Source organism: Alligator mississippiensis, chromosome 10 (assembly GCF_030867095.1).
Source record: "Alligator mississippiensis isolate rAllMis1 chromosome 10, rAllMis1, whole genome shotgun sequence".
Classification (NCBI taxonomy): domain Eukaryota; kingdom Metazoa; phylum Chordata; order Crocodylia; family Alligatoridae; genus Alligator; species Alligator mississippiensis.
The window spans coordinates 46,158,209-46,302,387 of NC_081833.1; the positions used below are offsets into that span (position 1 = coordinate 46,158,209).

At 42.5% G+C, this 144,179-nt stretch overlaps 2 long non-coding RNA genes across 6 annotated transcripts; both read left to right on the forward strand.

Moving 5' to 3' along the window:
* The first annotated feature begins 6,749 nt into the window (after nucleotides 1-6,749).
* Nucleotides 6,750-87,462, forward strand: LOC109285705 (uncharacterized). 4 transcript variants are annotated; one of them, XR_009455249.1, is made up of 8 exons: nucleotides 6,750-6,844; nucleotides 8,085-8,170; nucleotides 31,216-31,324; nucleotides 31,994-32,099; nucleotides 37,827-37,925; nucleotides 45,903-45,984; nucleotides 48,696-49,274; nucleotides 87,388-87,462. It is a non-coding gene; the product is annotated as an uncharacterized LOC109285705 (long non-coding RNA). The 4 variants fall into 4 exon arrangements; XR_002093543.2 differs by lacking the exon at nucleotides 87,388-87,462 and having other exon boundaries at nucleotides 48,696-50,557; XR_002093544.2 differs by lacking the exons at nucleotides 31,216-31,324; nucleotides 87,388-87,462 and having other exon boundaries at nucleotides 48,696-50,557.
* A 2,389-nt stretch (nucleotides 87,463-89,851) lies between these two features.
* LOC132243591 (uncharacterized) lies at nucleotides 89,852-97,520 on the forward strand. 2 transcript variants are annotated; one of them, XR_009455251.1, is made up of 5 exons: nucleotides 89,852-90,024; nucleotides 90,116-90,229; nucleotides 90,444-90,602; nucleotides 90,729-90,798; nucleotides 95,028-97,520. It is a non-coding gene; the product is annotated as an uncharacterized LOC132243591 (long non-coding RNA). The 2 variants fall into 2 exon arrangements; XR_009455250.1 differs by lacking the exon at nucleotides 95,028-97,520 and having other exon boundaries at nucleotides 90,729-91,466.
* Nucleotides 97,521-144,179: the final 46,659 nt, after the last annotated feature.

The window sequence follows — 144,179 nt, forward strand, 5'->3', positions numbered from 1 at the left end:
GGGGCTACACTCCATGGGGGCTGGTGGAGCCAACTGAAGTGCAGCGCTGGCTCTGCCTGTCTCCTGCCACTGTGCTGCGCTCTGTGGGGCTGGCAGAGCTGATTGGAGCACAGTCTGGTGGCAGGAGGTGGGCAGAGCTGGTGCTGCCCTCCGATCAGCTCTGCCAGCACCACAGAGCACAGCTCAGTGGTAGGAGTTGGGGAGAGCCAGGGCTGCACTCCTTGCTGGGCTGAGCTACATGGGGCTGTGGACCTGCTCAGAGCACAGCCCTCACTCTCCCCTGCCTCTCACCACTGGGGTGCTTTGAAACTCGAAATGTTTCAAAACTTTTGAAATGTTTTGAGTGCCCTCATTTCATTTTGAAGCTGTTTTGATGCTTTTTGTTTCATTTCAATTTCACTGTTTCGAGCTCAAAATGCGTCAAAACAGCTTTGAAATGAAACACTTAGTGAAATTTTGCACAGCCCTAATAACCTCCCCCCATTCTATATCTACCAGTCCTAGGGTTCATAGAAAAAAGGTATGTCTGGTCAGTACATGAGTTTCATCCTGTGGTTCTTGCTTGAATATCAGATGTCAGAAGTCTTGGAGGTCGAGGGCCGAAGCCCACCCCGCCCCACAGTGGGGTGGGTGAGATGGAAAGGTGATGTGCCATCTGTCCATGGTGGCCTCAGGATTCCTCCTCAGGGACCTTTTGCTGCTCTTAAATCTCTCTGTTAGTATTCTTTCTCCTCTCATTCCTCTTCATTTCCAGGTACTATTGATTGGCTTCCCTGTGGTCACCACACTGTCCATGTTCTGTTTTCTCAGCATATTCCTTTGTTTCCACAAACCCTTCACATGCACACATCTTAATTTGGTCATACACTCGCATCTAAATTTGAGCATGCCTGGCTTAATTTGGTCTGTCCACCAAAACTGGAAATCCTAGGAGCTCTGCAGCTGGTCACTGTGACATAGCCAATGCTGCAGAGTCCTTTATTTCTCTTATGGGTTTTCAGGAACCAGTGTAGTATGTGTTTTAAATTTCCCCAGCCTGTTTGTCTGCAGACTCCAGACACAGTGGACCTTGAAGGCTGAGACCATGAAACTTTGTCACAACAGGTTTTCAAAAACCAATTAACCCTTGCCATTACCCTGGACCATTGTTCTAATGTTCTCTTCTACCTACAAGCAAACTCTTAAAAGCAAATCTCTAAATATCACTTTCTAGCCATTACAACCCAACAGTTTAACTAACAATAAGCTAATGCAAATATTTCATACAGTTGTTGCAAGGCAGGGACAGTTCTATACATGCATTTGCAACTATATTTACTTAAATGATGTTACAGATGTCACCAGCATGACAGAAAAGCAAGGTATACTGAACCCCCCCCTCTGTGCTGATGCAAGATTAAAGATGGACATTTAAAAAAAATAAATCAGGAAATACAGAAGTCATGGCTCTTCTAGGAGTGTAAAACTGCATCATATGCTTAATATGGAAAATGAAATATTTATTGATTATTAAAAAGATCATGGGAAGAGGAAGTCAGTATTACCAGGTAATGTGTCTGCTGAACTGATAAATTTAAAATACAGTATTTACTCAAATGCAAGCTGAGGTTCCCCCCCGCCCCCCCCAGTCCCATACAATTTAAACATGTAAATGAAAAAGAATGAAGCCTTGATTATCTCAAAGGAAGAATCTATTGGTAATTCTCCTTTGAGTGATTCTTACTTTATTTTTCACTTTTGAGCACAGGGCATATATAGTGCTATGCACTTTGTTAGAAGTATAAGGCTACCTTGTAGATCATTTAGTCTATGCCACTCTTAAGCAGGATACTTCCTTGAAATATTCCCCAGTGCTTTGGGCAGTCTTGATAAATGATTCATGCGATGGAGCTTCCACTGCTTCCCTTGGAAGGCTATTCTGTAACCTAATAGACCTCAGTTAAGGTATTCTTCCTGGTATCTGTTCATTTAAAGGGGAAGTGAAAATTATCATGATCCCAGCTGTGAATGAACAAAATTATATAGTAGTCAAAATGGAATGATGTGAAGATTGGAGGCAAAGGGAAAAAAATCTAGAGTAGATAAATAAATAACAGACATAAGAAGATTTGATATTGTTCTACTGGGAATTCCTAAAATTAAACCAGAAACTAACAAACTGTAAGTGAAATGTCTTTGTTCTAATAGACCCAGCTGTAGCATAGAAGACAGATGGTAATTATAGGGTTGTGATATCTTCATTGACCCACCAATCACAATATTTTTGGTTTTTAGACAGAATACTGGCAGCACTATGTAACTAGACACTAAGCTGTCATTGCATTTAAACAAATTACTTTTTAACTATGTCCAGCTTAAAGCCTTTTCTACCATATCTTTCACAGCCCAGCTCCAATATTTGTCTAGATAATGGAATACCAATGATCTGTCCCTGCTGATAGCATTTTAAAGGATATAATTGTGTATATTTTCATTATGTGGCTCGTGGTGGTTTGGGTTTCTATTAAGTGTACAGAATCATACTAGAAAATTTACTAATTGTGATGCTTTTTGGAGGCATTCTCTTTAATTCATGCTATGTATAAATATTTATAAGAATATGGAGCCCAAATTATTTTGCAATGATGTTTTAAATCAGCTAGCAAATGAGAAGGATAAATCAAATCTGGAGTCTGACAAAAGAAAATTAGTACATGTTTTTTAAGCTACTTTATTACTATAAGGTAACTTGTTCTAACTGCAAAAATTAATAGGAACTGAAAAAAATAGTATTAAAGGTCAGCATATATCTTCTTTCCTTGATTTCTAATTTTTGTATTGTAATTTTGTTTCCTCGATTTCAATATAATGCCAAATCCAAAAGACTTTGAAATCACTTCATGCAGCAAGTAGTAATATCAGGATCTTAGACGTCTTGGATATGATATCAAGAGATCTATACATTTCAGTTACAGCAGATCCTGTGTTAAGCCTCCAAAATTTTGAGTTTTGTTCTGTTAGCACTTATGTGGTACTAAGGCATATGTATAGCAGGAAGTGTTAATGCAGGTAGTGTTAACCTTTTGGAAGTATGTGAGCTAGAGGTTCCCAAGAATGGATTCCATGGTCCAAAGTCAAGAGAATTACATACCTAGTGAACTTGGTCTGTGTTTGTGGAAAAAGTCTTATTGGCAGTTTAAGCGGGAGGGAGTGCTAAAGAAGTAAAAATGACACAAACAGGGGATTGCAACTTATGCTTCTCTTTCAAAAATTAAACACACCAAAAATAGATATGGCAATTCTAGTTCAAGCATTCTATTTCCACTGGCAGTATGAATTCTATTGGGAGTCTCACATGTATTACACAACATGTAATGAAGAGAAGAAATGTGGTGAACAGCCTCTGAAATCCAGTAATCATCATTCCTTTTGCAAACTCTCTTGTGATCAAAATGCCAAGTTGGTATCCCCTGCTTTCTTTGAGACTCTACATGCACATGCTATGGAAGCATCACTGAACCAGTGGTGGACAGAGAGACACAAGAATGATGAGTGCTGGAAACTGCAAAGCAAGCTGTGTTTTTTCAGGTGCCTGAGAAGCTCATTAAGAGCACATATGGTGATGGAAACTCAAATTCTATAGGTTCGCAGGCTCTTCATGAGGATGGCAAACTATGAACAAGCTCAAGAAGAATGGTGTCAAGGTTAGCCAGCCAAATATATATAATGCATTTGCTCCAAGTCATGAAATATAGCTGCCAGATTTGGTGTTCATGGCTCATATATGTACTCTGCAGTTCACTGAACTACTCACAGCCCTAGCTCTGCCTATCTCCTGCCACCAAGTTGAGCTCCATGGGGCTGCAGAGCTGATTGGAGCTCAGCCCAGTGGTTGGAGGTTGGCAGAGCCAGGCAGAGCTGGCACTGTGCTCTGCCTCCTGTCACCAGGCTGAACTCCATGGGGCTGTGGAGCCACTTGGAGCTCAGCCCAGTGGCAGGAGGTGGAGCACTGTCCCAGCTCTGCCCATCTCCTACCACAGGGATGAGCTCCATGGGGCTGGTGGAGCTGATTGCAGCACAGCCTGGCAGCAGGAGATGAGCAGAACTGGGGCTGCGCTCCACTTCCTGCTGCCAGGCTGAATTCCATGGAGCCCGGCGCTGGGCACAACCCGCACCCAGCACCACTCCCAGGTGGCAGTGGCAGCCTCCTGCCATCTGACACAAATCCAGGTCCTGCACCCCCCGGGAAGAGTCTGGCACAACCCTGCAGCCCTCCTGGGGGTGTGGCCCGCCGGACCTGCGCCTGGATGACAGGAGACTGCCACTGCTGCATGGGGCCAATGGCAGCATCTGTCTTCCCTGGTGCTGGTTGTGGGCTGTGCCCAGTGGTGGTCCCTGGCAGCAGTGGCAGCTTCCTGTCATCTGGCACAGATCCAAGGGCCCACGCACAGTCTGGCACAGCTCCGCAGCCCTCCTAGGGGTGCAAGCCCCCAATCTGCGTGCCGGAGGACAGAAGCCTGATGCTGCTGGCAAATTTGCTTTCAAGAATTTGAGGTGCAGTTTCTGAGAAACCTCTGTACCTATCTCCTTGAAACTTGGCAGGCTTCATGCCCTCAGGAGGGGCTACCATTCCTGCCATTTGCATCTGAATCAGGCAAGAAATGACAATGTTTTAGGCATTTTCATGATTCTCCATTATAGCCTATGGGTGAAATGTCTAAGTGAGTCGAAACAGCCAAACAGTTTCAACTAAACGAAATAGGACAATGCTTCAAAATGAAATGAAATGAAACACTGTCCCTTCAAAATGGTGGAATGGATGTCAAAACAAAACGGTGTTTTGCACAGCCCTATTAATCATAATTTAAAAAACATGCTCTTTAGTTAATGCACATTAAGACAAGTTAATGAACATTTGCCTAGTACCTCACAATGGATGTACTAGATTTAATGTACATTAACTAAGGTACATTAATAATGCACATGTAGACGTGCCCACAGAGGATGTTAATGTTAAGGGTAAAGGACTAAGAATGCCCCCTCTCCTGCTCCCAGATGACCAAATTTAAGGAGTATTAGTTCACGTGCCCAAACTAACCTTAATCATGGAGAAGTTTTGGAGAAAGCCAGTTTCTTTGTTTTTTTTGGCCTTTATATATCACTGAGATCAAAACTGTAAACAGATACAAACTTCAGAGATTAGTTGTCTATGTCACTAGCTGTATTTAGTAGTTGAGCAGCAATATCCTGCACTAATTTTCACTTTCAAGACAACTTGCAAAGATGCTTGTGCTTGAAGTGGCCCTATGAAAAAAGGAAAACTGAGTACAAATACTCTAGTTATATAATGTAGTGATAGTTAGCTGGATGTGTCATTGCAGGGTTTTATCTAGGATGTAACCTCAAACAAGAAAACTAGTAGTCACCACAAACAGTTGATCAAAAAAGTATTTTATAACTGTCTATCCTATCTTTGAGTAAATCAGTGGGACACCTTTTCCTTTAATACTTTGACACACAACCAAAAAAAAAAATTCTGATATTTTATGCAAATGACTGCATGTATTTCTCTATTATCCAGAACATAAATAAATATTAAAATGCCTCTTTATCTGGTACTGATTATGGCCTCTGTTCTGAGCAATGCAGAAGAGATTAAAGCCCCATATTTTGTGTACAGCCTGAGGCACTCTCACAGTAGGAGGATAGCTCTACCCTTGTTCCATGTTCCAAATTCCATCAACGTCTCTTTTCTGCAGTCACTTACCACCATGTAAAAACCATTCCAGTTCTCTGCATCAACTTTGTTAAATGCTTGTCCTTATTAATCTGTGCACTAGAAATTTGTTATTGTGTACTGCCCTGGGACATTCCCTTCTCCAACAGTACATTGTTTGCCAATCTACACGCTATTGCAGTTGTCTGTGCAGCACATGCTGCTTGAGAAAATTAGATTGAATTTTCTAAATCCACACCCTTCTTCTCTTTCGATCAAAGTCTGCTCTCAGTTACATCACTGGCATCCTGTTACTATAGGCCTGTTGACTTCTTCAGTTTAAAAGTGCAGGATAAGAGGCAAAACAAACTATTGATCTTCAAGAAAACCAGAAATTCTCAAAACAAACAAGTTCATGAATCAAAGTGCTATACATTTGGTATACTGCAACTTACTGTAACTGTCTCACCTCTATCCAGTTTTTTCAGACAAGAATGACATTTTTTGAATGGTTTGATGTATTAGGTCTCATTGACCAAATACATCTATGGGGTCATGTCCTCAGCCAGGGTAACTCAAAATAACTTAATTAGAGTCAAAGGGAATTCTAGTTAGTGGAACTACACTGATTTACCTAGTTGAGAATCTGACTGAGAATCTACATTCAAAATCTGTGAAGTTGAGTTTTCCTCTCCTTTAAGTCGATATACTGGCATGCACTTTATTAAAGTTGCTCTTCAAGGAAACAATTGTACACGAGAAAATCAAATCTGAAGTATAAGTCATTACATTGGAAATCTAGAACTTGTCATAATCTTTGCTGAAAATATTTGAAGCAAAGTTAAAGGACTGCCCCCCTTCCCCCCAGGCAAACCCCAGCTGGGGGCTGGGGCCAGGAAGAGGGATTAAATACCCCTTCTCCTACTCAAACTTACTGCTGGCTACAACTGTGGACTACAAATCCAAGAGTAATTGATGATCAACCCTGAACAGTCCTGCTGCTGTAATTCTGGACTACAAATCCCAGAGATCTTAGGGGTAGCAGGACGAGGAAGTGAACACACAGTCAGAGAGCAGTGCTCTGGCGCCCCCCCACAAGGTTCTAGCCTGAGCCACTGTAGGCATGTGGCTGCATTTCCCAAAACAAAGGTAAGTGTCTTCACTTTCGTTTCAATTTAGCCTATGCATTTTACAATTAACCTGCAAAGACTGAATTGGTTCAGCCTTGGGCTTTTTGACTGTCTGTACCTAGCCATAAAGATGAGATAATAATTTGTATTTGCTATCAAAACAGTTTCTGGAAAAATCTTGCGATTTCTCTCATAGATTAAGTTAAGCATATACCATAATGGGGCTGAACCCCAGTTGCTGTAAATCAGTTTGGTTCCTCTGAAGTCAGTAAAAATTGGATTGGTTAATACCAGCCTCAAATGCATGAAACAAATAATGAAATGAAATAAACAGACAAGTTTCTTTAAACCTGAGAAACTAAGGCTTGTGTATCATTGTAAAACAAAGTAGGCAGCTTGTTGTTCATTTCATGCTACTGAGTAATAAAACATGTTTTGAACTGTGTTTTAGTAACCAAACTCAGAGAAATGCAGGTATAATTATATTCATCACTCAACAAGAGTTATATTTATCAGATCTGGTTTAAAGACATTTTGCTTTATTCTTTTACAATAGGCAGGCACTTATTGAGACAAATCTTGTAATATGAGACAATAGCCAAGTAATTGCATATTGCAAGGCATGCTGGAGTCTTGTGATATCTCTTCAATAAACTGCATTGACCAGTTGGCAAAGTTAAACAAACCACAGAAAGTGAAGAAACAGCCTTGGCATGGCAACTTGACATTCTGCAGCTTTTGTCATTAGTCTAACTTAATATTTTGAACTGTGCAAGACTCACTACAGGCTAAATCATAAATGTGTTTTTTTTCAAATGCATTCACTATTTTTTCCTGGGATGGTGATTATATATTGTAACACTGCCAGGAGACCTTGGAAGTACTGCAGGCTGTAAAATACTATATCTGGATTTCTCAGCATATGAAAGTGGAGGCAGGGGTGGGGAGGGAAGAAAACAAATATATGGAATGGAATTTTTCCTCTGAAATACAGTGTCTCAAGTATTTGTTCTTTTTAAAAAAATTACATTTTATAAAATGGTACATTCTTAACGCAAGAGTTCAGATTCTGGTCAAACTGCTGGATTCTGAAACCATATGTTGTGATGAGCTATTATGCCTCATTTCCTCTTTGCAGTTTGGGTTACTTCTAATTACTGACAGTATTGACACTATGTTGTTTATATGGGCAGTCGTATAAATGTTATAAAGGACTTTTAAATTGCCTGAAGCATTTACTGAGATCATTCTGTCTCCAGCTTATTGAGCCGGTGGGAGCCAACTTCACCTTCCAGACTTAAGTCTCTCTGACAGAGCTTTGTTATAACAGAGAAGGATTTTTGAGGTATCATTTTAACATGCATTTCTTAAGGGCTCTAAGGAACTAGTTTTCAGAAATAGGATGGGGTCATTCCAGTGAGCAAGACTATGGGTAAGACCCTTGAAATCAGTGGGAGTTTTTCCACTCATTTCAAGCAGATCAGGATTTCACCCAGCACAAGCACATATCTTATTTGTGCTTTTTTGGAACTCTGTTACTATATATTGTAAATCTTTGGTATAAATCCAAAAAAAAAAAAAAAAAGAGGAGCTTTTAATAATCACTAAATATTTACCTTTTCTTGATGCTTCAGGGCTCCACCATTTGCTGTGCTTCACAAACTTACTGAGCAATGTTCCTTGTTCCAGAGAAAACTCAAGGTTAATTCAGCAGCTTCAACTCAACTAACTTCTTATTGTTACCCAGAGGTAGTTTTGCCCAAAAGAGTTAGCTCAGAGTTCTCTTTCATAGAGAAATTAACCTTTTTTCATGTGGTTAAACTGGTTTGAAAATCAAATGTCAAGCACTCCCCTGAAAGGCAAAAATAATGTTCACTCATCATTTGAAAGAACACTGAAATCATTCAGAGAGGAATGCTGCTAATTTTCAGGTTTACGGCCATCACAGCTAACATATGACCTTGCACCTCAACAGCTTTTAAATATTAAATCAGAAGAGTTCTATTTTTGATTTATGAATAATTGTGTGAAGCTGTTTCACTTAAATGTAAATAATTATCCCATAATGGAGAAATTACTGTAATGTAAAATATTGTAATTGCGCTTTCCCACTAAACTGTCATAGTAGGGGAACTATTGTATGTACAACACTTCTACAAAATTCATGTAACTATATAGAAATAGAAAGAGACTGTTTAAAAAAAAAAAAAAAGTGACTACTGCAATTAAAAGATTGATTCGTCCAGTAGTAGCAGTTTGAGTCATGAAGTACAGGTAAATCTGGATTTTTCATTCTGAGCATAACACTAGGTTATGACTGTTCATGAACATAATCAAGTATAGGGGAGGGAATAAATTAATTTGACCCAAATAATTTATTTCTAGTTTAAACACCACTGAATTTAGAGCATTTAGGTGTTCTCCAATCTCTATTTAATTATCATGGAAGCATAGTCTCTGAGAACATGCTCCTGACCTCATGCCAGCTGCAAAAGCTTCTATATGAGATGATAGCATTGCCTCCTGCCCCACCCCTCTTCCCCCTTCCTGCTGGAGTACTCTACTTTCTGGGGTAGAAAACCCAAGATCATATTTCATTAGGAAGGAGTGTCTTGTAATGAAGCTCCTTATGCAATTTTTAACAAATATTTTCTGATTGCAAGGCACCAGCCAAAATGCAAACACATATTAACAAAGAAAAAAGCTGGAAGGTAAATTAACTGATACTTTCTCATGACTGTTCATACACTGCAAGTGAAGAGGAATGATTGCCTATTTCTGAAAAGACATTTAAGTGCTCTTCCTATACCTAAGTGTGAACCTGTTCTACTCTGCTTGAGTCCTAAAAAACAATTATTGCAAATGGGGGATGGGTGCTGTCCTTGCTCATTGCCTTAGATTCAAGTGTAAGATGATGGTGTGAGCCAAAAAAGTTAACATATTTATGGGGATTTGAGCAGAGTAGAATATGAATCACACTTAGGAGTATAAGCCCATTTACACACCTAACAGGTGGAATAGAATCTGTCCATTAGTTTGTCAACAATAAATTAATCCCAAATACCTGCTCACTGAAATTGAGCTCCGTATGTCATATTTCAGACCTGACTCTTTTCTGTGGGAGGAATTTTGGAATGGTGGTTAGGAGCTAAGACGAGAAAACAGGATTACTTGGGTTCTGCATGTGAACAGATTCTTGCTACACATAGCAGATCAGTTTCGCCTTTGTTCCACCACTTCCCTATGTAATATTGATATACCAAAGTGTTTTTAGGCTTAGGATTTGGTTCCTTTACTCAACCTGATTTGTAATTTACTCTTCAAATTACCCCACTGAATTCAGTAGGACTCCTCACAGAGTAATACAACTCAACATACATTAAGATGGCAGAATCTGGCATTATATCAATATTTGGGCAGTGCTTTGAGAAGCCTGGATGAAATATACTATGTATGCATAAAATATTTGTGTGCTATTAGACGGTGTTACCTTTTGGAATATTTTCCTGTGCTGGTCTTCCTAGAGTATTTTTTTGTATTTACGCTTTAAAAAAATGGAATCCAAAGTAAAATGTCCGCCTTTGATTGTTCCAACTATCTTTCCTTTCTCTTGTCTTTGAAAGCTAATTACTATGATATAACATCTTGATAATGAACACAATAGGATTAGGTAACTGCATAATTGGAGAGGGAAAATGATTTGAACATTCAGCTCCTGGTATTCCCTACTAAGGTCATATGATTCAGTGAAACTGAGTCTTGGCAGGTCTGTACTCTGTTATATAACACATCATAAATGCTCTAAAGTGTACTTTCTGAGGTCAGGTATCTGCAAGCAATTACAAAGTGGTGTTCCACAAACGCTCTGAAACAAAAGTGTTACAGAAAGCTATTTTTGAGATTGCTTAAGGGTCTCAATTTGTTATAGTTCTTAAAAAATATGGAGCATTGTGGTACTGTCATAGGACAATATTAACATGTCATGTGAACAAATTAAAGTGCAGTCAGCTTGCCAAGTGATATTTTTAACCAGAAAAAGTCTTCATGATTCTTGTATTCACAGTATTTTGGAAGTTGTATTTTAAACAGTGTTTAATTGTTTTTTCAATTAACACCTTGCTTTAAAATTTGAGCTCCCTTGAACTTGTGGCTTTTTGTCTGCCTATATTAATAAGGCCTTGATTTTTGACATGTACTAGCATATACATTTTGTGTATAATTAGCGCAAGTAGCCATCAATATGCATATTTTACCTACATGGATGATCATTTTGGATGTCATGTCCAAGAATGTTTGAGAGAAATTCACAAGAGCATCATAACTTCCCCAGAGATTTTTGTGCTCCATCTTTGGTAGTATGGATGACAATGATATGACTGGTTCATTAAGAAGGAAAACCACCACAGCTTTAAGATCTGTCCTGAAGAATCATCAGTTTCTTGCAAACTCTGGCATGGGATGGATTAGTTACTGGGGTCCTGATGCAGGAAAGTGCTTGGATATATCTTAACTTTAAGATTGGTTTAAAGCCCAGTGACATAGATGAGATTTAAGCAAATACTTAAAGTCTTTCACAGATTAGGATTCAGAGCCCAAACTGCACATTTTGTAAACTGACATCAAAAAGTGACCTTTCATGTGAAAATCTCTGCTGTTCACAGGTAATAATTATTTTTTTCCCACCATATATAACTTTTTAAAGGTTTGATGCACTCTTTCTTCTAGGAATGGGAAGAGGGAGATCAATAACTAAAGGAACGGTGACTACAAAGTGGAGAGTCAGGCTCAGGACAGGTGTCACAATAAATATTCTTATGTGTCAGGACAGGTGTCACAATAAATATTCTTGTGTGTTTAATATGCATAGTATTAGTCTGTACTTACTTGACTCCACACAGGACTGGCGTAACTGTGTATTGATATTAAGAATAAATGCAATGGATAACCATTGATAAGTCTTTCCAATACTTAAGGCTGCAATCACATTATGGCTGCTTTTTCCATAACTGACCTGGCATGGGAAAAGTGTCTGTCCTGCCTTGTGTGCATATATCTAGGTGAATAATTGATTGTATTAATGCTGTTCAACAAAACTACACTAAGGCAAAATATCATCATAATTTGGAGAAAACTCCTTTATATTGCATGATGGTAGAGGAAGGAGATCTTTATACCTGGGGAGGGTTTCCTACAGAAATAATTCTGGGTCTAGAAGGGAAATGAAAATGACAAAAACATCTCTTCCAAAGATTTCCTGAGCTGGTCTTCCTCCAGTATGCTGTTTAATAAAATCTTACTGTTGAGGAACAGAAGTAGAAAAGGCTAGTCTTAAGGCAGAAAAATCGTCAACTACCCTAAAATATCCCTGGTTTTCTATGAATTCTCAGCTGAAAAGTATCATGCAAAACTGAGATTTTCCACATGTAAAAGGAAAAAAATATATAGCTCTGCCCTCTTTACAGATTAAAGAAATCAAGGTCACCTAAATGAATTCAGGGAATTTATTATAACAAAGAAATACATCAAAGCATGACACAGCTTTGTCTCCACAACATTTGTAAAATTCAGCATTAAAGTCATTCAACTTAAGGAATAAAATTGTATGTGTGCACATGTCAAGTACTGTAATTCCTCAGAAAGCATCATGAAACTGAGCTTTCACAGTCTTTGATCAAAGGTTAACTATACATATTTCATTGTCTTTTTAAACATTTTTCACACCCTCTTCCCCCTGCCCCCACTGCGTTCACATGGGTCTCCTCTAAGATTTGTTTTTTTTTAATTTAAATCCCAAAATAAAATATAGCATCTCAAACTGATTTTATTATTTTGAATTTTTCTCTAGAAAGTCCCTACCATCCCCAGGTTTATATATAACCTGCAGAAAGGTCCAAAATATTTGGAGTACTTCCAAATGTGTATTTCTGAGTTATTTATGTTGCTTCTATCAATTAAATTTCCTGCTTACTTGAGATAAATTAATATAAAGCCAAATTCACTTCCATTGTAAATGTTTACTATGTTACCTTCTTCTGTTCCCATTCCTATTGAAGTCAGTTGAAATTTAACTATTGAATTCAGTTGGAGAAGAAAGAAGGAAGCCATATTTAGTTAGGCCTTACTGCTGCTTTCATAGACGAGCAAGGAATTCATTTCAGCAGGACTGTTTCACACAAAACTGTGTGGCATGCCTGTCTGTCCCTAAGCAGTATTGTGAAGGGGCTTGGTTACACAAATACATATGGCTGGGTCTAACCTGTCTCAGAATTTACTAAGATCCATGACAATTGCAGGTATTAAACAGGATTTTATTCTCAGATTATTCTCTGTCAGAGGTATTAACTCCCATATGATCCTGGGTCTCCAAGAAACACCAGCATTCCTTGACTTCTGGGAGAACACATTTGAGTAAGGTTACTATACATCTGGGTTTTCCCAGACATGTCCTATTTTTAGATCCTCCAATCTTGGTCCAGGTGTTTTGTAAAAATACAATAAAATGTCCAGGATTTTGTTCTACTCCTAGCTTGCCCAAGCAAGGAGCTGCTTGGGGCTGGGGGCAGGGTGCTCAGAGGGCACACACACATGTGGTCAGCATGTAGCCAGGCAGGGGGTGGGAGCAGCCTAGCAGCTGGATGCAGATACACACAACCCCCACCCCCCACAAATGTATCTGTGTGTGTGTGTGTGTGTGTGGTGGGGAGGCAGGTCTGGGGCTGCAACAGGGTGGGGGAGGCACATGCCCAGATGCACGCCCCTTCAGCAGCGGAAGGTAGAGGGGTGGGGAGGAAGCAGCAGGGAGCTGTGTGGCTTGCCCAAGAGCACTGGGGCTGGTGCTTGTGCTTGCAGGGTCAGGGCTAGGGGGTGCAGAGGCCTGTGGGCTGGGAGCAGAGCTCGGGGACTGTAGCTTCTGAGTGAGGGGCATGGGTGGAGGGGGGCTATGGCTTGGGAGTCATGGGCAACAGAATGGGCTCAGGCAGGGCACTGCCATATCACTGTCTCTTTCCCCCCCCCCCCCCTTCCACCCCAATCATCTATCCTCCCCCCACGTGGCAGGTTTCCTCCTTTTTGGAACTGGAAAGATGGTAACCCTACATTTGAGAGTCTTCCTCTGCCTCTAAGTCCTGTTGACCAGGATGTTTTGAAGGCAGAGTATGCTTTTCCCTGGAAGCCAATTCTTCCCTGTAGCTCTCGGATTCCTCTCTAAATAGCTACTTCCCTAATGTTGGCCCTTAATTCCCAGACCAAAAGCCACAGAAACCCCTTTTAGGGGATGATGCAATTTTTCTGTGCTACAAGGAAGCTGTATCCTGTTCTCTCCCAGGATGCCTAAACAAACCAGGCTGACCCCTTTAAGGACAGGGAATTGGCTTGCAGTGGTACTCAGCACCAAGTTGTTATATATCAGCAAGGCATGGGTCAGTGTGAGCTGGCCAGAGATGTTATTGTGTCATGCTTTCAAAGTGTTCATGCTCTCATGTAGAAGGTTTCAGTAGCATCTTTTGGGTTTTTGGGGAGGTTCCCACAAATCTAACTTAAGATTCATGTAAAGAGGGAAGGGATTCCTCCTTAGGGCACATCCAGATGAACACAGCTGTCCGGTATGTGGCACCACAAACACGTCTGCCACTCCACATACTGCACAGTCAGGTGTTCTCCAGACTGGAAGGGCACTCTGCCCATGCGTGTGCTGCTCTGGATATCCGGATCTCCGGGGGTAAAAAAAAACCTATGGGAAAAAAAGGTGGAGCAGCACATGTATGGGCAGCATGAGCTGCTGTAAAGTGGAGCCAGGCCACCCAGAGCCACACAGCAGGAACCAGCTAGGCTCTGCTTGAAAGGATCACCACTGCTGCAGCCCCCAGAGGTTCCCAGGACCCCAGGTAAGGCTGCTGGGGCCAGCCACAGTGCTGGCCCCAGCCTCCCCTACCACCTTCAGGGTAACTTGCCATGTGCCAAAGCACGCATGGCACAGATGTTCCCCAGGGAAAGTAACTGCCGCTCAAGGTGCACCACTGCTGTTTGTCCTCAGGGAATCAAACTTCCATGCTCATCTGGCCCCGGCCTTAGAGGGCAAGCAAAAACAATCTATTAGCTATCAGAATAGTGCCATCAGTTGTTAAAATATACAATATTGAAACTGGGTAATGGTGAAGCAGTACCATTCGTTAGTTATGCCAGACTTCAATCGAAATCTTTATTACTTTCAGTACTTATATCATTAAAGCAATTTTAGTTTTGCTTTCATTTCCTTCCAAATGTTGAAGAATTAGTAAATAACATGTTCAGCTTAAAAAACAATAATAGGGAGATGGTAAAAGATCCTAGAAGGCCAGCTGTCTTTTTCCAATTAAAAGAGAACAGTTAGATGCTCACTTTTTAGCTAGTGTTTATTCAATGAAGCTAGTGTTTATCCAATGGATGAAACTGAAAACTCAGAGGCCTGATACGAAACACCTGAACATTTTGGATGCTGCTTTCAAATATTTTAACATCTGGTGGGACTGCCAAGTTGAACTGGGAAACTTCTGAAAACAGACCTTTGTGGTACCCTGGTATTTTCTCTTTCAGAGGCAGCCACAAACAGAATAAGAAATTAGAGAGAGAAAAGTTGGCTGAACATTCTTGAACTTCCAGTAAGAGGTCTGGTTTAGTTTGGGTTGAAAGCAGGGACTGTCGATCTCTGCTTTTCTTCTAAAAATTACAGAATTTTTCAAAATGAAATCTTAATATGAAGTGGTTGAAGTAAAAAAAAACCAACACCCCCAACCCAAAAAACACCCCCAAAAAAGCAAAATCCCAGTCTTTTTGCTCAATTCTTAGCTTGGAAAGAATTTCCTTTGATATTGATACATTCAAATGAGGACTGGATTTGGCCAAAGTTTTCAAGGGCAGACCATGGTTGTCACAACATTCAGGGAAAATTGAAACATTCTTGGACCAGATGCTCAGACCCAGTACATCTGCTCTGTGCTGCTTAAGCAGCATAAAATGGCTAAAAACTAACTTAACTTGTTACTGCAAGATACCCACAGTCTAAAGCACTTATATGAATTCTGTAACTATACCTTAAGTTACTCACGCATTATATGGCTTTCTAAGGACTGCACCATTCTGGCAGTCATTTGGCGTATTCCTCTATGATCCTGTACATAAAGCCTCAAGGTGAGCTATGTTGTAGTCATAAATAGATATAAATTTCCAAACACTAGTTCAGCTCGCCTTTATCAAGATAACACCTGATATTTCCAGATGTCCTTTTCATTTCTCCTCCCTTCCCTTTCTCTTGGCCTCATCCCTAACCCCCCAAAATCAGATATATACTAAAGCTATGTAGCTATGAATAGCACACGCACCCATATTTAAGAAGGGGGAAAAGTTATCTAGGCAATTCAGGCCTGTTGTGTTGGCTAAAAGAGTCTTATCTTCAAGGATTAATCTTGGAACTGATTTCTGTCTCGGCCGGGCTGAGCCGACTCGAGGTGATTCAGAAATTACTCGTTCGTCAGGGCGGGCTGGTGAATGGAGAGGCAGACGAGGTTTAATGGTTGTAAAAAACTTTACTTGCGTCGCGGGTGGCTGCGACGGAAACGGTTCGGTCGTCTGGACAACAATGTGAGTTGCTCCAGCTGGCGAGGCCAATGCCAGTAAATCTGTCCGTAACTCAAGCCGGCAGGAAAAGGGTACGTCTGGGACTGCGTTCGGCGACGGGAAGAGGGATCGATAGGTGATCAGTCTATCGACCAGCCAGCTGCAAGTCAGATCTCTAAGAGGCACTCTGCAGTGTGCTCAAAGCTCTTCGACTTGGGCAGAAGTCGCGCTAGTTTTTGAACGGGCAGCAAGCCAATTACCGGCCACCACATGTGAATAATTTAGCACTAGCCAGTTGTGGGACACGAATTTGCATCTGAATGGCGGGAACTCTTTGCACCGTGCATTTCTGTGCTGCAAAGAGAAAATGCATCCTGCAAAGACAGCTGCAAAGTGGCGGGAACTCTCTCCTGCATGCGGGTTCTTTATGCAGCAAAAACCCTCGCTGTGCAAGAGGCTCTCAGGTGACAAGAAAATTCCATAGTGCCGAGGCACCAAACTTACTGGGTCATGACATGCCCCCTTGCCGACGGCACAACTGGAACTTTCAACACATGAGCACATCATACGGCATCTTTGTTAGAGGATTCACTGACTTGGCAAAGCCTTCACAACCAATATATATATATATATATATATATATATATATATATATATATATAAATACATAAGCAAATAACTTTGAACACATAACAACAACGGTTGATCATCGTCTGATTGGAGAACAGCCGCTTCAGTCCATCTTCTCCTATAACAGACAATGTCAGTAAACACCCAACAAATGAAAATAGTGCCATAACAAGTCCTGAGCAGATGGGTTCTTTGCTGTCTCAGTGCCTCCCTCGCAACTATCACTTTCTGGCTTCGAATGGACTGCAGTCTGGTCTCATAATCAGGTGGTTGTGGATTACCGCTTTTGCTGGGGTCAAACCTGTGAAGAAAACAGAATAACAAGACAAAACCCAATGAGAAAGAATCATAACTGGCTTCACTGTAAGGATACTGGGTGAACATCGGAACAGCGAGTCATCCAGTTGTGATGAGCAATAATAGGAGGACAATCAGGCTTTTCTTCCAGTTGGACAGAATAGGTCCATTGGGATATTGTCCCGGCCGTTGTACTGTCCCTTTGTGAACTTGTGGATGAGACTGATGAGGGTGAGGTATTGAAATCCATGCTAACTCGTCAGGTTGAAACTTGGGCTCCCAAGGTGGGGGTTTTTGGACATTAGCTTCGTCCCATAACGGCTTAGCAGTGTTTAGTGAAATAAGGACGTCGTGATTAAATTTAGTCCAATTTTTAAACGTTCCTCCTCCTCTAAGGTGAAGCTGCTCCTTGTATAGACCTATGTGTCTCTCCACAACGCCGTTGGACTGCGGGTGGTATGGCAGATGAAGATGCCATGCCACATTGTGAAGATGAGCAAATTTATCCAGAGCATTAGAGTTAAACGGAGGTCCTCCATCAGACTGAATTTCATGAGGGGGTTGCCAGGCGGCAAACACAGCAGTTAAGGCAGCAATAACGGCAGTGGCATTGCTTTTTCATAAGGGAATAACCTGTAACTGTCTGATCCCCAAATCAACCACAACTAGTCCTTTATTTGGCGGTTTAGACCCTGGGAGGGGTCCCAGTAAATCTACCTGCCAAACTTTTCCTGCCTGAAACTGAGAAGGATCGAAAGCTCTGATCTGATGCTTGGTTTTATGACATTTCTCTTTAGCACACGTTTCACAGGCCTGAGCTACCTTTTCCCAATCCCGCCGAGCTCCATATGAGGCCGGCTCTGTAATGGTTCGGCACCAACGTTGATGACAAGCCCGTGGTCCTGGGTGACCCCAAGTTTCGTGAAGCCACGCGAGAAATGGATTTGCTTCAGGATCAGTGGTAGATGTGACAGGCAAAGCTATGTCGGTCCGGAATGGATCCTCCAAGAGCTTATCAATTACCTCATGCACTGAATCAGTATCTGGACGATGGGACTTAGTGTGCCTAATCAACAGAAGGCGTACAAATCTAGTTAACGTCCTCCAGATGTCTCGCCAATCATTCAAATTTTTGGAGGGAAAAGCTGTGCCCGTAAGAATTTCATAGATATACTGCGAATCAATTGCGATGATCGGAACTGGGAGTGTATCGTTATGATACATCAAACAATGTTCTAGTACCTTCAGGAATCCTAATAATTCACATTTTTGGGACGAATTATCATCTGGGTCGGCTTGGAAAATTTCCTTATCATGACAAGCTTTACAGTAGTATCCATAGCCTCCGCCATGTCGGGAGGTTCCATCTGAGGCCATCCACGCTGGGGCTGAAGTTCCATACAGCGTAGGAACCTTTTCCTCATCTTCTGGGCTTGGATCAGGTACCGTGTCTTCCAACCTCCAACAATGCCAATTATAATGGTGGGTAAGTACTAGCGTATTCCAGGTCTTAGACTCCCCTTGAAAATGCGGGTCGATTCTTCCCGCGTCTAGCAAGGGTAACAATGTGGCACCAGGAGCGCGTAACGTCCCATGCCCCCTTGCTAACGGCTCCACCAGTTGTTCGGCTAGGAGAATCTTTCCTATAGCTCCATATCGATGTTGTGCCGCTTGAAGCGTCTTATGGGCCATGTATACTACTAGCTCATCGTGGGGGTTGTGCACGACAGCCCACACGTGGTTGGTGGTAAATCCAAGGGTTACAGTTAGTGACTCACCCAGATCGATGGCATGGAGTTGTGTACCTTTAACCGTGGTTAGCAGGCGAAGCAGATTTTGCTGATCCTTTTCCGTCCAAGGCGTGGACTTTCGGGATTTGTCGCGAATCTGTCGCTGTAATTTAGTGAGGAGTGCCAAATCACTGGGTTCAACATAATGTCGATACCAATTTAAATGATCCAAAAGCTGTTGAAAATGCCTCTTAGTGACAGGGTGGAATGTTTTTAGCGGATCGATGTTAGGACCCTCATGCGAGACTCCGTGGCGGATGGAACCGGTGTATCAAGTGCCAAGGAACGTAGTGTCGTCTGCAGGATGTAGGCTTGACTTTTCCTCGTTGATTGTCCATCCCTCACTTTGAAGGTGAGCAACTAGTTGGTTTACTACACTGGCAACTACAGAGCTATCGCGACCCATGATGGCAATATCATCCACATAACTCCAAATTTTTAATTCTTTTTCTGGGGGAAGAGAGTGCAAGGCTCGAAAATTCTTCAGGGTGTTATTCATGGCACCAGTGGCTAATGATGGAGCGTTGCAATATCCTTGCGGACAAACTGTCCACCTGTACATGATGCCATCAATACACATATTCAGTATTCCTTCCGGGTCAGTTATTGGGATAGAAAAGAACATATTTTTTAGATCTAATGTAACTCCGACCCACGGACTTTGCTGGAACTGTGCCATTTCAAACATACACTGTGGCAGAGTAGACGGATTAGGTTGTTGAAGTACTTGGCATCTTTTATTGACTTCTCGATAGTCCACGACCAACCGGGCTTCATTAGGCTTCCCAGGTTTCGCAACTCCCCATCCTGATGATAGGTAGGTTGTTGGCTGTTACAGTCTTAATACAGCCTCATCGCTCGAGTCGCTGCAGAAGGTCAGTAAGGGACTGTTTTAGAGAATCCTTAGTTGGGATTGGCCAATATCGCCAGGTGGAATTGTCATGAAGCGTTGGTCGATGCCAGTCCTGCTCTGGGATAATTACGGGTAATACCTGTAGCACTTGTTCCTTAAGGTCAAGCGCTTTTATCCCTGGGATTCCTAAAATGTTGATGCCCCCTAGAATGGCCTCTAGGGGATATCGGTGGTCCTGAACCCAAAACTTGACCTTCGTTGTGACGGCAATAGCGTTAAGCCCTTGTACCTTGATCGTCTTGGTGGTCTTTTGATGAGGTATCATTGAGGTAATCACATTGGTCTGAGCTCCAGTATCAAGAAGAAAGAATACCTGTTGTTGGTCATCCGGATTGGTAGGGTTGTAAACAGTGAGTTCAGCGTATGGTCGAGAATCAGTAGGATCAGGTCTGAGTTGGGGAAGGCCGCCGGCAGAGCCGACAGCCATTACTCGTTTTTTGACGGATCTTCAAAATTAAATCCCAATGCTTCAGCCATATTGGCCTGGGCCTTGTCTCCCAAAAGTCTCAATTGAGCCTTTGTTAGTCCGGAGTGAGCGAGAAGAAATCCGAACATAGTTCTTTCCTTCAGAGTTCTTTCCTTTGAGGTTCTTTCTTTTGGGGTCCTTGGAGGTGACCCCCATGGCTCTCGCCGAGGGGTATACCCTTGACGCCTAGGCCTCAATGTTGCAGCCAGGTACGCTGAAGGTCGATCCCTTGTGTCAGTAGAAGCTTCCTCACCTTGCTTCATAAGTGCCTGCAATCGTGGGAGATGGCCTAAAAGATTTCCCACTGGTTGACCTGTCATCGGGTTCAAGAAGAGTCGGAGTGTAACAGCATTCGCTCCTCCGTACACCTCCACGCAGGCATCTATGGCTTCCAAGGGCGTTGGAATTGCCCCGGGGTCCGATAGGTGACGATGAGCCCATCTCTCTTTACGCTGGACTGCTGTTAGTCCCATTGGATTTGTTCTTGGGCTCCATGAGAGATACGACAGTCCAACTATAGCCAGGAGAAGTTGTTCTGCTGTAGCCTTCTTCGGGCAACCCTCATGCCAGGTGTGAAATTTGTGGGTTACCTGTCCTACCACAAGCGCTGGGAGCGGGATGGGCCAGTGGGCACTGTCCGTGACCACATTCAAATCAGTAGCGTGCCCTCCGCTCCACGCTGCTTGTCGTGTCAGGGCACTCGCTTCTTCTTTATCCAGAGTGTCGGATCCAAATTCCACTATCAGTCTTCCTAACCACATGGCCAAGGTTTCTTCTGGCCTTATTTTAGATTCTTTGCAAAGCTCCTGTATCTCTGGTCTGGTGCGTGTGCGAGAGATAACAGTGGTACGCGTGGTACCTTCTTCATCCTCAACATGCTTTGTCACAGCTATCGGGTAAGCTGCGGCAGAGAGAGGGTTAAATTCTGTATCTGGGAGCGTTGGGTATATCCCTCCTCCCATTGCCCCCTCCCCGTGGTATAGAGGCGTGATTGCAGGGAATGACGTCACCTCAGGAGGTGGAGTCACCAGGGGAATCCCCGCCGGGTCTTCCAAAACTCCGCCTCTCCTTTCCGGGTTCCCCGGGTAGCTCGCGCTTCTTTCGGCGCCATTTTCTGCTAACAGCATCATGCGGCTGGCACTGTTAACAAATGCTGCTCCGGAGCTCTTTGCTGTCCGCTCCAGCGACTCTTTACCCACAGTATGCATCTGAGCCTCCAGATTCGCGTATTCCCTTAATAGGCCCGTTACTGCACGGAACAGCACATTTATCATCTTTCCCTTTTTCCATTTAATTAGACCCCACTTCGGTTTGTGACGGCCCTTAGTTTCCAAATCCTCCTGTAGCCGAACGAGGAGCTCATGGCCCCGTGACTCAGGCACCAAATCTGGACAGTTGAACCAGTCCGCGGGGGTGGGTTCCCCCCCCTCCTTCAAGCATCGGGTGCATTGGGCGAACTCCTGAGCGAGGGTCAGCTTTTCTGCCTTCCACGCTTTCACCCCGGCTAGGGATATTGTTGATGTTTCCTCCGGGGGCTGATAGTAAACCCGGTCACTCCCCATTATGCATCTGAACTCCCCTAGGGATAGCTTTGTTCTCCATTCTTTCACCATGGCTTCTTCTCTTTTTACGGAGAAGTAACCATCAATACTTCTTTCCTCCCCTTCTACTGCCTGGCGGTAAGCGATATGCGCCCATAGATCATTAGCGTTCTCTACGTGGCGGTTCCCGGTGTGCCAGGGGCAGCACCCAATTAAGTTCTTCTCCATCACCGTGCCCTTTAATCCCATCCTCGTTGCCATGTCTCGGCCGGGCTGAGCCAACTTGAGGTGATTCAGAAATTACTCGTTCGTCAGGGCGGGCTGGTGAATGGAGAGGCAGACGAGGTTTAATGATTGTAAAAAACTTTACTTACATCGCGGGTGACTGCGACGGAAACGGTTCGGTCATCTGGACAACAACGTGAGTTGCTCCAGCTGGCGAGGCCAATGCCAGTAAATCCGTCCGTAACTCAAGCCGGCGGGAAAAGGGTACGTCTGGGACTGTGTTCGGCGACGGGAAGAGGGATCGATAGGTGATCAATCTATCGACCAGCTAGCCACAAGTCAGATCTCTAAGAGGCACTCTGCAGCGTGCTCAAAGCCTCTTCGACTTGGGCGGAAGTTGCGCTAGTTTTTAAACGGCCAGCAAGCCAATTACCGGCCGCCACGTGTGAATAATTTAGTACTAGCCAATTGCGGGGCACGAATTTGCATCCGAATGGCGGGAACTCTTTGCACCGTGCATTTCCGTGCTGCAAAGAGAAAATGCATCCTGCAAAGACAGCTGCAAAGTGGCGGGAACTCTCTCCTGCACACGGGTTCTTTATGCAGCAAAAACCCTCGCTGTGCAAGAGGCTCTCAGGTGACAAGAAAATTCCATAGTGCCGAGGCACCAAACTCACTGGGTCGTGACAATTTCATTTAATATTTTTATTAATAACCTCAACAAAAATGTTAGGAGTGTGCTAACAACGTTTACTGATAAACACAGAGTTGTGAGGCATCAATAATACAGAGGATTGGAGCATTGTATGGAAAGAACTGGATGACCTTGAGGACGAAAGTAATAGAAATGGGATGAAATTTAAAAATATCAAATATGAGTTCATACACTTAAGGACTAATAACAAGAATTTCTTGCCAAGCTGTGGCTCCACAATTGCAAGGGATGGAGGAAGAAAAAGCTGGGGGGAAGGAGGAGGTGTGCTAGTCAAGGATGAGATGACTATATGATTCTAGGATCTATTGGCTAAAATGTTTTTTGTGGAGAAATAGAAGTATTAGTGTAATTTCAGGTGACATGAATGATACCTCATGTGGAATATTGTGAACAAGTCTGATCTTCTGTGTGGAATTAGCTGAAGAAAAAGGCTACTGGGAATCATTAGAGGAAACTGAAAAAGATTGATTTGTTTAACTTACCAAAGCAAATGCTATGAGGGGATATGACTGCTGCCTATCAATACATCGTGGCATATACACTAGGGACAGAGAATAGCTGTTTAAGCTAAAAGACAATGCTGGCACACAAAAAAATGGATGCAACTGGCTGGCTATAAAATTTAGGCTAGAAACTGGAAAAAGATTTTTCTTCAGAGGAATGAAGCTCTGGGGCAGCCTTTGAAATAGGGATGATGAGACCAAGAAATCTAACTGGCTCCAAGAAAGATCTTGAATGTGAAAATCCTAAAATAAAACATTTTGCTTCTTTAGGCCATTTGTTTGGTTTTACAAAAATAATTGATATTTTAGCTTTTCATCCTGCTTCAAGATAAAACAAATATTGAATTATCAGAGCTTGCTGGGGGCTAAAAATTCCAGTTCTCACTCAGTGCTACTTTAGATATGTTTCACATGTATTTAAAAATAGCGTTTGTCAGTTCAACGTATGTTAGTTTAATAGTCAGACTAACAGAACAAGCAGAGTCTGGAAGATATTTAGATTAATGGTTAGGGTGTTATACAGAGACTTCAGATTTGAGTTTTGCTCTTAACTCTTCCACATAGAATGCAGCTATGGTCTAGTCTAAATTTCTGTGTCTCTGATTTCTATCCTATCTCCCACCTTTTTTCCTGTGCTACCTATGCCAATTCTAAGCTTTTTGGGGAAGGGGCAGTCTGAAACAATTGCTTCACACAGTGCAATAGGCTGTGAACTCCATTGTGGCCTTTGAATACTGCAAGAGTCCAAATAAATAATAGGGCTGGGCAAAGCTTCAGGTATTGATTCGATTTGGAGGAGATTCGGCTCAGTTCGGTGGCCGAATCTCCGAATCCAAATTGAATCAGGAGACCAATAAAAAGATCCTAATCAATTCAGAGCTCTCTGAATCAATTCAGAAAAGATTCGGAGAGCTTTGGAAATTCAGGCAGTCCCACTTGCCACCGCAGGGAGCTGGACCCATGGACCCAGACTTTGTGCCAGTAAAGTAGGTGACAGGGTAGGGGGCTGAAAGAGAAGGAAGGGGACCAGGGGGGATACCCAGCAGGCCCCATTCCCTGCCTGCTCCCCCAGCCCCCTTGAGTGCCCCCTGGCCCCCGCCCACTTTCCCAGCCACTTCAATGGGTGCCTTGCCCAGTCCCAGCTCCCATTCTTTAAAAAAAAAAAAAGAAAGAGGCCCCGCACTCACCGGCTGCTGCAGTAGCCAGTGGGGCCTCTGGGGGCTCATGGCAGAGCGCCCCACAAAGCATGAGCAGTGGGGGGCAGTGAAGATTGCCCTCCCACCTGGCAGGATCCAGTGAGTGGGGGCTTTTTTTTTTTTAAAGAGCCGGGACGCTGGGGCTGGACAGGGTAGCCATTGATGGGGCTGGGAGAACAATCTCTGTTTGATTCAGAGATTTGGCTGCCAGATTTGGCCAAATCAATTTGGGACAGTGATTTGAATCACTGAATTGAATCACTGTCCCCTGAATCAGCCAAACCTGAAGTGAATATTAGCTGCTTCACACAGACCTAATAGATAATACAGTGAGAGCATGACAAACAATAAAAAAAAATTAAGTACAGAGCAACAGGCCCTTTAGAGAAATCATATATAGTGGTTTTAAAAACCTCAGCGTTTTACTCAAGTTGTATGCATTTATAGTTTTACTTGATGTATTTACTACACCGTAGAAAAGTAACCACAGCATTGTTGACATTCAAGAAATGGTGTACGCTTTGTGCTTGCTTAGACCAAATTGTGCCTCTGTTATCACCTGTAGCAAAAGCTGACCCATTAGCAAGTTCCATTAGACCACCAAATACATAGCTTTCTTCTTGCTCCTATTCTTGCAACTAGAAGGTTGAGTGATTGAACTGCAAAGAAACATAATTTTCCTGCATACTATAAAAGCATATGAAAATGAACAGCACTTTGCAGTTACTGTATCTAGGATTAAAAATAAATCTGGGAGGTCAACACAGGCAAAATAAGATGGAAACAGGAAATATCTCCTGATTGCGCAATTAGTCCAGACAGTTATGGGTGGGAGTTGTTAGTCCCACCTGTGCAACCTCCTTGACTTTAGCAGCATTGAATTGATATAACTGAGCAGAACTTGGCTTACAGTTTGTTTCAGAATTCAGTTTCCTATGTGGATAACAATTGGCTTGTGGGTTTGGGCCAAGAAACCTCATGTTATGAGGTCTTAAATATGTGCAATTATGTTTTTGTTAGGCCTAAGCACCTCTTATTCACATAAAGATACTGTTAGGCTAGTCCAGTCTCTGAAGGTTACTTGCACACATTTTTGTTATTTTAGTATCTTTGGTAAAGATTGCAAGCGATGAAGTTGGAGCAACACCCTTCATGTACATATTAGTATTGGCATGTTTCCACCTCAGCTTTTCTTAGCACAATTCCAATCCTTAAATTCACCACTCACTGGCATGAAAGAACTCAGATCATCTTACAACCTCAGCATTCAGATTAGAAATATAAAACCTGCAGTGTGGTGGGTTACATTATTGTGACCCTGCTAATGAGCAGCCTTCTCAATCTTGGTATCACATCCTTAACACAAAGAAATAAGAATCTCTTTACCGTCCATGTGAAACGCACCTCTTTACCCACAAATAATGTCCCCACGCTGCTTTTTGGAGGAACTAATCACAAATATGAAAAGATCATTTTATGCAAAGTTATGAGATTTGTAAGTTATTTTTATTTTGCAAGGTTTGTAATAGAACAGTCTTTCCAGGAAATATTTTTAACAGCATCTTTTTACAAATTGTTTCCATTTTTACCTCCTTGCAAAAGGGTATTTCACTGTCCTGTGAACTCCTCATAATGCTAGTCCTTAGCTATCCAGGCTAAGTATAGATGATCAAAAAGCTGGGGGCTGAATCAATTCAATCTTTGCAGGTTTGCACCTCTCCAGCAAATGCTCCCCCCCTCACAGGGTGGGTGGGCTAGCCTTGGCCCAAGCTGTTTGCTTCACCAGAGTAGGGAGGCATGCTCTAGCACCCCAGGTTTCTGGCCTGGCCCACTGCAGGCATGTGGCTACATTTCCAGTATCCAAAGTGAATGTCCATTCACTTATTGGTTCAATCTGCACAGCTTAAACTAACCTGCAAAGATTGAATTTTATTTATATATATATATATACACACACACACACACACACACTCGCCAGTTCACACACATACAACCCACCTAAACATACACAAAGGTAAGTTCTTAACTTGGACAGTACAGTGTGTAGGTGTGTACTTGGGGTACCTGGGATAGTTGGGGGAAGGTTCAGGTGAGAGTTAAAGTGTAGGGAGTGAAAGTTGCCAGAACCAGGATTAGAATTGGTAGACTACAGAGAAGCTGGCTGAGGAACTGAGACTTGAGTTTACTTAAGGTAGACTAGGGCTGGAAACTGAGGCAGACAGCTGAGATATTGGGCGGGGGCGGTAAGTGGTGGCAAGGAGGAGACAGCCAAGAAAGAAACTGAGGCAGAAACCTGGTTGCTCAGGGGAAAAGTAAAAGACAGTGGGGCTAAGACAGTGGCAAAGAAACAGGGGGTTTGGAGGTAGAGAGGAGCTTAGGACAGGTGTTGGAGGTGGTGGTGAGCCGGAAACAGGAGAGGGAGAAATGAGACAGAAGTTAGAGGGGCGAGGAGCAGAGATTGGAGCAGGGCCAAACCATAGTAAAGCAAAACCCAACTTAGGGGTCCAAATAACAGTTTTATTAAATAGACAACACACTACACAGCCCCATGAAGTTATTGGTTCACACACACACACACACACACACACACACACACACACACACACACACACACACACACACGTATGCACACAAGCACTCACAATGGTAGCAGGAGAAAGAGACTCAGTGGAAGGGCTGGAGTCAAGGTAGGGAAGAGAAGCAGAGTCCAAGTCCTTGGTTGAAGAGAGGGTGGGGGTGATAGCTACCTATTCTGGCTGGCAGTAGGTGTTGTCCAGAGGGAGTTGCCAGCAGGGCCTCTGGGTGGATAGGTGGTGTGGCACGGTGCTGGTCCAGATGGAGGGGGCGTCCGATGGAGTCAGTCTTCACTACCACTTTTATGGGGCAGACTACCTCTGATCTCCTATGGGGAGGGCCTGTCCCAGAGGGCTCCAGGTGTTCTTACTGAGCATGTGCAGCTTGGCACAATGGTGGGTTGCCTCATCTTTTGTTTCTTGAATGCTGAGGGTGGTTCCAAAGGCTGGGACGTTGGTTCAGGTATTGTTGTTAATGGTTTGGTCATTGAGAGGGAGCTATTTGTAGACATACTGCCATTCTCTCAAGCACCCTCATTCATCCCCGTTCATTCAGGAACCAAGTTACATAGGAGGGGTAGGTATGAGTCATGGGTTAGACAACTGGACCTGGAGACAGGGTGAAGATTTGACAAACAAAATGGAAACTTAACATGACTTATGCTAACTTATATATATATAGGCCTAAAACAGTAATCACACACTACAAAGAAGTAAAAAAAAAAAATCAATACAAAACATAATAATTATCACTTATAAAACAGTGGATATCTATATCAAAATAGCAGGGCACTTATTTGCAAGGAGGGGAGAGAAAAATAAAACTTGCTACCTAAAATAAAATGTTAAAGCTTATCCTACATCTTAGCTTACTTATACTTATCTAGGGAATAGAGAGGGAGAGAAAAAGCCAGAAATGGTTAGGGAAGGGGAGGGAATGCATTCTAAAATAAATAAAAAAAGAAAAACTGGGGGTTTTGCTACATGTTCAGGGTGAGGCAAAGAGCCTGGACCTGGTTGATGGCTATACTTCCCCTCACCCTGATTAGTCCTCTTGCAATCCGGGGCCAGAGCCTCCAAAGGGTATAAAAGAACAGCATGCTGGCGCACAGATGCTGCATCAAGGGATGAAGAAGAGATTGGGACTAAGAGGAGCTGGGGAGAGCTGCCCAGCAGAGCGTAGCAGTAGACCTGAAGAGCCCGAAGACCTCCTTGCTGGTTGGGAGCGGTGAGTAGTGCAGCCCAGAGCTGTGCCTCTGAGAAGCGCAACAGCGGTGCACAGTTCAGTGCATGAAGTCAGACCCTGGGAGCTGTATGAGGCAGCTCGGTGCAGGTGGCATTGCATGGTGGGTCCAAGAGGGACCAGGACCCTGGGAACTACATGAAGCAGCTCGTGTCCCCAACCCATGGTAAGCAGCCAGGATCTCGGTGTATGGATGGTGCACAGTGCAGTCCAAGTGGGTCCGAGGCCCTGGAGCCATATGAGGCGGCTTGGGTCCCCAACCCCTGGCACTAGGCCAGGAAGACTCAGTGCAGGTAGGACTGCATGGAGGGTCTGGTAGCAGAGCCAGGCCCTGGGCGCCACATGGAGAGGCTGGGATCTACAACCCCCCCTCTGTCAGGAGGCCAGGCCTTTAAAGCTGAAGCCTTGCATGGAGGGTCCTGGTTGAAACCAAGACCCTGGAACCCTGCAAGGTGGCTCAGGGCCCCAACACCCAGCAGAAGAGTAAAGCCCTCGGTGCACACCTTGGTGCACAGAGTCACTGGCAGCTGGCGGGCCCAGAGGGAGCCAGAGACAGCTGGAGCCTCAGCAGGAAAGGTGGCAACTGACCAGGAGAGAGACGGAATTGTGAGTTCCCGGGGAAGGAGATTCCCACAGGTTGGGGAAACCCAGAAGAACAGGGCTCCCCAAGTTTGAAGTTTTATTTTGGGTTACAGGATATTTTGGCTAGGCTGGGGAAAGCCTGAAGAGCACCAGGGGAGTTTCTCCCCCACCCCACCACCATGGCCACAGGAAACTAGCCAAGGCTCCAGAATAGCTTGGGCCTTGGGGTTCCTAGAAGAGTTACTTATATTCAAGGGTGTTCCGCCTTATATTTTGTGAGTAGGCACTAGGTATTATTTGGTTTATATTTTATGCATTATAAGTGTAAGTTGATAAAGTCTAAAATTAATGAGTTATATTGAGATCTTTAATCTGATATTATGAGGCTAAGTATTTGATAGAGTATTATACAGTTGTAGATTTATATTTAATAACTAAATAGATTTAAATTTTGATCGAATTTAAGGTTATAAAACACTTGTTGAAACTTAGGTTAGAATATATTCTTATATTATAAAAGCCAAAGTCTGTCTGTCTATAACGCTTTATTCACACTTTGCTTGATTGACAGCCAATCAGAGTGCAAACAAGTGTTCAAACAGGAGCTGGCAGCATGGTGGAATGCTGCCATGATGGTGGGGACACAGAGGATGGAGACTCCCTTGAGGTGGGGGCAATGGAGTGGATGGAACAGTGGGGCGAGGCCAGCAGTGCTGGCTTTGCCCCCCCTGCCCTGCTCCCTGCAGGTAGCAATGATGGAGTGGGGGCTGGCAGGCCACCCAAGCTGGTGTTGCACCTCCTACCTTACTCCTTGCAGGTGATGGCAGCAGTGGCGTGGAAGGGAGCAGGGTCGGGATGCCATGGTTCTGGCCTTGGCCCACCCTTCTTCCCTTTCATCGTCCCTGCCTGCAGGGCCCCATGCGGAATGATGTGGCAGCGACGGTGGCAGGAGCCGGCTTGAGATGGGTTGGGGGAATAGCGGGTGCGCCATGGCAGTGGCAGGGGGAGGGGAGAAGTGAGCCTGGGCCCGACATGGTGGGGTGGGAGGAGGACCAAGCATGAGCTGGGGGACAAGCTGGCTCACTGTGGTGGGGGGAGCAGCGGGCCCGGGCCAACCCGGCAGGGGTGGGTGAATGGAAGGAGCAGGCCTGGAGTTGACAGGGGGAAGGAGGGGGTGGGGGATGAGTGGGCCTAGGCCCAAGAAGGGAGGAGGCTCACTCTTCCCCTCCCCCAGCCACTGCCACGTTGGGCTGGGCCCACTGCTCCTCCCCACTGGTGCAGCAGGCTGGTTTGTCCCTCGGCTCAGGCTCAGGCCTCCTCCCCACCTTGGGCCCGGGCCCACTCCTCCCCCACCCTCTTTTTCTCCCCCCCCCCATCAGCTCCAAGCCCACTCCTCCCATTCCCTCGCTGCCGCTGGGTTGACCTGGGCCTGTTACTCCCCCTACCATGGTGGGCTATCTTCTCCCCACCCTCAGGCCCAGTCCTCCCTCCCCCCGTCCTGTCAGCTCTGAGCCTACTCCTCCCATTCCCCCACTGCCACTGGGTTGACCTGGGCCTGCTGCTCCCCCCACTGTGATGGGCTGGCTTCTCCCCACCCTCAGGCCCAGTCCTTCCCCACATCGGGCCCGGGTCCACTCCTCCCCTCCCCCCACTGCTGTGGCAGGGAGGTGGGGAGTGGGTCCGGATGGTGGGGGGGCATGGTCCCACCCCCCCCCAGTCGTTCCAGGTGGGCAATTGGCTAGTTTTATTATGATAGTTAACTGTATCCTGATATAGGTATAGAACCATGTAAATATTGCCAATAATCCTTGTTGTTGTGCATATGTCTGGTATATTTTATAATTGTAAATTTTTAATTAATAGAGTTTATAATATATGATTTTCATTGAGGCCCTGCTGGGACCCTCCTCTATTATTTATCTAGTATTTAGCAGTAACATATTTGTATCTTTAGGGGTGGTAAACAAATATCTATCCATCTCCATCTCTATATAGATAGAATAAAGTTGAAAGTTTAATAGTATATGTAAATATATGTATTTGTGTTTATGTTAATATTTATCTTTTAATGTAAATAAATATGTACTTGGTTAAGTTCATAGTGTCCTGGCTTGGCTTTCTGTAGGGAAAGGAGTGAAAGTGCAGGTAGCCAGCAGTTGTCTCCCCACAGCGCACCTACCCTGCTGACATTTCTCTTCAACTGGAAAAGGGAGTACATACCTGAGTACATCCAGGTTAGAAGTCTAATACCACATCCATGCAGGTTTATCTTAAACCATTTTTAGTCATTTTGAAAGCAGTTTATGTGCACTGAACTTCTGTTGTTTTACAGGCTTGAACTGGTTTCTGATCACTTATATGGGTTTTGTGTAACTTGTCCCTAGCCTCAAAGACCAATAAATCAACACAAATATTTTCAGTTCCAGCATCCAATTTTGTCACTACTAAAACTGAAGCCCTTTTCCCTAACAGCCACCCTACATCATAGATACTGGTATGGTTCTTTGTCTGGGAGTAATCTCTTTTCTGGCCTCTGCTGGTCAGCAGACAACCCCAACTGTGGCTCATCAAAATGTTCTGAGGAGTTAGTCTCTACTGATCTCTTGACCCACATCTTAGACCAGTGTTTCCCAATCTTTTCCAGCCCAATTCACATTTACATTAATAAAAATGTTCTGCCACACACCTGTTAAGGCATTCCCCATCCTCATACCTTTTGTAGCTCAATGCCATGGCAAAATTCTGTAGCACACCTGTTCATTTCTGAACACACTTTTGTGCTGTGGCACACTGGCTGGGAAACACTGGCTTAAACCTCCAACTCCCAGCACTATAAAGTTCCAGTAAGCAAACTACTCTGCTGCTCTCCTGCTGCTAAAGCTGTTCTAGCTTTCCTCCTACAGTGTGTCCCCTGGGAGAACTGCAGGAACTTTCCAGCAGAACTGCCTATGTACTTTTCTGAACTGGAAAGCCAAGGCTGAAGAAGGCTGAAGCTAAAGAGAACAGAAGGTGACCTGGATTTCTGACTTCCTCAGTAAATGTGTTTCCATTTTTTGAATCAGTTCTAATTTTGCTTTTGCTTTTCAGCTCAAATGACTTCATTTAGAACAATTAGGTGTTTCTGCTCAAAATACAATTAGCAATTACAAGGAACCCTATAAAAGTAAGAACATTATCAGCTCATTGCCTAACTGCTCACTGCTTCCCATTTTTGGTTATGAGATGTTCCTTAAGGGAACAGCAGATAGAACAGGAGCAAAACAACATAGGCTTTGATAAAAAAAAAAAACATTGGCGGGGGGAATAGAATGTTTTATAATATCTAATATGAGCGTAAATATTTTCATGAACACACACACACGTCAAGCAGGACATTGCAATGATAGCACTGAACATTCACTTAGATTTTTTTAGGGAACTTTATTCTATTACCAAGTTTGCTCAGGTCTCACATAACTGCTCTGTGGTTACAAAATTATGTGATGAGCTCAATCTTGCCAACCCCATGAATTCAGCTGTTCATGAGTCAGCACTCAAGCAATCATGAGATTCAAAAAGTAAAAAAAAGTTAGGCTTTTTTATTTGCCTTCTAGTTTTCAAGCTTTTATGGCTCATATTTTCAGGCTCTTCTCTATAACCACAAGTACTAGGAAAGCAGTAGTCACAAGCTTCCAGGAGCCAACACTTTCAGGAAAACAGATACTGTGAGATTTTATCATCAATCATAATAGTTCCCAAACCTGTTAACTGATTTCCTTTATGTGCAAAGCCAGAAAAAACAACTATTTAAAGTTTGCATTTACTTCCAGTTTCAGTTAAACCTTCTTCTGCCATGTTGACTATCCATTTATTCACCACAGTTAACATTTGAAGACCAGTAATTTGAACTTGAACACTACAACTCTACAACATATGGCAAAAATGTATTTTGGAAGGTACATAAATCTTCATGTATCTGAGCTGAAACTAAACTCTAGGTATTGAGAATTAGGAAGCAATGTTCCTCATGAGTAGGTTATTCTAGAATAATAGAAAACGTAGGGCTAAAAGGGACATCTGGAAGTCATCTAGTCCAACCTGCTGGCTAAAAAGAAGGATTGCCTTCATCCAAGCCATCCCATTCCTGTTAACCTATTATTAAAACTTCACAGTCAACCTGTCACAACCACATGGACCACAGTCACCCTAACCTAACACAGATAAAGCAGAAGGAAACAGTAGCCAGTGTCATGCTGTTGTAAGGGTTGTGAAGATGTGCTTGGGAAACCCAAGGAAGAGGGCCATACCCCACCCAGCTACAGAGGAAGGCAAAATATCCTATAATCTGTACTAATCTGACCATGGGGTAAAAGAAGTACCTGCTGTAATGTTTCTTGAACTTTCCTGTGCAGCTTCTAATACTGACCACTGTTAAGAGGAAAGCAAGCTAAATGAACTGTTAGACTGGCCCAGTATTGAAATTCCTCAATGCAGTCCTTGTTTTTGCAGGTCCATACCCAGATTTGAGCACTTAAAATTTTTTTTTCCAGGTTTTGGAATCTTTGTTTTACTCCTGAAAGCCAGCACCTTGCACAATGTTAACACATTGGGCACATCTACACATTTTTAATGTGCCCTTGTTACTGCACTTTAAGTTTAGTACTTGGTTAACCAAGTACCAATTCAAGGCACAGTAACTTGCGCTACTGCACAGTAGTGCCAGCTCATGATTTAAAAAAAATATTTACTGTGCCTAATAACACTGAGCAGTAGTGTATTAGCACGGTTTTTGACCAGTGTGCTACTGTGCAATGTTATTAGGCTACTGCATAGTAAGCATCTCATGTAGATGCTGCCACTCTGTACTTACTAACTACCTTTTACTGGGTTTGTATTCCTAGTAAAGATATATTTTAAAAAAGCATCAATACTAAGGGACAGGTATCTAAAAATTAATTATGGGCTCTTATGGGGGGCGGGGGCAGAAGAGGGAAGAGAAGAAAACCACCAACAATAACAATAACAACAGCAACATGTTCAAGCCCTGCGGCAATTCCACTTGACATCAACATTTTGATCAGCACAAGAACTAGTAAAGTGTCAACTAACAAAACTTTGAGCATATAAAAAAGGGTAACAGTAAAACAGGAGTATTGTTCATCCAATAGAGGGATAGAAACCCCTATGATTTGTATATCAAGAGTAATTACCACATCAGATATTAACATGAACCAATTAAATTCTGTATATGGTCTAAAATTACTGAAGCATTTATTTTCTCCCTTCTCTCTTGCAACCTTTAAGCTGTATATTCTACAACCAATCCTTCCCCTTTTAGTCCCAATACAACTCAGAAGTTTTCCATGAACCTTGCACTTTAAAGCCATATAAAGAGACCTCCTCAAGGGTGGTAGTTCTTAAGAAGGTAACATGAAATTCAATTCCTATTCTGATTTATGAAGTACAAAGTAATTTATTTAGTACTCAGTTAAAAATTCAAAAGAAAAACTTGCGAAATAACTAAATACTCTCTAGCCTAATAAATGACCTAAAGAATAAGAATAACATTCCCCCAACCCTTACTCTGAAATCTATTGAAAGCATTTCCACAATGCTTATACCACATAACTTTATCTGAATGTACCCCGTAGGCTCCCATGATGGCTTTTATAATCTCTTTTCCACCAAAATTGATATGGGAGGCTGTTTATGTGCATCCCATGAAAGAGGCAGGAGGAAGTTATTTTCCCTTCTAGAGAATCAATCCTGATTCTGCTGAAGAAAAGCCACCCTTTAGGGAGAGCTTCTTTAAAGATAAGACTAGATGCACTCAGTTAAACTATTTCATATGTTGCTGAGCCGTAATGGGTCAGTCACTTTACTGTTCTGTGGCAACTACAAAAAAATTAGTTGAGTAACATATTTTCCTCATTACCCAGCTACTAAACTGCTCCTTTATGCAGCTACAAAAGGTCAAATGCCAATTAATCTTTAAAATGGGAGCAAATCATCACTTGTTTTCTTCACCAATTTTTTTATCATAAGCATTTCAAAAGTAATGACAAAGTCTTTCTCTGGATTGGAAAAAGACCTCTTTCATTTATATAACAACATCAACTACATTGGATGCAACTGGCTTGCATACAATTCACAAGAAGTAAGATATAATTTACAACAAACTACCCATTCTGATCCACTTGCTAAACTCAAATTCTATGCAGATGCAATTCCAACAGCTGCAAAGGCTGTGCCTAAAAAGTTTGTGAAGGGTGCAATAGCTTTTCCAAACAGAGGGTATACTGTGCACAATGCATCTTTCTACTAGAGGATTTGAACTATAACCAGAGCCCCCATTGCAAACCCCAAGCTCTGATTGGTTATGTTGCCCTGTGGGGTCAGGGCAACTCTCAGGATCTCAATATTACATTGTTAGACATGAGAGTGTGACACAATTACACATATAAAAACACACAAATCAATTAGGTGCGCGCGCGCGCACACACACACACACACACACACAACCAACTTAGGCACATACACATCCAAACCAGCCTAGGCACATGCATACTTATCACCAATTCAAGCACATACACACCAAAAATTAGACAACAATCAGTTGTCAATACCTATACACTCTGTACACATACACAGATCACCAATTCATATATTACACGCTTGATGACATATATGTATATTCACCAATTCACACACATATCACCCACCTACACATATACACAGGTGAGTTCCTAACTTAGATGGTACAGTGTGTATGTGTGTGCTTGGGGTACCTGGGATACTTGGAGGAAGGTTAAGGAGAGAGAGAGAGAGAGAGAGAGAGTCAAAGTGCAGGGAGTGAAAGTTGCCAGAACCAGGATTAGAGAGAAGCTGGCTGAGGAACTGAGGCTTGGGGTTCCTTAAGGTCAAGTGGCCCCAGAGTTACTTGAGGTCACTGGTGCAAGGGAAAAAGCCTGGTGGCAAGGAGGAGACAGCTAGGAAAGAAACTGAGGCAGAAACCTGGGAGCTCAGGGGAAAAGGCAGTGGGGACAAGACAGTGGCAAAGAAACAGGGGGTTTGGAGGCAGAGAGGAGCTCAGGACAGGTGTTGGAGGTGGTGGTGAGCCAGAAACACGAGAGGGAGAAATGAGACAGAAGTTAGAGGGGAGAGGAGCAGAGATTGGAGCAGGGACGGAACTGTAGTAAAGCAAAACCCAACTCAGGGGTCCAAATAACAGTTTTATTAAACAGACAACACACTACACAGCCCCATGAAGTTATTGGTACATACACACACACACAAGCACTCACAATGGCAGCAGGAGAAAGAGACTCAGTGGAAGGGCTGCAGTCAAGGTAGGGAAGAGAAGCAGAGTCCAAGTCCTTGGTTGAAGAGGGGGTGGGGGTGATAGCTACCTATTCTGGCTGGAAAGGGGTCCTTGTCCAGTAGGTGTTGTCCAGAGGGGGTTGCCAGCAGGGCCTCTGGGTGGATAGGTGGTGTGGCATGGTGCTGGTCCAGATGGAGAGGGCATCCCAAGGAATCAGTCTTCACTACTACTTTTATGGGGCAGACTACTTCTGATCTCCTATGGGAGGGCCTGTCCAGGCAAGGTCAGTCCTGTTCCAGAGGGCACAGGTGTTCTTACTGAGCATGTGCAGCTTGGCACAATGGTGGGTTGCCTCATCTTTTGTTTCTTGAATGCTGAGGGTGGTTCCAAGGGCTGGGTCGTTGGGTTTTGGTGGTTCAGTCATTCAGAGGGAGCTATTTGTAGACCTACTGCCATTGTCTCTCAAACACCCTAATTCATCCCCATTCATCCAGGAACCAATTTGCATAGGAGGGGTAGGTATGAGTCATAGATTACAACATCAGCGGACACAAGATGGAGGTTTGACATAACAAGATGGAAACTTGACATGACTTATGCTAACTTACATATGTAGGCCAAAATCATGTCATATCAGCAAAACAGTAATATAGAAGAGTAAAAATAAATATAAACATAATAATTATACAATATAAAGAAGGAGAAAAAACAAAACAAATACAACTTGCTACCAAAATAAAATACTGAAGCTTATCCTATGTCCTAGCTCACTTCTACTTATCTATAGGGAATGGAGAGGGAGAGAAAAAGTCAGAAATGGTTAGGGAAGGGGAGGGAATGCATTTTAAAAGAAAAAAAAAAGAAAAACTGGGAGTTTTGCTACAGTTATTAAGGAGTCATAAAAGCAGAGGGAGGGAAAAGCAGCTGGAGAGCTACACTGAAATGGAGCTGAGGCTTGCTAGGAAGCAGACTTCAGGACAGAGGGGAGCCTGAGTTATCCTAGGAGAATCTGATTCCATACCCAGGGTTGGAGCTGTGCAATCAGGGACACAAGTACCTAGGGAAAGAGTGGGCAGGGGTTGGTAAGCTAGCTGGGAGAAGCTGCCTGGTCAGGGGCCTACAGAAGGAAGTCCTCTGGGCTTGAAAGGCTTGGACTGCAGGGACAGAGGCCTGCAGAGGGAATCCCCTGTCTGCATGTGGAGGTGCTGGGGGAGTGAGACTCAGAGAGGAAGCAGGCTGTAAGAATCCCAAATCTGTAAGGGTGCGTGAGGGGACACTAAACCCCTAGTGTTTGCAGGAGGTGTATTTTTTAAAAGGAAACTAAGGAAAAGAAGCCTATTACCTATAGTATACCTTTCCAAATGTGGAATACATACATTTAGTAAAAGATGAAAGAACTTTTTCCAGGCCTAACACAAGTTTCCGTATTTATTCAGGTTGTATCTGCTGCAGTAATTTGAAGTGACAGCTTGGCTTGAAGCACCCTCTAGTGGCGTGAGGATTTCAGGTCTGAAATCTGAATATCAGATGGAAAGGTAAGCAGGCTTCAAAGGGAGGTCACCCTTTGAAAATGAGTAAAAAAGTTGCTGGTATTGTAATTATTTTGCCAGCAATGCTGTTAGATAGAATGAGGACTCTGAATCAGCTCTGTTGCTCTAGTGCATGGATGCTTTTCTGGCGGAGTCCTGTGCAGCACTGTGGTAAAAAATAATAAAACAAAGTGTGTCTGGAGGCAATCAGGAGCTAAACTGTTGGGACCTAACTAGGAGGTGCCAAGCTTCCTGATGCCTCAGTTAGTCCGAATGCTCCACATGAGGAAGAAAGACAGTAACATATGTAGCTGCCATGACTTTGACTCGTTTAAGATAGTTTTAAAGGTATTGCTTTAGATTCATAAAGTGAAACCCTTCCCATGGGACTGGGTGGGGAATGAAAAGACTCTAGCATGGTATTATACATATGTGGGAAAATGGTGTCAGAATTCCTGAGTGCTGCTGCTGGAAGCCTGGCTGCTAATAGAAGCAAGCTGAGCGCATGTTCCTTCATATACACCAGTACAACTCCAGCCATCAGTATAACAGAGGTGAGATCCGTCTCTGCATGCATTTGTACAGGGAGATTCTGCACTTCAGAACACCACAGCAAACCTTACTGAAGAAGCAGCAACCGGGTTTCAGTTGGCTATTCATGTGGTCATGTGTTACTTATCAACAACAATGGAAGTAGAATTGTACCCAGTTTAGTTATTTTATAGATTTCTTATTCTAAATACATTTTTCTACATGACACATCTTAATTAAATGTGTCATTACACAGCCTGACTCTTGTTCTGCTTATTGAAATGGGAAGAGAAGACTAAAGCTGATTTAAACACCAGAGTACAGTGGAACAACTTGGATATGATTATTTATTTTGAATACCAGTGGAAATAAATCCGTACTTTACATTATATCTGAAGTGCTCCTAAAGGGACTTTTCCCTGACTGTTTTAAAAGTTATCTTCACTAAGTTAGTACAATTAACAGAAGATAAATGGCAGTGACTGAATTGACATCACAGGTTTGCATATCTGTGTACACACACACACATACATACACACAAACACAATTCTTTGAAGCTGACAAAAATTTAGACTGCTCATCTGTGTATCAAGATGATGCCTAAAGCTTGGGCAAGGAATTCATTTATATGTAACAAAGAAAACATAGAAACAGATACTAAGCAATATAAATATCATGAGTTCTCTATAGTAGTTTCTGGGTGTGTTTTGTTTGTGGTTACTTGTATATACATTGGTAGTGCAGTAGATTTCATTTCAAGCCAGGTAGAAAACTGTAGGAACTGCTTCTTAAAAGACTGCTAGAACACCACTGCTGTAGTGATTATCTCCTCAACTCCATTGTTTTTTGGGGTTTTTTTTCATTTATAGAGGGCTACCTCATTAATACCAAATGCTTCTATCTAAAATTTCTAATAGGTGAGGTAATCAAAATGAGGAAAAAACACAAGGAGCCTTTGCAGCTTGCAAGTTACTAAATTTTCATCCCTTTAAGACTTTCAAAATAAGCACACATTTACAAGAAGAAATAATGATACAAAGTTTGTGATGCTTATCTGCTAAAATGAACAAGCATGGCTAGAAGGCTCTTCACTGAATTAGATGCAGAGCAGTGGAGTCAAACCCTGTATTTTTATTTCATTGCACCATCTAGTGGACAAATATGTTAAAATACCTGTACTGACTAATAGAGCTAGGTTTGCATCAAGCCATCTTATTCACTACAGTGTATACACTCTGCATAGCAAAAATTTATGCCCTATGCCTGAGAAAAGCTAATGCTGGAAAAGCTGAAGGATTTTACAGGGTGTTATTTCCTGCTCTTTTTAAAGCACTTGGAGAAATTCAACTGAACAAGGGTCTGCATTTTCAAAAAGAATTCATGATTTCAGGTATCTCCTTTTTTAAAGACTAGGCTAAGACTAAGTTAAGGATATTAAGTATATTCCCCCTTTGAAAATTAGGATCCTTTAAAGCTGGGGTCTTCAAACTTTTTAAACAAATGTACCCCTTCTGCCACAAAGTTTCAGCTCATGTACATCTTTATATTTTTTTCTTGGTTTTAAGGGGCGAGGGGCAGATTGAGGCCCCCGTGGTGAAGGAGGGAGTGAGGTTGGGGCAGGAGCAGGGACAAGCACTGCACAGCCAGGACAGAGTGATGAATGGAGTCACAAGAGCAGTTGATCTGGGAGGCGCAGGGAGAGGGGCAGTTCCTGCTGCTGTGCGCACCCTGGTGGAGGTTCAGTGGGCACATGCCCCCCAGATCTGTGTGCAGGGTGGAGGCAGCTGCTGGTGCAGGCTGGACTCTGCACCCTGCTGCCCCAAGAGCTGGGCAACGCTATGTGCCTGCTGTGGCCGGGTGGGCAGGGGACAGACACACACATGCAGACACAGGCACAGGCACAGACATGCAGATGCAGACACAGATGCGTACATACACATGCAGACAGACACACAGAGATGCAAACACACAAACGCAGCAAGTAAGTGTGTGTGAGGGGAAGGGGTGGGGCAAGAGAGAGGGAAAGGCCTGGGCAGGGCCAGATGGAGAATGGCGTGGGGAGTGAGTCTCTGCCCACTCCCAGGAGCAGGGCCAGGGGTGTGAGGGCTGCGGTGCCCCTCTGTGGGCTGCACATGTGCTACCCGGCCAGCTGGACTGGGGGCAGGGCTCGCATGCAGCAGCTGTCACCGGCCTTCCCTGCCACTGCTGTGCTCTGCACTGCTTTCCTGCAGCTGGTTGCATGTGCGGCTCTGTGGGCTGGTGATGGGCAACGTGTGAGGTGTGTCATTAGTTGCTTTTGCACATATAATTTGAAGAATTAGCCTGTATGTGCGACACAGTAGTCACAAATGTTTGTTAACAGAATTTTTATCAAAAAAGCAAATGAGAGCTCGGTTAGCATAATGGTAGGTGTGCCTACTGTATGAAAAGGGGTGTTTACTTGTGTGGATAGCACACCAAAACTAATAAATTGTAAAAATCTAGGGGAAGATAAGGTGATTTGAAGTATTAATACAAATTAGCAAATAAACAAGCCGCTACTGTATGGAGTAAGGGAGCTTGGCTCATTGCTGCAATGGGGGATTGTTCCCATTTGTTCCCTACTTTATATCTCCAAACAGTATTTTGGGATAGCTTTTAGGAAGTTAGTCCTTCAATATTGCTTTATATTATTAATATGCTGTTGAACTGCTGTGAGAAAATTTTCCTAAAACACATGTTAAGTTGAGCTGGTTGGGAATGTTGACTTTTTTTTTTAATGAGAAAATGCTGATCATTAAAGAAGAAACTCTCTGGGGGCAAATAAACTTTCTAATTTAAATATAAAATAGGGAAAAGTTAAACTATTAAACTTTATTTCAACTTTTTTTTGGAAATAGTCCAGTTCTGTAGAATGACTTATAAAGTTAAATGAATGTTACCACTTTGCTCAACACTGTACAACGAGTAAAAACATACATATCTGTTCTAAGAGTTTGTTTTCTAAAAGAAAACCTTGCATTTTGTATCAAAAAGCCATGTGACACTCAGCATTGGATGGCTGTGGTATTAATCTCTTTGTCAGAATCCTACTTTGAACTTTTAGATTTGTTTGAACTCCAAACTTGCTAATATCAAACCCACACATGGAAATTGAAGAAAATATATACATAAATCCCTGTGAAACAGAAATGCTGAGTTCTGTTCTTGAGTTCAGCATGGGGTAACTTGCAAACAAATGCTAACATATTATGGATCAAGAGTCTCTAACCTCCACATTGCAAATGAAATAGATGCAAAACAGACAGCTGTATTATGCACTATGGGGTCTATAGTGTTTGTATCATTACTTGTAGCCTGATTTTGATCAGTTGATTTAATGTTTCAATCTGTGGGCTGAGGGGAAAAATAATTTTAATACTTCAGTCAGTACTATGTAATCTACAGTGTAGAAACTCAGTTGTTCCAATGTGTAGCAGTGTGCATTGCTCACAAATCCTACATAGACACAGTTGAAACTGCAGTAATATTAGAATGCAACAGCAGTAAGATTTGCAGAAGCCAGCTGATATCATTTTGGTCAAGTAAAGCTTTAAAGAAGACAAAAGTTTTAATTTATTCAAATATTTTGAAGTTCAGGAATGATTTAGCAGCTATTCCTCATCTCTTTGTGCTTAGTTTGGCCCCAATTCTTGAAACTGCTTTTTTGGTGAATTTTACAACAGATCCTCCCCAAGGCTTTACTCTCTTGGCACTACTGATTTAATCATGCTTTTGCTATGAAATGTTGCCTAATACTACCCTGTAGAGTTCCAGCTTAGGGTTTTGTCCGCTCTACTATGAGAAATATGGAGCCTCAAGTCTTGCCTTTGCCCAGGCACATGTATGGCAAGCAGCCCACCTGGAGGACATGAAATGGGATTTGTGCTTTGCAGCTGGGTTTTGCTTAGAAGAAGGGCCCCTAAGTTAGGCTGAAGAGGGGGAGCCAGATGTGTGATGCCTCAGGAAGGGGTTGGCTGGCACTTTGGCTTGAGTCCATTCTAATATGGAAATGTTCAAGCAGCTTTGGCACAGTAGCAGCCAAGGCAGCCAGTCCATTGAAAGTAAGATGCAAAGGCAAGTAGCTCCAAGGAGGGAAAGGGGGGGAGGGGGAGGGGGGACGACAGATGACTGAGGGGGATAAGTAGTGGCTAAAGAAGGCTGATAGAAGAGCCCCATGAGAAAAAGCAGCCAAACACCCACAGGGACATGAGAGGTCTGCTCCATCAATTGAACTAACCAAACAAAATGTTCGGTGGAGCCAGCACTGGGTTTGGCTAGGCATCTCAGCTTCCTCTTTGGCTGTGTATTGTATAGAAATGTGATGGCTTTGCATACTGCAATCTGAGTGAAACAATTCACACAGAGAATAAAAAAAGGCCGAATTAAAAAAGAGCAGCTCATCCATATAAAGACCCTAAGGCCAAGTCTGTAGTAAATCTGCATAGCCCCATATGCTGACTGATACCAACTGAGGATCTGGCTTGCTGAGTCTTATAAGAAAAATAAAACAGGAAAGTTTTAATCGTTTAAGTGGTCAAGTAATACAGAACACAAGTAGGAATGATGTGATTGACACTTACTCCCATGAGTTGGCCAGGATAACTGTGGTTGTATCCAAATGTGAACAGTTTTAATTCCATCTAGTAGTGCATTTATGTTCATATACACAGCGGGTACATCTACAGGGTCATTAATGCATCCTAGTTACTGTGCATTTAGTTTAGTACTTCCTTAATGAAGTACTAACTGAATGCTCAGTAACTAGAATTACTGCGCATTAGTGCCAGTGCACGGTTATTTTGTGTCACTTACTGAACATTAGCTTAATAACACTGTGCAGTAGGCTACTGGCAGAGTTTTTAACTGCCACGCTACTGCACATTGTTATTAGGCTAATGTGCAGTAATCTTCTCATGTAGATACTCCGAGTAACAGGGAGAGTCATACTATTCAGACTGTTGATCAAATTCAGGAGTACAAATGTGTTGGAAATACCTGGACACTGAACAAGATGATCCTTAATAAAGTAAAGCCTCTAGGTTACTTGAAAGTTTCCATTTTAGCCATCCAATTTATCCCACAAAGGTTCTGTTGCACAGCACATCCGATAAGAGTAGTTATCACTATTACTGTATTGTGTTTTGCATTCCAGGATGTCATTGATATTAGTAACTGAGGCCTTGCAAAATATTCATTTGCAAAGTCATTAGTAAATCTGATCTTTCTGGGCCTTATATCACAACTAGATAAAAATGAACTAAACAATCAGTTAACAACCTGTAATGGAAATCATCCTTCAAAGCTTGGCATGAATGCCTTTGAATTCTCAGGAAGTTAGTGTAAGTGTTGCATGTTCAAGACGTACATGACTGAGACCATAGAGCTGACCCTAGCCCTGGGTAATGTGAGTTCCCAGAGGGTCCATAAAATGCAGAGTAGTCCTGATAGTCACAGCTGCATTGTCACTTCTCCCAAAGTTAGCATGGCTATCCTGATAGTAAGGAGTTTACTCTGCATCCTGCAAGCCAGATTCATAGGGTAAGTTATGAATGAATGTTTCTTGATAGGTCCAGAATTATAAGGTGATTCAGTATTGTGATACAAAGAGTCTTACATCATACATAGCAATTATTTTTGTAAACTAATCTTGCTCTAAAGAGACTGCTCTAAAAGCTGAATGCAAGGTTGATGACTTTAGTAACAATCCAGTGTAAATTTAATCACAGAGCACAGCAATTTTCAAAATGACTCTACTATAGTAACACTTGCAAATTGGACCTTGGTATTTGGTTCAGGTTTGCCTACTATGGATAAAGAATGGAATAAAATAGGTGGACTTTGGAGATATTAGGGAAAGGGAGGTATGTGAAGTAGCCACTGGAATCTTTTATTTTTTGAAAAAACTCAAAAAGACTGGCTGGTATGTCTGGTAGCTTTTACATTAGAAGTAAAATCAAGACTGGAGAGTAGAATCACTCTCCTATTTGGAAACTTGGGGTGTTTATAGACGTGCTTTGGGAGGTGGGGGAAGAAAAGGGGATGCTTTAATTAGCACAGCTCTGAGACCTGTGCTAATTAAAAGCTTCTGGAGCATCACATGTATCAGCGTCCCTCCACTAAAAAATGGCAGTGGGGCGACTTGAACTAAAGCACATTAAATGAGCTTTAGTTTCAAGTGCCCCACCACGATTTTTCAGCACAAAGACACAGATACATGTGACACTGGAGTCTGCAGGAGTGTGGTAATTGCTAAGCTGCAGCAGACTCTATTAACTGAGTCCGCTCCAACTTGCTGTAATTACAGCACATCAGAGCAGCCTTCCTGAACATGTATTGGAGCTCTTGCATGGGAGAGGGCCTTCACCTCATGTGAGAGGTATCTTCCTCTAGAATAAAACTGTCAGTCAGTATGTGGAACTTAAGGAATTTCCAGGGACCTAAACCTGAACAGGCAATTCCTTTAAAAAAAAATATCCCTCTTGTGTTTAATGGCACAGGGAAACTTATTCCTTTGCCTACACTTCGTCTCAACAGTGTTCTTCACATACCCATATCCAAGTAGTTGCTTAGTTTATTATATATGCTTTTCCCTATAGTCTAGAAAGACTTAAATGTGGCCAGTATTTCTAGGAGAGTGCTAAGTTATCACAGTCAGAAAGCAAAATAAAATACAGTTGTCATAATTTAAATGTCTAAGGTCCAGACCTTAGGTAGGCTTAGTGTACATTCTAATTCTGTGCCAGTGCCTGTCTATACCATGTTTTGTTCTATTGCTATTAAGGTGGCATTCTGATATTGGAAATAGTATATAGAATAAATATTTATCAGAAGGAAAAGAAATTGCAAAAGGTACAGTCTGGAGAAAATGGGTAACTCTGGGCTGACATAGTGGACTCTGAAAAGTTTTAGGTGAGTGGTTACTTACAAAGGACCCCACATTAAACCCAGCATTGGTTCCTACAGTAGACACTTAGCTAAAGAGTTTTTTGGGGTTTTCCCCCATTTTTAGAGATTATTGGCACTTTCAGTTTAAACAGGAAAATACATTTTAAATTTGTGAATCTTTCAGCGTGGAAGAGACCCTAAGTGAGACTGGAGAGGGTGGTTAGGTAGCATTTCTTATTGTTTTCCTTATTTAGGAACAGAGTATAATAGTTCCTCCTTCTTTATTCCTTTAGGCTGATTTAGACAATGGTATTAAAGGCAGTGATATTAGTCATCTACCATTTTCCAATACATCAAATCCAAGTGAATATTCAGAGTGAACTACTGTAAACTGGTAGGACGTCACCTCTTTCCAGTGCTCTCCATCAGTTTGGACTATCGACTAATTTAAAGTTAATTTGTGTTAGGCTCACTTGGCTATAAGCTAGCCATTTTAGTGTGTAGCTTATACCCCTGCTTAACACAGTTTAAATTTTTTTTTTCTAGCTGAATCTAATGAGTCTCAACTATCTCACAAGTCAAGGGACAGAAAAAGGAAATGTGTAGCAAGAAGAGCAACTAAACAGAGGTAATGAATCCTTACTTGGACTTACTTCTGTTTAAATAATCTTCCAGTTGTTTGACATCTAAGCTGAATCAATTTAAACTCCTTTATGGTAAGTGTGTATAAAAGACTGGGGAGGTATACTGAAAAGAAGAGAAAACAGTTTACAATTCATTAAAGTGCACGTTTGAGTTTGGCCCACCATACCTCATTGCCATTGAAAAATTCCATTGATTTAATAAATAGGAAACAGTGCATTATCACAGGAGTTTTTATATGTTGCTGAACCACAATTGGAAGCCAAAAATTGCTGCCTTGCCTCTAGTGGGGTTTATTGCCTAAGTCACAAGAAACATGAAAAACCCCAACCTCAAGAAAAGGTGGTGGCAAAATTCCAATAGAGAAAACCCAAGTAACTTTTGTAAATCAAAGTCCACCTCCATTTCCTGTATATCGTTATCTATTACCATCATATTTTAATATAATCTACCACCACAGAATTATACACCTGAATTTAAATCTGCACTGGTACAAATACCAATTCCTTTTATAGTTTTGGCTGGCAGGCCTTGTTGGAACAATCCCATCAAAATTCTTCCCAAGAGACTTGATGCGCTATCAATATAACAAACCCAAATTTGCTTCATTAAAACTATTTTTTGAGAAAATAAAATGGTTCTAATAGATGGTGAGTTTCCTTTTTTATTCCTACTGTCACTGCACCTTTTTAAATGTAAAATGTGACTTTGCTGTAGAAACCCATTAAAGAGAGATAATATTTCATTCAGGTAAGTATTGCCTTTCCGCTTAAAGGGAAAACACCATTGTGAGCTTAGTAAAGAATTTAATTTGATGTATATCTGCAGGAAGTAAGCCTTACATCAAAAAGTAAGTACCAGCAGCTGGGTTCAATATGGGATTTGACACTGTTTTCTATAAGCTCTTTACCAAATGTGTGCAGTTTTTGAAATAACCACATGCCCACCTTATTATGATCCTTTCCTGGAAAGAGAAATACCTTTAATCTTAAATATGACATTCACATGCTTATTTTTTAAAGAATTGATTTAATATGAAGGATTTTATTTCCTGTTTTTTATTAAGATCCAGGTTCCTTGTCAAAGTACTGCCGTAAGTAACAAGCTATAGCACATCCTGTTCTTCATTAGAACAGGCAGGATATCAAAGTAAAATACATAAGAAACATAAATGTAAAGGAATTTTAGGATTGAACTGTAATCTATACCATGCAAGTGACTTAATAAGGATCTCAAATGATAAAGGAATTCAAGTCTGGGCAGCATAACTAGAACTGGAGCAAGCACATTTTTTTTGCAACTTCTGATCTCAACTATTTTATTTTATTAAAAACAGCATTTTCTTCAATTAGTATTCAAATTAATTTTTAAAAGGTGCTTGGACTAATTAAATAGAAGGTATAACACCATTAAGTACAATTGTCACATTATTAGCAAATATTCTTATTCAAATGAAGTTTTTTAAAAACAGAAGCTGTCTCTTGTTTTTCAGTAATTTGTTGTTTGCCAGAATCAAGTCACATCTATTTCTGCTGCAGATGGATGAATTTAAACCATGCTAGGAATATTGATTAATAAGCAATTTATTTTGGTTTTGTTACTATCCTGCACGTTCACTTTTTTGGAAAGTATTTGAGGTATAACTTACTATTGCCACTTTTATGGAAAGCTGCTTGTGAAAGCAAATGTGAGTATATATAGTCTGGAACTGCAGTTAATCAACATAACTCAAATTAAGAATATGTATGATTAATTACAGAAAAATGTAAAATATGGAATAATACGTTTAAGGAAACTGGATGTGGCAGAGAGTACCATCATGTTTCCACAAGAATCAGAAGAGAGATTACAGCATGGAAAGTCATGACCATCCTAGCTTTAATTTACCTAGCATAGCTAACAGTAGGAATGAAGATGTGGCAGCATGGGCTACAGTGTGGGCTAGCAACTAAAGTATATACCAAGAGTCCCTGGTGGGCTCATTGAAGAAGCCCTTGGTGTTGAGTCGTCACTGCTCTTGTTAGCTGTTCTAGCCAGATTAAAGTTGGTGTGGACTTGCCTAATAGTGCTGTAATCACACCTATAGTTGCAGTTTAGACATACAAATGTGTTCAATTTTTTTCCCTGTTGGTTTCCTCTACTATTTATTTTAGGTATTTTTTCATAGGTCATTTAGTCATAAAATTAAATTTGCAGAGTGTCACCACAGAACAAAGAACAAAATGGTGGCTGATATGCAATTATTTCAGGGTTCAGGGATTTGAGGTAAAATTTCCTGAAATGAATAGCAGCATGGTAACTTATTAAGCCTACATGTCTTACAAATATTTAAGGCATCTGTAGGCACTGATATGTGATGATCTATGGCCATCCACTCAAATACAGTATAAGCCACTTCAGTTTGCTTACTTATGCAAAAAAATTTAAATAATGTAAACAACACTAGCTAAATTAATATTGAAATCAATTAAAAGGCATCACTTAAGCATTCATACTAACTGAACAGGCTTGGCCTCAGCTTTTTGCATCTTATTAATATTGTTACATTGTTACTTAGAGCTTGTATACGTTCCCAGCAGCATAATTAAGCAATGTAACTGGGGCAGCAGCCCTCTGCCTTTGTGGAGGCAGTCAAAACAATCATACAACATACTATTCTGTTGCTCTTGCTTTTTCATCTTCTGTTCTCATTGTCAGGTTTCAGAGTGCTGAGATCGTTGCAGCAGACTCTTCCTCCATTTGGGGCAGTTCTGGGCAATAGTCTCCCATGAGTTGATGTTGAAGTTGCATTTTTTTCAAGTTAGCCTTGGGGATGTCCTTAAAGTACTTTATCTGCCTTCCTCTTGAGCATACTTCTTGACTGAACTGGGAGAATAAAACTTGCTTCGGAAGTCTGGAATCAGACATCCAGATGACTTTGCCAGCCCAATGAAGTTGATGTCAGATGATCATCACCTCGATGCTAGTGTTTGCTTGTGACAGGACGCTAAAGTTGGTGTGTCTGTTTTCCCACTGGATTTGGAGGATCTTCCGCATGCAGCATTGATGGTATTTCTCCAGTGGCTTGAGAGGTCTCCTGTACATCATCCACATTCTAGCTCCATACAGTAAGGTGGGGATCACAACTGCTTGATAAACCATGAGCTTTGTTTCAGCTCTAATGTCACAATCTTTGAACACCCATTTCCTCAGGCATCCAAAGGCTAAACTTGGACATTTAAGGAGATGTTAGGTTTCTTCATCAATGTCGGCCTTCTGCAAGAGATGGCTTCCAAGGTACGGGAAATACTTAACTTTCTCCATAGTCTCATCATGAATCTGAATTAATGGAGCAGGAGACTGCTTGTTAATGGAGGACCTTAGTCTTCTGAATGTTAAGCATCAGTCCCATTTTCTTGGATGTTTCAGTAAAGATGTCAATGATTGCCTGAAGGTCTGCTTCCAAGTGAGCACACACTGATGACTGAGGTCAAGCTGGTCTTGGTTTTGGCTCAGTCAACTGAGATTAAACAGTTTACCATCCATTCAGTAACTTAACTCCACTCTGACTGGAAGCTTGTTGGTGGTCAGATGTACCATCTTGGTAAGGAATATCAAAAAGAGTATTGAAGTGATGAAGTTTAAGGCTACTAATAGTGCAGTACCTAAGAAGGATCAAAAGAATTAATTACACACCTTGTATCTCAGGCAGTAGGGCTGTGCAAAATGGGCCCTATTCCATTTGGATTCGGCCCAAATGAGGCACAGTGATTCAATCCGTTGATTCAGATCACTGTTCCTGATTTGATTTGGCTGACTCTGAAGATTCAATGCTAATTTGGCAATTTGGACACAGGCACAACTTAAAAGGTTTTTTTCTACATATCTTGAGGTAGCAGGCATGACTCATGTTTGCTGAATTTTTTGCATAAGCCAGCTGGGGTGCATGGAACATCCCACAGGAGCATGGGGGGCTCTCTAGTGTGCTCGGCAGTGAACCTGGAAGTGGACCGGAAGTGCTTCTGGTCCTCTGCCAAGGAGTGCTGGGGGGGGTCCCTATATCTCCCAGCTCAGCAATCGGCCATGGGGGAACCCCGGGTGCCCCCCGCTAGACACTGGGCACCAGTAGCTGAGCCAGGAGGAGGCGGGGGCTAGGTGATTTAAATGAAACACTTCCAATATATAAATCTATATATCATAGTGTTTCATTTTTAATTGTGGAAAAATGTGGATTTGGGGTTACTTTTTTTAACTGAAAATTGGGATTTTTTTTTAAGTCAGAGAAAACCAGGATTCCTGCTTATATGTCTCCAGAGGTCCAATAGCAGAAAAAATTATGAAGGTCCTTCCTCATAAGCAAGTGACTCTAAATGTCACTGCTCCTTCATAATAAGGTGAGGTGAATATTTTACTAGTAAATGGCAGAATGCTCACAGTAGGCAATAGTATGGTACCATTTAGCACCCACACCATTTTTAAACCCTTTAGAATAATAAAAATGTTATTAAGAAGCTCATTCTGAAAGATATTGCTGTTTGAACATGAAATAAAGAAGGATTTGTCCTTCATTTTGAAAACTATCTCCACATTTGATTCTATTATAGTTTCTTCTTGGCAATCAAGTTCAAAGATTAGGACTAAGTAGAAACTGGATATGGAACCTGAATCTGAATTCCACTTTCATCCCTGTTTTTATTATTAATATTGCCTGTTGGCTCAAATGGTTAGTCCATATTTGGAGCCTTGCCAGGTTGTTTCTAGTAGGAGAAAACTTGATGATATACATTAGGTATTTCTCTGGTGCCATCATGTTTATTTACAGTAGATTCAGACAATGTTTGGTTTCCCTGTACATTGTAGAAATAAACAGCAAGTAGGTTCCTCTCATGATTTCATACTGCCATACCAGTCAGTCATGTGGCCAGGATTTCTATCATTGCTCACTCTCAGTGCCACACTTGGGGTTGCTTCAGCATCTTTGTGATTGCTTTCTACTCTGACATGTACAGACATACGTATAGCTCCAGCCAGAGAAAGCCCCAACCTCTCCCTCTCAAATTAGCTTTTAGGAAACTCCTCAGTACAAAGAATTGCGGCCTTGCTATGCTGGTTGGCACCTCAGACATGGTTGCCAACCTAACCATCACCAAACAAAGGAGTCAGTACTCCCCCATTTCTATGGAGGAAGGATACCATCAGCTTTCATGAAGTCTGTGATTGACTGTAGATTAAAAAGATAAATACAAAAAACCCCCGGTGTGGGAGTACCCATTAACATCTTTCAGAATTTTATTAATTACTTATTGCATCAGGGCTGTAACTTGCCCATCAGCATATAAAAAGATAGTTCTTCTTCAAAGAGCTTACAACTTAATAGGCCTAAGCAGGGTGACTGATAGGCCAGAGATGGACTAACTAAAACCAATTTACAATTTGACGGGTCCTGACTTTATCCACTAGCGTAGCATATAAAATGACCCACTATTCATCTCTATTGAGGCCAGCTCAAACACTTCACTCGCACTGGAAATGCATAAAGTCTGCTTGCCAATGCTCCCTGGGAGACATGGTCTAAGCAATGACTTAATCCTCTCTAATCCCTGATTGAAAAATTACACAGATACCACAAACTTTGAAGGAAGAATACATTAGAAAAAGCCTTGAAATAACCCAGACTTGAATATTTTCAGGGGCAATGGGACACTACAAAATATTTCTAAATACAACGTGATTTTTTCTCCCCTCATAATTCCCCCACCCCTTTGTTTTTTTGGTGCAAGAGCTGCATCATGCATAGCCTACCTATATCAACATTAAAGCATGTGATAACCCTGCCCCATGAGCAAGAACTCTTTTTCCTGTAAAAAAATTGCTTTACACACTTGCAAGCCTAGGGCAAGCTTAATTTAAATCAATGGAGAATTTAAAACTGAAAAAGGGAGGCAAGAGCTGGAAATTAGGGCAGCAGCAAACATACTCCACCTCAAAGCCAGAGGGGTTGAATGCCAGTCATCGTTTGGTTTGAGGGACCTGATATGTGAAAGATAAGGAACATTATGTTCTGTGAGAATGAGACATGTTACAATGAGACAACATGGAAGGTGAGTGCCAAATGATTTGCCCCTGTGTCAGAAGAGCCTAATAATTACAGATGCAGCTAAGGCTTTGTTGTGCATTAGCAATTAAGTCTCAGCATGAGATTTCAAAAGGGAATGCCAAAACAATGCTCCTTTTTTTGGCTCCCTGTTTCTACCCCACATATTACCTCACTATGTATTTAATTTAAATGAAGGAGAATAGACAAAACAAAGCTGTTCACAATAACAGAGGTTACAATCTTGCAAGGTGCTCTTAATTTCTGTAAAGTTCAGTGAGGGTGAGCAGCACCTCACAGGAAGTACAGAGTGAGATCATGCCCTAAAGCTGGAGCAGCCAGGCATGAACAGCACAGATTAAGAAACTTTTATTTTCTCTCTCTCCCGCTAGCTCTTCAATAGAAATTCACCAAGTGGGAGGTGTAGTGAAGGGGTGAAATCCAAGAGAACATTTTTTTTTCCTGGACCAGTCACCTGAGATGGTTCAAAATTGCAAAATGCTATGCCACCGAAGGGATGGCTCAGCAGCTGTTGACTCACTAGTTGTTACAGCAGGGCTGTATGTAGCCTTGAGTTTTGTTGTTAGGGTGATTAGGTTAGTAATTAATTTTAAAGGTTCAGTAGAGATTCACAGGGGCTGGTCAGAGAGGAGAAACATATTCACGTTCAAATTCTGCCTTCAGGTACATACATACTATATGTCTTACAATGAATAGGGAATATTTGCATGTGTTAACACAAAATTAATATATATCAAAGGAGAGAAACATTTGAGAGACCTCATCATTTTTATAATTTATTTCCTTGAAAAAGTACAAAATATCTTAGTTGAATATTTATATAATCTGATAGAATACTTTTCTTGTTCTAATACTGTATGAGAAAACAACAAAAATCCCTTTGAACTGGTGTTTCTGTGATGAATTTGTCCATGAGCTGGATTGCTGCGTGTGTGTGTGTATTTTGCTTACACTTTGATAAGAATATTATAGGCCTTTCTGAATGCATTAAAATGAGTAAGATATTGCAAATTTTTTGCCAGAAGATGCTCACCAGTGTTCCGCTTAAACTCGTGTAGCAGCAGATGTAGACAATGTACAAAAACATGGCACATGTGTAAATTTGCCATCTCGCTGCTTTTGCTACTCTGGCTCTATTGTCAGTAATAATAATACCAGGGGAAGGACTTTTGGAGGGAAGCCAAACATTTATTTGGTCTTTAGGCTTTGATAGTATGTTGGCAGCTGTGTGATCTTTGTTAAATTCAAAAATGCAAAGTGTAGCTTGTTTGTAAGAATCAGATGAGACTGTTGAGACAGATGCTTTCTGGAATGATACCCAGTGAGCTGCAACACTCATGTAAATGGAGCTGTTTGTCCACTTGTCCACATATGTTGACATTTGCTTGGTCTCTGGGGTTGTTTAATTAAGTTGGGATTCGGTGTTATACAAATGTGACATTGTGTGATCTTACAAGGGAAATATGCTGTTGCAAAGCCCATCAGGGTATGAGCCCCCTATTCTGGAATGAAAGAATATAGTAGAAACTATAAACACTAGTCCTAACTGGCACTCTTGCAGGGATAATCTTTTGGGAGTATATGGAGACACTTAGCTCTCCAAGTTAGCTCTCTGCTTGTTTTAGCTGGCATGCTCATTAATCCCTTGCCAGGAGAAAGAGGAAATCTGGTGCTGGTATCAGCCATGGTTCAGAATAACCTTATTAAACAAGAAAACTATGGGGAATATGAAATTGTGTTCATTTTCTTTTTCTCCTGCATATCTGTACTATTCATAGGCATCATTCTTAAAATACTGTGAAGACCTTAAGCTCTAGTATCTGTATTTTGTGGCTGTGGTTGTGGTTTATTACATTATCTCTGGACTAGCGGAAATTTTCCAGTGGTTGAGTTTTCAGTGAAGCTTTTTGTCAAATTTGATTTTTTGAGGAGGAAAAACAAACAAACAAACAAAAGAACCTCTGAAGAAACTGTTGAAAACTTATTAGGTTTCTTTCTCCAGATAGCTCTAATGGCCAATCCTGTGTTTTAATAATATAGTCCATTCTAATTTGTACATTCCTGTTAGGAAGAGAAATATTCCAGTCATCTAACATTTTCCATTTGATTTTGTTAACAAATGAATGCCTTTCATCTAGACCAGCAACTTCATGCTTTTTACATTCCTGATAATAAAATTCATTAGTATTACCAATGATCTGTGATGATGCTCAAAGCAGTCGAATATTCAAATATGATTCATATTATTGGTTCTCTGGGAGGATCAAACAAGTGGGGCCCTTGTTTTGGGTCTGTTACATGATTAGTTAACTGGGCCAGCCTCAGCAGCATTATAATAATTAGGATAAACGTTAGGGCCCTAGTTAAAGACAATGAATGCTTCTGTACCAAAAGAGCACATAGCTTCTTTCCTCTCACCTGATTGCTTGTCTGTGGGCATGTCTACATGTGCGCCCACTATGCATTTGGTACTGCACTGTTATTTAGTACTTGTTTTAGCAAATACTACATGACTGTCAGTACTGCGCTGTCAGTTATTTATAGATGTTATGTCGCCATAGCTGGTCGCTGTGGCGAGGTAGTGTCTCATGTAGAGGTGATCTGTGTCACTTCAACTTGCTGTTGTTTTTGCAACAGACACTTATAACTGTCAGCTTCTTTGCACCCAAGCATCTTTTGTGCCCAGTGAGCGCATCTACATGAGATGCTAACTTTGCAGTAGCCTAATACTACTGCGCAGTAGCACCAGTTACTGTGCATTGATTTAATACTTGGTTATACAGGTACTAAACTTAATGCGCAGTAACTACCGCACATTAATGAGCATGTAGACATGCCCACTGAAGACTGAACTTTGAAAGATAAGATTGTCTATACTGTTACATGTGCTTCTGAAACCAAGAAGAGAGAATAATGGATTTTTCTTGGAGGTGGAACTAGAAATTATAAAAGAAAAACTTAATCTGAAATGTTCTGTTCAACTTCACACAAAATATTAGTTTAACTGCAAGGCTATCTAATCCTTTTATTTTATTTTTTTTTTAATGAAAATGCCACTTAAAATGAAATGTCAAAATTGTCAAAAGTGAAATGTTTTGATATATTTGCCCCATTTCTTTCTCTAAACTGTTTTCTATATTGACTCATAGGTATGATAATTTTGGTCCTTCTAAATTTCTTTTATCATCAAATTTACTGTTTATAGTAAAAATATTCACCCTGTTGTGGTACCAATGGATAGCTTCTATTTCAGTAGGAGAACTAGGCTGTAGTGTAAAAATGACTTCTATCTTATATGCAGAGCCTTTCATGGCTATGTACATATCAGAATTATTAAAACCCCTCCAAACAGAAATATTAAAGACTTAATATTTTTCAAAGCTGCTGAAAAGGTGGAAACTATTATTCTAGCTCTTGCTGGCAGAAAATCCCTTCAGAGTTTCTTGCTGTGGCTAAAGTTGGAGTAAACCCCCTGTTGCTTTTAAATTTTGTAGTCAACAGCAGTTCATTCCATGTGGCACTTGTATTCTGCTGTATTAGACTGAGGGTGAAATTACATGTTATGCTTAGATCATACTAAAGGAACTTAAATGTAAGTTTCTGCATGGTAAAGTTCATTAACTTGTAGTAAGTGCCCTCTGAGTATCTAAAATTTATGCCACGTCAGGTGATGGTTAACTCTGGCCCATGCCACCTATCTTGTTAGGGCAACATCAGTCTGTCCCACAGAGGTGAAATGAGCAATTTTCAGCCTTTCAGCATCCCAGGATGCAACTCTCCCAACCCTCCCACCCTCTAGAGCAGGAATAGAGCCCAGGTGTCTTGGCCCTTAACTATGCCTCTGCTTGCCAGCCTTCTAGTGGTAATTCAGAGCTGTACAGGCAAGAAATGGTATTAACCATTAACATGCGACTGCTCACAGCATTTTTTAACTTTAATACTGCTTACTAGGCCTGTGCAAAGTGGCAAGTATTTGCTTTGGATTTGGATTTAGTTGATTTGGAGGACAGTGATTCGATTTGGAGATTCAAATTGCTGTCCCAATTTGATTTGGCTGTCAGCTCTGAAATATTTCGTGCCACTTTGGAGATTTGACCATAGACTAAACAGGCAGCTGACACAGTTGCCTCCAGCTGGTAAATCTGTTGGGGTTGGGGGAGTGGGGAGGGAAAGGGTGTGGGGGAGGGAGGGATTGGGGCTGTGGAAACTGCCCAGCCAGGGTGGGGGGCAGTGTGTTACTCGGTGAGGGGGCCAGGGGGTGCAGGATGCAGGCATGGCAGTGCTTGGAGCAGGGGCCCTGCCCTGCTGCTGCTTGCCCAGCCGGGTTGCGGGGAGGGGTGGGATGTGGGTGTGGCTTGCTTTGGGCAGAAGTGGGCAAGTGGCAGCAGGGCATAGCCCCCACTCCCAGCACTGCCATGCCCACATCCTGCATTTTTCTGTGCTAGCTGGCAAGCAGTGGCACACCCCCCCCCCCCCACGTGCCACCAGGCAAGCGGTAGCGCAAAATGATGCTTCAAATCAATTCAGAGCTTTTAATTGTTCTCCCAATTCAATTCCAATTTGGAGATTCAGTCTATGAATGAGGCTGAATCTCCTCCAAATTGAATCGGCTACTGAAGTTTCGTACAGCCCTACTGATGAATGTTCCATAGATTTAGTATGGTCTAAGTATAATGTGTAACTTCACCTTTTGAGCATGAAATTGCAGCCAGTACATTCAACATTCATCTCATGTTAGTATAAATCAGGAGAAACCTCACCAGAGTCAATAGCCAATTATCTCTTTGCTGCAAACAGTTTAAATCAAGAATAGCTCCATGGAAGTTAGTAGTATACATCCAAGTACACACCAGTGCAATCAAGCAGAGATTTACGCTAGTCAGGTATAAAAGAGAAGTGAATCTGGCGTATTGTATTTATGGATTTTTCTCCTTTTATTAAGAGTTTGTTTTTGTGTTTTTAAATAGGTTATTTTAGAAAATTAGTTTAGGATGAAATTCAATTGGCTCTACCAGCAGTTATCTATTGTAGACAGAATGCAAAATGGAGGAAAATCCAAATATTAACACATAAACAATCTATAATAATTAGGGCCTGGTTTAAATCATGGGCCCATCTTGCTAATATTATGGCCTGATTGTGATGGGGGCCACCATGTTTGTGCCCAGATTGTGGAACCCTCCTACGCCCTCTGATTAGCTGAGAGGGCAGGCTTATGGCCAGGTTTAATTGCATCCGGAGAGGCCTTGCTCCCAAGACCTCTAATTGCTGCTGAAAAGCCCACTCTCCCTTCTCTCTCACTGGAAGAGGCGGGAGCAGCAGCAGTGGCTGTCTGCCCTGCACTGTTTCTGATAGGCAGGGAGAAATTCCCTTTAAAAAATGCCACTCTGTTGGACTCCCAGCCAATCAGCTTTTTTGAAAATGGAATTTCCTTCCTGCCTGTCAGATACAATGTGAGACAAAAAGTTGCTGCATTCGTCTTGTCACTTCCAGTGAGGTGGCGGGGATGGGGGAAGAGGGGGGAAGGGGTGGGCTATTCAGCAGTGACCAGAGGCCTTGGGTGCAAGGCCTCTGCCTGCAATTAAACTTGACCCTTGGCCATGTACTCCTGGGCCTGGGATTGGGGGCGCCTGTGGGCTGCCTTGGAAGATGGCCCTAGCACCAGGTAGGGGAGGGGCTGTTTGCTTCTCCACACATGTGTTCTTTCCCCCAACCCCCGGCACCCCAGTTTTCCTGGCTGGAGGAGTAAACAGGCTTTCCCCTACACAGTACCAGGGCCATCTGCTAAGGCATCCCCCAACCCCCAGTGCCCTAGTTCTCCCATCCAGAGGAGCAAACAGCTCCTCCTCTATCCATCCCCAAGCTCTTTCCTCCCCCCTGTCCCTTTTGCGACCCCATTCTCCACTCCCCTGAGGTGCTAGACTTTTGCTGCTGCTTTCCCCAGCATGAGGCAGCAATCTTATTGCAACAAAATGCCATGATATGACCGCTTGCTGGGGAACTCCTCAGCAAGTGGCCATATCATGGCATTTTGTTGCAAATTGCATTTTTTATGAAAAATCACTTAATCTCATGACTTTCACAAAACATGTGAATTGCAATTTAAATCAGGCCATAACAATAATAATAAGAGAAAAAGTCCAAGGAGTCAGTCATATATTCCATGAGTTATACAGCAAAAGTAACTCTACCAATAGTCTGAAATAAGAGCAAAGATAAAAAGTATTAGCAGAACCCAAAACATCCTTTAAACCAGTACAGCCAAGGGGGAAAAAACACTGGCAATTAAACCACTTATCTTTTGTGTCTTGTTGTTAGCCGCCAGGGACAGTTGAACCACACATTCTTCTTTGAAATGACAAATGGCCATGAGCCACCAAATTGCAGAGCTGAGAGGTCAGCCATAACGAGCTGCAGGTTGTTGAACTCTGTGGCTATTTTTGTTATTGAGGTTAGGCTCTACATGCGAGCTTGTTCATGCTGAAATGTAACTTGCCCAGTAAATTAGTTAGTGTGCTCACAACTGCAAGATTATAATTAGAGCTACAGAATGCTGTTCACTAGAGAATTGAGTTGGATGGAAAAGCCTGCCTGTTCTCTGCCCATTTTATTTGGAAAGAAAAGCAACAAGGAAAGCAGCCAATATTTTGATGTCAGCATCCTTTGTTTTTTCTGGCTATCATTGAGACCTCTTTGATCCTCGTTCTGCCAGAGATCTGTGCTCTGGCACTGTACTCATTTTTTTTTAGCAGTTCGGCTATTTTGCCACAGGTTGATGGGTCAAAGTCTTTAATTTGACCTTTAGAGCATACAACTCACTCCCCTTGGCCTTCTATCCCTGACCAGACCTCCCTCTCTTTTTAAACACCTAAAGCCCTCTCTAAAACGCCTGGCTCAGACTAGAACCTACTTCCACTCTTCTCCCTTTTCTCAATGACAAAACATCATTTGGCATATGAAGCATTCTTGCTCTATACAATGTTAATTAAATTCAGTGATCAGGATGCACTGGCAAAGAATGGCTTTTTAGATATCAAATTACTGGATTTAAAATTGCAGTTCACCAAATAGCCCTATTCCGTTTGGTGGGACTTAGGTAAAGAAGATCCAGCCATAAATAGTTCCAAGATTAGCAACTAAGGCACTACTTGATGCAAGAGGAATAAAGCATATTTTCTTTCTTGTGCTTATACATATCTACTGCTTTAGGGAAGCTTCTGAGATGCTCAGAAAGGAAAACTGTCCACAAAAATAGGGGCAATGCTAACCAAGTCAGTTTTTCTTGGTACTAGAAGCTCCAGCTATAATCTCTTAGAAGACAAATATTTATATTATACAAGAGGAATATATTAACGTTTCATATTTGTCTAATTTTTCTTGTCTGACCATCTGTATATATAAAGTCTTAGTGAGATTAATCTTGTGATATTTGAAATCCAGTGGGATGTTTTCAGCTGAAACACATATAAATAACTGAACTAGTATCACGCCATAATCCAAAGCGTTGATTTACATTATAGTAATATATCAGAAACTTTCTTTTCTTTATCAGAAATGTTCTATAACATTTAATGATTACAAAAATATAGGCAGTAGGATGAAATTGCACATTGGGCATAGGGTACAATAGGCTGACATAGGAAATTACTTTTTGTATCTACAGATCAGAGTGCTAAATCATTTAAGAATTGGTGCATGTCCAAAACGCATCTGTTGACCCACATTCTGTCCTGAGATAACAAGAGCAAAGTGATTATTTTTCCAAGAACCCAATAGATTTTATTTACATTACCACAAGTGCCAATAACAGTTTGTTGTGGGATTTATAGGGTACTGCAGTTCTTGAACAATGTGCACATGGAACTCCCTTTTGTGTTGTCTCTGCTTATTTTTTTGATTTGTTAAACTATTACATCAAAAGCTGAATAACAATAATAATTTCCCTGGAGGGGAAAATTCTTCCAAACAGCCGCCCACTATACTGTAATGGTACTTAGACAGCAATAGTGATATAACCATCCCTGGAGCGGATGCTGCTAATGGCAACTATTATTCAGAAATATAAGGTACCGTTTTAATTTATGCTTTTGCAGAGAAAATGAAATGGGCAAGAGGGAAAGAAGGGAGTGTATTACCTGCCAATACGGGATTGTTCCCTACAGCTCTTATTGTTTAAGTATCTTGTTCAGTCAAGTTACTTTAGGAATGGGGTTCCACCCACTTGTTTCATTTCCCTTAAGTCAGCTCCTGTGGAGATCCTTCTGCTCTGTGTCCTCCTTTTATTGAGTACACACATGTTCTTATAGCACTGGTCCTGGCATGGAGCAGCTATACCATGACCTGCAAAGAGTAAGCTGGCAGTCTACTACAGTTTCTTCACATATGGAGACATAGTTCTGCCTCCCTGTTCTTTGTAGAAAGTGTAAGCATTGTATAATGAGGATACCAGATGTGTGCCTTTAGACAGAATTTGCATTATCATGGCTTCTAAGCTGCCAAGAAGGTCTGGACTCCAGCAGTGGGTTATTTCCTTACTGGGAGAGAAATGAGAAGACACATGCATGGGAGAGTTTATCTTGCTCTGTATTTATTCATAATATCTCCACTTCTGTAGATCAAACATGCTAGATAGCAAAACCAGCACAGCTTACAACTCTCAGGGCTGCAGAAAACACATGTGTTCCAAGATTCCTGCCACTTAGTTTCTCCCTGTAAATGACTTCAGGAACTGAGGCCCAGATTACTCTCTCCCAGAGCCAGGTCACACCAGTATTTATAGGAGAACCTGCAGAGGGAACCTGGGGAGAGGGAAACAAGTTCAAAAGTCCTTCAAATTGCTCTTTTTTTCAGAAAGAGGGGATGGCAGGGGAGAGAGAGGAGTAATTTGCTGATCTTGGAGAATCTATTGAAAGCTGGTGACACTCTCAGGTGGGCATTATGCTTCTGCCTTGTCTTTACAACTGGCCTGTGTGAATCCAGTTTCTCCTGTCCTATCCTGTACTGTCCTATCCTTCTCCTGATTCTATCCCTGGATTCTCACTTAGAAAGGGTTCCCCTGTACAGGACGGTTTAGAAAACAAAGAGCTTCAGACTGCGTTTGCTTTCTTAGGGCATGTCTACACAGGCTGATTTAAGGAGCATTAGCCATTTTTAAGGCACATTAAAGGTATGATTTTAGGCTATTCACACTTAAAGTTTTAAGGCACATTAAGTTTTAAGGCAAAATAAGGGTGCTATTTTTGGTTATTCATGCCTAAATTCGACATGCAGGTATCAAATTTAGGCTTGAATAGCTAAAGCACCTTAATGTATGTGTAGACATGCTAAGGCACATTAACATTGTGTATGTTGACTGACTTGGGAAAAACTTTAGTTCCAAATTGGTCCACACTCTGCTTTAATGTGCCTTAGCCTAAATTGCCTTAATGCACATTAGACAAATGCGCATCAAGCTTAGGCACACATAAAAGCATGTGTAGACACGTCCTTAGTGTCTTACCCATGTCATCCTCTCTCTTCTTTAAATATGCCACACTACAGGATAGCAATACCAGGAGAAGGGAGGAAGCAGCACTTGTGTAGCTGGAGGAAGATGTGCACATTACTGTGATTGCAATCTGGACGTCTCACAGTACATTAGATCTTTGTATAAACTCATGCCAAATCTGTCAATTACATGCTCAGTAAGGAACTAATTAAAATAACTATTGCCATAGGTCTAAAATATGTTTTTTTCTGGAAGACTATTCAGGTAGACCTATTTTGGAACTCTTTCTTCAGAAGATATCCCTGAGGGTTGGGATAGAGTGCAAAGGCAGAACATAGTATGTATATATTCTGAAAGGAGCTGGTCAAACATTTTTGGTGAATCATTTATTTCCCCCAAAAATAGTTTTGGAGCAGATGAAATAGTCTAAAAATTTGGGACAAACTCAAAGAATATAGATATAGATATGAGTATTGCTAGAATTAAGTATTTCATGTTTTCAAGATACATCCACCATGGAGATTAGGGGCCCTTTACAAGGTGAGACAGAGGATGTGGGTCCCAGTGGATGAAGCACTCACTTGGTTTTTGGGAGTTTCTGGCTTAAATCCCCTCTCTGCTTTGGAGCAAGGCCTAACATTTGATAGACCATCAATTTAAAGAATGCCGAGAAGATCAAATGTGATATGATAGCTCAAACCCATGAGTGATCATGCTGCTTTATTTTGAATAACCCATAAACAGCAGATCAACTTCAGCAAAAAAGGGAATTACATTAATTTTGCCTTGAGGTTGCAAAAGCCTACGTTGCTATCACCAAAAAAATATAAATGGTAACATTTAATGCAATAGTTGCATTGTCCTTTAAACATTTAATAAGCTCTGGGTGTGGTCTTATTCAGATCACAACCCTAAATTCTTAAAAGCAGTCCCTCCCTCCCTCCCTGCCCCTTTTTCTTCCCTCTCCCACTACTTACATGTCACTTTAAGGCACTGAAGTAAGAGATATATTATAACACACTTAAGTTATACACCCTATTTCTTGCTGTGTGTATTTGTACATGCATGTTGTATGGTAATCTATATATATATATATATATATACACACAGACACACACACAACATTTCAGGTGTATGCTGACTATTTTGCTTTCTTGGAGCTGATCTACTTGATTGAATGTATTTGATCAATTTGGATCTTTATGGGGCTCCTATGATAATAGGATTGATTCATTCCTATTATCGTAGGAGTCCCCTTCTCTCATTGTACTGGGCCTTGGTGAGGCTGCAGCTGGAGTACTGCATCCAGTTTTGGTCTCCACAATTCAAAAAGGATGGAGAAGCTTGAGAGAGTCCAGAGGAGAGCCACGTGCATGATCAGAGGTCAGAAAAATGGACCTTATGATGAAAGGCTGAGAGCTATGGGACTTTTCAGCCTGGAAAAGCGCAGGCTCAGGGGTGATCTGATGGCCACCTATAAGTTTATGGGGGAACATTTGTTCACCAGAGCACCATAGGGGATGACAAAGTTGAACAGTTATAAACTCCTGCAAGACCATTTTAGGCTGGACATAAGGAAGAACTTCTTTACTATCCGAGCCCCCAAGGTCTGAGTATAGCCTGTGGCTGGAGGTGGTTGAAGCACCTACTTTGAATGCCTTCAAGAGAAACTTGGATGTTTTTCTTGCTGGGACCCTATGACCCCAGCTGACTTTCTGCCCCTGGGGCAGGGGGCTGGACACTATGATCTTCCAAGGTCCCTTCCAGCCCTAATGTCTATGAAATCTATGAAGTAACAACTTTCAAATACACAACAGCATGAGGCAGATGCAATTTCAAATGACTAGAAGGAGAAAATTTCCTTGGGATTGTAACTTACCATCATGTTTCTGTCATGTGTTCAAGAATTTACACAAGAGTTTTGACATTGGCTTGTTGGATTGGATGCACACATGGATGCATGCCTAAATTGCCATAGGTCTAAAATCCCTCTTTGCTGGAGGGATGTGGGCAGTGGGGTTCCACAGGGCTCGGTCCTCGGACCCGCGCTGTTCAACACCTTCATCAGCGACTTGGACGAGGGGGTAAAAAGCACCCTATTCAAATTCGCAGACGACACTAAGTTGTGGGGGGAAGTGGGCATGCTAGAAGGGAGGAATAGGCTGCAATGGGACTAGACAGGTTACAAGGGTGGGCAGATGAGAACAGGATGGGTTTCAACACTGACAAGTACAAGGTACTGCACCTGGGGAGGAGGAACCAGCAGCAGACCTACAGGCTGGGGAACTCCCTTTTTGTCAGTGCAGAGGCAGAAAAGGATCTTGGAGTCATTATTGATGCCAAAATGAACATGGGCCAACAGTGTGGGGAAGCGGTCTGGAAGGCCAGCCACACCTTGTCATGCATCCACAGATGCATCTCAAGCAGGTCCAAGGACGTGATCCTCCCCCTCTATGCAGCACTGGTCAGGCTACAGTTGGAGTACTGAGTCCAGTTCTGGGCGCCGCACTTCAGGAGGGATGTGGACAGCATTGAGAGGGTTCAGAGGAGGGTCACCTGCATGATCAGGGGTCAGCAGGGCAGGCCCTATGAGGAGAGGCTAAGGGACCTGAACCTGTTCAGCCTCCACAAGAGAAGGCTGAGGGGGGGATCTAGTGGCCATTTACAAACTAGTCAGAGGGGACCAGTAGGCATTGGGGGAGTCCCTGTTCCCCCAAGCACTACCAGGAGTGACTAGAAAGCTGGGAGAGGGTAGATTCAGACCAGACATCAGGAGGTGCTACTTCACTGTCAGGGTGGCTAGGATCTGGAACCAACTTCCAAGAGAAGTGGTGCTGGCTCCTACCCTGGGGGTCTTTAAGAGGAGGCTGGATGAACACCTTGCTGGGGTCATTTGACCCCAGTACTCTTTCCTGCCATGGCAGGGGGTCGGTCTTGATGATCTGCTTGGGTCCCTTCCGACCCTACCAACTATGAAACTATGAACTATGAAACTATGATTCCCCTGTTTCTGAATGCTCACATAGTGTACATGCAGATGTTACATTTATATTGGCCTAAGTAGGGTTAGGTCAATCTAAGTGCCAATTTTTGCAGATGTTTGGGGAGGTTAAATCAGATAAAAAATGGTGGGCCTGATCTAAATTACCATAGTTCACCAAAGAAGGTGAACTAATGTTGATCTTGAATGGGTTAGCCCGATCTACTGAACATCTGTACATGTTTCGAAACCAGTCCTACAGCTAGGAAAGCCCAGCCAATTACCCAGACCCGGTGCTACACTCTTTCAACCCCCCACAACCTGACCAGTCTATTTTTAGCTCCCAGATGGACAATGCTCTTCACAGACTCACTAACCCACTCCTAATCCCATTCACCCCTCCCTCCACTCCAAGTTACTTATCTCAGGATTCCAGAGCAGCTTCTGGCTCCAGTGAATGTCTGCACATGCTGCTCCCAGGTAACAATCATGTGGCTTAAAGTAAGCTGCATGATCGTAGACTGGGTGCAGAGAACATCTGCACATTCCCATAGGAACTACCAATAGTTTTCTACCATTTTAAGAGGCAAGGGGAATGCATGCATTGCTTGCAGATACCACTGGTGTCATAGATACGCATGCTACTGTCACGTTGATGCTAAATTACTGCTGTACTTGGGGCCACCCTATAAGCCTAATACATACTGTAGCTGCTCATTTCTTGGGCAATGTTTCCTGGAGGAAATGCATTACTTCCTGGCTGAACGTACTGCAATGAGTACCACTTTATTTTCAGGTACAGTTAAATGCCTTGAGCAAAGTCATATTCAACGTTCTAATGGCACAGTCCAGTTTAAAATTCACAATACTAAACTTTCTAGTTTCTTCTTTACTAACAAATGAGATCATATTGTATTCCTAACATTTGTATCTGTGTTTTAAGATTAATAGCCTATTAACATAGACAAATTACTATGAGGGCTCTTTACATTTTACATTGCAAACGATAAAATATAATGAATTTTCAAATGAACAACATAAATAGTTCTCTTCTCAAATTGTGGTCCCTGTTGACTGAATTTTGTATTGCAGTGTTTGCTCCTAAGAGCAGGGATGTGGTGATATCTGTAATTTGCACAGCAACAATGAACTCTTTGTCACAGTGAAGCATTTTGATTATATGAGCTCCATAGAAAATGAAAATAAATTCTTCCAGCTTAGGAAAGGTATCATCTTAGTTATGGCTGGGTCAGGTCAGACCTGTGTCTGTACTCTAAGTAATTCCTCTGTGGAATTATTACTACCACCATCATAATATCTCAATGGAATAAAAACTGAGATATTTGTACTGATAGCCTTTCACTTTTTATTTGGAAAATCATTACAGTTACGTTGTCTCAAGGTTTATGGAAGAAAGATAACAGCTGCTCCTAGAGTCTAGTAAAAAAATTTATCAAGGAGAAAACTATCAGAATAAAAAAATTATATATACATATATTAAAACCAGTACATTAAGATATCAGACTAGAAATTGTTTCATATTTTGCTAGTGTGGATTTCTTTTCTTCTTTTCAATCTTTAATGACAGAACTTAGTCTTAAGGTGTCTATGAACGAGGCCCTAAATCACTTACGGCTGATATCTGGACACCTGCATGGTGGTCCTTGCTTCATTATTCCTAGCATACTTTATCTTCTCTCACTATTATTTCTGTACAGGAAGGCAAGGAAGTATGGACCTATCTCTGAATATGAAAGGCTGACATTGGCGGCAATGGCCAAATTCCATTTTGGATATGCTTTCTGGAAAAGTTTCTTTTCAGTGGTACTTTAACTGTAAGCCCAATATGGTAACAATCCATTATCTACTTGTCATTTATCTTCCACCACTGTCTATATTTTATTTGAATAATCTTCCTACCCACATTTTCCCACTTTCAATCTCTTTCTTTCCTAAACAAAAATAAGGGTGGGGGGAGGGGTAAAGGTATAGCTCTATTTTTTTGTTAGATGAGTGTTTACAAATGTATATAGCATGAAAAGTAATTTTACTATCACCCCCTTAAAGCAAATAGTAAACCTCTCCAGACCGTGCTGCAACATTTTGAATTTTAATGTTGCCCATTTCTTCTACACACAAAGCTTTTTGGGGGGGGGGGGCTATCCCTTTTCTCATCATACCAGCCCTTTGGAACCACTGCATGGTACTGCTTTACACTGAACTAAGAGAACTTCTTGACTACTCCAGGTTTTTTTTGAACATGGCAAACTCAATCCTCCCCTTAAAAGTATACAGATCTGTAGTGAGGTATATGCAATCACACCCCCTTTGAATTGTGTAGCATATATAGAGTGAGCTCTCTACCACCTCCACCTCTGGTCATACTTCCCAGCACCAGAGATCTCTCTACTGCAACCTTCTTCTCAAAATCCTAGAATTGCACCTGAAATTATATTACCTAGCTGTATTCCAGAGCAAGATCTGATTTGATAGGCACCAGTATTCTAGGAGGTTTTCAAAGGCAAAACAGGGAGGCAGTTACCCAACCCTGATGGAAGACTAATGGAAGTCCGGCCTCTTGGCTTTCAGTGAGAACTGGGTACCTTATTGACCTTATTGATGCTTTCCTGCAATTGCTGTATTTCTCACATTTCAAAAGTCACCATGAACAAGACCTGACCTAGACATTGTCATGAGTCTCTTAAATAGACAGTTATATAATGGTGATTATGATGTCATTTTCTTCTGAAACCATGCACTTGGTAGTGGGTACTGGGAAATTTTTATTTCTTCCTGGGAGATAACACCTCTTTTAAATCTTGCTGACTAAACACATGAAGACAAATCCACCCTACGATTTCATTCATTTGGTTTTAATCTTTACTTTATAAACGTGAGATCTTGAGTGATAGAGCACAACTGTTTCAATTAAATAGCGTGTGCTTTATATTTTCGCAAGAGCTTTGCATACCTAATAAAGACAGGATTACCCTACCTGTACATAACTGATTTGCATTACTTTCAGATCATCATACCAGATACTGTTATTCACATTGAGCTCTCTAAAAGCTTGCTGTTTTCAGGAACATTGAAGCCAATAGGCAGTTACATTGATTGGCAGAATGATATTTAACAAAATTATATGTAGTGTTATCTGTATTTTTTCCAGCTTCCTACTAAGTGTTTGGATTAACTTTCTTGACTGTGCTTCATATCAGCCATGGACATTATGAAAAAAATGTATTTCAGAGAAGTGGAAGTGTCCTGCTGCTTTCATACAAATGTGCTTAATATTCCTTCTTATGTGTGCTGGCATCACTTGAAATAAAACCAGTGTGATGATTTTTTTCCCCCTGAAAGACAAGCAGGGTTCGCAGCTTGGCTTGTCTAGGTAGTTTCCTTTAAGTAACTTTAAACATAAGAAGCCAACTCTGGCTTCTTTTTTGCACTGATAAAGAACACTTCTCAGTTTCTCAGCAGTCTGCCATTAATTAGACCAGCTTATTGGTAGCATATGTTGACTGAGTAAATGGTTTATTTTCTTTAGCACAAAAGGTGGCAAGGAAATCAACAAGTCTTCCATCAGATGATAACTTTTCTTTTTCTTTTTGCTGGAACTTCTCCTATGAGCCAGCATGTGTGTCTTGGCGTCAGCCTTCTGTGAACGGAAACAATATGCATGAAATTCTAATCGTTGCCAGCATCCAATAAAATGGCTTTCATCCAGGGCAATGGGATCAACTACTTTTCTAGGGGGCTTTGCATGTGTCAGTAGTAATTGTACAAATTACAGAAAAAAGAACCTTGTCTGCTGAGCCTTAATTTATAAAAATCATTTTATTTAGCAATTATACACCATTTATTTTGCAGGGAGAATATATTTTGTTGTTAGCCAGGCTTGCCCTGGAAAATGTATAATTATATTTTTTATCATTCTTCTGCATGACAACTGTTTACGCCACTACCTACAGACACTCCTGCTGTGCATAGGAGCTGAAGCATAGAGAAAATACCATTCCCTGTTTCTCTCTTTTGGTACAGTGATTTCTCTGAAGAGTTTGTTACTATATGATTTGTACAGAGCCTAAAACATTTCTGGGAAGCCTAAAAGTCTGAAAATCATTGTATATAATAATAGACACAGCTTTAAATGTTTTTTCTACATACCTCATGCTACCAGTGTGGTTCATGAATGCTGCAATGCTGGGGCAGATGGAGCATCCCACAGGAGTGTGTGTGTTGGGGGGGCCCTCCACACACTTGGCCGTGAACCCAGAAGTGGACTGGAAGTGCTTCTGGTTCACTTCCAGGTCTGCTGCCGAGCATACTGGGGAACCTTGCATGCTTCTGTGGGATGCTTCATGCACCCCAGCATTGCAATATTCACAAGCCGCCTGCTGCCTAGAGGTATGTAGAAAAAAACATTTAAAGCTGTGTCTGTGTCCAAATCACCAAATCTTTTCAAATTTCTCTGAATCAATTCAGAAGGTTCGAACTGGATTTGGAGAGATTAAAGGGTCCTCTGATTTGATTTGGATTTGGAAATTCGGCCACTGAATAGGGCCGAATCTCTGCTGAATTGAATCAAGGACTGAAGCTTTGCACAGCCCTGTTATTTAGGTCTCATCCCCAAAATTTCAGGGATACCTGGAATGAAGGCTAAAATACAAATAGCATATACAATATTGCTTCAAAGGAAGCAAATGCACAGGGTTTTAATGATGGTTGCTCACAGAAAAAACAAAGAAGTAAAACTTCAGAGTAAAGCAAATGGAAATGATGTAAAGCTGCATTTACTGTTTACAGAAAATTGTTTCTTAAGAGGCCATTGATTTGGACAGTGATGATACATTTAAGGAGGAATTCTTTCAACTCAGGAATCCTCAGGGACTTGGTTCTCAGAACAAGGAATTTGCATAATCATTGTCAGCATGCAAATTCCTTATTTTTCAAGCAGAAAGGGCACATAAATGTTTAGTAAATAGGGACAGATGAGGGTTTTTACATTCTTTCTGAGTCACAAGTGAACCATTATAATATTGTTGATATGTTGAGTAAATTTAAAAGCATCCAACCAGGAAAGAAGCTATTGTCTGCATAAATATATATATCCTACTACATGCATCCAGAAGAGCTCCCTTATCAGGGGAGCTGCTAAGTATATGCACTGAGAAAAATTAACATACTGTCAACATATACCTTATGCATTTTACGCCTTCCAGAGACAGCTTAATAAAAACAAGTTCTTTTCCATAAGTAAAGTTCAGCAGCCATAAAGAAATATGCCCTGCATGTTTCCATTTCATCTTTACATATCTCATAATTAAAGATGTGCCAAAGTTCTTGAAAATAACTCACTTGGTCAGTGAACCACATTATTCAGTGATTTGCAGATATCACAAAAGAGAAAGCTTAGGCATTTTGATTCACTTCTCAAATCAGCATACTGTTTCACTGCATTATGTCTTGCCAAGGTTGGGCAAATTGACTCGCATTGCTTCGCATCACATTACTATGCATCAGGTCAAAGCATCACATTTTTTTTAACATCAGACAGAGGGGTTTTAAGTGGTGAGTATTAAAATCAAAACAAATTTACTGGAAGCCTCTGAAATTAGCTTGAAGGATTTCCCCCTGCAATAGAAATATACCTTTTAAAATAATTTTAAAGACAGCCAAATGGGTTGTGGTTTAAGTAGTAAAATCAATCCTTCATTCCTTTTTTGGGTAATTTGACATGATGTAATGGCCAATCGCATTCCCATTTAAGTCAGAGTGACAGGGACTGGCCTGCACTACTGCTACTCAAATCTAAAGACCACAGCAATATTCAAAATCCTTGGTTTCGCATACAATATGTATCACTATTGTTTACTAAGAGCTGAAGCATTCATAGATTATCATGGTTTATATACTATCCCAAAGAACCTTTGAGTGCACTGCATTGGAAGTCGATATAGAACTAAGCTTCCTGGCATGCAAATCCAGATTTGGATCTGGGAGGATTCCTGGCAACTTATTCTCATTGCTGAGATATCTATTATGAGTCAATTTGCCTCTAGCTCTGCAGTGTTATTCCCATTTTCCTTCCTTTAAGAGAGAGTTTCTGTCTCAAGGTCAGTAAGGTATCTTAATTAATTTTGTGATATCCCATAATGCCACAGGCTTTATATTCCTATATTTCTACTGCAATGGGTAGGGAATAGCTTGTGAATGATGTAATTTGGGCTGCATTTTATATTGCAGCAAAATTCTACAGTTTAAAAGTATATGTCAGAGCCAATGCAATGCAACTAGAAATGTCTTTCTCTTTAATGTTTGGGTACTTTCATTGTGGGCCAGATGCATTCCTATTGGAACAGACTGCTGTAATTTCCCTTACTAAAGGAATTCTGCTAGGGGTGCTAGGTATATAATATGGGTGGGTTCTATCAGAACCTCTTGGGAAGAAAACATATTGAGTTGGCGCATCTCCTCATGTATTGGCGCCATTCACATTTGAGGTTTGCTGGTTTGTGCTTAGTCGTTAGTAGATTATGAGATGTGAGGGTTTTTTGTACTGTTGTGGTCCTCAGTTCAGGCAAAGCTCTGCCTGGATTTTGTCGGTGAAAGCTCTAAATACATAACAGAAGCATAAAATCATAGATGTTGGAGATGGAAAAGACTAGTATCCCAATGCAAAATTGCATCTGACAGTACATTTGTTAGTACTCTTGTTTCTTCCTGACCCCAGATTTGGTGACTGGCTTGACATAATGTGTATAAACCAGAAGGAAGCAAGACTTTTTTAGTACCATTAAAAGCACTACTGCACCCAGCCAAATTCCTGCCTTTAGCTGTGGTCAATATGCAACATACAAGAGGGAGGCAGAAAAGACAGCACCCCACTTCTCGTTCTCAAAGATAGTAAGTAATTCATGGGGTGGAGGTGTTGGGGAGGGGGCTGGGGGGGAGGGAATTTATTTCTATAGCCAGCCCCTCTGCAGCATATTGAGTTGGGTTGGAGTGGCCCTGAGCTAGCAGGCTTGACCCCCTGGGAGACACTACCAGCTGGGGCTGCTCTAACTTGGCTAAGTGTGCTGCGGTCCAGGTGCCTGTGTAAACACAATACCTGGAAGCAATTCCAGTCCAAGATGTGCATGAGTTTATTGCATCACATTAATTTCATGTGTAGATATGCCTACTGTATTCTAAATAGTGTCTTTAAAATGCCTTGCAGAGTGGTACTAATATTTCTTGTCTCTACTGAAAGTGCTGTACTTAATACACCCTAGGATTGCTTCCTTATCACATTGCTAGCCGATGGCCATTAACCGATATATGTAGAACGCTAAACAAATGCTTTCCTTCAAATGCTTTAAAACTTGTAACTGTCTAGATGTTCACAGCCCATCCAGGAAAATGAAAACTTTGAGAGATAACTAAAGGTACCCACCAAAGCCATTCCTTCATGGGCACTGTCAGATGTACAGCTCCCTGCTGTAACTCATGGTGCTTAACAGGAAGTGCCATGAGTTACAGTGATCCCCTTGACTCAACAGACTCTGTTGGGTCTGGGGGCTTCTGAGATCAAGCTCCAGTCTGGAGCCAGAAGCAGACTGGCTAAGTTTGCAGATAACACCAAATTATGGGGAAGTGCAGTCACGCTAGAGGATAGGCTGGCAATTTTGGCCAACCTGGACAGCCTTGCAAGGTGGGTGAATCAAAACCTGATGACTTTCAACACAGAGAAATGCAAGGCGCTCCACCTTGCAAGAAAAATGTCACATCATACTTATAGGCTTGGTAGTGCTACACTCACTAGCACCATGACCAAAAAAGACTTGGGGGTCATGATTGACCACAAGATGGACATGAGCCACCAATGAGATGTCGCAGCCAGCTAAGCAAATAAAACTCTGGCTTGCATCTACCAAAAGCATCTCGAGCAAGACCCAAGAAGTTATCCTCCTGCTTTACTCAGCCTTGTTGAGGCTGCAGCTGGAGTACTGCATCCAATTCTGGGCTCCACACTTTAGAAAGGATCTGGACATGCTTGCGAGAGTCCAGAGGAGAGCCACATGCATAGTTAGAGGTCAAGAGAACAGGACTTATAAGGAGAGGCTGAGAGGCATGGGACTTTTCAGCCTGGAGAAACGAAGGCTCAGGGGTGACTTGGTGACAACCTGTAAGTATATAAGGGGGTGCATCAGGAACTGGGAGAATGTGTTCACCAGGGCACCCCAAGGAAAGACAAGGTCTAATGGTCACAAACTGCTGGAAGACCATTTTTGACTGTACGTAAGGAAAAACTTCTTTACCGTCCGAGTCTCCAGAGTCTGGAATAGACTCCTCCCAGAAATGGTGAAAGCACCTGCTCTGGATACCTTTAAGAAATGCTTGGATGCTTATCTTGCTAGGGTGATCTGATCCCAGCTGACTTCCTGCCTCTTGGGCAAGGGGCTGGACCCAATGATCTCATGAGGTCCCTTCCAGCCCTAAAGTCTATGAAATCTATGAAGTCTATGAGGCAGCTGCATGTCTACAACCTCTCTCCCTGACCCCACCCCTTCTTCCCCCAGCTCCAGAGCAGTCTTCAGGATGGGAGGGGGAGAAGGGAGGGGAGGCAGTTCCATTTGGGGTTTGCCCAGCCTTTGCTGGAGGGGAAGGCTCCAATTCATATTCCCCCTCCAGCGAATGCTGGGCAAACCCCAGATGGAATTCTCTCCACTCCCTTTCCCCCTCCCATCCTGAAGACAGCACTGTGGGCAGGGATGGGCTGTATCAGCTAAGCCCTACTCCCTGCGTTCACTGACAGAAGTTAATGAAGATGCTTCATTTTGGAGTGCCTTCTTCTAAACCTTCATGTAATTAGGGTTTATCTGTCATGCTGTTGGGCACTTTTAAAGGGCTCTGCAGCCCTGCTCTTGTGTCAGGGCATGGCTGTAGAGTACTTTCAGGGGGCCAGTCATGCAACAAAATGTTACTTCTGTTAGCACCCCATATTACATATATACTCTAGGGTGTAGCCCAGAAGAGCATAGACCCATTTGTTTTTAATATATCTAAACCATTAATGTTTTGTTGCAGTCAAAAATCCTGTAAATCATCTCCTTTGTGAAGAATTCCCTATTTTTGTCACTCACATTTATGGAAAATCTGTTACTGTTATTTGTGATATTTTCAAATTCAAAGCATGTTATTTGGCTTAGTACTTTAGCCCTGATCTCAATGTGGTAGGACTTTTGAGTTTTTCACAGGAGATAATATATGTTTTCAAGGGTTTGCATTTCTCACACCATCAAGCTCTGATAGCGAAGGAAAGCTACTGGAGTGTGGTTTTGATGGCTGAGAAAACTGGATGGCAGAAAACACTAATAGAACTGTGTGTGGTGCTGGATTTGGGTCTGTCTGTTTTTTGACTTGGGCAGGTTAGTGTTGGTGGCAAGGGATGGCATGTTTGGGCTGATCTGGAGATTTAACATTAGTAGCTTCAAATCTTCTTTTACTGATTGGTTGAGGACTGTTTAATTTCTCTAGCATGCAGATGATGAACAAAAGAATATTGTTGTAACATCCTTAATTTCTCCTTCCCTCTTCTCCTCTTTCCTTGTGATTCGCTTCATGTTCTCTCACAAATTGAAAGTATAAAATAGAATTTGAGGAAATGTGCATTTTTACTTTCTGAGAACTAATTTTCTGTATTACCAGGAAAAGCTGTAGATGCCTAGCAATAGACATAGTTAAGGTGATAAATAAATTATTCTTGATCACAGTGCAGGGGCATATAATGAACTAGGTATTTAATCTAATATGACTTAATAAGGGTTTAATGGGTTCAGCTGTGTTTGATCATTTCAAGGATAGCTTTTCTTAAACTGAAGCATTTTACCTTTTTTGAGGTACCTGCTTTCATTTACACTGTAACAGGTGTTTCATGAATTATAATTCAGGAAACATTGGGTGCAGGCATTTTAAGAATATATGTACACCCTAAACTCTGAATTTTTCATATACTTTTCTGCAGAGCTGACCAATAACACTTCTGAATAAATAGAAACATAGTAAAGGTCTGGATTTAGATGGTGGGTAATCCATTGGGACACTCTGAGATCTAGGATCATTCTTTTCTCCAGGCTGTAACCCATAGTTCTGATGTGTATAATTCACATCTTTCCTTTCACAGTGACCTTTTAAGTCCCATGGAATTACCCCAGGTGCAAAATTCCTGCAAGATGGGAGTACCATTTTAAATACCAGTGATAATTGCAAAACCAGCTTCTTGATTGGCCCAAAGAAAAGTGTGTTTGTTTAAGTATTCACATATGAGCCTTTTAGCTTTCACCGATATACCAACATGCACACAGGGAAAAATAATTTCTTTTAATGTGTGGCAAGTTGAGTATATAGACAATTTGCATGAGTAAGTGCAATCCATCATAATATATCACCAAAGATTAGCCTGCTTATGAGGCTGACATGTTTTGAAAGCAAAACACCAAAGTGAAATTTATTTTCAAACCTGTACCTCTATAGCTTTGATCAAGGAAACAAAGCATGATGTTGTTTTAAGAAGACACTAATGACTGAAAAAGAAGTGATCTATTTAAAAATCTTGATCTGCTCTGGATAATGGCTACAGGACTTACTACAACTCTCATTAATGTTGATGAAAAATTCCTATGCCTTACTCAGCTGCAGTCTGCTAGTTAGAAATGTTAATATCTATATCTCTGATTACTAGAATGTATGTCTGGTGAAGACTTACTTTTTTATAATCAACAAACATATTGCATATTGTGGAATACAAAGATTTAGAATCTAAAAGCATTGACGAACAGAAAAATATAAGGCCAGATGATTGACAGGACAAGAAGCAGACAGACAGGTACTGTGTGTAATAGACTAGAACCAGCCTCTGGAAAAAACATGAAAAATGGAAATTAAAACAACACAAAGACAAAGAGCATTCTGAATTTGTCATAATTCAATTTTTATAGCTTTGCACACATTGTTATTCAGCCAAAAATGAGCATAAGGTTTTATGAATTTAATGATACATTTCTGTGTTTGTGTGCGCATGTCTTGCATTCCTAAATGAAAAATGGAAAAATAAAAGCTGAGAGTGTGATGTGATTTTAGGTCATATGTCAAGTCTATTTGAAACATCAACTGCATCAGTTCACCTCCAAATGATACTAATATTAAGCTTTCAGATATATATTTTTTAACAAATAAAACTGAAAGAGATAGAACCTGTGTCCTCAGAACAAACATTTTGTTATTTATGGGATCATCTGGGAAAGAATATCATTTTCCCATTGAGACTTGCAATGGATATTTATGTGTGTCTGGATGCAGTTACTGTTAAAGTGTAACTATCTGTATCTGTATGACTTCGGAAGTTCCCGGCTTTGTTTTCTGCATAGTGTAGTTAAAGAGAGCTGGTAAAATGAAAGAGTAAGATTTGTCATGTTTATACTAAGTTCTCTTTTCTCCAATCTGTTAATACATGTTCTCTTTCCTAACTTATATGTTCTCTTGATCCATACACCAAGGCTCCCAATGTAAGCACTTATAAAAATGCAATTGCACAGAAAGTTTCAGGCCATCTCATTAGCGATGCATTGGGGGACCATGTGAAAGCAAATGCCTCCCCAGATTTCTGTGCTGATGGTGGGGTGTGGGGCACAGGGCTGCAGCCCAGCTGGAGCCAGGGCCTGGCAGCAGTGGGAGCAGTGGTGATATTTCTGCACTGATAATAGGGCACAGGGCTGCAGCACAGTTTGATCTCATATCTGGCAGCAGGGGGGGCAGCAGTGGCACAGAGTTATGCTCCCCCACTGTCAGCGTATGACGTATCATCAATGGACCCTTTATGGAATTATTTTTCCTTCCAGTTGTTGTAGATTTTAATTAATTTATTAAGAATCTCATTTGATGCTGCTTTTCTAATCTAGTAGCAGTCTCCATTCATCACCTTGCACTACTTAAGACAATGGACCTTCTAGAATAAACACTGTGGGCATGTTCAAGTTCAGTTTTTACATACCCTGTACCTGTCATAATTAAAGTTTGCTTCAACTGACAGATTAAAGGGTTCCATGGCTAAACCTTTATTCTGTTAATAGTTAATAGTCATGGAAGAGTCTAGGCTAACTGAATTCTGATTCTACTAACTTAGAATCATAGAAAGTTAGGGCTTGAAGGGACCTCAGGAGGTCATTTAGTCCAACCCCCTGCTCAAAGCAGGACCATCCTGAACTAGATTATCCTAGCCAAACTTTGTCTAGCTGGGTTTTGAAAACCTCCAAGGATGGAGCTTCCACCACCAATCTGGGTATCCTGTTCCTGTGTTTTACTACCATCCTAGTGAGAAAATTCTTCCTAATATCTAGCCTTGCTGCAACTTGAGACCATTGCTCCTTGTTCTGTTATCTGCCACCACTGAGAATAGTTTAGCTCCATCCTCTTTCAACCCTACTTCAGGTAGTTGAATACTGCTATTAAGTCTCCTCCTTTTTACACTAAATAAGCCCAGTTCCCTCAGTCTTTCCTCATAAGTCATGTCCCTCATGCCCCCTCACCATTTTTGGACTCTCTCCAATTTGTCTACATCCTTTTTGTAGTGGGGGGGCCCAAAACTGAACACAGTACTCCAGATGTGGCCTCACCATTGCTGAATAGAGGGGAATAATTACTTCCCTTGACCTACTGGCAACATACCTACTTCATTAGTCTGTGCAACTGTTTTAGAAATTGCAGAACAAGTATTCTGACTCTTCAGCTTCTAACATTGTTGAAGTCATTTGAATGTTGAAAAAGAATAATCATTCAAAAGTTTTGTTTGAAATCAGTTATATACAGAAAAAAGTCTTTGTACTAATTTTAGATTGTCTTATTAAATGTTATGCTAAATTAATTACTGTTTGATTACCTGAAGAGGTGGTTTATATTTCAGTGTTGGTCAAGCCATTCTCATACTGTGTAGGCAGACCATGTTCTGAATCTGAATATTGCCAAAGTCTGAGAGGGTTAAGGGCAGTGGACTCAATTCATTAGTATTCCTCCAACAACTACAGTAAAATCTCTGCTATCCAGTACTTAATCAACCATTACTTAACCAACCATAACTTAACTATACTCCATTACCCAGAGTTTCCAGCAGATGGTCAGACACGGGGGAGGGGGAGAAGCTCACATGCGGCAGCTCCCACCACCCTGCATTGCCGCCGCTCTGCATGCAGCCACTGCTATACCCCGCCCTCCCTCCCTCAGTGCCATGTTATCTGAAAACCCTGCCAGGTTATTTCGGATAACTGGAGTTTCTACGTAACCGGCAATCCCCCTTACCCCGGCGATGCCAGATAACAGAAATTTTACTGTAGTTTCCTAGCAGAAATACTTTCTATGCAGTTAATTCTTTATCTTCATATGACTTCACAATGTACATCCAATACCATATATTTTAAATGCATAAAATAAGGAAACCACAGTGAAAGGAGTGAAAATGAACTTTCATCTCTAGAAGTTTTTGTTTTTGTTTTATAAACCAAGAGTGCCATGTAAGTGTCTCATTTCTTGGTTTGCTTAACCATCTGTATGGAACCTCCACAATCTGGTTAGGATGTGAAACATGTGAATGTTTATGAAAGAATGGACTTGGTTGATTTTTTAGGATGACATATGTATTATAGATATGGGAACGACATAGATGAACACTCTGAAAAGCTGGCTGTTTGGTATAAAAGTGAACCTGATCATTGGAAGAAAGACTTCCAAGAGAGAAATCTCTCTGCTTCTTATTCATATCCTACCCCCCCCGCCCCACATTTTATGACATTCATTTTCTGTTTCTTAGACTGTGTGGAACTGCAAATTTCCTAGGACATTTATGACTTCATTAGTATTTGTGTTCACAAATTTCAGCAATGTTTTAAATCATTTGTGTGCATAAATTATTTTCACTTTACGTTAGAATTAAATGAACCTTTATTGACATTGATATAATAGATACAATCATTTACCATTACTAACTTAAGCTAAACAGTATGAATAATTAAATTAAATAATTACATTAAATAATTACATTAAATAATTAAATTCCTAATGGTGAGTATAGAAATTCAGGAGGTTAGATCAGGTAAGAAGTGGCTGCTTGATCTAATTTAGTTTACCCATGTACAGACTTTACAATTAGCTCTCTGGTTAGATTGTTCTAAGTGCCAAACTGTACAGACATTCCCTGACAATTAGACTGTTTAAAAAATGGTCCACCTGATCTAACTTAGGGCACCTGAGAGGTGCCCTAAGTTAAACTGGATACAGGTTAGACCATAGGTAATGCACAGGAGGGATATGGGGGGGAAGGCACGTGCCCTCCCTGACAGGGCCAATGCTGGCAGCGGCACCTGCAGGAGCTCACCAGCTCTGGCCTTGTGGACGACACTGGCAGCAGCACCTGTGGGAGCTCGCCAGTTCTGCTCTTGCTGCCTATGCTGGCAGTGGTGCCTGTGGGAGCTCGCCAGCTATGGCCCAACTGCAGCCACTGTCAGTGGCGCTTGTGGGTTCCCCACCCCCAGCCAGACTCGGGAGGCACCAGTCACCTGTGGATTAGACCAATCTAACCAAACATCTGTACATATTCAGAGTGCAGCCACAGGGCTGGGGAAGCCCAGCAATGCGCCAGCCTTGGGGCTGCATTTTTATGAAGTCTTCTGCCTCCCACTGCACTGGGCTATTTTTAGGCCCTGATCCTTCTCCCCACTCCTAACAGATAACCCCTCTGCTGACCAGCCACCTCCCTTGATCCAGGAACCACTCCTGCTGCTGGCTTTACCAGTGTTCATTGCTGCTGGGAGCCCAATCAAAGTAAGTCAGGTTGGGGGGATGGGTGAATATATTGCTTGGGTTGATATTGGTGTGCAGGGGGAGGGTCAGGGATATAAAAGTATTCCTCAGTGGGGGGGGGGAAGAGAACCCCCCCCCCAATTCTACTTAATCCTCCTGGATACCACTCTCCCAAACCCTGGTAGCCCCCCAAGCCTCTCAAGCTCCCCTTTCATGTACCCCATTAGTCCCAGTCCCTGATTCTGCCAACCCTCCCTGCCATTGTCCCACTAGCCTGCCCAATCCCACCCACTTCTTCCCCTACCCGTACCTTGATTTACCTTAGATCGGTTTACCAGCACTTATCTAGTCACTGAGTTAGCTCAAGTGGCCATTTTTTACTTGATCTAACCTCCTGAACTTCTAAGTTTTTTACTTGATCTAACCTTTCTGATCTTCTAAGCTGTGTGTGCCCCCTGAAACAAAATTCCTTGAAGTTGGGGGCCATGACACCCCTTTGCTTTACCCTGACCCTCCCTTTGTGTTCACTTGCCATTTGTACTTAATGTACTTATACTTTTAAGAAAAGGGAGGTTGCCCTAGGGATTTCTGAGTGAGCTGTCATCTCCTGCTATCCTACTCCCTGTTCTGAGTTTGTTCTGGCTCTGGCCTTGAGCCCATCTCCACACTACTGCCAGGTACCTAATCTCTCCTGGTCACCACACCCTCCTGGTCCTCCCCAGGCACCCAAACTTCTCTGGTCCCATCTTCCCCCCTTCACCCAGGCTCTTACCTCTGGCCCCACTCCCAGGCCTGTTGGGACCTCCTCCTCCCCTTAGTTTCTCCCAAACCTCCAGTTGTTACCACTAGCTGTAATCTTTTAGGTGTTATTCAGGATCTGCAGCCATCCTGCCCAGATGTTCTCTTAGCAACCTCCAGGGCCAAACTGACTGCCCAGCTCAGGCCTGAGCTTATATACAACAAACCCAGTTGTTACGCCTCAGCTCTGTATTCTTGGGCAACCCTGGCACAGGATGCAGTCTGTCTGACTCACAAAGGACTCCCCCCCACATAAACGAAACTGATTAAGATGCAGTGAGAGACGCACCTAAAACTCTCCAGATAAGGGTGATAAGAGTGAACAACTGCCCTCGGTCTCATTTGCATCTGAGATGGAACCAGATGACCATTCATTTACATGAGAGATGGAAAACAGAAAGCCTGAAGCAGAGACTGCAGTGAATTCTGGGACCAGAGAAGCAGGAGAGCGCTGCATGATGGGGAATCTGTGCTTCCAATGTTAATTAACCCATGTTCACACACACCCAGCTCAGCATTTATCAGACCAGTTCTAATCTGGATTTGCTAAGGACTTTTCCCCCCCCAGACACACACACACAGCTCTAAGTTTAATAGGCATCTCGGGCCGTACATTCCCCGGTCCCACTATGGGAGGCCTATTTAAACTTGATTGACTAAAACTCGGTTGCCGGGTTAGGGAATGCTGAGGCAAGAGACCGAGTCAGAGGGGGTACGGGCAACATTTGAACAATGATTAAGGGTTCATCACAGCATCCAGCCTGCTGGAGCCCTAATCCCAGGTGTTGTCGTATCTTTCCCGAGACGACTGGTGGGAGTCCTCTCCACAAAAGGTTATGAGCACCCCAATAATTGCTTTAAGTCTGTTAAAAGAGTATAGTTAAATCTGGAAAAGTCATGCTAAGCTGAGGCTTGTGCACAACAAGTAAAAATCCAAAATCCTGATGCTGCAAGCTATCTATTTTTCCTGAAGAAACCATGAGATATCCCATCAGGATATCAGCCATCCATAGGAATCTCAAGCTGGCTCCCAAGTATTTGGGTTACTCCCTTATCTTAAGTGTTTCCTGATTATCAATCAGTTTCCTGAGATGGTCCAAACCAGATAACCCCTTGTCAATAGAAAAGACAGTGATTTACACTACTGAGGGTGCTTCGAAGCAGCTGAACTGAGGGTATAAAAATCTGTAAGTGTGTGTGCTTAAAAAAAAGAAGAGAAGAAAGAAAAAGGAAAGAAGAAGAAAACTCCTGTGTTGACACCATCCCCTGTCGTTCTTGGGACGCTGGAAGAACAGATCGTCTCTCTCTTCAAGGATTGTGCTACGGACTGTGCTTGTCAGCTTTGCAGCCTGGGTACCGTGGACTCGGTGAGATTCCCAGCGTTCTCTCTTCTCTCTAGGCATAAACTTCTGAACCTGAACTGTATCAGTTAAGCTTGAGCTAAGTTTCCCCAAATACTTAGTGAAACCAGGGTAGTATTGTCATTGTTTGTGTTTGTTTTTCTTTTGCATGTCTATTACTACTAGTACTATCATATATTTCATATGCTTAGCAATAAATAACTTTTATAGGCAAACTGGTAGTAATTGGGTATATTTTTCCTTCTCTGCTTCTTTTTCCTCCTGTGCTCTGCAGCAACGCTTCTTTTACCTATGCTAAAGATCCCTGTGAAGCCTAAATTATTGTGGGCTCTGCTCATCAAGAGGCCAAGATTGGGACGTGCTGAGTTTGAAACACGTAAGGGGATCAGCTTGTACAGGCTGATTGACCCAGTTTGACTCAGACGTGCCCTTATGAACTGAATGCTGGCCCATGAGGGTGTCAGCTGGACACCCAGCCGGATTCAGAGGGATTCTGTTTACCTGTGTGCTTGTGTTTGACTGCATTTTATTGTTGCTCTTATGAACTGATTCTTGGCATATGAGGGTGTCAGCCTGTCCATGCTGATCAGCCTGGCCAGATCAGGCGTGTCACGTTAATTTGTGTGTGTTTGTGTGTATGACTGATTTGGTGACTGGAGGAACCCAGTCCCATTGAGATTGAGTCCTGCAAGATAGCTCCACTGGGGGTGAGGGCTTGCAGAAGGGAGAAATACAGCTCCGTATAGTAACACAAGCAGCACATTGACAGAATCACCAAGACCTTAGAAACTATCCCTAATAAATGAGCACACCCCAAAGTAATGGGCAAATTTGGTAACACAGTCCCCTTCTAAATTATGTGGTCCCTGATTATCTCCTGCCACATCTGCCATCTGCCTCATCTGCAGCCTTCCTGCTCTTAAAGTAGCAGGAATGCCACACCTCCTACTATAGTAGTGCACCTACATGAGTTTCTAGTCAGATGGGAAGAAACTGAAGAAGGTCGGCAATGATCTTTGTCTGAACAGCAAGACATTGGATTCTTTGGGCCTGGTCCTATAATTCCTTGCTACTCTGAGTAGTTTGTGCCCACCTCTGTTCGATTATCCGCTCCCATGCCACTCTAGCACGTGCACCTGGTTTTGGGCATGATGAGATCCTGTGCAATCCTGGAGAAGCCTCTTGGTCACTCCTGGGAAAACCCCAAAACTTGTCTGCCATGACTTTGGATGGTTCTTCAGTGGTGGGGATTCCCATTGAGGGGACCTCTGGGATTGTCACATTTTCTGGTGGATGTATGCGGGGCTCCACCTCCCCTACACCCCATCCATATGCCAGCCTTTGAGAGGAGCCCAAGATCTTTGTGCGGCTTGCCCTCCAGTGGTGTCAGTCCTGGATCTTCCCTTCTTTCTTTTTTTCCTTTTTTTCCTTTTTTTTTTTCCCTAAGCCAGGAGTTCTGGCTGTTCCACCTTGCCCCAGCTGGTTTCTTTTGTGGCTCCTCGCTGAGCTGCCTCACGTCCTGTGTTCCCGTGCTGCTTGCCGCTGGTGCAGGATGCTTCCCCTGATCCCATCAGTGCCAACGTCGGCCTCTGTGTCTGGTCTTCCTTCTCTTGCCGGTGCTGGATGCACTCAGAGTGGGGAATCATCACCACTCCTCTCACTCCCGGCATTCCCCCTCGCTCCCTCTCGGAGCTGGCTTTTGAATCTGCCAGGCAGTGTCTCCCACTGATGTCACCTGGCTCCAGCTGCAGATAAGTGCTGCTGATAAACAGCACGGGTCTTTCTCCTGTGTCCCCGGATTGTCAGCATCCTACAAGGGGTAAGTTTTCTTCCTTTTCAGGGTTCTTCTTTAGGGGCTGCCTTCCCCTTGTCCCGGGCTCCCTGATGGGTGGGGCTCCTCGCTCACTCATGCTTGTACCCCTGCGACACAGTCCAATGGGACTCTGTAGTCAGTCAGATCAGACCTCCCTGTAAATCTTTACATAGGCAACCCCTGTTTTCCCCCTGGCTTTTATCAAGGGTATATTGCACTAATGTTTTCTCTTGTCCATTTGTTTGCAGTATTTTAAATAATGCTATTTAAATAACCAGTATTAAATAAACCAAGAACTCTAGGCTCAATTTCCTTACCCCATGGGAAAACCCATGTAAGAGGGGCAAAGAGCAAGATATTTTTATGAGTTTCTTTCTTCTCACACTTACTTATTTCCTTTCACAGAATTCATTATATGATACCAATTTAATTACCAATTCAGTCAGTGGAAGTTTTGCCACCAGCTTTAATGAAACAATAGAAAAAAAATGGTATATGAATGCATCAGGCATGGCTGGTGACCTGTGAGGCAGGTGGGGCAGGTGGAGCCTCACACTGGGAGTGACCCTGCACAGCTGGGGATGGCAGGGCCATGCAGGAATTCCTCATCGCTGCAAGCTGCCTCCTCCACTGCTCTAGTGATGCGCCCCTGCACCTGCCACTGCTTTGAGGAGTGCATCCCCATGCCACTGCCCTCACTGCAGCCCCGAGCACAGGGGGTGCAACACGGGGGCACCAGAGGGAGAGAAGCAGTGAGGAGGAGGTTTTCTGTGCAGCTCCTCTGCTCCCTGCAGTGCTGGGTCATGAGGGGAGAAGCAAGGCAGCAGGGAACAGCAGCAAGCAGGGGGCCTGCTGTTCTCTGCTGCTTTGCTTCTCCCCCCCATGACCTGGTGCTGAAGGGAGCAGAGGAGATGTGCAGAAAACCTCCTCCTCATCATTTCTTGCCCCCTGCTGCCACGGCAGTGTGCCCCCTGTATGAGGGGCTGCAGTGAAGGCAACATCACAGGGCTGCACTCCTCAAAGCAGCGGCAGGCGCAGGGATGCATCACCAGTGCAGCAGGGGGGCAGCTTGCAGTGGCAAGGAATCCCTGCATGGTCCCGCTGTCACAGCTGTGCAGGGCCACTCCCAGTGTGAAGCACCACCTACCCCACCTGTCACACAGGTCACCAGCCATTCCCGATCCATTCTAACTGTTGAAGTGTTTCTACTGTGCATGCACTATTAGGGTGGTAAGGAGATTGCCCTGAGGTCCCTTACTGTGCATACTCAACTTTTTGTTGTGTATGTGTAGTACATGAGCATAATCATGATCATGACATTGATCATATTGTTCTGAAACTGATGGGGTGGTGCCTGAGAGCCCCCTATTGACTGGCCACCACTGGAATGCATAGAGGACAGTGTTCTGTCCTGTAATACTGCTTAGATACTGCCATTCAAATCAGGTGTAATCCAACAGTTTATAACATGCTACCAAAAGCTCTATCCTCAAGCACAGCTTGCTTGCTCACTCTTAGTCCATGTACATCAGCCATGTAAACGAAGTGGTGGAAACAGCTCTAATATTATTTCCCTCCCAAGTAGGCTAAAGAAAAAGATTTCAAGGAGAGTAGGGAAGGTAGGTTCACATCCACATTTCCAGGATTGACATGTACAAAGTAGAAGCAACTGGGTACAGTATGCTTGAAAGTGATGTTCCTGGGAGTGTTACAGAAGGAATGTAGACTGTTCATAAAAGTAGAAAATGTAACCCTGATTTGTTATGAAAACCCAGAAACTGTAAAATACCACATATTGTTTAAAGATTTTGGGGGGCTGTTTCTCAGCACACTGCAGAAGGCGTGACTGTAATGTACAAAGCTGCCATTTATAACTTTCTTGCCAATATTTTTTATAATAAGCTCAACATAAATCCTGGCATAGGACTTCTTAATGACCCTCAGTGCTATGTTGCAGATTGTACTTTATATATTTATATGAAGTAGTAGGATAAGCATTAGCCTTGGAGCATTTTGTCTCTTTCAAAGGGGGAAGTTTTTGAAGGGCAATGTGACCACTAGAATTTTATTAAGTCATTTGAAAAGAGGGAGTAAAAAGAGACTAGAGAATACTACTTGCAACTGATGTATAGCCACCCACCATCCGAGAATGGAATTTGAAAAAGATGGTGGGTCAGATTTTCTGTTGTCCTACACCTTTTTTAATCAGTTATAGAAGTGTAAAGTGGGTGTAAATCATTACCATTTAGTGCTTTGTATTAGTATAAATGACTGCATAAAACAAAAAACCACAAGAAACCTGGCCCTTTCATTGCTCTTTGGAATTTACTGAGGTAGCATGATCCAATCACGTGGTTTCTCAGAGACAGTTTTAGCCACCACTGCTTTAGATCTCTAGATTTCATGGAATTTGTACAGTGAATGATTTTGTTAATCTGAAGTAGAGACCGATTCAAGAAAGCATCACTTAAGAGAGAAATTTGACTTGTTAGAAGGAAGCCCATTGCTCAAACTTAAGATTTTTGACAAAATGGAAGAAAAAAAGGGCATTAAGTGGTTCAAAATGTCAGTGTCCAACTCTCAATCTGGGCTATTGTGTGTGAGAGGGACAGTAGATTCCCCTCCCCCCCCCCTTCTCTAATTAGAATATTGAATTTGGGAGCTTTGAGATCAGTGGATGAGGAGTTAGATAGCTGCTAAATATTATTATAGAGGATTGGTAGAAAGTTTGATTTTAAAAAATGGAATTTAATATTATTGCTTTCACTCTGCTATTGCAAGACTTGAGGTGGGATCTTAATCTCATTTGGGTCTTATATCTAACTGGAATATGGCATCACCTGCAGCAGTATACCCAGAGATACACCTAGTTCAGTTTAATTTGGCTTCAAAGGGAGGAGTCACACCATCTTCTTCTTCAAAGTATGTTTTAAGGCCAATTTTTCTCCTTTATAGTGGAAAAAAGTCAAGAATAAAATCTAGTAAAAAAGATGAGCTGAAGGCCAGACATTTTTTTGAAGGATTATATTTTGCAAATAAAACAGAGCTGTTTTACATTGTAAAAAAAGTAATAAATTTTATAGTCCAACTGTAGGCAACAGGCAATTCTTTAGGCTCCTCAGTTCCCTGCCAACTATGCCAGAAACATCTGCAGGAACACATCATTTGAATAAGACACTTAAGTAAACAGGATCATTTATTAAAATCCCAGAATACTTGATTTTAAGGGGAATTAAAACTTTCCTGCCAGGTAATTTAAAAGAAAATAATATCAGAATAGGCACAGAATCATATTTGGAGACAAGATGGCCAAGTTATTGGATATATATATGCTGTGAAAGTCTGTCCAGTACCTGAAATACTGAGATATTTCCATGTTTAGCCTTTATTTTTCAAAGGAGCATAAGGAGATTTAGGAACAATTTCAGAAGCATTTATATGAGTTAGAAGCTTTTAAAGAAACACTTGATAGTCCTTAATTCTAATTGTTATGCAGTGAAGTGTGTGTGTCTGGCTTTCTTAAGTGCCTTTTAAAAATTCCAGCATTAAATTCCAGATTCACTGCCCAAGTAGCCTGTAGCTCTGTTATCCGGCATCCCCTGGGAATGGGGGATGCCAGATAACAAAATACGCCAGTTAATTGAGTGGCCCTGGCCGCCGCTTCTCCTGCTGTGTCTGGGGCATCGTTCTGCCCCTCCCGTGGCATCGCTATCCCTCCTGTGGCATTGCCACCAGTCCCACGGGCCCTGTGGGAGGCAGGCCCCGCACAGCCCCACACAGCCTGTTATGCCCCCAGGCTATGGGGGCTCAGCAGCACAAGCTGCTTTGCCCCCGGCCATGGGGGCTTAGAGAAACCAGAAGTGCCGCAGTGGGCACTTCTGGTTTCACTTTATCTTACAAGCCGGCATGCTGGTTAGTAGAACATGCTGGCTTTTAAGATGCTGGATAGCGCAGCTTTTACTGTACTTGTCTTTGACATAGGTTTTGAAATATTTCACTAATACAGAAATTACCCTTCTAATTACAGTTCTGTGTAACGTCGATTATACACCTGAAGTATTGGAATCTGTTGGAGCAGGGACTTGAAGGACATAAAATGAGCAAGTATAGATTATAAATATTATTAGATGTGATGTGCTATTGATTTTTAGGGAAAACTCTCTCTTCCCTGGAGCATAGGAAGTGAGAAGGGAGAAAGAATTGCAAAGAAATTTAACTAAAATGTGTTCCATTTTTTTATATTTAATTTTAGTCAACATTTGCTTCCTTAGATGTGTCCCTTCTTTAATTTCATTAATGTTTTCCTTTAAAACAGACAAAAGTGTAAGCTATAGGCATAGTAATTTTATATATACAAATATAAAACCATGCAGTCTTTCAGGAATGGCCTGTTTTTCAGTGCTGAGTCCTGAGTAAACCATTCCGTTCTATTACTCCAAGACTGGGTGCTCTGGCATCAGCATACTTGTGGCTTTCCAGTAGACAACAATGAATTTTGACCCCTGGCAAAGGCTCTGTCCCTTTCTGGAATGATTCAATTGGCCAATATTTACAGTGGGATAAATTGGTCTTTTAGGCCAGGAACAGACATTTAAAAAGCCCGAGCCTGAATTGATTCAATTTTTTGCAGGTTAGTCTAACCTGCAGAGATTGAACTGATTTGCAAGTGAATAGATATTCACCCTTGATTCCAGAAATGCAGTCGTATGGCTTCAATCGCTCAGGCTAGAAGCCGGGGGGGCAGTAGAGTGAGATCTCCATTCTCTTCCATAGTGCTGAGCTGGGGGGGGGGAGGACCACGCCCAGCAGGACACTATGATTAGGGAGGGGTTTCAACCCCCACATCAGTCTGCACAATCCCTCCCTACCCTGGCCGGCACAGTCCCCAGCCGGGGTGTGCCTGAAGGGGGAGGGGAGAATCAACCCTCACCTGGCTTTTCCTTGCTCACTGCTCAAAGGGCAGGGAGTGTTGCCAGAGCCCAGCCCCCAGCTAGCACTCTGAGGCAAAGGCAGGGTTGGGGAGGGGTTTGGAATGGACTGCTTGGAGTGCATGCATCTGTTGATGATACTGAGCCTTTCAATCTCCCTTTCCCTGCTTTTTAATACTGTCTGCAGCAAACTGATGACACTAACAGGTCCCATACATTGCAAATCAGGTCATTTCTCACAGTTCTCTCTGTCCCCTTTTGAACACTGACAGATTGCAGCCTTTGAAGCAACCTAGGCAGTAGGCAGCAGGCAGCTTATCAGAGCACAAAGCTTATCAGCCCATCAAGAACATAAAAGCCTTTCTCTCTCATTAGTTCAAGCTCTTAAATAGCTTTTTCACAGGCATTTGTAAGGAAGAACCAAAGGACATTACCAGCTGACCTGTTCATTAGTTCTGAAAAGCCCTAAGCAGAGACTATTCTGTCTGCATTTCTGCTAGTGAAATTGGAGACACACACACATAGATACCACTCAGCATTAGTGAGCATGGGGGTGGCATGGCCAGATGCCAGATGGGGTCTTTCCATTGGGGTCCTTGCTGAGGGAGAGGGGGAACCCTGTTGAGCAGTGAGGGAGGGAGGGAGGGAGGGTGGGGCAGGGGGAAGCCAAGCAGATGCTGTTTTGCCTGCAGTCTCCTCCTCCTTCTCAGCCAGCCAGAGCTCTGGCTAGGGAGGAGAGGGTCAGGGCCAGCGCTGCTCTCTGGAGCAGACATCCCAGCCCAGTCCAGGGCTGAAAAGCATGCTGGGGTTCTGAGGGACACTGATTTAACTTAAGCCAGGAAGGGGTTTCGGACAGAAGTTGCATAAACCAGTTTGTCCCAAATCAGTTAAGTCTGATACTACATTCAACCTGGTTTCTTAAACCAGTTTTGGTTATTTTGAAACTGGTTTATGTGCACTGAATTTATGTTTTGTTACAGGTTTAACCAGATTCTGATCACTTAAATCAGCTTCTGTGTAACTTCTGTCCCTAGCTTTAAGAAACAAGCCAGCATTTATTAGTCAAACGGAACACAATATTTAAAGGTCATAAACAGAATTGCCTGCCCCTTTCTACAACTTCCTAGAAGTTAATTCTATTTTTCTCCAACTGAGTTTCCCATCACCTTGATTGGTCCTGGACTAACATTTTCTATGTGACTTAAGCTCCTTAACACACCCAGTCTCTAGTCTCTTTAAGAAATATCCATCTCTTTGTATTTAGAAAATTCCAAGTCTCCAAATGTCACCCCCCAGTTGAAATGTTGGAAGAAACTTTACCCAACCTATTGTCCCTGGGTGATTTCTTCTGGTGACCAATGACTAATTCTTGTCCCTGGTCCAGCAAAGATATAACACATCCACTGAAACAGTCCATAATAGAATGGCCTGTGGGGGATCCCCAGCAGGGCCGGGGGGGCAGAGATTGGGGGCCCCCACACCTGTCCGGCAGGTGCCCGTCTTAAGGCTCTGGAGGTGCAGGTGAGGGAGCTCCGGGAGGAGGTTAGCAGGCTGAGGGGGATCAGGGAGGCGGAGGATGAAATTGACAGTTATTTCCTTTCCCTGCAGGCCCAGGCACCCAAGGAAGAAGCAGCCCAGGGAGTGCCCTCCACAGCAGAGTGGCAGACAGTCACAGCCAGGACCAGAGCAGCTCGCAGCGAACCGGTACCAGCTTCTCCAGTCCGACAAGTGAACAGGTACGAGGCCCTGGTGACCCTGCAGGAGATGGAAGGGGAGGAGGAAACCCTTGGGCAAGAAGAAACACCACGTTCTTCACACTCCGAACAGATCAAGAGATCCACGAGGACCCAGAGGAGGAGGCGACGAGTGCTCATCATAGGCGACTCCATCCTGAGAGGTACGGAAGGACCCATCTGTCGCCAGGACCCCTCGGCACGAGAGGTATGCTGCCTCCCTGGAGCAAAGATTCGGGATGTGACGGAGGTAATCCAGGCCAGGATCAAGCCCACCGATTACTACCCCATGGTCCTAGTCCATGTGGTTACTAATGATGCGGCCAGGAGAACCCCTGATCACCTGATGGCGGACTACAGTGCTCTGGGCGGTGTGCTGAAGGAGTTCGGTGCACAGGTGGTTTTCTCTTCCATCCTACCAGTGACCGGACGAGGAAGACGACAGGAGAACTGCATCCGAGAAACCAACTGGCAGCTTCGGCAGTGGTGTCTCAAGGCAGGCTTCGGCTTCCTGGACAACGACCCGCACATCACGACGAGGGACATGCTCAGCTGGGATGGGCTTCACCTGTCCCCCAAAGGTAAGCGTGTGTTTTCTACTAGATTGGCGGATCTCCTCCGGCGGGCTTTAAACTAGGCTCATCGGGGGGAGGGGAGTACGAGGGCAGGAGAAGCTGTGGACCACCAAACCATGTGTCACTCACAAGGACAGCCCAGCCTGAAGAAGGAGAACATTGGAAACCTGAAAGCCATGGGGAGACCAGCACTACAGAACAGGTAAGAAACAAGAAGATAAGAAACAATGGGCCCCTTGGGACTCGGAGCGGGGGGGCAGCAAAGGCACCAGTCGCAGGGCTCAAGTGCCTATATACTAATGCTAGGAGCATGGGGAACAAGCAGGATGAACTAGCGCTCCTGCTTGCACTAAACACCTATGACTTAGTGGGGCTAACAGAGACCTGGTGGGATTCATCCCACGACTGGGCAGTACATATTGAGGGCTATAGATTGTACAGAAAGGACAGGTCGGGGAAGAAAAGGGGGGGGTTGCACTTTATGTCAGTGAGCACTATACATCAACCCTCATCAAGACAGAATCCAAGGTTGAGGAAGTAGAAGGATTGTGGGTTAGGCTACATGGGGGGCAAGGAGAAAGGGATTTGGTGGTAGGGGTATGCTACAGACCCCCACACCAAGGGGAAGAAATAGATGCAGGGCTCCTGAGGCAACTCTCGGAGACCATAAAAGCTAAAGAGGCGGTAGTCATGGGGGACCTTAACTACCCGGACATCTGCTGGGAGACGCAGACAGCAAAGTCCCATCGCTCACGCAGGTTTCTAACCTGTGTACAGGACCTCCACCTGACACAGGAGGTACATGGTCCCACTAGGGGGAATGCCATACTGGATCTGGTATTGGCAACAGGGGATGACATGATAGGGGACCTCCAGATCGGTAGCCATTTGGGAGACAGTGATCACCTAATAATAGAATTCAACATAAGACGGCGAGTGGGTAAGGTAACTAGTAGGGTGAAAGTGCTAGACTTTAGGAAAGCTGATCTCAGTGCACTCAGGCGATTAGTCAAGGACGCACTGCAGAGTAGGAGTTTTGAAGGGATGGGAGCCCAAGAAGGGTGGCTGTGCCTTAAGGAAACGATCCTTCGGGCACAAAGCAAGACGATCCTCGAGCGAGGCAAAAAAGGGAAAGGGGCCAGGAGGCTTCCATGGCTGACCAGAGAAATCCAGGGCAGCCTAAGGGCCAAAAGGGGAGCACATAAAAAGTGGAAACAGGGTGAGATCACTAAAGATGAATATACCTCCTCTGCTCGTGCTTGTAGGGAGGCAGTTAGGCGGGCCAAAGCTACCATGGAGCTGAGGATGGCAACCCAAGTAAAAGACAACAAGAAATTGTTTTTTAGATATATTGGGAGTAAAAGGAAGGCCCAGGGAGGAATAGGACCCCTGCTAAATGGACAGAAACAATTGGTGACAGACAAGGGGGACAAGGCTGAACTCCTCAACGAGTTCTTTGCCTCAATGTTCCTAAGTGAGGGGCACGACAAGTCTCTCACTGGGGTTGTAGAGAGGCAGCAGCAAGGCGCCAGACTTCCATACGTAGATCCTGAGATGGTGTAGAGTCACTTGGAAGAACTGGATGCCTTTAAGTCGGCAGGCCCGGATGAGCTCCATCCGAGGGTGCTGAAGGCACTGGCTGACATCATTGCAGAGCTACTGGCGGGAATATTCGAACGCTCATGGCGCACGGGCCCAGTCCCAGAGGACTGGAAAAGGGCTAACGTGGTCCCCATTTTCAAAAAGGGGAGGAAGGAGGACCCAGGCAACTATAGGCCAGTCAGTCTCACCTCCATCCTTGGTAAAGTTCAAAAGTTTCAAAATGTTTTGAGTTTTGAAGCGGATGAGCTGAGTTCCCCTTCCCAGCGCTACGATTGGGCTGGGGAAGGGAGATCAGCCCAGCTGGGCTCCCTTCCCCAGCCCAATCCTAGCGCTGGGGAGGGGAACTCAGCTGGGCTCAGTTCCCTTCCCCAGCCTGATTGAAATGTTGAAACAGTGTCAAAACAGTAAAACCATTTCGGTGAATCAGAATGGAACATTGTTTTCAAATTGAAACAAAACTTGAAGTGAAACACTGTTCTGTCAAAACGGATGTTGACGCATAACGCTGCTGTTTCGCACAGCCCTATTTTCTTTGTCCTCCTCTTGAGCTTTCACCTTGACTGAGCTAGGGGCATAACTTGCTTTGGGAGTCTGGAGTTGGACATCTGGATGACATGGCCAGCACAACAAAGTTGCATGCTTCTGTCTTCCCACTGAATTCTGAGAACCTTCTGCAGGCAGTGTTGATAGGACTTCTCCAGAGACTTGTGGTGTCTCTTGTACATTGTCCTTGTCTCAGCTCCATACAATAAAGTAAAGACCATGATTGCATAATAAACCATGAACTTGGTTTCAAATCTGATGTTGCAATCTTCAAACAGCTGTTTCCTCTGGCATCAGAAGGCTAGACTTGCATATCTGAGGCAATGATGGATTTCTTCATTGATATTAGCCTTCTGAGAGAGATGGCTTTCCAGGTTTGGGAAATACTCAATGTTCTCCAGTCTCACAGTGAATCTTATTTACCAGAGCTGGGGACTGCTGAGGTCCAGGTGGTCTTGGTTTTGGCTTGGAGCTGACTGAGATTAAACATTTTACCATCCACTCAGTAGTTTAGCTCCACTCCAACTGGAAGCTTGTTGCGTGATCATATGTAGCATTGCAGCAAGGAATATCAAGAAGAGTATTGGAGTGATGACACAGCATCACTTAACTCCTATCTTAACTTCAAAGGGACCTGTGATAGAGCCATTACTGTGAACCACTTCTCACATACCATCACAGAGTAGGAATTTCAATGGTCATCCATACCGCAGAAGGATTCTCAACCCACAGTGCTTCTCAGCTGACAAAGTTGAAGGCTTTCATGAGGTCAAAGAAGGCCATATAGAGCAGTTTATGTTGTTCCTGATATTTTTCCTTCAGCTGGCAAGCAGAGAAGGTCACCTTAATTTAGCCTCTTGATGCCCTAAACCCACTCTGAGATTCCAGGAGGAGCTCTTCAGCAAGTGGAAGGTAAAGGTTCAGAAGCGTTTTCACAATTATCTTTCCTGTGGTGAACAGCAAGGTGATCCTTCTGTAATATCTACAGTTGTACCTGTCTCCTTTCTTGAAGATTGTCAAGATCATGGCATGCCTGAGGTTATCTGGCATTTCCTCATCATTCCAGATCCTTAAGATGAAGGCATGGAGGTGTGATGTAAGCTCCACTCCCTCATGCTCTGCAGATTTCAGCAGGGGTTCCATCTGCAGCAGATGCCTTGTCATTCTTCATCTGCTTGATTGCTTTTCTCATCTTGTCAAAGGTTGGAAGGATTCTGAGGTATTTTTTGACTGGTTTTGTGTGATGGAATTTAGAACACTCCAACAGCAGAATCTCGATTGAAAACATCTTCAAAATGCTCCTTTCAGTGGGTGTTGATGGCTTTACTTTCCTTGATTAGGTCTTCTTCATCCTTAGGTCTCGAGGTCGGGCGGGGGGGGGGGTGATCCCTGAGTGCTCAGACTATAGATGAGTTTGGTAGCACTAAAGAATCTGCATATATCATGAATGCCAGCAGGATGTTGAATCTCCTTCCCTTGTCTTCCCACCACATGTTCTTTATACTGCGAGTCCTTTTTTGGACCTCTTCCTTGGCTTGGTGATTCAATTTATTTTGCTTGAAGCTGATGTCACTTTGCCAAGCACTAAAGGCCTTGTGTTTGTAGTCAATCAAATCTTGGATCTCCCAGCCATTCCCATCAAACCAGTCTTGGTGTTTCCTGGTAGAGAATCCAGGTGTCTTTGCAGGCACTGATGATGGTGAATTTGAAGAAACTCCAAGTGCTGCTGACATTCTCCCATTGTTGTTGATTGGAATTTGACAGGTTTTTTTTATTGAGCTGCTGAAGGAAGAGTTCTTGCTTGATTGGGTCCTTGGGGCCTTTGACATTAACCTTCCATCAGCATTGCTTCTGCTGCAGCCACTACTTGGGAGTCAAGCGAGTGACATGAGTGGAAGAGTTGTGGATGATCCAGTATGTGCTGCTTCACATCAGCTTTCACACAGTTCTTGACAGAACATGACCTTGGAGAACATGGCAAGGAGGCTTAGACAACTGGAGATCTTGCTCCAATACAGCCTTCATCCACCTTCGCAGCCATTGCAATACTAACATTTTCTTCTGCCTGTGCTACCATTGAAGACTTATAGACCCATGGCTGGGGGCTGGAGAGGCTTATTATTGCAGCGACCTGTACTTGCCATGTCACAACACTGTCAAAGGATACATGTGGCTTTTCAGAAGGGAAATCATTGCCATTTGCTGTCCCCACCACATCCTGGTGGTACTGCAACTGCTTGATCTGTGACTCTTTATTCATCAGAGTTACCCCTGCTTATTTCACAGCTAACCTTCTCTGAAGGTCATTCTGCTATCTACCACCTGTGGATGCACTGGGTAGCAGCACAACTCTGCCACCAGGTATATATATTCTGCTAAAAAAAATCCATGTCATGAATCCAGCCTGAAGGTTTGGTGATCAGCAATTTGCCTGATGATGTGTGGAGAGGTGAATGGATTTTCAAGTGAAAATGGAATGCATCAAATGAAAGACTGCAACTTAGTGGGGACATCTACGTGTGCAATTAACTTGAAGCAGCAAAGTCTGGAGTAGGTTGAGCTGGAGTAAACTACTTCCGGGCACAGCATCTACATGTGCACCTGGAACAGCAGCAATTTGATCCAGGGTGGAGCAGTTTACACTAGGGCTGAAGACGCAGGGAGGAGGAGGTGAGCTTTGGGCTCTGAGTAGTGGCATTAGGCAGCGGAGAGGCTGGCTGGGGCATGAGGGTGCTGAAAGTGCAGAGCCATGTAGCTAGGCAGCTGGCAGGAGTCTGGCCATCAGATGGCTGGGCTGACTGGGCACAATTTACACCCATGGTCAGCATCTACACATGTATTTAATCACAGTTAATTAATTCCAACAGTACTATCTTACAGTACTATCTTAGGGTGGCATTAGTTTACTGTGACATAATAGCATCACAGATGTTGATGATGACGCTTTACTCCTCAGTAAATTAGTCTACTCCATAGTTAAGTGAACGTGTAGACATGGCCATTGTGGTATTTTAAAGACCCTTTTACCTCTCTGTCACTGTCTAATTTATAAAATCATGTGGCAGATACAGCTGATTAGAGAGCAAAGTAATGGTCAAAAAGTATTTACCATGTTTTTAGCTATTATTTAACAACTGAATATTGGGAAGATCTATTTGATTGGTAAACTCTCTACAGAAAATAGTTTGCAAATGTCTGCCCTAAATGGTTGATTGATTATGTCAACCTTTTCTGTTTAATGTCTATCCATTATGCAGTATCAGCCATATTTCCTAAAAGCATACATAATTGTGCATTTTCCATAAGACCATTTGAACATCTGACCCAGTCTCCCTCCTGTATGTTGTGACTACACATGCATTGCATTCAGGATCTTTATATATCAAATACCATCCATTTTAGTATGAGTTGACGCTTACAGTTTAGTGTATAGATCAAAAATAGCATATGAAACATTATATGCTATTCAAACTGGATATTCAGTGGCCTCTTGAGCTTCAAAATTGCATTTTACCTTATGAATGTTTCTGTTAATCCTCTCTAGAACTGCAGTAGGAAAGCTGAGACTAGAAGGAGAATGTGGGTTCTTACTTTATATCATTGTATGACTGTGTATAGTCTCGTAATAAATATCTAATTTGAATAAAAAACTTAAAACCTGAATACTTTTTAGGGAGGAGAGAGGAAAGGGAGATCTTAAAAGCATTTGGGACTTTTTTTTTCTTTTGAATAACCCCGTATCTTAACACTCCTGCACTCCTGAGTTCATCTGGCAAAGGTGGCATTAGGAGTTCTTTGGGGCACAGGCAGCCTTAGTTGCTTTTGCATGATATTTTAGAGCTGTGTGAATATTTGATTTTTTTAATTGTATCTGTTTTTTCTTTATCTATTTCTTTTGGTTTGCTGACAATTCTGAAATTAAAACCCCTTTCCTGAAATCTTAAAACGTTTTACCTGGAATGTGTTGAAACAAAACTTTGTGGCTTTTTCCATATTTTTAAATGTAAAAAATTCAGCACACCAGATATGTTTGTGAAGTGTGTTAGTGTTATCGGTTCTGATTTTTTGATAGAAAAGAATGACCAACATCTTTTTGCTCAGCTTCACAGTATCTCACACAAGGGACCTTTTCTCCATATATAAAAATAAATAACAGGGTGAACAAAATACTATCGGAAGTCTCAGGGAGGCCTTATCTCATGGATATTCAAAGCAGTGAGTTTCACATGGGTTCAGCAAGTGTTGAACCTTTAACAAGCTTTCTTCATTGGCATATTTTTGAGTGCCTTTTTAGAACTAAATTATAGCTTCTGAGACAGCTGCCATGCCCTCTTTTCTGGTGGTATGCTATGGTATAGCTGGTGATTTATGAGTTAAAGACAGCCAAGCTAATCAAAGCCATCTATCTATCCCTATCTAGTATTTCTCTTTCACTTACCCTGGAATAGGATTGCAGTAATCTCATTGTTTTAAGACTACCTACTTGACCAGCTCTTTAGGTGAGCATTCATCAGATAATACTAGCAAAAAGTGAACATCTTTTTAACCACTTATGTTTGCAAAGGTAATTCCCAAAATAGTGACTAATAAAGATGTCTATATGCATACCATAGGTTAGATGCTCAGCTGCTATAAGCAAGTGTAGCTCTATTGATTTCAAGAGTTATCCCTCTTTACCTAAGCTGGTCCCTTTGCTGAGGAACCTTTTTCAACAAAGATATATGGAAAGGACAGTCCCAGAATGCAAGGTGCAAACATCAGAGTTCCTTGTAGATCAGGGGTGGGAAAAATGCAGCCTATGGGCTGCATCTGGCCCATCAACTGATTGGATCTGGGCTCCAGGCAGGCACCCACCAATTAATTGTATCTGACCTGTGGCTGCCCCTGCTGTGCTCCACATGGGGCTGAGCCCTGCCAGCTGCCACCCAGGGCACTGCATGCTTCACTCCCTCCTCACCTGCCAGAGGACCCCAGCCCCAGCCAGCATACACAAAGTCCCACTGGGGCTGCTTCTACTGCTGCTGCAGCTGCTTGGGGAACTGCTCAGCAACCCCCACTTCCAGTGGCTCCTCCTCCTGTCTCCTCTACAGTGTTCCAGGCAGCAGGTAAGGAGGGGAAGTGGCAGTGGGCCGAGGGTGGTGGTGGACAGTGGGGGGAAGATACTGCTGGGGCTCCTGCCCCAGTGTGGGGAGCTCCAGCTCCAGTTCCTGGCTGCTTTCTATCCATTCCACTTGTGAGCTTCTGAGTGGGTGGAAGGTGGTCCTACCAGGAAGCTGTGTGTGCTGGCCAGGAATTGGGTGGTTGCAGGCAGGAGTGTGTCACGGGCTGCTCTGGGTGGGAGTAGGTGGGACTCAGCCCTATGTGGAGTCCCACTGAGTAGCTGCAAGCTGGAGGGGAAGGAGGGGCAGACTGCACCTGCACCACCTGGGTGAACTCTGCTGCATGCATTCCTTGCCTCTCCCTTCCCCCACCCACTCCCAGCCAGCTCCCAGGACCTAACACTTGGGCAGCCCCTCATATGCTCATACCCAACCCACCCCACACAAACCCACACCCCAACTACACACCCTATACCCCATCTTACACACGCACATGCTCACACCCCCACACATACCCACACACCCACATACACCTCCAGTCCCCCACACAATACACAAGAGTAAGATTTTGTTTTTAGCGCTTATGCAATCATGTCTATATACACTACTCAAACACACACAAATCAGGACAAAAATATTTTCTGATATAAAAATAAAATATGTTATAGTAGATGTTTGATTTTTAGTATATGATTTGTTTTTATCTATACTTTGTTAAAATTATTTCTTCTGAAAAAAATTATGTCTGCAGCCCTTGACTCCATTTGTTTGGTGCCATTCTTGAGGAGGTTTGATGGCCCTGAAACAACCACCAGTTGGTTGAGGGTGATGGGCAGGTTTTTAGAGGGGCCACAACCCCTTGCTACCTGATGGGTTGTGCCTGTGCCTTGTAGCCTAGAAGGCAGAACTTCTGGGGCCCCAAGAGTAGGCCATGCACCATGAGGGTGGGGCCTGTGGAGGGCCAGTGTTTCCTAGCCAATGGATGGACCTTCTGATGTCAGGAACAATGTGATGAGGCCAGGAGATTCTAGAACCAACATGGTTGAGTGAGCAGGGCAAGGTTTGGTGTCAGGTGAGTGGGCCTTCCTATGTCATGGACCAGGTGACAGGGTGGGACTTCCAGTTCCAAGATGGCAAACCGCTCTCCCAAAAGGAGTATTTCTGGGGAAAAGGGAGGAACTTCTGGTGGCAAAGGTCAGAGGTTAGGGGTTGGACTTCTGGTCCCAAGATGGTGACCAGGGCATGGGACACCTATCAAGGAGTGGGGCTTAGCAATTTGGCAAGGAGTGTACCCTTGCAGCCCTTGACAGCCCACCAAAACTCATTAAGCTGCCCTCCAGCCAAAATAATTGCCTACCCCTCACGTAGGTATTAATCCTTTGCTTAACTGTGGCATCAGAATAGTTTATGGCTGCTCTGACATGCCTCTGGTTTCATCTAAATAGCTGGGTTGCTAATCCTTGTGTTTGGTATGTAGCTAAAAGTGAGCACTTTATTTACATAGCAATGGTGCTGAGCAATCCTGCCTAAGATCAAGGTCCCAGCACACTTGCATTTGTACAAATAAGTAATGACAAATCTTTTGCTAAAGAGTTCATGATCTAAATTGGCATGAGACGGGGTGAGAGAGAAAATCAAAGCACCAAGGGGCCAAAAAGACTTGTCTAAAGTCACTCTGCTGCCCACTAGTTTATCTGGAGTATATCTGAAACCCAAGTTTCCAGAATCCTATTCACTTGACCTCATATTTCCATAGTTTGGAACTGTCACACAACAATAGGACATGAGTGTGATGCATTGACAATGTGATGCATTTTCCCAACCTGATTAAATCAACTGATATCTAATGCTGAATTACTTAAACTAAAAAGAGCTTAATTTTTAGTAATTACATCATTGAAATGTGTTTATGACAATAACAAAATAACCCAGCATCCAATTTATGACCAAGTTAGCCATATTTTTTTCCATCTTTAGAAGGAATATTTCTTGATTTTATTAATATAAAACCACAATGTCATTATGTCACCCATGCAGCCACTGTGTAATTACCCCATTTTTAAGATAAATCCATTGTCTTGGGATGCATCCATCATGGATGTCACCTTTAGCACAGAAGGTGAGACACTAAATGGACACCTTTTACTAATATTAATTTCTATATAGTCATCAATTGTGAATAGACTATCCATTGTTCTCTTTGACAGAGACAGGCCAATGACAAAGATTAAATTATCCATCTTTGTGGAAGCGAGAGATCTGCTTTGAAAAGTGCTCTTCAAGATCTTGCTTTTCTGGCCTGAGTGTATTGTATTAGTCTATAATTTGTTCATTCTAAACAGATCAATTATACCAAAAGAGATGGCAAATTGGTTGTTTTTCAGTGAAATGAAAGATCAGGAATTAGGGGGAAAAAATTGATTTTGCCAAAGGATTTTTAGTTTAAAAAAATAAAGGGAACTACTCATTTTTTGTCTTGCACAAGCAGTGCTAATCTTACACTTAAGAGGGTTTTTTTTCGATCTTATACCAAGCATATTTCAGATTCTCATGCAATTTAAATGAAAACTCATAGTACTATTTAAATTATACAGCACCGGTAGTCTTAGAATACACAGCAGTGAACGTCTAGGGAAATAGGCTTAGAAACTGAACAATCCCCATTAAGGCTCTAGTGCTTTCAGCAGCTAATCAAGACTTTAGGTGATGATGAAAGCAATATTAATCTCTGGGGGCAGAAAGGCATATGCAGATTCAATTTTCTTACCTTAGTCTAAAGAGGTAGAACATGAACTAGCCCCACAGATGCATTGATATTATTATTAGATGAAGAAGCAACTTTGGAAGATTCAGCTTAAATAACCTCTATATATGTTTTTCCACTTCCACTTTTAATTCAGTTAAAAAAAAGAAACCTCATGTCCTCCTTCAAAGCTTCTCTATACTCCAATGTTACAATGAACTTCCTTACGTTCTTGTTTTCCATCATATCCATTATTGAGACACTGTAGGGACAATTTTAAGATAAACATTTTTTCAGTCAAGTTTGGCAGGAAATGAGTCTCTTCCTCCTGCCAAAAATGATGGTGTGGCAGTGCTCTTGTAGTGCCTTCCACTTCAAAGGCTGAGTCAGGTAGCCAGCAGGTGCCTAATTGCAGTGGCCATTTTAAAGCACAGGCCAGTTATATAAACATGGCAGTTTGCTGCTGGCAGCCAGGCAGAGATAACACTTGGCTGAACTGCTGTATCTGGCAGGTAAGAGCAGGGGGTCTTGGTCCTGGGCATGACTTGAAACTGCACCGTGCCAGGGAAGGGTGGCCTGGTGGGGCTCCCTGTGGTGAGGGAGTCCCCAAGAAATGCCAGCCCAGTTACCAAAGGAGGGTCAGGGCACCTTAATAACCCCAGCCCCACAACCAGATGGGTAACTCCATAGTACGGCCTGAGAAGGCAGGCCCATGTAAAAGAATTGGGGCTAGTTGCTCAGAAGCCTGACTTGAGGCACCCTCAACTGGTCAGTGATGGGGCCAGGACCAAAAGGGTCAAAAGCGCCAGGGGCTCACTGCAAGGGATGCCCAGAGCTGGGAGCCTGGGGTTCCAACCTGCCTTGGAGGTGAGGCCAAGGCCTCTGTGACCAAAGGTCCCAAGGGGGCCACACCTAAGAGGGAGGAGAGTGCAGGGAGCTTGGCAGCCCAGAAAAAGGGTGGAGTAGCCCGCCTGATGGGAAGGGATCTAGTTGGGGTCCAGTCTAGAGCATTATGGGTCCCAGTGTGGGGCCAGAGATGTTAAGAACTAAGATGCCATCTGCGAGGAATGGGCCACTGTGTAGGGGAGGTTTGGAGTAGTGGATAGCGCCCCCTGGCATCGGGACATGTAATGGGTAGTTTCCTGAATTTTCCACCAGTTGTGGAAACAGCCAAGTCATGGCAGGCAAGACTGGCCAGACTGCCCCAGAGAGACAGGTGAGCAGGCTAACTCAATACTCAGCCCTGAGCTTGCACACTGTCACAGATGAGTTTTTTTTGTTTTCATGGAAAAAAATGATTAAACAACTGCTTTCCACAAAGGCTTTGATTTAATTTTTTTGACCAGATCTATAGTATTTTATCAGTATTGATTATGTGATATTTTCTTAACAGGTCACTGCCAAATCTAATCTATAACCAATATTTAAGGCAGTTTGTACTAACCCTTCTGTTGCATTTCCTTATGCTGGATTCAGAAGACTGCGAGCGGTGATAAGAGTACTGTAATGGCCCTGCCTACTCCCCATTTCATCACCTATCAAAACAATTTCTGTTGAATATTACTTTAGATCAGACTTTTATATACTTCCCTTTGGAACTATTGCTTCAAAAGTTGTGCTAGGGCTATTTCTAATTGGATTCCACAATAGATTAGTAAACAGCAAAAAATAGTGCATGGCCATCTCTACACCACCTATGACTGTTAGGGAGTGCTGCTATGAAAAACTTTCCATCCACCTCCTCCCACTCTACACATACCAAAATATATAATGCAGCTGTCAATTGACCCACATCAAAGATGTGTCTGCTACCACGTTGGAGCATGCTTATTGACATATGCTCAACACTGCTTTAACAGTATTTACACTACATTTTTTGCCATTTGGTGTGTGCAGAGCAGCAGATGGTAGAAGGATACCTCATTTTACTTAAGAGCTCTTCTGCATGGTCAGAAGCTGGGCCATGCATTTGGGAGTGCTTTGGAAAGGTGAGTAAACTTCATTGACCCTACTTGAAGGAGCTTGTTTTGCTCATTGCTTTGCCTACTGGGAGGTTGATCTTGATTTTGAGCCTCTGGGCGTCATGGTCAAATACTTCTTGAATAGTAAACAGTTCACTGATAACATTATGTGGTACGGTTTTCAATATTTTCCTTCATTAAGAACCACTTGTGGCTTTACCTTGCTTCCCCATCTTCCTTGAGCTATGAAGTCATCCCTTACTTCCAACATGATTTCTAACAAGATAGTTATTTCTCATTCTTGTCTTCCTTGACTTTCAGCAAGTCCCAATGATTTATTGTCCCATAACTTTAAATTCTTTTAGAGCAGTGAGATATACAAGTGGACTAAAAATAAGCTACGGCTGGTAGGAGAAAGAATTGTATTTTATTATCATACTAGCCAAATGCCCATCAAGAATGATGGGGAAAGGGGGGGCAGAGGCCCATGTCCAGCCCTGGCCTGCATCCACCTGCCTCCCCTCCCACCCACCCAGCTGTTGGCAGGGCTCAGTGGCAGCGGTGGGGCGCCGTCACTATGCCCCCTCTTCCTCACCCCTTCCCCTGCCTCCTGCCCCCTTCCTGCCAGCATTTTCATAGACTTCATAGATTCATAGATTCATAGATGTAGTCTCAGAAGGAACCTAAGTAGATGATCAAGTCCGACCCCCTGCCCTGGGCAGGAGAGAATACTGGGCTCATATGACCCTGTCTAGGTAATTATCAAGCCTCCTCTTAAACACCCCCAAGGTAGGAGCTAGCACCACTTTCCTTGGAAGTTGGTTCCAGATCCAGACTGTGAAATAGTGTCTTCTAATGTCCAGCCTGAACCTACTCTCAAACAACTTATGGATAATGGATCCCTTGTTACTCTGGGAGGTGCTCAGGTGAACAGGGTCTCTCCCATTCCTCACTGGTCCACCCTGGTAAGTTTATAGATGGCCACCAGGTCCCCTCTCAGCCTTCTCTTGTGAAGGCTGAACAGGTTCAGGTCCCATAGCATCTCTTCATAGGGTCTGCCCTGCTGTTCCCAGATCATGCGAGTGGCCCTCCTCTGGACCCTCTTGATGCTGGCCTCATCCCTCCTAAAGTGCAGTGCCCAAAACTAGACACAGTACTCCAGCTGTGGCCTGACCAATGTCACACAGAGGGGGAAGATCACCTTCTTGGCCCTGCTCATGATGCATCTGTGGATGCATGTCACAAGGTGCGGTTAGCCTTACTGACCGTGTTCTCACATTGGTGGCCCATGTTCATTTTGGAATCAATAATGACTCCAAGATCTCTTTCTGTCACTGTGCTTATAAGAAGGGAGTTCCCCAGCTTATAGGTATGCTGCTGGTTCTTACTGCCCAAGTGCAGTACCCTATACTTGTCAGTATTGAATCCCATCCTATTCTCATTCGCCCACCCCACTAACCTATCCAGGTCCAGTTGTATCCTGTCCCTCCCTTCTAGCCTGGCCACCTCACCCCAAATCTTGGTGTCGTCAGCAAATTTGAACAGGGTGCTTTTCACCCCCTCATCCAAATTGCTAATAAAGAAATTGAACAGTATGGGTCCAAGGACTGAGCCCTGGGGGACTCCACTGCCCACATCCCTCCAGGTCGAATATGACCTGCCTACCACCACTCTCTGGGTGTGGCCCCTCAGCCAATTTGCAATCCATCTGACTGTGTAGGCATCAATGCCTCAGTCACTTAGCTTTTTAATGAGAATGGGGTGGGAGACAGTGTCAAACGCCTTCCTGAAGTCCAGAAAGACTACATCCACCGCAATACCTGCGTCCAGTGATTTTGTGACCTGATCACAGGAGGCAATCAGGTTGGTCTGACAGGACCTGACCCTAATGAACCCATGCTGGTTGTTCCTGAGCATCATCCCCACTGCTGGTCCTTCACAGATGTGCTCCTGGATAATTTTCTAAAAGAGCTTCCCCAGAATCGAAGACTTATGGGCCTATAGTTGCCCAGGTCCTCCCTCCTCCCTTTTTTGAAAATGAGGACCACATTGGCCTTCTTCCAGTCTTTTGGCACCTGGCCAGAGCACCACAAGTGCTCATAAAGCTGTGCCAGGGGCCCTGCAACGACCCCTGCCAATTCCCTCAGCACCCTGGGGTGGAGAGCAGCTGGACCTGCTGATTTGAACATGTCCAGCCCTCCAGAAGTTCCCTAACTCAGTCCTCCCTGGCCCTAGGCCTGGCGGAGTCTCTCTTTTGCCTTTTCCTCTGGTACAACCACCAGATTGACAAGCCTATCCTGCAGGGGCCCCACGTTACCTGTTGCCTTCTTCATACTCCCTATGTATTTAAAAAGGGACTTAATAGACATTAGGGGTGGAAGGGACCTCATGAGATCATTGGGTCCAGCCCCCCTGCCATAGGTGGGAAGTCAGCTGGGATCAAGTGACCCAAGCAAGAAATATATCCACCTGTTTTTTGAAGGAGTTCAGAGTAGGTGCTTGCACCACCTCTGGGGGGAGTTTGTTCCAGACCCTGACCACATGCACCATAAAGAACCTTTTTCTTATGTCTAGTCTAAATCAGCCTTCCTAGAGTTTATGGCCATTAGGGGTCAGACTTGTGGACCTCTGGTGAACAGGTGTCCTCCCAGGTCCTGATGTACCCCTTTTATGTAATTGTAATTAAGTAATTAATTGTAATTAAGTCCACCCTGAGCCTTCTCTTCTCCAGACTGAAGAGTCTCAAGTCCCTCAGCCTCTCCTCATGTGGCCTTCCATCCAGGCCTTGGGTCATATGGGTGCCTGTCCTCTCTTAAGCTTCTCCACATGCTTCCTGAAGTGGGCGGGGGGGGGGGGCAATACTGGATGCAGTACTCCAGCTGCGGTCTCACCAGGGCCGAGTAAAGCAGAAGGATGACTTCCCTGGTTTTGCTTGAGATGCATCGGTGGCTGCACACCAGAGGCGTTGCCAGCCACAGCATCACATCGGTAGCTTATATTTATCTTGTGGTCAATCAAGATCCCCAAGTCCCTTTCGGTCATGGTGATAGTGAGTGTAGCACTGCCAAGCCTGTAAGTATGCTGGGGGTTCTTCCTACCAAGGTGCATCACCTTACACTTCTCTGCATTGAAGGACGTCAGGTTTTGGTCGGCCCACCTTGAGAGCATGTCCAAGTCGGCATGTATCCCTAGCCTGTCCTGCGGTGTGACTGCCCTCCCCGATAATTTGGTATCATCGGTGAACTTGGCCAGTTCACATCTGACTCCCAAATCTAGATAATTAATGAAGATGTTAAAGGGTACCAGTCCAAGTACCAAGCCCTGAGGGACTCCACTGGTCACCCTGCACCACATTGATTTGCTCCCTTCAACTAGTACTCTTTGGGTCTGACCCCGTAGCCAGTTGCCTAGCCATCAGACCATATGATGATCAAGGCCGCAGTTCCCTAGCTTAACCATGAGGATAATCATGGGGAACTAGGTCAAAGGCCTTCTTGAAGTCCAGATATATGATGTCTGTGTCATCTCCCTTGTCTAGGGCACATGTTACCTGGTCATAGAAGGAAGATGAGGTTGGTCAGGCAAGACCTGCCAGTAACAAAGTCATGTTAGCTGGCATTCAGAAGCTTGCCTTCTGCTAGTCTGGTGTTGATGGATCCCTTGACAATTTTCTCCAGGATTTTTCCACGGACGGACATCAGGCTGATTGGTCTATAGTTCCCTGGGTCACTCCTCCTCCCTTTCTTGTAGATAGGGCCACGTTGGCTCTTTTCCAGTCATCCAGGACCTCATCTGAGAACCATGATTTTTCATATATATCTGCCAAGGAGAATGCAATAATGTCTGCCAGCTCTTTCAAGATTCTCAGCTGCATTCCATCTGGGCCCACAGACTTGTGAATGTCCAGTTTCTGAAGGTGCTCCCTCACCTGATCCACATCGATTTTGGGCCTGTCACCTGCTCCCAGATTGGTTTGTGCCATTCCTGACAGTGTGATCCACCTGAGAGGGTGATAAACTGATGCAAAAAAGTCATTTAGGAGATTGGCCCTTTCTTAGGCATCGAATGTCAGTTGCTCCACTGGATCTCTCAGGGGCCCAATGCTATCTTTGTTCTTTTTCTAACTTCCCTTCTGAAGAAGGACTTTTTGTTGTCCTTGGCTCCCATAGCTAGCTTAAGTTCAGTTTGTGCCATGGCTTTTCTTGACTGCTCTGTACAGGTGTAGGCAAGTGCAGAGTAATCCTCTTTGGTAATGCTTCCTGTTTTCCAGCTGTTCTAGGCTACTCTTTTGAACTTAATGCAGTCTAACAGTTCCTTATTCAGCCAAGGGGATTTCCTTACCCATTGACTTCATTTCTTGTGAGATGGTATGGCTTTGCCCTGTGCTTCAAGAATTATGTTTTTGAGAGATGACCATTCCTTGTGTACTCCTTTTTCTGGGGCAGATATGGCCTCTAATTTCCTGACTGACCAATTCTCTCAGTTTGCAAAAGTCAGCCTTCCCAAAGTTAAGGACTTCTGTTTTACTGAGGCATTTGCCTGCTCTTTGGTGAACTATCCCTATTGAATTCCAGATCTAGGTCTTCCTCTTGGTGGGGAGGTCTATAGTAGACTTCTACAAGTAAGTCATCCTCCCCATGTTCTCCTTGTATCTTGACCCAGAGGGTCTCAAGATGCCCTTCCTGGTTTGGAAACTCAATCTGCAGGGAGGTGAGCTGATCCTTGATGTAGAGAGCAACACCCCCACCCCTCTTTCCCACACAGTCTCTCCTATACAAGATGTAACCCTCTACTGCTACTGATCAATCATAGATGGAGTCCCACCAGGTCTTTTGTTGGGGCCTGGTGGCAGTAGAGCAGCAGTGGCATGCTTCCCCACCATCAAGGCAAGTGGGGATGGAGTCCCATATCCAGCCCTGCCTCCGCTTCTCATCCGGTTGGAGGAGGGCTCACTCCCCCCATCCCTGCTGCTTTGGGGCTGGGCCTGCTCCCCCCTCCCTTTGGGGCAGTTGTCAGGGCATGGCAGTGGTAGCAGCAATGGTGGGCACCACCACTGTGCCCCCCTTTCTCCTCCTGGTCCCCTCCCTCCCTCACCCTCCCTTCTGGCTTTTGTTGGGCCCAGTGGCTGTGTCCCCTCATGTCCGGCCCTACCCATCTTCTCATCTGGTCAGAGGAAGGAGGGGAATGGGCCTACTCCCCACCTCTCCCCGCTCCATTGCTTCTCCCTGCAGGGAGAAGAGGGTGGGGGGAGCCCAGGCCAGCTGTGCTGGCTGCACTCCACCCCCTCTCACTCCATCCCATGTTCCCACCATCATGGCAGTGCTCTGCTGTGCCATCTTCTGTCTGAATGCTCTTGGAGCACTCTGATTGGTTGTTTCAGTCAGCCAATAAGAGTGCAAATAAAGCATTACAGACAGACAGACTAAGGCTCTTATAATATTAGAATCAAGGGTCGTCTTTTTAATATAATGAATTAAGGTATAAAAAATTGTGTTTCCTCTGAGGTTTTGCCCTTGTTTTTTTTACATCTTGAAAATCACTTAGCCATCATATGAAGAGTTATGTACACTTTTGATGTATGTGGTCTTTATGAATGAGACGTTAAAACACAAGCACTTGTACACATGCTCACACCACAGTGCCGGCCACTTTTAAAAGTGCCCAGAGCTGTAGCATATACCTTTGTATAAATGGCAAAATGTGTGCCAGCACTGAGAAAATGACAGCGGTGCGCTTTTGAACTAAAACACATCAAAAGTGTTTTAGTTCAAAGTGCACTGCTGTCATTTTCTCAGTGCTAACACGCATTTCACCATTTATACAAATGTATGCAATGCAGCACCGGGTACCTCAGCTCACATGCAGAGCAGACAAATGTATATATATAAATGCCCAAAGGCTCTTATGTTGCCTATACATGTGCTGGTTCATGTTCTAATTAGAAAGCATCAGAGCAGGCTTAATTAACTGAGTCTGCTTTACATTCTAATTGGAACGCTCCAATATGGCCTTATTGTCATGTGTAAAAGCTCCCATGGTTTTAAAAATGGCCACTGGGACACCTTATCTAAACCTTGTCTAATGAAGTTTAGACAAAACATCCCACAGCCCATTTTAAACCCACAGTGGCTTAATACACATGATGGTGAGGCATTTTAATTAGAGCAGCTCTACAGGAACTGCTCTGATTAAAATGTCCCCCTCCCTCAAGATCTAGCAAATGTATAGGTAGCCTTGGTGCCTAATATGGAAACAGGAATTCCTCATATTAATGCCCATTTATTTTTAAGCTCAGAAAACAAATATAATGTATGTATAAACAAACAATATTATGATCTTCCTTACAACAGTTTTAATACTCCTCAAGCAAAATACAACATTTCTTCTTCTGGATACAGTGAGCAAAATAAATATATTCCTGGAAAGTCTATTCATCTGTATTTTGTTAAAGTGAATTCTGAGACAAATAATGGATAAATTGTGTCTTAAGTTTGGTGTTCTGAGCATTTAACCACAGATCAGCAAATGCACCACATACAACACAGTGTATGTGTGTGATCTTCATGGAGTCTCTCTCTCTGTTTTCTATACAATAATTTGTGTAGTCTTGAAGAGGACTAGGAAAAATCCATTCTTGAAGGACTACTGTATCTTTATGACTGGTTGACCTACAGTGGGCAACCTCCTCAAAAGGACATTAGTCACAAAGTTGTCTGGATGTACTATTTTATTAAAAGAACAAAAAAATAACGGCTGTAGTTGAGAGCAGATCTTTTCTGTAGTCCTAATTAGAACCACAATCCATCACGCTGGAAAGTTTCTATTCATTTTGGTGATTGGAGACATGACAAATGAATCTCAGAATAAATGGGATGTCAGGGCAGAGCAGGAGATGGATGTGTTCTGCATGGGATGACTGTAATAAGTACAGTTAATGTTGGCAACCAGCCAATCCCATCCACTCATGCTGTGTGAGTTGCCCCAAGGTTCTGACCAGGGGTAAAACACCAATAAATGATTCTCCTCATTTCCCATTTATTAGAAAATGAACACCTTGTCAGGTCTCATTCTTTGTTTTCCTAACTGTCACTTTGCTTCGGGGATGGAAACTAATTGGATATTAGTTAATTGTTCCTAATAAAATGCTGATAATTAGATATTTCTTTTCATGTTGCTGCCCTAGATCCTCTTTTTAATTTTGCTTCCCTTTTAGTAGCCTCTCCTTCTCTCACAGCCATGTCAAGATTGATTTTCTGCAGTGAGTGAGAGGCTGAAGAGGCAACTTCATTTAAGATTGATTTCAGGGAAACTGTTTTACAATTTTTCTAAATTGAATTTAGTTTTAATTTTAAAGTGTTAGGGTTGTGTATCGTAAAAGGTTTCTTTTGGATAATTTATTATGCATCAACTAATCACCATGACTTCTGAATCAGAAGGTTCATGTACACATGCTGTAGGTTATACTGACAGAACACTTTGCTTAAAGGAATTGGTGAGGCATTCTGTTATGTCACTATAGGATGTTTCCTAATGTTCCAAATTTATTGGATCTTTGGTGAGTAAGCTGTTCCCAGAAAAAAAGTAAAGGACTAAGTTATCATCTTCGTTCAAGTTCCTTTTGCCATTCTGGTGATTTAAATAGACCATAACATTTCTGAGGAAGCTCCCAGCTGGCAGACAACTACTGTAACTTATTCTTGAACTGATTCTCAATCTATAGACCATGAGCTTAAAGGTCTAGCTCTGTAGAAATATAGTACTCCAGTGTTCACCAGCTGCCTGATTGGCCCTTGATGCCATAGCTAGCCTAATTTAGAATATTATCCCCATCTCTAAACTTTGTCAGGGCTTTCTCTACATCAAGGCTTGCCTCAAGATCTGTAGCTACCTCCTTAGTAGTTGCTTTCCCTCTTGCCCTCTGCCCCTACTTTTCCCAACAAAATTTGGTCACAAATATTTCTATGTGAATGGAATAGATAAGGAAGAATAACAAAAGAGCACAAAAGAACCCAGGATATTCCCTCTATTATTTGTTCAGTTCTACAGTATAAAAAGGCAAGATAAATGAGTGATCTTAAGACCTCCCAACTCCTCTGAACAAATCCACTAGAATATAGAATATTTAGGTTTCTTGATTCTTTGTGCATATTTTTCCCATCAGAGAGAAAACAAGATCATTTAATATTGGTGGATCAAGCTTTCCTAATTCATGCACTTGTGGAAAGGATGGGCACTTTTACATGTGCTCAGGGAGTGGTGGGGGGGGGTGATGCTTTAATTAGAGCAGCTACAAAAGCCGCTTTAGTTAAAGTGCCACAGCATTTCATGTATCAGCGTCACTGTGGCAGGGCACCTTTGGGTGCCTGCCACTTTAAGAGAAGAGGCTGGCAGAAGGCTGCATAAGGCTGCGGTTTGCTGTGGCCAGGGGAGATAGAAACATTGCCTAGCTGAGCTGTAGCAGGAACAACCTTGGAGGTAAGGACTTAGGGGATGGTTTGGAGTCTCCTAGTCCTGGGCATGACCTAAAACTGCACCCTGCTGGGGAAGGGTGGCCTTATGGTGCGGGAGTCCCTAGGAAATGCCAGACCAGTTACATCCCCAGTGAAAGGTGAGGACGGGTGCCTTAACCCCAGCCCCCATCTTCAGGTGGGTTTTGGAGGCAGCTGGGGGAGTAGCGGGGGCCAGGTATGCCATGTGTAGGCTCCTGAGCCCAGCCAAGATATGAGGTCCCAGAGACCCAGAGGGGGTAGCATGGAAAAGACAGGTAGGATCGGGCAGCTTGCCCTGTACAGACAGGTGGGCAGGCCAACATGAGACCCAGCCCTGAGAGTTGTCACTTGTCACAGTCACCACAATTTAAAATGGTGGCAGAGACACTTGAACTAAGCCTTATCGGTGAGCTTTAATTCAAGCAGCCCTGCTGCCATTTTAAAGTGTGAGGACACTGATACACAGGACATGGGAGGCTGCTGGAGAACAGTAATTATCACACTCCCGCAGACTTGATTAATCAAGCTTGCTCTGACACGCTGTAATTCTAGCGCATCAGAGCAGCCTCCATGCTTGTGTACACGCACCCAATAAAACCAACATTTAGCATTGACTTCAGTCACCAACTCATCTAAAAATATCAAGGGGCAGATATACTCATTCAAGAAAAACCATGAACATATAAGAACTGTTGAGTTGGAAGAGGAAGCTGGAGAAACATAGAAAAAAATGAATATTAAATACATGGAAATGAGCAAATGGAATATAATGCAAGCTGACTTAAAGCACTTGGAGGCTGACTTGAAATACTCTGGGCCAGTTTTGTCCCTTAAATCTAACTGAATGACTCTAGGGACAAATTTAGCCCAATATCCATTCATTTGGATTCTCTGAAGGGAAAAGAAAACAGTAACCTAGTTTCATTTATTGAACAATTATTACAGATTTTCATCGCATTTCAATCCATTCCTACATTCAAATGCCTTTTTATCTTCAAAGTTATTGGGTACCCTCAGGATATATAAACTACTAAAGCTTCTCCCCTATTACAATAAATAGAAAAAAATATTTCTTGCTAGACAGGCTACATTCTGGATGCTCTGTGAGTGAGCAATGCTCTTAAACTCCAATGGAAGCTAGTAGGGCTGTGCGAAGCTTCGGTCCCTGATTCGATTTGGTGGTGATTCAGCCTGATTCAGTGGCCAAATCTCTTAATCCAAATCAAATCAGAGGACCCTTTAATCTCTCTGAATCCAGTTGGAATCCTCTGAATCAATTCAGAGAGATTCAGAAAGATTTGGCAATTTGGACATAGACACAGCTTTAAATGTTTTTTTCTACATACCTCTAGGTAGCAGGTGGCTCATGAATGCTGCGATGCTGAGGCACATGGAGCATTCCACAGAAGTGTGGGGGGCTCCACAGTGCTCTCAGCAGCAGACCTGAAAGTGGACCAGAAGCACTTCCAGTCCACTTCCGGATCGGGTAGGGACCCCACTGGGCCCTCCCCCCCGCATCCCCACGGCTTGGCGACTGGTGCCTCCTGGGTCGGGGGGGGGGGCACCTGGGGTCCCCCCACAGCTGATTGACAAGCTAGAGCTGTATAGCTAATAGCTGATCACTCCTGATTAGCGGGGAGGCAAAAACCACAGCTTTAAACCATGGTGCTGTTTTTACCTCCCAGCAGGTCGGCAAAAAACAGCAGAGCTGCCAGGGCCCCTTAGCCAATCAGCAGCAAGCAGCAAAAATGGTGCCATATTTAAAACTGCAGTTTTTACCTCCCCACTGTACAGGAGCAAGCGGCAAACAGTGGGGCCCCTCCAATAATCAGCAGTGGGGGGCACACAGGGGAACCTTCAAGATTAAACGAGCCACTGTACAGCCCAATCCTGCCATGAATTTGGTAGGTTCCTAAGCCTATGCGTTTGTTCATTTTTTTTAGCCAAGTAATACCTTTTAACCCCTTAACTATATTTGCAATGAGTCTGTAGGCAACTCTCAACAGGTCAAAATGCATCTTAGGTTATATTGGCCTTGTAAAGGTATGACCATGGTTTACATACACATACCTGGGATAGCTTTAAATTTTCCAGTCCTGGCATTCAAATCAGTGTCAAAATTATAAAGCTCCTACAAAAAAGACTATGAAGGCATACTCTGATTTCTATTTAGCACTGTTAATATCAGCATAAATACGAGAGAAGGGGAGCTCAGTACAGACTAGTTGCCCACATATTTACCCAGCTTCTTGGGTGGATGGATTCTGTTAACTTATGTATGTCTGGCTAAATTGAAGTCACATTATGACTGCGTTATACTCTAGTCCCATGGTTTTCAAACTTTTCAGACTTGAAAAACTAGGTGACTGTGGCATTGATGCCTACACAGTGAGATGGATTGAAAAGTGGCTGAAGGGTCGTACTCAGAGGGTAGTGGTGGATGGATCTTTTTTGACCTGGAGGGAAGTGGGCAGTGGAGCCCCCCAGGGCTCAGTCCTTGGTCCTGCACTGTTCGATTTCTTTATTAGTAACTTGGACGACGGGGTAAAAAGCAGCCTGTTTAAATTTGCTGATGATATCAATATTTGGGGTGAGGTGGGCACGCTAGTAGGGAAGGACAGATTACAGCAGGACCTGGGCAGGTTACAGAGGCGGGCTAATGAAAATAGGATGGGTTTCAATACTGACAAGCACAGGGTGTTGCACTTGGGCAGTGGGAACCAGCAACACACTTATAAGATGGGAAACTCCCTTCTTGAAAGCACGATGGCAGAAAGAGATCTTGGAGTCATTATTGACTCCAAGATGAACGTGGACCGACAATGCGAGGTCACAGTCAGTAGGGCTAACCGTACCTTGTCGTGCATCCACAGATGCATCTCAAGCAGGGCCAAGGAGGTGATCCTCCCCCTCTATGCGAACCTGGTCAGGCCGCAGTTGAAGTACTGTGTTCAGTTCTAGGTGCCGCACTTCAGGAGGGATGTGGACAGCATTGAGAGGGTCCAGAGGAGGGCCACTTGCATGATCCGGTGACAGCAGGGCAGACCCTACGAAGAGCTGCTACGGGACCTTAACTTGTTCAGCCTTCACAAGAGAAGGCTGAGGGGGGACCTGGTGGCCTTCTATAAACTCACAAGTGGGGACCAGCAGGTTTTGGGAGAGATGCCTCCTGGGGTTACAAGGAATAGCGGCCACACATTGTTAGAGAGTAGGTTTAGACTAGACATCCGAAGGCACTACTTCACAGTCAGGGTGGCTAGGATCTGGAACCAACTTCCAAGGGAAGTGGTGATGGCTCCTACCCTGGGGGTCTTTAAAAGGAGGCTTGATGTCTACCTGGCTAGGGTCATTTGAGCCCAGTTTTCTCTCCTGCCCAGGGAAGGGGGTCAGACTTGATGATCTATAAGGTCCCTTCCGACCCTACTTCTATGAATCTATGAGGCACCTCTGGATAGACTCGAGGCACTCCTTGGAAAATGCCAGCTCTTAGTTTTCATTCTTTTTTTTGACTACAGAAAAATAATAGAGCAGTTTTTCTGTTGTAAAGAACAGACTAAAGATTAAAAGACTAAAACTTGTATGGATTTCTAAGTGAAATCTGTAGGTTTATCTTGGGAATTATGTTTGCACACCTAACAGTGTCAACATTTTATGGCATCCTGCAGCACACTTTAAAGGATCTTGACACCCCAAGGTATGGCAGCCTTGTTGAGAATCACTGCTCTAGACACTGCTCTGTCTCTTCAGTCTACTAAGGACATCAAAGAAACTCTAGTATAGTGGAACAAAGGGCCCACTTCTAAGATATTGAGTGAAGCCTTTTATTTTCTCCTCCTATATGAGTTCAGTTGAGTTAATACTGAGTTACACTGGTGTAAAAAGTAGAATCTGGTCCTTTGCCCTCTCTCACTCTCTCCAAATATATTGATATTTATTAAATATCAAGTGAAATCCAGAAATGCAAATTTATTTCATTTTGAGAGTTTCAGTAGGCCTTTAATAGCAATGGTCTAAAAAAGTGTGTGCGTTGGTGGAGGCAGGTGTTCTTTTGTAAACGTAGCTCTCTAAGTGCTCTAAGTTCCCCCCCACCCCAACACAAAAACCTCCTCTGGGATGTTGATAGATCACTCTATATTAGATGCAACCAACACAACCTAAATTATGGGAAAGGCTTCCAATAATACTAATATATTTGTTGTTGTTATAGTGCAAGAGTTCTGTTGCTTCCAAGTTTGCAATGGAAGCATTTGACTGATGAAGCATTGCAATATTTTTAAGGAATCATGTTGAATTGCTTGTGCACCTCAAGCAGCTTACTAAACTGACAATTCAATTGCAACACCTGTGATAAAAAAAACATAATTAAAAATGTCCAGGCCCTGCAAGGTCAAGCAAGTTTAAAATTCAGGCTACCTATTTATTAGACTTTTTTTTAGAAAATATGTTATAGTAAATGTGTTCAGTGTAAGAGCTCTGTTACAGTAAATGAATCTGTTCAGTGTACTGCAGATTGACAAGCAACTGAATGACAAGGCTATAATGGCATCTTTGAGTTCTGCTGACAGCATAAAGTTATATGAATAAAGCACTTATTTTTCTTATTATTCTGATTATATTCTTTTACCAGCTGTTTTTTTTCTGGAAATGACAAACACACAAGGCAAATCTGGAGCCTCTTTCTATGAGTGAAGCATTCTTTTGCAGCAATGGCATGGTTTACCTGATCAAAAAAGATATGGTTCAGAGTATTTGTAGATTGTGCAAAAGGTCCCTGTTCACCGCTGCAAAATGGAGATTTGAAATCAGGCTAAGGCAGGAGGAAGAGATATAAGTCTACAGTAGCACAAATCTACCATCTGTTTCCTAATTCCTAACCCTCATGAAGTTAGTAAGTATTCAGAAAGCATTTGGAAACAAGTAATCTGACAGAGGCACAGTTCATTCAGAATTTCAGTTCTAACTGCTCAGCTTTGTGTAACAAGTCTGCATGATACAGCCACTAGGACCTACTCACCCTTGCAAGAATATCTTAAAAGGAACAGCTCCCTACTTCTTCCTCCCCCAGTGGAACACAGCTAAAATAACAATTAACAATGAGTATTAATATTGAATTTCAAATACAGATCATAACCTACTTACTAACATTATTCAATTAATCTATGAGGCACTGCATGCTGGTGTGTCAACCTTCAGGTCTCATGCGAGACAAAAGCACAGCATCATTTTCATGAATTGTTGGCAGTGTCTTGGACCCAAAGAGCTCCTTGTTTTGCTTTGTCTGTCCCTCTGTTCCCAGTGATTTTGACATCTTTTTCTAACAGTGCAGGTACTCTTGCTTTTAATGTTCTGTTGAACAAACTGTCAGCAGCTCACGACCCATGTTCACTGGGGTGTTAGCAATGCTAAATATAAATCAGGGTCTGACTCTCAATTTTGTTTAGTAGGAACTTTATAATTGTGCAACTGTTCCCTGCCAAGCCATTAAACTGGAGATAATGGGGGCTATTGGTAACATGTCTAAACCTGTATGTCACTACAAACTGCTTAAACCTATTCCTTTGTGTCCCATTGTTAGCATATCTATGTCTGATATTCCAGATCTAGCAAAAATGGATTTAATATGCATGCTCACCTGTTTACTAGTAATATCTTCTAGTTAAGACAATCTCAGGGAAATGAGAACTGCAGTTTGTGGCAATTGCATAGTTTCTTTCAGCCAATGCAATGAAATCACCTACTTGGTTCCAAGGTCTTATTTTTTCCCAAGATTTGCTAGTGCTCTGTATTTCTGGCATAAGAAACAAGCCCTGACAGGTTTCTCACTTTCACTATTCACGTGAGACCAGTATAATACATCTCTGGCTTTTTAATTTTTTTTTTCAATCCTTAACTTACCTTCATGTACCCTTTTTGATATATTTTCTGTATGCTTTAGAATTAATCATCCTTTAAACAAAATTGATACTCCTCCCCCCGCTCTCCGCCCCCGAATTGATAAGAGTTTGGAAATATGCTGCCCCAGACGCCTTATTGTTAAAAGACTTAATATTTTTCTGCAAGTCTAATCTTCAGAGTCCACACTATCTGAGCTAAGTATTTTTAATCAGATGGATGTGCATTTAATTTAGCCCTGAACTTTGCCCAACTATGCTTCTCTCCTCTCAAGTGCTGTACAGCAGGGCTTGGCAACCTGTAGCCTGCCAGCCAAATCTTCCTCAAAGAATGATTTTATCCAGCCCACAAAGCTGGGGGATGTCTACAATAATTCAGTGATGGGGGACTTTGCAGTGATTCAGACTTATGGCAGCACATGGGTAGAGAGAAACATTGGCAATACCTACTGGGTCAGAAGTGCTGGCCAGCCATGGGGTGAGCATTATTATTTAAGCACTTCTCTCCTAAAGACTGCTGACCCCTGTTCTCCAGAGTGTGTCTGCAACCACCAAATCTCTCTCAGATATTCTAATTATACATTTGTGATGAAATAATCTATATTTTTGAGAAGTCCTGTTTGGCAATATCAACAAGTGATTTATGGTCTGCTCCAGCTAAAACTGGTTTGCCATAAATAAATACACACCTAAAAGATGCCTAGCAGAAGGCATCCTGACTACAACAACATTTTCTTAGTAAAAAATGTCAACAATATGATTGTAAATTCAGATAATGTACAGTTCATTCTCTCTATGTTGTGCCCTGTCTTGGACTCCCTTACTCACCTGTGCACTAATCAATGTTGTTAGGTTTTTTTATAAAAGTGTAAAAGCTTAGAATAAAGCCCAATATCTTAGACTGTACAGCCAAGAATTTTTTTGAATACAAATGGAATACTTTAAGTAGCAAATCATTCTGGATCAGTGATCATCCTCATTTAAAGCTTTACTAGTTGATGGATGCAGAAATGACAGCTTCCATTATAAAATATGGCACATCTTTCCATTAAGGGAACATCATTAGAAACTGAAACAATACTGGTTCTAGAGGAACCCATCCTAGGCCATACCCTATTATGCTTGGCTATGTTGAACAGAGAAGCCTTATTTTCAGCCAACTGCACCTCATTAGGCTTGCTCATCACTTATGGATTGGTTGGGAAGTTAGCTACTTGTTCATGAGGATGAAAAGTGATAAATAGCAAAATCATGGATGCTTTCCCTACCTTACTGTATTATGACTGAATCTGTATTTAATGGAGTTGACTGAAGCTTCACGTGTTCATGTTATTCCTGAGTATAAGAAGTTATGAATAATATGAAGCACCATTCCAAATATCAAATGATGATAATGGTGCTTATAGATTGATGTAAATTTCTTAATCACTTTGTAGTTTACAGCTGGAAAAATACATGTAAAGTGTTTTTAAATTATTACTGTTCAGGGATCATAAGACAAAGATTAGTTGTCTAAATCTGTCTCATAAACAAATTAACACAGTGCTGCTTTCAGTACAAAATACGATTCTTGTTGGAAGGATTAAACATGTTAAATCCAGCTAGAATATGCTGTGATCATGTTTTTTACCAAAGCTGCAATAATCAGACGTTTACAACTAATAAATCGGTACTCTAATTCCTTTGCAATAAGGCTTTGAAATATAATCTGTCATTTCAGATTTATAGAACATGACTTTTCATAATTATAATTCTCAGATGCACATTACTAGTTATAATTAAATTCACTTTCAAAAAATCTGAATTTTTGTGGATTATCTGTTCATATTATGTTCTAATGATAAAATTAATGTATAATCTGTTGAATAAATTTGGTTAGTTCTGGGATAAAAAAAACCACACTCCACTATTGAGCCAAACCTGGAAATACAGATAGAAGAACAAAAGCATGTCCTGTATATTTTAAGAGGGCTATATCAAAGCTAGATAAACATTAATCATAGGCAAAAAGGAAAACTTTTCTGCACAAAATGAATGCAATGAATAGATTTGAACTAATATAAAGAAATAAATTATTTAAATTATAACTAGATTAGGCATAAGGTAAATGTTACATATGGTAAGGATGTAACAATAGATTAAATTATTAATTTACTCGACTGATGAATGGATCCCTAACTTCCTGGAAATAAGTTTATTTATTTGTGGATGTTAAATACTACCAGAACAAATGCTAGTATATAATTTAGTTTAAATGCCACATGTCACAAGAAACCTAGAAACCTGTTATTTCTGATGTATTCCCTGCCCCACTGTCATTTTTTCTACAGGAGGAGTCTGGAATGAAAGTAGTAGGTTTTAAATCTTCAGTTGCTTTAAAGCCTTTAAATATTACTTCATGATTTTCCCAGACAGAGTTATCTCTTGATGTCACAACTAATAATCTCACCTCAAGTGTCATTCCCCTGCAATAGGTCAAACTTCCATTGATCAGCTGGTGGAGCTGGAATGGTGCTCACAATTGTGAGTCTCCCAGAAGAGCTCTGTATTACACTGGTGCTGCCTCATTAGGCCAATCCCAATGTGACCAAGGTAATGCTTCAAACTTGTGCACCCTTTAGTGTGCCAATTTCAAAGCCCTTTACAAGACAGGTAAGTAAAATACAGCATGACTATCCCCTCTTACAAATGAAATAACTAAGAATAGGGAGGTTCAAATGAATTGCTCAAAGTCCCACAATAAATTGGCAGCTGGCTTAGAAGTTGAGTCTAGGAATCCCAGCTCTTAGGTCCCTGGTCCAACTTGTAGCTGCTGACATGTCCTCATCTGCTTTGTTGGTATTTAGTTCTCCAGCCTCAGTGACCTAAAATAATATCAGGAACTTAAGGCATTCTTCTCTTCTGAAGACTTGCTGCATTCAGTAATGATTTTCAACACTTTATCTTTACAGTAATGGTATCTAGCTATCAGTTGTTGTGAATGCATTTGTGGTTGTGTAGCAAAACCCCCAGTTTTTCATTTTTAATTTATTTTAAAATGCATTCCCTCCCCTTCCCCAACCGTTTCTGACTTTTTCTCTCCCTCTCTATTCCCTATAGATAACTGTAAGTAAGCTAAGATGTAGGATAAGCTTTAACATTTTATTTTAGGTAGTAAGTTTTATTTTTCTCTCCCCTCTTTGCAAATAAGTTCCCTGATATTTTGATATCAATACCCACTGTTTTATAAGTGGTAATTATTATGTTTGTACTGCTTTTATATTGTGTGATTACTGTTTTAGGCCTATATATGTAAGTTAGCCTAAGTCATGTCAAGTTTCCATTTTGTATGTCAAGCCTGCATCTTGTGTCCTCTGCCCAGGCATCCCGTGTTGCAACTGTATGATTCATGTACCCCTCCCATGTCAATTGGTTCTCGGATGAATGAAAGTGATTGGAAATTTTTGAAATACAATGGTAGCAGGCCTCTACTGAATGGCCTGTAATGACCAGGCCATCACCTTGCACTGATTCATCCAGGAACCATGGACCTCACCCAGAAACAGAGACAAGAACCCAGCATTTGAAAGACAAAAGACCCTCCAGCCACTCTACCATTGTACCCCACCATTACAGACACCCGAAACTGCACATCCCTGCATGGAGCACCCATGCTCAGTACACCAGGGGCTGACCCTTGCCTGGGCATGCCTCCTGTCACTAGGGTCACACAAGGTCTGCCCCTATAAAAAGGGGCAGTGAAAACAGACCCAGTGGGATGCCCTTTCCATCTGGACCAGCACCATGCCACACCACCTATCCACCCAGAGGCCCTGCTGGCAACCCCCCTCTGGATAACACCTACTGGACAAGGACCCCTTTCCAGCCTGGATAGGTAGCTATCACCCCCCACCCCCTCTTCATCCAAGGACTTGGACTCTGCTTCTCTTCTCTACCAGGACTCCAGCCCTTCCACTGAGTCTCTTTCTCCTGCTGCCATTGTGAGTGTGCACGCACACACGTGCGCACGTGTGTGTGTGTGTGTGTGTGAGAACCAATAACTTCATGGGGCTGGGTACTGTGTTGTCTGTCTAATAAAACTGTTATTTGGACCCCTAAGTTGGGTTTTGCTTTACTATGGTTTGGCCCTGCTCCAATCTCTGCTCCTCGCCCCTCTAACTTCTGTTTCATTTCTCCCGCATGCTTCTGGCTCACTGCCACCTCCAACACCTGTCCTGAGCTCCTCTCTGCCTCCAAACCCCCTGTTTCATCCCCACTGCCTAATCCTTTTCCCCTGAGCAATCAGGTTTCTGCCTCAGTTTCTTTCGTGGCTGTCTCCTCCTTTCCACCACTTATCTGCCCCCTCCCCCAATATCTCAGCTGTCTGCCTCAGTTTCCAGCCCCAGTCTACCTTAAGTAAACCCAAGTCTCAGTTCCTCAGCCAGCTTCTCTGTAGTCCACCGGTTCTAATCCTGGTTCTAGCAACTTTCACTCCCTACACTTTAACTCTCTCTCTCTCACCTGAACCTTCCCCCAAGCACAACCACACACACCCTGTACCGTCCAAGTTAGGAACTTTCCCATGTGTAGGTGGGTTGTACGTGTGTAAACTGGTGAGTGTGTGTGTGTGTGTATATATATATATATATATATATAATGACATTGTGTGCATGATATACAAATTAGTGATCTGTGTCTAACTTTTGGGGTGTATAGTGTATGTGCTTGAATTGGTGATAGGTATCCATGTGCCTAGGCTGGTTTGGATGTGTATGTGCCTGAGCTGGTAGTATGTCTGTATGCACCTACTTGATTTGTGTGTTTGTATATGTGTAATTGTATCATACCCTCCTGTCTAACAGCGCAATATTGAGATCCTGAGAGTTGGCCTGACCCCACAGGGCAACAGTTGCACTGTTATACAGATCACATCTTTAATACATGTATTGTATCTTTTCCAGGAAAAAATCCATCATGATACTAAAATTAAATGAAACATTTATGATTTTGGGCAGAAGGATGAAGGTTGTTTTCTCACTGTTGGGATAAATTATCCATGTGACCTTCTAAGGCCCCAAACATACAGGCCATTCACTTGGAAGAGCTGATTTAGGGTCTGAGAGGGGAAGGTGTATTCATTTGCTCAACCACCTGAACCAAATTAGCACCTTTTCTTGAACTTTAAGGCAAAAGTTGTAAGGCTAAACAGAGCTACAGGGAAGCAAAGTAACTTTTTCAAGGTCACATGGCATATTAGCAGGACTGAGATTATATACCTGGACTCCAAGATAATTTAGGGACAGTTTATACGTGTGTTCTCTAAACATTCCTTCCGTTGGTGGAAGGATGACATGTCTTAATAAGCCTTGCATCATACAGTTTGTCTATAAAGCAAATTTATTTAAAGTAGTTAGTCAAGATTGCATTAAACTGATAATGGAATGAATAGGAAAAATGATGCTTTATTTACTTCTGGTTGATCAAATGTTGCAGTGTACACTGGACTCAAATGATTAGTTCATTTACTTCAATAAGAAGCTCCTTGCATGGATGTCAGAAACAAGGAAATAGACCCATGGTGTAGATGCATCAAAAGGATGTAATCTATGAGGAGGTTTTAAGTCATTGCCACAGCTAGGAATGTCATTTGGGCGGGTTCCCACTAATGGTGGATGGGCAATGGTTTGACATAACAGTAAATTATTTATATTGCAAATGATTTAAAACAAGTGCTGATTTGGGTGGGCCTGTGTGCTTAGTGAGTAGGTTGTAGCTACCCCTCACTACATATCTTCCATGGGCCTTGGTTTGTCACTGTTACTAATATAAAATGAAATAGTTCCCTTAATGTGGAATCTTTCATTGTCAACTTAAAGATGACCATGAGCATAAGTCATAAATGATAGCATTTCCTTAATTTCTTCATTTTCTTAGCTTCCGTCACCAATCTTATGTAGGAAACTGAAAAAGTGTTAAAATAATGGGTGTTGCCATCAGTACCTATAACGTTAAAAAATAGATTTAATTGCAAATCAATTATTTTATGGTTTGATTCAGATTTACTTCTTTTAGCTTGTACCTTGTTTAGTCACTTTTACCTGGAAAAGGGGAGTGTAAAACTTTTATCAAATCAGTGTAGGGGGAGTTTATGTTTTATATAGTTATAAATGGCAGGGTAAGGCAATAGAAACTTAGGTCCTCCATGTAGGCAGTTATATTTGTTATATCTTGTAGCTTATCAAGATACCAGAAAAAGAAGGACAATGGACTAAAATAATATTGGGCCAGGAGCTCTCTTCCATTTCTGGAATGGGAAAATGATAGTCGTTATAAGCTTGTCTTTTATTATAAAAATTAAGGGAAAGGACTGCAAGGTGCTTAGAGCTATTGAATCATTTGAATCTTAGAGCCCAACCCTGCAACTTTTGCTCGCTGTAGTATAGCCCCCTTTCTTATGTGGATATTCCCAGTGATTTTACTTGAGTAGCAGAAATGGATAAAGATTATTCGTGTGAATGGAGATCACAGGATCAACCCTAATGTATTTAGTCCTGATCCATTATTTTCACCCTAGTTTAAGTGAAATAGGACTTATTTGACTTGTCAGTCCTGTTGAAACCAATGGAATTGCATGTGGAGTATATTATTACTCAAGGAGAGTCAAGGTTGCAAAATCAAGTTTATTAGACTACAGGTGTGAGTAATTAGGAGTTGGCATGTATCAAATTGTATTCAAGGCTTGTGGAGGCTACAGCAGTATGCTTTATCTTTTATCTTTGCTTTCTTACTCCAGTCTGTTCAAACACTGGATGATTGATAGGTAAATCAACATTTGGCTCTTGCCTTACAAATATACATTGAGCTTTGAATTGTTAAGTACCATATGAAAATTATAGAAATGGGATCAAATCTATACTTATTTATGTCTTGTCTGTGATAGTGCAATATCCCTTTACTCCCTTTTCTTGATCACATTATTCTCTTTTTTTTTCTACCGACATAAATATAATGCATCACATCCTGGCACTAAATTCATTATAAACCCACTTTTTTTTTTCAAATTCTGAAAAATCTGCTTTTGCTTTCTGAAAAGGCATTGAGAGGATATTTATCTCAGACTAGAAATGTGTTCAAAATGCTGTGTTAATAGCTTGCTTTGTGCTGCTTAATCTGGCTTTACAAAAAAAAAAAGAATATCAGTGAAGAACAGCATCTTTCAGGAAGCAAAGAACAAATAACCCATGCTCATCCCAGGAGTTCAGCAATTGCACTACATTAGCAATGCTTGGGGATGGAAGAGAAATCTGTAGTGGTTGAAGGAATGATTCTTCCCAACAAAAAAATCATATTTTCCTGATATATGTGTTCATTCTTTACAGAATGAATTGCAGATGTGCCCCCATCAGCACCCCAAATGCATTTGATGGTGTCTCAAATATATGTAAATATTATTAAATTTGCCAATCTTCTTTAAAGATATATGGTCACACAATAGAATTTAAATACAAATGTTTATTTCAATAGACTCCTGCTTACAAAATTGGACAGCTTTCCTGGTATTTAAGGTGTACAGAATACTGTGACAAAGATTATTTTAAATGCATGTCAGCATTTTTGCATATATATTGAAAATGGTTCCATTTGTATGTTTCACATGTCTGAAGAACTGCTGATGTCTGGATGCTGAAAAGGCTTTGGAACTTTTGGGTATGAGTGCTATGCTTACCCCTGTTTTAACAACTGTGGAGTGTTGATGTTCTTCTTAAAGCACCACATCAGCTGAAGGCATGAAGGCAAGAGAGGATTGTAGCATCTATTTCTCATTTGCAGATAATGTAACGAGCAATAACCAGTACCTCTTGCTCTAAAGACTTACCTCTTGTCAGCTCCTGGGTTTTGTTTGTTTTCACTTCTTATTTTCCTCCTTCTCCCTCTTGGGCTAAGTACAGACATTCAAAAAGCCTGAGGCTGAATTAATTCAATCTTTGCAGGTTAGTTTAAACTGCATAGATTGAACTAGCAAGCAAGTGAACAGACATTCACTTTTGATTCCAAAAATGCAGCCACATGCCTGCAGTGGCTCAGGCTAGAAGCTGAGGGGAACTAAAGCGAGCCCTCCCTTTCCTTCTGCAGTGGCTGGAAGGCTGGAGAGAAGCTGACCTGGGGGGAAGGGGAGGGGGAGCCTGTCCTGGCCCTGACAGGCCTGAGTGTGATTGGGGAAGGGTTTAAACTCCCACCCAGGCCTGCAGGGATCCCAGCTGAGCTATGCCTGGAGGGGGAGGGAGAAGCAGCCCTTGCTGGGCTTTTCAGGGGGGAGGGGAGGGAGCATGGCCAGCCCCAGCTCCCAGCTGGCACTAAAGGTTCAAGAAGCAAGAGCTGGAGCCTGGTCAGACCCTGGCTCCAGGCCTGAGGTGAAGGGGGAAGGAAGGAAGGGACCACAGAAAAGCGGGACTGGCAGGGACCTCCAGAGATCCTCTAGTAGTATCTAGTTCAGCCCCTGCCTGAGTCCTAGCCAGAGCCTCCCGTACAAGGTTTGCTCACAGTGCCCACAGCCAAGAACACCTGCCTGTGCTCTGTACTGCTGGGGAAAAAAGCCACCAAGGGCTTCCTGCAGCTGGTTCCCCCCTGCTCCACAGCAGGGCCCAGTGCTGCACCCCTCTGAAGTGAGCCCTGAGACAGCATTGCAGAAACCTCACTCTTCCCAGCCCCGTGGCAGGGGAGGAGGAGAAGTGGGGGGGAGCCCTGCATATTGTGGCAGCTGTGAAAGAGCTCAGCCTGGCCTGGACATGGAGAGCCAAGAAAAATCTGGGTGCGTGGCTCCCATAGCCCCAGCTCGAGCTTCAGTCAGCTTGGCAAGGGCCCTGCCCCTCCACACCCATCCTCAGCAGTAACCACTTGGCTCAGCCCCACAGCCCTGGGTGAGGTGGGAGGATGGTAGGGCCAGTTCAGGATGGGCCATGGGGGGCAGGGACCTTTCCAGCTGGCTGCGGCTCAGGCTGGGACTGCAGGAGCTGTGCTCTTAGTTTGCTCTCTGCCCCCCTGCTCAGGCCTGGCCCAGCTGGGAAGAGTCCTGCCTCTGCGGCCCAGCTCGGTCTGGCCCCACCATCAACACACCTTGGTATTATTCTCAGTATTATTTATGTGATCTGTGGTGTGCATATACCTAGAAACTGCCAAGTGAGACTTTGAACTAGAATGGCAGCCCACTGGCTTTTGTAAGACCAGAGAGAATTTAAGGCTCATCCCTTGTGGATTCAGTCTAGCCAAACTGCTTGTTTTTAATTAAATTAACAACATTTTATTTATTTTGTCTAGAAAAAAACACAACTTTTTGTAACAAAATGAAATGCAAGATTTACAAAATGTAGATTAAAGGTATGCCTCATTTACAGATACTGCCTTTCTTTTACAGGAAGCTCAAACCTACTAAAAGCTGAGGTGGGTAGGAAATATTTCACTTTTTTTTCATTTCATGGGTGAGAACATTTTTGCACAGTTTAAGTGCTATATTGTATATTCTAGTAAGTGCTCTTCTGTGCAAGTATCCATACTTTTGTGTTATCAGTACAAATTTGTGAAGAGCATGAACTGTTCCATTAAGCTAAAAATAAGCCAATTGTCACTGAAGGTTAGGAATTTGCTTTATGGAAAGAGATGCCACTCTGTTTGAGCCCTAATATTGTCTACTGTATGGTTAATTTGCTACCTGCAAATGCAGGTAGTAAATTAACCTTACCATAGTAACTGTGCAGTAGTACATGTGTAGATGCTGTCTGGGAGCAAATTTGCTCCTGGGAAGCCTCACCACGAGGGGGGACACCCTTGGGCTAGTCCCAGGGCCATGGGCTTGGAGCTTCTCCAGCCCCAGGGCTGGGGTGGCTCTTTGCCTGGCCCATCCTCGCCTTTAAAATTTTGTGGTGACCTTAGGGGGCTTTGCCACCAGCTGCCTGCCTCTCTCTGGCTATCAGGTCCTACAGCAGAGGCTCTGGGCCAGCTGTGGTAGCCTTCACGGACCCCAGTGCTGGCCCCTGGCTAGGCCCCACTGCCTACCTGCCTGTCCCACACTGTACCCCTGTACTATGTGCTGTGGGCACCTGCCATGGCCTGACAGTGGGAACAAGTCATCAGCAGAGGAAGGCCCTTCAGGGGGCCCAGGAACCTGTCCCACTGTGGATCCTGCTCCTGGCATCATCCAGCAGCTCTGGCAGCCCAGGTCAGTGCCTACTGCACCAGCTCCAGGTGTGGAGTCCCCCTCCCCCCCCCCAGGAGGCCAGCCTAGGGATGGCATCTCCCATCCTCATGAGCTCCAGCTCCTTCCTGAAGGGGGCCTGTCTGGCCAGCCAGGCACCATACCCCTGAACCCCAGGATATTCCTGGGAGCCACACCCCATGGGACCCAGGGACCCCATGGGGAAGTGCAGGAGTGCCACCAGCTCTGTGTCCCAGTCAGCCAGGAGCCCCTTGCCCCCCTCACCAGGGTGCCATGGGCCTGGCAGCAATGGAGGAGATAGCCTGGCCTGCACAAGGAGACCTGGGGAGTAAGTCTGGAGCAACTGCAGCAGGTGCTGCCAGGAGCCAGACCTGTCCTGGTCGGGGAAGTGAAGGCAGGCTGCCTGCAGCAAGCACCCAGTAGCCCACCTGCCCTTGGAGTGAATGGGGATGGGGAGCTCAGCTGTCAGCTGCCTGTGCCAGTGCCTACCCAACTGACTTGCCATGGTCCCTGGGCACCTGTGCATGCACAACCCCCAGTCTAAGGCCAGGCAGCAAACAGCCCCCTGGTATAGTACATGTTATCTCAGAAATGTTGCAAACTATCTCACAAACAACCTCTTTTTCCTGGCTCTGCAAGTCCAGGAGCTGCATGTGGGGGGTAGAAGCACCAGCTGTATGCAGGGATGCACCTTTGGGATCAGCACCAGCCTTGGCTGGGGCCATAAATATGTGCTGGTTCCAACAGCAGCAGATCCAGGACAAGACCCTTCTGCTAGATTGGCTGGTCACCATGGCAGAAGAGTGGCTGGTGGACTTACAGGCCTGGAGCATGGAGGACATTGCACACAAGTGGAAGAGGGTTGCATGGGAGCTAGAGAGAGACTGGGCAGACTGAGCATTCCAGGACAGGCTTTTGGCCCTCGAGGAGAGGCACATTGCCTTCCTCAAGAGAATGGTGGAGGCCCAGGAACAGCAGATCACTGTTGTGGCTAGGGCAGTGAAGGCCACAGAAGTGGACCGCCGGGTATTAGACACAATACTGGTCCTGGCAGCCTCCTTAATTAGGATTAAGGTAGGGAATTAATTTAAACTCCAAAGCTGTTCATGAGTAACCATATAAAAACAAGCCCTAATACTGGTATTTGAGCTGCTATGTATGTATAGATCAAATGCATGAATGGACTTTATTACTGGTTTTAGTTGAATATTTTATTAATCACATTAACTATAACAGTACTTTTGCCTGCTCTAATCCATTCCTTAACATGTCAAAACGAAATATATAGTTGGGAGGATATATTAAGTGGGGTTCCTATGGATCTGTCCTGGGTCCAGTATTGTTTAGTAATTAATGATTTGAATGGTGGAATTGAGTTCAAATTTGCGGATGACACAAAGTTGGTTGGAGTTGCAGATACTAGAGGGTAGAGCTAGGATCCAGGATGACCTGGTTAAACTGGAAAAAAAGGTTTGCAATAAACCAGATGAAATTTAACAAGGACACATGTAAAGCTTGGCACTTGGGATGAAATAACTGTGTACACAAATAAGATTGGGAATGACTGGCTAGACTGCATAGAAGGACCTGGGAGTTGCAGCAGACCATAAACTGAACATAAGCCAACAGTGTGCTCTTATTACAAAACAGGCCAGGGGTTGTATTAACATAAGTGTTGCTTGTAAATCAAAGAAAGGGATTCTTCTGCTGTATTCAGCACTGGTTAGGTGTCACCTGGAGTACTGTGTTCAGTTTTAGGCCTCCACATTTCAAGAAGAATGTGGATAGATTACAAAGAGTCCAACAGGAGCAACAAAAATAACTGGATGCCTGGGAAGCTTGATTTACAATGAAAGGCTAGAAGACCTAGGGTTATTTAGTTTGTGGAAGAGAACTTAGCAGGGATTCAATAACAGTCTTCAATTACCTAAAGGAAGTTTCAAGAACAGGTTGGACAGACACTTGGTTGGTTTAGTCAGGGATGAAACTGCCTTGAACAGGGTACTGGACTAGATGACCTTGTAAGGTCCCTTCCAGTCCAACTTTCACATATATATATACCCAATAAATAAATAAATTGTATGTGGGTGTATGTGCACATGTGTGTGTGCACATGGAACACTGTAGGGGGTCTTTACAGTTAACTACAAAATTACACTAATCAAATCTGTGGCTGTGGAGTAGTCTCCTTGAGTCTAATTCAGCCGAAAATTTATATGCTTGCCCTACTGTAATAACAAAATTCTTGGCACTAGCAAGAACTGGGGAGTCGACAGGTTAAAATAACAAAAAGGAGATTCTTACTTCCTTTACTTGTCATGTTTTGGTTTCTCCTTTTTTCTAAAACCAGACAATTCCCTGAGAGAGTCTGCCTCTTTGAATGCATTTGTATTTCACTAACATTAAAATAATTTAAGAGTGTAGACTATGAAACTCCTAAGGCCTGGAGGACTTCTTCCTCAAAGCAGCTGTCATTGGTTACTGCTTGCACTCTTAGCTATAAAGCAGGACTTCCAACCTACTTTTCCCATCAGACCCAAAGCAAAGTACATAAGGAACAACAGCTGGGTAGAAGCTCTAAACGTAATTGGATGTTTGGATCCTGGTGTTTGAGGTCCTCCCATCATATTTACTTCAGCTTAGGATGACTACATTTCCCAACATTCCGCATCCATTTTAAAGATGGCAGCCCAGACATCGATACAATTGAGGAATGGTTGCAATCTTCTATTTTTATTCAGCTTAGCTGTCTTGATTTCCTGCCAATTTACCAATGTAGGCCTTCATCTGGACCAAGTGTGAGCATCACTGCACTAGGGAGGGTAACAAAGAGAAAGTTGTATGAAACAGAAGCAAGCTGATATAATTTCCCATTCTCTTCACTTTTTATAAGTTAATTTTATTTGTTGAATTTATTTTTGCATATCATAAGAAATCAGTTCAAGGTTGGCATAGCATATTAAGTATTGATTAGAAATTGACAGTTACTACAGAAACAACCTGGTCATTCATTGTAGATCATAAGTGAAAGCTATTGTGAAGTACTAAATGTGCCCAACATGGGCCCAAAGGTTATCACATGCAAATCACATAAGCTTCATGATTTGGACCTATTTCAATAATTAGCACAAACTCTCTTGAACCTTTGGGAATTTAGACTCAGATTGGTTCAAGGCTCAGGGCCACCTGGAATTGCCATGCTGAGTATGTTGTATCCCCTCATATGGTAGTAATTCACATAAAAATTACCAGTGAAACTACCAGCGCCAGCTCTGTGAATTATTTCTCTATCTCAAGTAGTAGAAGCCTAGGTTTTTGGTGCTGCACAATCTATATTCTGCCTCTGCTGGGCTGCCAGCAGAGTATGCTGGCAACCGTCAGAGTAATGGGGGGCATGTGGCTTTGTTACAGAAAAAAAATAACTATGTAGCCCTAAAGACCTGATCTTGCAAGACTGTGAGTCTTCTACAAAGTGCTAACCATGTTCATCACCAATTGAGATGAACCTAGCCATTGAGCGCTTTTAGCACTCCCTAAGAAGTGTTCAATAACTTTCAGGATTGGAAATAGCCTGCAGTTTTTAATTTTTCATAGATTTCATAGACATTAGGGTTTGGAAGAGACCTCAAGAAATCATCGGGTCTAGCCTCCCACCATAGGTGGGAAGTCAGCTGGGATCAAGTGACCCCAGCAAGAAATATATCCACCTCTTTTTTGAAGAAGTCCAGGGTAGGTGCTTGCATCGCCTCTGGGGGCAGTTTGTTCCAGACCCTAGATACATGCACCATAAAGAACTTTTTTCTTATATCCAGTCTAAGTCAGCCTTCCTGGAGTTTATGGGCGTTAGACCTTGCCATCCCTTGTGCAGCTCTGGTGAACAGGTGTTCTCTAAGGTCCTGATGTACCCCTCTTATGTAATTGTAGGCTGCCACCAAGCCCCGCCTAAGCCTTCTCTTCTCCAGACTGAAGAGTCCCATGTCCCTCAGCCTTTCTTCATATGGCCTTCCTTGCAGGGCTTGGATCATACGAGTGGCTCTCCTCTGGACTCTCTCAAGCTTCTCCACATCCTTCCTGAAATGGGGGGGAGGGCGAGGGAGGGGCAATACTGGACACAGTACTCCAGCTGCGGTCTCACCAGGGCTGAGTAAAGCAGGAAAATGACTTCTCTGGTTTTGCTTGAGATGCATTGGTGGATGCACACCAGAGTTTGGTTAGCTTTGCCAGCCACATCATCACATTGGTGGCTTATATGAATCTTGTGATCAATCAAGACCCCCAAGTCCCTATCGGTCATGGTACTATTGAGCGTAGCATTGCCGAGCCTATAAGTATGCTGAGGGTTCTTCTTACCAAGGTGCAGCACCTTCACACTTCTCACTTCATTTTTGCTCCTTACAGTTGTGCTTCCTGTTCCATGCTTTCTAACAGATAGAATTGTATATTTTCCCCTATGTATGCAGTAGCAATAAAAGTTACAATTTAGAGATGCTCCCTGGCAGGAGACTGAAGAAGTTGGAAATCGGTCAGGTAGGAAGCAGCTATCTAGCTAGTTAGAAACAGGAAAAAGGTCTGCAGAGGTTGCCCACTGCTTTACAAATAAAGTTCTTTTTTTTTTTTTTTTTTTTTTAGTTTTCATTTATGTATGCCTGTATTTATTGAACTCAGAGATCACTACACACATTCTGCCATTTCATGTACAACCCTGTTTCTAGCATACCATCCCAGTTTATAATCCCCACTCTCTCTGACTGCATCTTATCCAAAGCCCACTGAAGTCAAAGGGATCATGATGCAAACATTAAAAATATTCACAGGGGATCTCATTTCAATCATTTGTAAATTTAAAATTGAGCCTACAAATGTGTTGGGAGGAAACTGAATACAACTAAGTGCTGAACAAATTATAGAAGTAGCAGACTGGCCTATAAAATTCATTGATAAGTCCATTACCCTTCTGTTCTTCCCTGAAACAACTAGAGGTCATAACCCTAAAACTATGGCTTGTTGACTGTTAGCTAGCAAAGCCCAGCTGAAACTCGAGTAAGACAAATCTTCACAGCAGTATCACATGTCCACTGCTGTCAATACATCTGCAAAATGTACCAATGTCTTCTTGCTTAACGTTAAGTGGATTGGGAGGGGGATAAAATAGAGGAAAAACAGATGACATTGCAATTCAGAGAGGTGGCTTAGCTGTACTACCTTTGGTCCCATTCATTCATAATTCCCCATGTTTTCTTTCTTCCTCTACTTCCTTCAGTACCTACTGCATTAGTATCTAGATATCAGGCACAGATTTCAAATTATTCATGAATGATTACTTAGTTAAGTAGTTCTCAAAAATTTTGGACTCAGTGTACCCCTCAGAAAATGCCAGTTTCATTCATTTTGCTTTCATTCATTTTGCATTTAGCTTTCATTCATTTTGATGATGGAAAAATAATAGAGGAATTGTTGCAAAGAATTCAGAGAGACCAGAAGTCAAAATGTTTTTGACACTGGATTCCTATTTGCAACCTCTGGGTTTATCTCACGAATCATATGTAGGTGTTTGCACACTTAAAAGTACTAATATTACACTGTTGCAATATTACTGATGCTGTGGCACCATGGTTGAAAATCACTGACTTAATTAGTAAAACCTTGTACATCAGGGCCTGATCCTGCAAGTCATTGTATGGATGCCTACTGCACCCAAATAGAGCTCACTGACTTTAATGAACTGCAGAATTTGATCTATTGATGGATTTTGCTCTAATCAGAATCAGACTTGACCCTGAAACCCAGTGATAAGAAATCTTTTTACAAAAAAAGCCTACAGAGTAGTAGACTGAAAAGTTACCTTTAGAGAGAGAAATGTTTAGGTCATTGTGTTCATTGTTGCTACCAATCTAGGATTGTTCCCACAATTATGTTCTTCAGTGAAATTCTGAGGCAGGCTGTGTACACACATTCAAATAATCTGGGAGAATTCTTTGAGGTTTGTTTACATGGTAGAAAAACTTACCCAGTGCCATGTATACAGACATTCATATTCTGAGGCCCTGATGAGTGGAGAACTTGCCATCTTGACACTGTGCAGCGAGGCAGGAGCCCTGTGAACACATCTCAGCATGCTCTGCAGATTCCCTTAGTCTGCCTGGTGACAGATAGCAGCAGTGCATAGGACAACCCTGATTGGCTGATGCAGACTGCTCAGGGTCAGCCTGTGTCTCCTTACAGAAGGGGATTGTGAATAGGATGTTTTCTGCTCCATGCTGGAGCATCAGAGTCCAGTGAACAACATGCTATCTCCCTGGGGGAAGGATGGATACTGGAGAACTATGTTTTCTTCTGAAAGAAGCCACAGCATGTACAGAAATTCACTCTCCCTGACAGTGATTTAATCCTAATTGTTCCCAAGTTATTTTTCTCCTTGAGCGGTCATTTTTACTTTGGGATAGAAAACCGGAACCATCTGTACATTCAAAGTTTCTCCTGGGAGAGCAGCAACTCTCCTAGGAGAAACTGAATGTCTGTATGAGGCCAAAGTTTCACCTCTGCTAGGAACCAAATAACTGCTTCCAAAAATAAGCCTGTTTTTCTTCCTGACCTCTGCTGAAGTGTACTACTGCTATCACTATGACACATTTTGGTCAGTACTAATTTTAGAGACAGTTCTGAATGATTTGTATAGCAAAATATTGTGGTAACATAGCTCCTTCAAACAAGCTTCCAACTTGGTGGTGTAGAGCTAGAAATATACTGCAGAACAGGAAAAGTCTGCACATCATTAGTCTTTTCTATCTGAGAATGTAAAGCATTTCACTAACCTCAGTTAATCAAGCCACAAACTCCGTATTTTACAGATGGTAAAATTGAGGCATTAAGGCTGCCATTTTCCCAGTGCAATTGTAGCAAAAATGTGGCTGATCTGGGTGGACTGATCTCCTGTTTACCAGCCCCTTCATGCCCAGGAAAGCATTTTTATGTATATATCAGAGAACTGCACATAGGATCTGTAGGGAGAGCTAAGATATTTTACTGGGGTGTAGGTTGCTGAAACTTCCTTAGCCTGACGAAGGGTTTTTGACCCCGAAAGCTTGCCTAATTATTTTCCAACTATTTGGGCTGGTCTAATAAAAGATATCAGATAAACCCAAGGAACCTTGTCTGCCTAAGATATTTTACTTACATTTTTTGGAGAGAAATGCATGAAGTTTCTAGAAACTACTGAGATGATCTAATTTGCATTACAAATCCAATTCTCCAGGTGGAACCATATTTGGCTTCTAGCACATCTAAGTTTGGATAATTTTCTACATCTTTATCAAAACCTCTTGAATATACTGTTATGGTCTGGAGCTTTTGGCAAAACTTCTAACCTATCTTGCTCCTAACCAGATCATGAGATAAGCCTCTCTCATGGCATTTGATGATACTGTTGATGACAGGACTAAGGCATGCAGAATTTCTCAAAAATATGACAAAGAACCTTTACAAATATTTGGACTTTTTAAAGGGCTATCTCTTCTAACTATAGTATTTAAGAAATCTGTTATTCTTATTTCATACTACAATAATGCCTAGAGTTCCAAGATGTTAAAGCTCCGTCAAGCTGGGCACTGTATAAGTGCATATAAAGCATTATACTTATAATTGAATTGTACTCAGAATTGTACTCATAATTCTGGGAGTGCTTACAGTTTAAATAGGATAAACGTTTATTCTCAGAGCTGGTTCAAAGTTTCCACTTGAAACTTACTTTAGATTTTAAAACAATGGCTTTTATGATCAAAACAAAAAAATAAGTGAAAAATGATCACTTTGCTTAAAAGATTTTGGTGAAGATTTTTGTTGTAGAGGTGTGGAGTTCTCTCTCTTTAAAAAAAAGTATGTTTTCCTTTTGGAAAGAGGTAGGGAGAGCAAACCCCTCCCCCCCCCAACAGTAAAAGTGCAAAGGAGAAAGAAGCACTTTTTTATTCCTTCCCAGATCTACTTCCATGGGAGAAAAATGAAAAGGAGAGAGATCTTTTTTTCCTGTCAGCAAAGTTAATTTGGTCCCGAAATTTTGAAAAATGTTGCTTTGTAATTTTTGTAAGAAAAAATATTTCATAGAATGTTTCCAAGAATATAAGAAACGTTCCCTTTAAAACAACCATGAAATATATGTACCTCAGTTTGACCAACTCGAATTATTATCCCCATTTAATAAAGGTTAAATTAAGGCACAGAGGGTGCCTATAAATGTGCTTGCGAGTAAGGGTGGGGTGTTTTAATTAGAGCAGTTCCCAGAGATCCTTTCTATTTAAAACACTGCAGCATCGTGTATTAAACCCCTGTGTTTAAAAATGGCTGGGGGACTCTTTAACTAAAGCTCATTCAATGAGCTTTACTTAAAGCACCCCAACAGCCAGTTTTAAACCAGCAGGGTCTCATGCACATGACGCTGCAGTGATGCTAAAGCATCCTAATTGGAACATGGGACATACTTGATTAATTGAGCATGTGTATAGGCACCCAAACATTTTTCCACTATACCACAGGAAGTCTGGGGTAGGAATTGTATTCAGGCCTCCTGATTTCCAAACCAGTTCCTTCCTTCCTAAAGAACAACCTTGTATTTGGGACAGCATGCAACAAAAGGGACCAAGATACAAAAAGGTCTGAACAATTATTGTCCATTTTTTTAAAATCAATAAAATAAACTTAATCCAATACAGCAATTAAAATAAGCAAACCTGCACTGCATAGCATCAATTATTAAGGCCTAATTCTGTAGTTGTTATTTAAGCTGCCCTGTAATTGCTCTGGGGAGTTTTGCTTCTTTAATAGCTACAGGATAATCCTGCTGTTCTCTATCAGGTAGTCTTCTCCATAGTTAATACAGCTAACATTAAAAAGGCTTACTTATATTTATTTTTAATTGTTCTGAAGTTGGGGAGTATAATGAATCTATTAAGAAATTATTCTCTCAAAGAGTTAAAAAAAAAGTCCCCTATGCACTTTTGCATTTTATTGACATTTTAATTAAGACTGTAGTATACTTTAGGGATCTCTGTACTTAAATAGAAATCATTTTAATATGCTACACTGGCAAAGAGTAATAGATGAATACAGACCCATATTCCCATATGTTTTATGGTACTTAGTGATTCTTTTGTACAATGTATTATGATGTTAAGACATTTTATGAGTTTCTATTGGCCAAGTTGAGCCATATCAAATTATAATTTTGCTCACTGGATTTTACTGTAAGAAAATTAAATAGGCCATATTCTGTATTTATTGTACAGTTGGATCTGCCTGGTTTTGTTTGTCCTATTAAATTTTTCATTTACTTTTTCCTCTAAAGTGAAGGTAGCAAGCAGTATGTGAAGGATACACTTGGCTCTGCTTAGAATAGGCCGGGGTGTTTTTTAAATACAATTTGTCAGAGCTGAAAAGATGTTGTTCCCCTGATAATATCATTCTGAATGAACTCTTATCTTTTTAACAGCATTGTTGATGTAGCTGTGAATGTTTTTCTTTTTAAGTAGACAACTTGGCATATAGTATTAATACCCTGAGATTCCAACAAGCCAAGTGAGAGGAGATTAGTGGTCCCTTCTTGGACCTGGGAACAGAAGCATGTGTCAAAGGGCTGACAAATGTAATTCTCAGCAACACTTACCATCTCTGAGTGGTTTGGTTTAAGAATAGACTTTGGATCAGAAGAAAGAGGTCACTCAAACAGCTTTGTTCTATCAACTTGAGAAGAGCTTGAAGATTAACCTGGCACAAATGCAAGCAATCAAATATTCTAGGTATACCACAATGCAGTTGTACCAATGAGCATACTATGCCCTACTGAAGGGCTGGTGGTAGCCATAAGGCAGGAACACCCACAGAGTGTCTTTCAGGACAGCAGAGATAATAGAAGTGCCTTCTACTCTCTGTTGCAGTAGCCCTTACCCAACTGAGGGCTATTTGCTTGTATGGATAGGTTTGACCAGCTGCCCTCTTTAATACTTGTCTTGTCCTGTACCTACCACTAAAACAGAGCAGCTTAGAGTTAACATCCTATTGACATGTATGAAACAGGTTACCCCTCTGAACTAATGCTTCAAACTGGCTGCTAACTCAGGAAGCCATCATTGGGATCTATTATGAGAGTCATGTTTTTAAGTTTTGCTGCACAGACAGAGACCAAAAACTAGCATTTTGGGGGTGGGGGGTGAGATTCTGATCTAATCGAATGAATGTAGGAGCAAGATTGCTGGACAGGAAGATATATGGTGGATGGTGAACAGCATCAAAAGTAGATGCAGAAGAGCTCTAGGATGTTGCAGTAGCCTTAGTGTAGCTTTCTGTTCATGTGCAGCATATTGTAATTAAGGATGGGCAAGTCCATATAAAATAACCACCCTGAGCCATCATCCAAAATTTAAGCAGAACCAAAAATAACTGTTTTAGAGGTTAGAAAAACAAATCAGAGCTGGAGGCACTGGTATGGCATATATTTGCATGGCTCAGGGGACATTAAAAAGCTTGGCTGAGCATCGCAAGAGTGTTACAAAGCAGCCAGCATACACCTTAATAACAACCACTTCAATTTGAAAAAAAAATCTTCATGTTCTTCTGCCATGAAAGGTCATATCCATAGTTCAGATAAAGCCAAAACCAAACTGAACTGGGCACTATGCTTAAAAGCCTATAGCCATGAGATTCTCACTGAGAGCAGTTTTCCACATCTCAGCAAGCAATCATCAAACATATTTCAGCAGAGATGAATATAGTAGAAGGAGCTGGATCCTCCCATAAATCAAGATTAGAGCTGGCTGGGCATATTCCAACAAAAACATTTTTTATTGGAAAATACTGATTTATTAAAACTGAAACTCTCTGGAGAAAGTATTTGTTTCAATAACTCTCTATTTGAAGCAATTTTGGAGAAGTATTTTTTTTTCAATTTTCACTTTCATTTGAAACTTTGAATATGAAAAGCTTCTGGTTTTGGTTCTAAATGATTTTTTATTTTGAAATTTTAGTTTAGATCTTCACAGATTTAATCTAGGACCAAAGAATATGAAGAAGGTGATAATAAAAAGTAGGACTGTACGAAGCTTCCGATGCTGATTTGATTCAGAAGAGATTTGGCCTGATTTGGTGGCCAAATCTCTGCATCTGAATTGAATCAGGGGATCAGTTAAAAAGTCCAAATCAATTTGAAGCTCTTCGAATCTTCTGAAAAGATTCGGAGAGGTTTGATGATTTGGACAGTTCCCGCTCACTGCAGCAGGGAGCTGGAGCCAGACTCAGAGCTGGGAAGTAGGGGGCAGGGCTGGAGAAGAGGGAGGGGCCTATGGGGGGACCCCTGCTAGGCCCCATCCCCTGCCTGCTCCCACAGCCCCCCCATGACTGACCTGCCTGCCCCAGCTCCCAGCCCTTGAAAAATAAACCCTGACTCGCTTGGTGCTGCAGGGCTGCGGAGTGATCCCCACTGCCTCACACTGCATGGGGGGCTCTGCATGAGCCCCCTGACCCCTCCCCCCTCAGCCTCCCCATGGATGCTCTGCCTGCCTTAACTCCAGCCCTTTAAGGAAAAATATATGAGAAAAATCCCAGGATTCACCAGTTCTTGCAGTGGCCTTGGGGCTTCAGAGGCCTCATGCAGAGCCCCCTACCTGGCACAAGCCAGCAGGGGGCAGCAGGGATGGTCCCTCGCTTGGCAGGAATGGTGAGTCCAGGGTTTGGGGGGGGTGTTCTTAAAGGGCTGGAGCTGGGCAGGCGGGGCAGCTATGGGGGGGATGGAGGAGCAGGAGGGGGTCAGGGACTCATGCAGTGCCTCCCACACAGTGTGGGGCAGTGGCGGACAGCAGAGATCAACCCACCCCCCCACCCAGCAGCACCCAGTGAGTTGGGGCTTTTTTTCCCAAGTGCTGGGAGCTGGGGCAAGTGGGACAGCGACTGCCGGGACTGGGAGAGCAGGCGGGGGATGGGCCTGGGTGATTCTGAGATTCAGCAGCAGCCGAATCTCTGAATCAGATTCAGCCGAATCAATTCAGGACAATGATTTGAATCACCAGATTGAATCTCTGTCCCCCAAATTGGCCAAATCTGAAGCGAATATTAGCTGCTTTGCACAGGCCTAATAAATAACTTCACTGTGAGCAAGTTGGCCTCTTTCTTCAGCCTCAGAGGAAAGAATCCCATTCTTGCTCCAATCAATGTAAATTAGGTGATGAAAGTCCTCAGATATATAGCATGGGATTCATCCTTTTTCAAGCCTCCTATGCCTCCACTAGAAACCCAGTAGGGGGCTCTCCACTAGTACCCCAGTAGGGTAGACAAAATCAAATAGCTTGTATTTGATATAATAAGATAGGTAGTAGATCGCCTGCTTTTAATTTTATTTTTATGGGATTTTCAATATGTCTGAATCCTGTTAAAAAAATATGAGAGTTCATGCTATTGAGTGGTCAAACTAAACTCACTTCTCAGGCCAAAATTACTTTCCAAATGAGTCATGGAATCAAACCTTTGAGGGCATCATGATCAGTTGAGAGGATCAGTTGAGAAGATTTCAAGAAGACAATTTCATTTCTCCTAGACCCCAGGGAAAGGTTAACCTCGGAAAATTGAGGGTTTAGATAACTTTTTAAGGGTTCAGAGCATACAAACCTCCTAAATCTGCAAACCAGGCCTTGAAACCCACTGGAAAAGGCCTTTCAGTGAATTCTGGTATCTGCGACTCAAGCTACAAATACCAGAAGGAAAAGCCTTCATTTGTGGTATTTTGGTTTGGTCCATGCCAAACTGGAAAAGTAAAGAAAATATTAATTTTGACTGTGTTTAAACTTCAAGAGAAACTATTTTTGGTTTTGTTATGGAAATGGGTGGAAGAGATGTAGTAGAATGCTATTTGATAGTTCATCTCTATCAGTTACTGCAGCAAGGGAATGCTGGCTTTGGGAGCCCAAACTTGAGACCATTAGCACCTAACTTAGAAGGGAATTAGGATATCTATCTAGTCTTGAATTTAAAAAAAGCCATAAGAAGAGAGTTATCCATGTTACTACTGCTTTGAACATTTCATCAATTACTTTGTCCATATACTAGCACTGAGAATACTTACAAACAAAAAACATGTTTACTCTGAGCAACCAGAGTGTGGCATAATACACAGGAAAAGCACTGCATTATATGATTTGGTAGAGATTCTTTGGGAAACCCTTGAAAACAGAAAATAGTCTTTTAGGAGCCAATGCTTATTTTGAGGCTTAATGCTTCGGTTCTTGCAGCTGTTTGAACTGGTGGGAATGTGGAAATGGCAAATTAGAGCTCGTAAACTGCTTACATCATGTTGCCGTGTAATGCTACAATTTTATTGCACCTGGCTGCTCCTCAGATGTCCATTTGAAATTGTCTGGAAGGGTACAAAGAATATTGCATTTCACACATCTCTGAAAATCCAGGGTTTGGCTTGAAAATACCAGATATTGCTTGCAAAAGTATATTCTCTTGCCATTTCCTACCACATTGTACATTCAAGAGGTTTTTGAAAAAAAAAATCAAAAATTCAAAATCTGGTGCTGATCTGAGCTGTTCTCATCATTAATAGTGACCATATCAAATGCACTTGTCCCATTCTTGCCTTAAATATCATAGCAAAAATTTCCATATCACTTTCACAATGCATCTATTTGTATCTAAATAGAACAAACGTATTACATTAAAGGGTAGATGAACCACTTAAAGTAAAATGTGAAGCGCACCAAATCCTGAGCTGTGTTTGCTCTCAGTTCAGTGGTGAGTGAAATGATTCCCTTATATGCAATGAGTCTCAAGTGCTTTTGAAGGCTTCTTCCTGAAAAGGTACTACATGCATCAAAGACAGGATATTTTATTGGAAAGAGGCTAAAAATGCCTTTGCTATCTTAGCTACCTGTGATTCAGTAAAATGGTCTGGTCTAGTTTATATTGATTGGTTTTAAATCTGTTTTATCTGAGGAGAAGGGTTTTAACATGGTGCATAACCACAATGCAGTTGTACCTGCTTAGTGACTGTGTCCTTTTTAACTAAGTTGTTCCCAAACACTTCATTCAGGAGACCAATGAGAATGCTCTCTGATGCAAACAGAATATTTTTCTTTGGGCTTGGACCTTTTCAACCCACACATGATGACATAGTTCCATGTAACCTGATTAGGAAAATTCCAAGAGGCTGAATGACAGGTTTGCATAGCTGTAATATTCCTGACATAATATTGCTTGCAGAAAATGATTATAGTGCTGCTTGGGGACTTGGATGGAAAAAGCTCATATGAATAACTCTGGTTCATGGTCTTTGAATTTTCTGGATTTTGAATATAAATATGCCAATTTCCCTTATTTTACAAAAACACCAAAGACTCCAACTTCTCTCAAACTTGAGATTCTGTTTGGGTCTCGTTCATGAACTTTAAGTACAATAGTACTTTCACAGAAGTCAGTAGGACAAGACGTACTCAGATTTCAGCACATGCTGAAGTGCTTTGTTGAATCAGGGCCCTCAACTGTATAAGCAGCTGCATACAGTGAAGATGGGTTTTTTTCCAAATCCCTGTTGATTTTTCCTCCTTCTTGATCTTCCTTTCCACGCCTCTCCTTGGAAACCTCCTGCCAACCACTGCTTCTCTCTCTCTCCTCTCTCCAGAGAAACTGATAAGCAGCTGGTTCTGGAGCCACCACTAATGCCATCCTTCTGGGCAGGTTGTGGTGTGGAGAGGCTGATGTATGGTAAAGCTTGTGTCCCTTGTGGAAAGCCATATTTGACACCTCCACAGTCAGCACAGTCCCCACCAGCCTAAGGCCTGGTGGAGTTTATCTCCAAATTCAGATCTCTCAGTTCACAGGCTAGAGCCAGACATGTGCTTTTTTTTATATGCCTAAATTCCTTGGTATTAAACTTAGAGACAGAGCAAATGCAGCCCGAATACATTGCTTTGTCTGTTGTAGCATGTGCTAACAATAATTTCTTATGAAGTCTTAGAGAGGAGAAACACTGGCATGGTAACTTTTTAACATAAGCATGAAATCAGCAAGTTCCACTCTGATATCTTGTATAATTAAATAGCTAATAATGTACAATTGTAATTTATACTAATGCTTTTGATATTTCATCTTTATCTCAGAGCCCTTACCTCTTGGCAGAGCCATGTATCAATGTGGACATGATGCTGGGGTGGGGTTAGACAAGAAAGGAGATGCGGGGATACCTCATTATAAATGTGAGGTTGGTGCGTGAACCGTGTCTGCGGCAATCAAACTGCTAATTGTTATCATTTCTCTGATACCATCTTAGCTGTAATATCCTGCACTGTGTCAGTTTTTCAGCTTTTAATGTAACACATTTGCATATCGAACCATCACAGTGACTATGCTATCAGCTGTACTTGAGTATTTGAATCAAAACTGCATTGTTCCCTGTGCCCTTCGGCATATCCGATCAAAAAGCAAAGCTAAGAGATCTTTTTTTTTTTTTTTTTTTTTTTTTTTTACTTAGAGAAGTAATTGCATAGGCCATTTCCTTAAAGATAAACTCCCGCTTATGCATACGTTAAAATTCAGCTTGCAAAGCACCTCGTGTGGCTGAAGCCTAGATAAAAGAATTGAGTTTTTGAGAAAGAGAGGGGGTGGAGGGGGAAGAGAGAGAGAGAAAGACAGAGAGGATCCTGTGTTTAAAGTGTCCTGTGAAAAAAGCAGGCATTTTGCCTTAGGCATGTAAATCCACAAGAGACAGCTTCAACTCTTTTATAAAGTGGTGAGTTTTGTGTGAGCACAGATGCATTTTGTTTTCCTATGAGGAAAAGATGATTAAATTATCAGAAACAAAGATACCTCCCCCCCACCAAAAAAAAACCAAGGGTTTCCTGAATATTTTTATTTAACCTTCCTAGTGTCTAAGTTATTCTGACTGCTTATCAGAGGTGCTGACTTTATCTCTCTAAGCTTTAGTTTAAATGTCCAACACAGCTTATTAATGAAAGTAATAGGCTTTTGTTTATTACATGTAATAATGGCGAATATGATTATTTAATATAAATCTGACATTTAAATTCCACTTAGTTCTGAGATACGGATGATATAAACGAATAACTCTTTACCCTAGAGTAAAAACTCCCTCAGTTTGCATTTTAAGGCATTGAAGTTTTCAAAGTAATCAGTTTTTTTCAGAGGAACCAAATTGTGAAGACATCTGTTATGTTATTAATTTCACATAAATCTTAAGCTCCTCAAGGCCTGAAATGAGGCTTCATTCAAGCCGAATTAATGAAACATGATTGTAAGTCCCTTGCATGGAAATGCTGTCAGACAGTATTGAGTTGCTTATAATCACTGAGTAATCTTGCAGGCTGCCAAGGGAGAGCTACTTTAAATCCCTCCATAAAACAATATCTGAAAATATCAGAACACTAACTATATCCTGAAAGATTAATAGCAGATGAAAATTTCTATGAAATGAATCATACTTTCTCAGTAAAGGATACACACATTTCCAGTAACTGCAGATAGCATAATATAAGAGCACAATCTACAATCCAGATGCAAGATGCATTTAAGCTCTGATATTCATTCAAATATCAAGTTGCTTAAGTATGCAAGGATTCTATATAACTGAGAAAATATTTAGAATTATATAGATGTCTAATTCAATATGGCCCAAATCCAGCAGAACTTAGTCAAAACTTCCACTGACCTTTTTTGCCTAAATGAGAGGTATAGGATTAGGCCCTTTAGGAAGAATATACATATATGAAAACCCAAACAAACGAATAGCTGACAACAGTAAATATAAGGTTGAATGATGTGTTTGAATTTGGTCATAGCAGAGTATTTGATTTGTGGCCTTTTGAGTTATCCAATAAAATTGGCTCTTCCTTTTGTATGTGCGTATACACTATGTCTTATATTTAATGTTGAAAGAATATTTTTTGAGATACTGTGCTTCCTTAACCAAGCTAAATCGGTCTCCAGCTGAATTGGGAAATAAAAATCTGCATATGATATTTACTTCACAAATCTTTTGAGTCCTGTTAGCTTTGATACAGTTTTTTTTCTTGTTT